The sequence below is a fragment of the Nycticebus coucang genome, chromosome 19 (assembly GCF_027406575.1).
Source record: "Nycticebus coucang isolate mNycCou1 chromosome 19, mNycCou1.pri, whole genome shotgun sequence".
Lineage (NCBI taxonomy): Eukaryota > Metazoa > Chordata > Mammalia > Primates > Lorisidae > Nycticebus > Nycticebus coucang.
This window is the reverse complement of record NC_069798.1, coordinates 67,573,716-67,717,894: the sequence shown is the minus strand read 5'-3', so window position 1 is coordinate 67,717,894 and position 144,179 is coordinate 67,573,716. Positions and strand designations below refer to the sequence as shown.

Here is a 144,179-nt window from a genome sequence, read left to right as displayed (position 1 = left end):
CTAAATCAGCTGGTTTTATATCGATATGTTGTGGTTCTGTTGGCCCTTGCTTTCTCTCCTGGTGAAATCATATACCAAGTGCTTATTAATAACTCAATGCCAAGTTAGGAGAAGTATTGAGCTCAAGAAAACACTTTTCTCAATTGCTACCAGCTTTGGAAATTGAAATTGGCATTAAACTTTCTAATTCCTTGGAAGGAATAAATGGAAATTGATTAAATAAGGTTTATTGGGGACTAAACAAACAAATTGGTTGGAGAAGAAAAACCAAAAACCATAGATGAAAAACAGTAGTGGCAGGTGCCTGGGTGAGTGTGAGCTGGCCTGGAGAAGGCCTGGCAGCAGGATGGGGCCTTAGTGATGCTGGTGTAGTGGGGCTGGCGCTTCACTCCCTCCTGAGGGCAGGGAAGAGTATTTAATATCCACAAACAGAAGCTGCCATTGTGGACACCACCTCTACCCTGGAGTCTTCTGGGTGGTTCTTTCAGCTGCAGGATGGTATTTGGTGATGTTTGTGACCCTGCAGCTAGGCCACCTCCCCTGCTCCTTCCTGGAAGGAGGGTGCCTAGAGCCAGGTGACACAGGTTATTGGAAAGAGAAGGCATAATGGCGCATTCCTGTGGGCTGAGAAGGGGCTCTGTGGGTCTCCCAGTGATTTGGGGACAGCAGGGTAGGAGGGACAGCACTGGCAGGAAAAAACCACCTGAAACCAGAGATGTCTTTGAATGAGGATTTCGGAGGTGCTCAGGTCTTTGCTAACCATGGGCATTTGAGTCATGAATACTCAGATCACATGTCCTGGCTCCCCCCTCCACCACCCGTTGGGCACCCACCCTTCCTTCAAGGCCTCACCCTTCCCCGCCCTCCTCACTTCCAGAGCACTTTCCAGGTTGCCCATGAAAGCTGGGACATAGTTCTGTCACCGTGACGGGATTGGCGCGAGGGATGAGGGCACCTTCACGTTCCTTCCCACCCCCTGCCTTAGCTCAGCACCAGGTGGGCAACTGTGCGCTTCACAGACCACCCTCAACTAATGATACGTGGGCAGCAGGTCCCTGACCCCTGGGGAGGAGGAGAACCAGGAAGAGGGTATGGGGAAGAGCCACAGGCTGGTAGGAGGATTGGAGTGGTGGGGGGACTGGAAGACTACCTAGGGAAGGGGCAAGTCTCGTCTCTTCACCCTGAGAGGGGAAATGTAAGGCCAGGGTTGGCTCCTGCAGGGAGCCTTTCAGATTAGTGGGTGCTGGAAGGGGATGGTGCGGTCAGATGGTAGGGGCAGGGATCTTCACCTTGGCTCACGTCCGCATGCCCAGGACCTGGCATGTCACCTCACAGGGCTCAGCAGTCCTGCTAGAAGGACCGAGGTCCCTCTCTAAGTGTGAGAAGGATTCCCTCACCGGTATTGCTATCAGGCTCTGGAACTGACCGTGACATCCTCCCTGGTAGAAACCGAGCCTGTGGAGGGAGATCCAGGTCTGCAGACACACGCAGAAGCCTGCAGGTGGGGGCCAGGAGCAGGGCAGCAGGCACTGTGGGGCAAGGCCTCCCACGCCACAGGGAGGGCTCACAGGGGCCTTGAGGAACGCAAATGCCGGCGGCCCATCTCAGTCCATCAGAACCCCTGGGGGTGCCCTGCAGTCAGCCTTTTTTTTTTTTTTTTTAATTTGTTTTTGTAAAGAAAGCTCCCTGTGTGATTCTGATGACCAGCTAAGTTGGTTTGCCAAATGTTGGTAGGGAAAAATAACCAAGGAACACTCAATGAAGACATTTTTAAAAACCAGCTAATACTGCTCTGTTTGAAGGGATTTTGGTATAGTTCTTCATATTGGCCATATTGGCCAACTTTACACTAGGCAGCTGAGGCAGGGACCGTGGAACTGGGTGAAAAGCACCCCTCACAGGTCTGTCTGTTGCTCAGGCTGCCGAACACTCCACTAAACAACAAGGACTCCCCTCTACAAAAGCAAATGCTGTATTTCTGGAAGACCAAACTATTGTAAAACATACCTGTATCAGTTCCTCACGGTTGCTGTAACAGATCATTACAAATGCAGCATCTTATAGCAAAATCAGTGTATTCCCTGTAGCTCTGAACACCAGAAGCCCCAAATCTTTTCACCGGACTACAGTCAAGCATCGAAGGGCTGGTTCATTCTGAAGGCTGCTGGAGGAGGGTCCCTCTCCTGCCTCTTCCAGCCTCTTGGGGTGGCTGGTGCACCTGTAGCCACATGGTCCCCCCTCCCACTGATCCTCTGATAAGGATGTTGTGATTACCCACAGGGCCCACCTGGATAAGCTGGGCTGACCTGCCCAACTCAGAATCCTTAATTCAGTCACACCCACAAAGTCCCTTCTAGCTTAGAAGGCAACATTCACAGGCCCCAGGGGTTAGGACCTGAACATCTTTAGGAGGTTATAAATCATCTGACCACACACCTTTTTATTCTGAACAAATGCAAACATTTGGCAAATTCGTTGACTACCTAAATTTACCTAAACTCACCTGGGTGGCGCAAATGAGAATTTTGTTCCAGGAGACCTCAAGACCCACTGAGCTGAGAGGACTGAGCCCTCTGTGCAGAACAGAGGATGAGGTCGTGTGTCCCCTAGGAGGGCAGCGGCTCCATGTCTGAGAAAGTGAAACGAGGGCGGGACACAGCTGTGGGGACAAGGGCAGGCTTCACCTGCTCCTGCAGGGATGATCTGGAAGGGGGGAGGGGAGTAAGGACACCCACCCTGCTCACCTCTGACTGTGAGCGCTCGGCAAACAGTGACATTCAGACACATGTTAGTAATTACCATCACCACTGTAACCTGCACTCGAGGCCTGTGTCTGTGCTGCCGTGGTTCCCAGAAGGAAACACTCAATTTTCACTTTGTTTATGTTATCCTTTTAACCTCAAGCCACCCTGTCCTGAGATACTTTATTCTTCTGTGAAGCAAGATTTCACTAACTTGAACCTGAGAGCGTTTCTGAGCTTCGCAGCTGCAAAGATTAAAATGGAGACTAGCAGGTTACAAATCACCCAGAGCTTTTGACAAGGTCTTGAGGGTTGAAAGGAAGGAGGTGGTTTTTACAAGTTCCTCAAGATTACAAATAGAGAGTTATTGAACTTAAGTAACTGTGTTTCTAAAAAGAGAATTTTTTTACCTCTTAAAGCAAGAGTGAATAATAATGTTTTTGTCTTTGACACCAAATAAAGTCATTTAAGATGAAAAACTCCTCTGAGCTGCTAATGCTTGGAACCCGCCTTGAACCGTCTGTGGCTCTCCCCCGAGTGTGGGAACATGCTTTCTCTCGGACCTTTCCAGAGGGAAAGGTATGTAGCCAACAGCAGAGCCCTAGGGAGGGTGTCACCCCGAGGGCCCTGCAGACAGGGACCGAGTCTCAGGGAACTCTGACAGTCTGTGTGGAAAGGAAAATGCCGGAGAGTGACATGCACTACCTGGAAAGCAGCTTCCTCTCCTCTCCTGGAGCCTCTGGGTCTTGACTATGGGAGATTGGCTGCCAACCTGGGGTCTGGGTCCCGGCACGCTGAGGGGGACACTGGCTCGGGGCTGCAGCCCCATGCCCACACTTGGTCAGGGGGTTGACCCAGATGGAAACACACACTCCTTTTGAGCCCTCTTTCTTGTTTGTTTTTGCTTTATAAGGTAGGATCCAATGTCTTCTAACTTGACAGGTCTGAAGGCAGTAAAACACACCTCGTCACCACATGCTGCATGTATGCCTCAGTTTCCCCACCTGTGGGTCAGTCGTGGACCCTCAGAAGGACTTGGCACAGAGCTGGGCACGTGGGCACTGCCCTGAGTTCTTGTTCTTTCTTCCAGGGCAGCGAGTGGGCCGCACTTGTGTCTGCGCAACCACACCCGCCGCAGGGCCTGGTACCCAGCTGGTGCTGCAGTGAATGTTTAGTGAGTGAGGGGAAGCATTTTCCACACTGGTGCTCTCTGGGAACAGGGAGGTGGTGATGACCTGCTGATTGCAACTCATAAAAATGCTCTGGACACTCTCAGGGCTTGGCTTTCCTCCTTAGGAATGACTTATCTCTACGCCATACAGATGGTCATTTTGTTGACATGCTGTGACAACATGAGAGTCAGTGGCGCTGGGAGCCAGACACCTGGGCTTGCCTCATAGCTACCCTGTCCCCACTGTGCTGAGTGGGTCTGCCCTACACCTGAAGGCACTCTCACGCTAGCAAAAGTCGCTGTGACATTCTGGGGGATTCTTGCTTCTATGAGAACGTAGTTGATCAGAAGCTGTCCATGCCAATGCTCAATGCTGTGGCTATTTCATCTAGAAAGCAGCCCTATGGGTGGACATTGAGACAGCATCAGAGAGGGTCCCTGCGGAGACAGCATGAGAATGTGTAACTCTTCTCCAAGGCAAATGAGGAACTGGACAGGCAAGGCCATGAGGTCACAGAAGAAAAATACTGCAGGGTTACTAGGAATCTGGGGACTTAAGTGACATCCATCTGCATCGTCAGGGTGGAATCTTCATCTGTAGCGGGTGTCGCCTCAGCCTGCAGAGTGCCAGGGTGAGGCCTATGTAATTATGAACAGGTCCACCCTGGGAGGAAGCAGATCCTTGCCTAGCCATGCTTTGTGAGAAGTTCCTTACATTGTACATGCCTGAAAGAAATAAAATTGTGCTTTGGAGGGGGAAAAATCTGTAATATCCTAATGTCCCACCCACCCAGGTCCCCAGAATGGTGAGCTTTGCACTATTAGAAGTGCTGTTAACGGCCAGGTGCAATATGTATTTAAAACAAGCAATCCAGGGGCTGTTCCTGCTAACCAGCCTGCTGGACCCTTCTGTGCATTTAACTTCCACAAATCTCAACATGGATCCGGCTCTTCTAATGTGGTCCCAGGTCGAACCCCACATGGACCCCCATGGCCTATAACGTGGCCTCCCTGACTTTCAGCATCCAGGAAGCAGTGAGACCCTCCCTCCGAGATGAGGCCACCATCTCTGTGTCCCCCTTATGGGTGACATGAACTCTGGGTGACAAAGGTGAGGAGACATGTCCCTGAGCCCAGAGACTTCCCAGTATGACTTGGGCAAACTGGGCCTTTTGTCTTTAGGAAAATCTGTGGCCTAAAAATGATTTCTCTCAAGAATTATGATCCCCTAGATCAGCAGTTCTCAACCTTCCTAATGCCGCGGCCCTTTAGTACAGTTCAACCAACAGGTTGCAAACCACTGCCCTTGATCACCGTCCTCCTTTGTTTGTAAGTCAGAGGACCAGGAGGCTTTGTTTCTTCTGTCTTTTTTCCCTCCGCACAAGAAGGAGCAGCTCCTGCCTTGGGATCCATGTGTCCAGGGTCCGCCCTTTCCAGTGCCGGTCAGGAGAGCTGACTTTACCGTGGGGACTAAGGCTGAGTGAGTGGAAGGAGAGTGTTCAGTACCTGGACGGCTGGGGCTGAGCCTCCGGGGCGGCCTCTGGTCAGGGTGGAGACCCCTGTCTGTGCCTTAGCTCCCTCCAACTGCTAATCCTTGAAGCTTAAATCTTTGTGCTGCTTTCAGGAAGGAGACCCTTCCTAGACGAAACCCACAGGGTGGTGGCCGCTTTCCGTTCACAGCCCGGGTACCCTGGGCCTATTGAAAGTGAGTCTTGGCCCTCCCCAGGGCTGAGGTGAGAGCAGGTCCTCCCAGCCGCCCTCCTTCTTCCCGCCCTTTATTCAATGCCAGCGAGAGAGTCCCTGATGGAGCCCCGAGGGCCTTTGGTGCCACTGCCTGTCCCTTGCTGTTGTTGCTTTTTGATTGTTCTTCACCCACTGTCCCCTTGAGCAGCCAGGGCAACACCCAGGACAGTTACTGAGGAGAGGGGGGCCGAGGGAGGACAGGAGAGCACAGGACAGCCTCAGAGTGGGGATGGAGGGCATGGGTGACCGAGCCGGGACAGGATGGGACAGGGCTGGGCGAGGAGCCCGTGTCACAGGCACTGGCAGCTCAGCTCTGAGTGTGGCTGGGAAACTGTCTCAGAGCCTGTAGGCTCACACACAGGGCCTGGCCTGCTCTCCTGGGCACCAGCAGGCCTCGCCTCGAAGACCCTGGAGCAGGGAGCTAAGCACGGCCCTGGACCAAGGATCAATTAGTCATCACACAGTAGTGTGCTCCCGACTCAGAGCAGGCCCAGGAGCCCCCACAGGGACGGCGGCCCCAAATCAACTACTGGAACCTCTCTTGCCTCTCTCCTCTTCCTGCTTCTGCTGCTACTTTGTGAGCTGGTGAGCTGCCCCCTCCTCCCTGGGACGGGGGTGAGACCACGTGGGGAGTGCTGGAACCCTGCCAGCAGAAGTCTCATTAATCCTGACAGGGGGAGGGGGGCTTGCAGCACCCAACGTGGGAGAGAAAAGGCTCCCCATGTCTGCAGCTCAGTAACTGGATACCCTGCACAAAGACCGCCACCCTCAGAGCGATTTGGGTCATCAATTAGATGAAAGAGCTGTTATAGTCCAATGAATGGCAGGCTCTGAATAGATGGGAAAACCGCTTTGCTAGAGTCCCTGAGGGAAGGGTCCCTGAGTGGGCATCTAAGCCATCGCTAGCTGCCTCAGAATCCCCTCTGCAATATCCCCACCAGGTTACCATTCAATGTCTCCATTCTTCTAATGCCTGAGAACTTGTTGCCCTCCAAGAAACCTCATTTGGATATTTTAATTGGACAATTAAGTTCGGGAACTCATCCTAGAAAAAATGCTACACATGTCATTGCTGAGTATCACTATGGTCACCCTTGAAGTCCTTCCCCTGGGAAGCTGTGCACTCACACCAGAGCCTAGTCCATCCTTCAAAGCACTTTTTCTAGGATGAATCCACAATTTTAATTGTCAGACCTGGTACAACGACACCTCCGATGGGCATTCTTGAAAAAGAGTTCCAAAATTCTTTTCAGTGACTTAATCTCACTGGGTCCCAGTCTCTGCATTTTAAAATGGAAATTAAAATCATACCTCCTTCTCTTTAGCCCAATCCATGTCACAAAGACCAAGAGGAGAACCGTGGGTTTGGGGGCTGGGGAGGTGGTGGATAGAGTTTCCATTTTACAAGAGTGAAGGGAGTTCTGGAGACAGATGGTGGTGATGGTCACACAACATTCTGAATATATTTGATGCCACCTAAATGTGTACCTAAAAATGGTTGAGATGGTTAATTTTATGTCATAGTTTACCAAAAAATGATAAATTTAAAATGAAACAAAAACCAAAACAAAAATAGCTACTTTAGAGATTTGTGAGAATTAGAGGAAATCTCTGAGAAGCTCAAGCAAAGGACGGTTGTGTGCTGCTTGAGTTCCCAGCTGGGCCAGGCACGGACTGGTCCTCTAACTCAGAGACACAGAGGTTGGCCTGTCTTCAGCCCAGAAGAACTTATCAGCTCTCAGGCCTGTGGAGCAAACTTCTGGCATTGGGACATACATCCTTGGGTTTTTCTTTTAAACTTTGTTACTTTACTAACTGAAAATTCCAATTCTGTCCCATGATCTCAGACTTCTGGTCAACACGATGTGGGGGACGGAGCTGATAGGGAGACTCCCCCCTTACAGAGTGGCTGCACTCCAAACACATAAATCTGCATAATAAAATAACAAAGCATTTAGACATTCAGATTCAGACTGGAAGAAAGAAAGGAACTCCAAGCTGAGAACCAGGCTGGGAACTGCAAAGCTCTCAGAACTCTTCCTCCCCTGCAGGGAGGAGGTGGGGGCCTGAGGGGGCTCTTGCGTCCTGCCTCACACCCAGCACAGAGCTGGGACTTGGCATTTATTAGGGAGCTGAGGAAGGCTGCCCCATCTGTGATCTAGGGGCTAGAAAAATCTGCCCGTTTTGGGGGGGGACAAGATCAGAAATTATCCTCCTTACTCTAGGCCAGGGGTAGAAAAAGTTTTCAGAATTCTGGGTCCCTTGCAGGTATAGGGTCTAAATTCACACCACTTACTGAGGTACAGAAACCCTGAGCTGAGAAATTAACATGTGAAACTGATTCAGAAATAGTGAAACCCTGGGGTCCTGAGGGTATCCCTACATCCCAGGGCAGGTGTAGTGCTCGTATGGAAACAGCTCACACTGAGGTTGATTTCACAGCCAAATATTACATATCACTTGGGGAACAAACTACCATGTATGAGAGGCTGGCTTCAGCAAGTAGGTGAAACAAACCTCAGGAGCAATCTGAAAGTGATATCAACATAAATAGGCTTGAAATTCTAAAATACAGGAGAGGTGATTAAAAAAAAGTGCAGGCAGATCTAGAAAGGAATGAGTAGAGATTCTAGAAATAAGAAATATGGTTACTGTAATGAAAACTCAATAGATGGACAACACAGTAAGGCAGATGCTGCTGAAGAGATAAATAATGAACTGGAAGAAAGCCCTGAGGACGTCACCTGTATTGCGGCACAGAGCCCTACAGAGCCAGAAAATACAAAAGATACTGAGCAACGTAGGGGGTGGAATAAAAGGTAAATGGCCTTAGAAATGATCAACCCTATAGAGGACTGAACATCATGCCTGCTCTAACAGTCACCAGTTTCAGGACTCATCTGAGGAATTGCTGAGAACTAGACAATTTCCTGGCAAGCCTTGAAATCTCTTGTGACTTGGAAGGCAAGCCACCAAGTAACTAGGTAATCCTGGAGGAGCGAAGATCAGTCCTGCGATAGAAAGGCTGATGTTAAGCATTAAGCATTTTATGGCAGTTCCTTGAAGATTTAATGAAGGAAATTGCATGCTGTCTGTCTGGAAATCATTTCCTTGAGTACATGTTTTTACCACCTTTTGTTCACCCATATGAGATCATTTTCTTATGTAGTCCCCCTTTTCTTATGTAGCCCCCCCTAAAGTACATGGTCCCTGAGCACGCAGCCCCTGCATGTCTTTGCTTAGTAATCTCTCTGCCCATTATGTATCTTCTCAATAAAAGGACTCTGCAGGAAGTGCTCGGGGCTGTCCTGCACCTACGGTCAGCCTCACCTCTTGCAGTGTGTACTGTCCATCTGGTCTGGTGTGATCATTTATCCTGACACAAACCCAACAAGTTTCCTTCAAAAAGAAGAAGTGCAGAGAAGGAGAAAGATTAAGTATTTGAAAAAAAGGATGAAAATGCCTAGAAATAAAGACTTACATCTTTATGCTGAAAAACCCATGTCCTGACCAGAAAAAATAAAAATTTTACACGTAGGCTCCTCGTGACTATGGAATATCAAGGATAAGAAAAAACAAATTTCGGAGAACAGTAACACTTCCATACTGGGTCTTCCCTCACAAAGGAATGATGGTCAGACTAGAAACAAATTTCTCATCAGCAACACATGTTGAGTATCTCTTATCTGAAATTCTTGGTACCAGAAGTATTTCAGATTTCAGATTTTTATTAAATTTTGGAATATTTACATTACACGTATCAGCAGAGCATCTCTAATCCAAACATATGAAATTGGAAATGCTCCAATGAACATTTCCTTTGAGTATCATGTCAATGCTCAAAAGTTTCAGATTGGGGGGCATTTCAGATTTTTAAATCAGAGGTGTTCGACCTTTATTAAATGTCAGTAACATTTTTTTTATGAGAGAAAACTACTGTTGGCTTAGAATTCTATACCCAGCTAGCTTATCATTCAAGAATTAGGGTTAAATTAAAAACATCTGCAGTCCTAGATGATGCCAGGCCAAGTCCTCTGTGAAAGACAGACTAACAGGTGTATTCAATACAAGGGGAATTGCATCCCTGAAGGACAGTGAGTGACACAGACGTGAACAAGACAAAGAAATCAATAATACATGGTAGAAAATCTAGAGAAGTTTTGTTTATTTGTTTGTATGTTTGTTTTTGAAACAGATCCTCAAGCTGTCACCCTGGGTAGAGTGCCATGGCGTCACAGCTCACAGCAACCTCCAACTCCTGAGCTTAAGCGATTCTCTTGCCTCAGCCTCCCAAGTAGCTGGGACTACAGGTGCCCACCACAACGCCTGGCTATTTTTTGGTTGTAGTTGTTGTCATTGTTGTTTGGTGGGCCGGGCTGGATTCGAACCTGCCAGCTCTGGTGTATGTGGCTGGCACCTTAGCCGCTTGAGCTACAGGCACCAGAAGCTTTAACCTTTAAAAGTGACGAATTTGAGAGAACTTAAGAACAAGGTGGAACTGAAATAACAAAAAATGATGTGGAAAGTGGAAGATTTGTGGTGAAGACATTATAATGAAGTGAATTTGTTCCAGATAATAATGAAATTTTAACAGTTTTGAATGGTTGGAAATGAATCACAGGAGCATTCAATGGGAAACTTACTGTATCAAGGCAGGGAAAGACATTTAGTTTGGCAAGTAAAATCTGAAGGAGCTAAGTCATGAAGTGCAAATAGACCAGACCATGTGGGGATAAACGCCAAGCTGTCACCCTGTATCAAAGTTAAAATCCCATTATTTCCCAGGCTTTTATATCTTTTGTCCTGGCAAGAAATATTGAAATCGATTCTGCCCACCTGGATGCAATTTTAGGGACATGTGAGTGTTTAATTTAGCTAAGGAGATGGGCAGTGTTGGTGTTCACACGCCAGTATTTTAGCATTTAGATCATATGATTGTCCCATGAAAGCCCCAGAGAATTTATTATTTGGTGGAAAATTAGGAGCTGTATTGCTGGCTACTTGGCTGGATGCCACGTGAAGTGAGGGGTCCAGTGGCAGCTGAGTAGAGGCCCATTCTCACTGGCCGTGTCCAGGAAAGGGAGAAACAGCTGTCACGTACTGCGCAGCACTCATTTTGACCAGAATCAGTGGTGCATAATAAGAACACACAATAATTAATTTAATACGTACCACATTGTCTTATTGGGCTTTTTTTCCTGGCAAATAAGAAATCCCTGAATCCAGAAACCCTGCACTGCAAAAGGCTGAAGCTACCATCCCGGAGGCCTTGTTATCCAGAGCGGTTAGACCCAGAGCTGCCTCAGCAGGATATTAAAGCTTCGAGCTCAGTGTGCAAGTAAGGAGTTCACATTAGGAGCTTTTCAAAGTTAAAATTCATGTTGAAATAGAATGGAAATAAAAACTGTAACTTCCTAACAAGGAGGTAAAAGAGAAGGGGACTAAAGAAATTTTGGTAAATCCCATAGGAAAACCAATGAAGAAGAACAGAGTCAAATAAACAGCAAGGATAATAGAAAACAAGGTGCTACAGCGGGAGGCGATCCACACTGGCCTGGTGGAAGCTGCAGCCAGCTCAGTAGCACAGGAAAAAGAAGTAACTTACAAGTACTGGAAGAAAGAAAGAAAATTGTCCTTGTTCATCTGATTATATGATTGTCAGAGTGGAAAGCTCCAAAGAATTTATTATCTAGAAAACCTACTGGATGAACCTGGAGGACACCATGCTGAGTGAAATAAGCCAGGCACAAAGAGGCAGATGCTGCACCATCTCACTCAGATGTGGACGCTAAAAGCTTGAACTCACACAAGGAGAGACCAGAATGGGGGTTGCCGAGGGCTCAGGGTGGGGGAAGATGGGAAGATGACATAAAGGGTGTGAAGTTTGAGTTAGATGGGATGAAGATCTTTAAAATAAAACAAAATCAAGAATAAAAAGCATCAATTAAAACTTAATTATCATTAAAAATTTAGCAATTTTGCCAAAAGCAATAAGTGGTTAGAAAATGTAATTGAAAGAGATGCTATTTATAACAGCAACAGGAATAAAATAATTTAACAATAAATCTAACTTAAGGTATATATACCCTTTATGAAGAAAATTACTTAATTTTATAGGAGGAGGGTATATGCAAGAGGTTGAGGCTGGGAGGTTCTCACTGGATTAGGACAGACCAAAGAAAAACCGTAACTGTGACCTGTACTATATTTGGTCCTGACGGCAGGTGGGAAAGCCCGGGAACCTTCCACGGCGGCCCCAACAACAGTGGCTCCAAGTCAAACGCTAATTACATAAGGGTAATGTCATATTGCTCATTCACAGTTACTTAAGATAACATGGCACCTGCTGGCCATCAGGGGAGAGAGCCTAATCAACTCGGTTTCCCCACAGCGGGAAGGGAGATTTAGGTGCCAAGACCCATGTGTTCAAAGAAATAATATTAGGCCATATTATTAGGCTGGGCATGGTGGCTCACACCTGTAATCCTAGCACTCTGGGAGGCCGAGGCGGGTAGATTACTTGAGCTCATAAGTTTGAGACCAGCCTGAGCAAGAGCAAGACCCTCTCCCTAAAAAATAGTCGGGCATTGTGGCAGGTGCCTATAGTCCCAGCTACTTGGGAAGCTGAGGCAAGAGAATCACTTGAGCCCAAGAATTTGAGGTTGCTTTGAGTTATGATGCCATAGCACTCTACTGAGGGTGAGACTCCGTCTCAAAAAAAAAAAGAAAAAAGAACATAATAGTATACATGCGTCAGTTTTTCCTTATTGTTACTACTGTTTTGTAAAGAAAATCACCTCAAACCTAGTGGTATAAAAACCAACCTTTTTTTTAATGCTCACAGACTCCGTGGGTTAAAAGGACTAAAGTTGCTAGCCCCCCTGTGCGTGTTCTGGAGCCCTGCACATGGTCTCAGGTTCTCTGCATGGAAGACACTGGCTTCAGCTGAGGAACACAGGTGATATATGATCCCAAGTTAGAAAACTTTTGTTCTTCAGGGTGCAGGAGCTTTCTTGTTATTGATGCCGTATCTCTATGTTTCAAGGAAAAACCAAGCAGCCCTAGCCAGCCAAAGAGAATGCCATATTCACACAGCCCACAAGTACCTGGTGGCAAGCACTTGTTAAGTTTGTATTTAAGTATCTGCCTGTAATCGCTGTTATTTTTTCATGTTTTTCTCCCTTTGCAGTATGAGTACATGTCTGTGAGTTGTAAATCTAGGCAGCATATTCATTTTCCTGATTTACTCAATTAAATGCAAGCCGTAATTATGTATTTATTACCTGCCTTGGGAAACAGCATGTGGAGCTGCTGCAGAGAAAATGACGCTGGCATTTCTAGAACGAGGCGTAATCAGCACCAGGCATGCTAATCCTCCCTCTGTTGCTGGGTCTCCTGACTGCTCTTTCCTTGAGGTGAAGGACATTACGTGGAAACAGGCTGACAAATGCAGGTAGGACCAACCTTGCCCTTCCTTTTCTGTAAATAGAGAAAAAGTTTAGTCAATTGTTCATGTAATAGAAAGTCTGAGGTTATTGCAAAATTGATTGATTCTCCATGGAAGTCATTCTCTAACCTTTCCTTCATGGTTATGGTAAAAGTGTTTTTGATTTGAGAAAAAGTCCTCAATATAAGCAGACTTAACTTCATATCTTTTAGAAAAAAAAAAAAAACAGAAAAATACAACAAGTGGCATAGACTAATTTTCCTCTAGTTAATCTCTGAATATGATGGAATGGCAACTTTAAAAAATTGCTGATAGGCCACCTAGGATCTAAGCCTAATCCCAATTCTTTTTAGCTGTGTGATTTTGGCACATTACTTAACCCGTCTGTGCCTCAGTTTTCTTATCTAGAAAAGAGGAAAAACAATAGAGGCTTAAATACAGGGTTATCGTAAAGATTAAGAAAAATTAATACATGAAAATAACGCAGAACAGCGTTTGCCACATAGAAACAGCTCAGTAAATATTAGATGTTCTTATAATCTTTTAGTGTAACTACATCATAAATAAAACATTTTTTTCTGATAAGTTGACAAAAAATTGCTGATTGGAATACAGATGGCCAACAGCACACGGAAAGATGGTCAACATCATTAGTTATCAGAGAAATGCAAATCTAAACCACAGCACTGTGTACCCACTAGGACGGCTGTGATAGAAACAAACAAAACACAAAAACAACCAGCAGAGAATGACAAGTGCTGGTGAGGATGTGAAGAACGGAAACCCTCCTGGGCTGCTGGTGGGACTGCAAAAGGGTGCAGCCTCTGTGGGAGGCGGTTTGGTGGTTCCCAGAGTTAAAGCATTACAACGCGATTCAGCAATCTCACACCTAGGGACAAATACTCGTAAGGGATGTTCAAATACTTGTAAACCAGCGTTCGTAGCATCATGATTCACAGTAGCTGTGAGGGGGGCATGGTCAAGAGGTCCATCAGCAGAGGGACAGGTGGAGAATGTGGCCTGGTCGTGTGCCGTCAGCTATGAAGGGGAGTGTGGCAATGACACACGTGAGGAGGTGGATGAGCCTCAGAAACGTAACACGATGAGAGACGCCCGGCACAAAGGCTACGTGGCGTGTGATCTCATTTCTGTGAGGTATCCAGAAGAAAGAAGGCAGCCAGGGGTTGCCATGGGTGGGAGGAAGACAGTGGGGGTGTGACTGCTTGAGGGGCACGGGGTTTCCTTTCTGGAACTGGTATTCACAGTGGCTCTACAACTTTGCCAGTGTACTTAATGCTGCAGAATTTACAATTTGAAATGGTCTACAGTGTAACATTTTATGTTATATGTATTTTACTACAACAACAACAAAATTGCTAATGAGAGAACAGAGGTGCTGCTGTCTCTCCATCGGTGTCTCATTGGACAGCTTTCCCCTGTGAACGACTGAACTCCGCCTGGGTTTTGTTTTTTATGAGTCAATACCTTTATTAGCTTTGAGTCCTATACAAACTAGTCGATGGGACAGTAAGTATACTAACTATAAAGCAAAGACTTGATAAATTGAGCTACTTTATAATCACACACTAATATCTTCAAAATGAGCATTATGAGAGGGATTTGGCAAGCCTCAGAGTGGAAGAAACCGTTGCAGTCCGCAGATCTGATAGCAGACCCGTGCAGAATCCATAAAGAACCAGCACGAATCAGTAAGCGCGAGGAAAGCAACAGAAGAGGAAAAAGGGTGCAAAGTCTGGGCCAGACACCGTCTTAAACGATACACGAGCATGCAAAAAATCAGTAAATAAAAACAAAAAGTATGTAATTTCACTAGTAATCAGGAAAATGACAATGTAAGCCCAAAGTTGAAAACACGGGTGGGAGGAAACTGATCATCGTAGGCTTGTGCTCTTCTTTCTGGTCTTAGGTATAATTATTCATCATCTCCATTAATTTGTGTGTGACTTTTAAAATTTTTCATTGACAAGTCACAATTGTATGCTTTTACGGGGTAAACGCGATGTTTTGATACACATACACAATGTGGCATGGTTAAAGCTAATTAACACACTGATTGCCTCATTTACACACACACTTTAGTTTTCTTGAACAAGAGCTTTTCTTGGAAAGAACATGGTCCTTACTGTGAAGCTCACACACACAGAGACTGATTTTTGGCAGCGAGCGTTCTTTGGTAGCCAGTCTGTGGGCTCCACAAAGTGGGCGGCTGTTTCAAATGCTCCATGTTGGTCAATTGGGGCCAGGATTTCCAAATGTGGGAGGAGCAACGTTGGGAAGAAGGGAGGCAGCAGAGAGCACTGTGGGGCCTGGGGAAGGGACGGGGCTTTGGCAAGGACAGGTGGCTGTGACTTGTGACAGTCACATGTAGAGGGCAAGGATGGAGGGAGGAGGCGGCTACAGGCTTCCCCTGCAGGAAACCCAGCCAGGTGGACAAGTACAGAAATGGAATGAGAAGAGCCCAAGGAGGGGTCTGAGCCATTCAGGGTCTGTTCTCCAGGTATTTCTTCTGGAGCACCCTTTCCCCTCACCTGGCATTCTCTGATTCATGCCTCTCAGCGCTTACCCCATCAGGATCAGCCCCGGCTGCCATTATGGTCTCTCTTGTCTTCAGCTTGGTCACACTAGTAGCTCATGTGGGGACACAGGGGCTGCCCCCCTTGCTTCACTGTTACTCACATGTTCAGGCCAAAGAGCAGTAGATACTGCTCAGTTGACTTTCAATGGCCATTTTCTTCTTCCTTAATATCAGAATCCTGATTTTATTTAGAGAGTTGCCTTTCCCTCTTATTTCTTACTTCTAGCTGCCTGGAAGGCAAATGTGATGGCTGGAGCTCCAGCAGCTATCTTGGATAATGAGGTGACCTTAGGAATAAAAGACGCTGCTTAGGCTGTGGACCAGAAAACTTAAGAAGCCTGAATCTTATCTTGTGGAACTGCCATAACAACATTGGACTACCTGTACATGACAGAGGAATATATGTTGCCACTATTATTTTGGATTTTTCTCTTATGTAGCCCAAGTAGAATCTTAACTGATAGACTTAACATGTCCTTGCATCTCAAAACTCCCCCACAAACTCTAGAAGTTATCAAACATTGCTGAAAAGATAGAGAAGGATTTTATATTGCAAATTATATGAATTTCTAAAATCCCTTTAGAAACGTTTCTGTTCTTTCTCCAAGTTTTTTTCCCCCTACATCAGCTATTTCACCTCTCCTGCCCCCTAAATCTCCTCTTTATCATAACCAATCACTCTCTCCCAGCACATGCTCAAAGTTCTGACAACTTGCACACTCTAGCCCAGCATCAAGAGCCCCAAATGCTCATTAGTATGTCCCTATGGGGTCTCAAGTTATTCTGCCACAGTTGAGATGATAATTGATTATTTGTATCTTTCCAGACACTCCCTTTCCTTCCCTGGTCCTGGAGTGCCCAGAACTGGGTCCTTGTGTCTCCATCATCCTGCGTGGCACCTGGCCCACTGGCCCCAGGGAGTTGTTAGATGACTGATGGGCAGAGTTCCTCTGCCCCATTCCCACCTTCCCTGTCACAACCTCAAAGTAAATAAAGTCTTGCATCCTGGCTGACCCAAGGCTGCATCTGAGCTGCCACTTCTCCCCTGTCGGCCTGCGTATGGGACTGTGGTTACCTCCTCTTTGGTTTGCTTCTGAATAGGTTCAGGGCTGAGAGCACCAGCTCCGATAGGTCTGTCAGCTACACATTTCAAAGCAAATATACCTCCGGGCCTCGTGCACTTTTTGGCCTTTCTTTGCTTTCCTTGGCTTTATCCCAACCCTCTTGGGCAATTATTTTTGGCTTATTCAGCAAATGGCTTTAAATCAATTTCTTGTGTTTTTGAGTGTACAGTGTAGGGCTTGCCCACATGTAGTACTCATAGTATTATTGGAAAGCGCTTCTTGTTAACAAATCTTTTTGTGCCCAGCCCCGTATCCTGTTCACAGGTGCTGTATGGAGCCTATCTACCAACCTCAGTGGAGAATCACAGTGGGTTTCCCACAGAGGAGGAGCACTTTCTTCAGATCCCAGATCTGAAAATGCTCTAAGCATTACATCCGTGCAGATTACCACGAGCCTGTTTGTCCTCAAAGATTTGTAGTGAACAGTGCAGGTGCAGGGTCCAACTCAGCATCCTGGAGGAGAGAAGCCTGGGCAAGGCTGTTTACAGTGCAGCGCAGATCTAGGTCTGATGCCTTGATGACGGCTGAGGACAGGTCCCAGGGTGGACACCTTGCTGGTGTTTGGGGACAGGTCCTAGGTCAGATGCCTTGCTGGTGGCTATATACTGGGGCCCTGATCAGGGTGTAGGGTACAGGGGACCCAAGCTTGTGTCATGTGCCTAAGTCCCTCTTCCTCTGTACGACACCTATCGCTGCTATAGCCAGTTATCACTTGGTGACTTGAAACAACACAAGCTTATTATCTTACAGTCTAACATGGGCCTCATGGGCCAAAAACAGGTGTGGTTAGGTTCTCATAGCAATGATAGGGAACAATAAAATAAAATCAGTTATGGGGCAGCAGGCTCAGGCTTCTTCTGCAGGCTCTGGGAGGGGGAGTCCATCTCCTTGCCTTTTCCAGCTTCTTGAGGCTGTCGCCTTCCTGGCCCCTTCTCTAACTTTGAATCTCACTCTCTGACCTCTGTTCTGTTATCTCATCTCCTCTTCTGACTCTCCCAACTCCCCCTTTCCTTACAAGCATGCTGGTGATGACACTGGACCCACCCAAATATTCCAAAATAATATTCCTCTGTTTGGGCCCCTTCACCTCGCCAGCACCTGGTGTGGTGAGGCAGCACAGGCAGCCTCTTTGTGGGGCTGTGACTGTCTGCCATGCCCAGGGGCACTGAGAGACCCCCCCACCACCAAAGGCAAGGCCCGAGTGGCTCTGCCCCGGATTGCTCAGTTTTAATCAACCGAGTCTGATAAAATTTTCCTTTGACTTTCCTGTAGATTTTCCCCCTACATGACCGTGGCTGCACTGTTTCAGAAAACCCCTAAAAATCCCTCCACCCTTTTTTAATTTTTACTTCTCTATTATCCTCTTTCCCCTCATTTTTCATGCCCTGTGATTGCATGAGGAACCTTTCAGAACTTAGAAGAAGGAAGAAAGGAGGAGAAACACCAGCCGAGGGGAAATGTTTCTTCTGGCTCCGTCCCCCAGTGCTGCACAGGACAGCACCATGCTTAAGAGGCAAATTGGGCAGTTTGGAACTGGTTCATTTCAAGCACAGAAGTGCGCTAGAACTTTAAATCGTCTCTGCCTCTGTTGGCTTGTCCTATTTTTTTTGTTTTTTGCAGTTTTTGGCCGGGGCCGGGTTTGAACCTGCCACTTCCAGCCCCACTCCTTTGAGCCACAGGCGCTGCCCTGGCTTGTCCTGTTTTAGACTGAGCTCTTTAATATTCCTCTGCTCTTTCCTTAAAAAAGAACTCTTCTGGGCAGCACCTGTGGCTCAAAGGAGTAGGGCACCAGCCCATATACCGGAGGTGGCAGGTTCAAACCCGGCCCCAGCCAAAAACTGCAAAAAAACCAAACCAAAATAAAAAAACTCTTCCATGTGCCCTGGCTGGAAAGACAAGACAGGCTCAGTGGTTGTTTAGAATATGCGAGTTTTAAGATTAGGAACCAGAAGAAAGTACACATTTGCTTGAATAACTGGATGTATTTAACAGCATCATATGGGTGCCGTTGTTTTAGTTCTCGTTAAAAAATGAAACTAAAACAATCGATAGCCTCTCTTTATGTTTGTATTAACACCTTTTTTTGTTCCTTAAGTGATTTTGCTTAATCACTTTAAACACAGTTGTTGTGGACTGAATGTTTGGTCCCCTCCCATTCAGGTGTTGAAATCTAATCCCTAGAGTGGTGGTATTTGGAGGTGATTAGACCCTGAGGGTGGAGCCCCATGATGGGATTAGTGCCCAGTAAACAGCTCCTCAGAGAGCCTTCTGCCCCCTGTATGCTGCTGAGGATGTGGCTGGAAGGCGGCAGTCTGCAGGCTGGAGGGGAGCCCTCCCTGGAACCTGGGTGTGGCTGGAAGGCAGCAGTCTGCAGGCTGGAAGTGAGCCCTCCCTGGAACCTGGGTGTGGCTGGAAGGCAGCAGTCTGCAGGCTGGAGGGGAGCCCTCCCTGGAACCTGGGTGTGGCTGGAAGGCAGCAGTCTGCAGGCTGGAAGTGAGCCCTCCCTGGAACCTGACCAAGCTACCACCCTGATCCCAGGCTTCCAGACTAGGGGACTGTGAGATGAGAAATAGGCCTTCGCTGTTCAAGGCCTCCCCACCCCCCGCAGTACTGTAACCCAGGCTGAGCTAAGACAATAGCACAGTGACAACCTGTCTGGGTGTCCCCAGCAAGCCGCCTAGTTCACACCCAGCAATGGACATTACATGGACATGCCTTTTTAGCTCTGTGAGGTTTTGTGACAAAGGCATCCCTAGCACAGTGGTTCTCCAGGTGCCCTGGTCCCAGGATCAGCTCAGCAGCACCAGCTTGGGAACTTGTTAGAAATGCAGACTGGACGTAGTGTTCAGAGCCATGGTCCTGGAGCCCAGCCTGGGCACTGGTGCCATCTTCAGGGCTGCTCCCACGTCAGGCCTCAGAGACTGGTCTGAGACCCCTCTCCTGCCTGGGGTGGAACGCTGTTCTTTGATGCTGGTCATCCCATCCCTTTCCTAAAAAAGGGGGAAACCAGGATACACTGCACTGGAGTGCTGCTCTGTCTGGGTCTCCCTCCTCCCTCAGAACACCAGCCATAATATTTTGACATTTTTTTCTTAAAGGGATATAGTCTCCTAAAGAGTATTATTTTAATGTTCTAGGATGAGAGGGAAAAGTTTGAGGAAGGTGGGATTTACCTTCCATGTCAGAGAACAATAACACCGGTGGCTTGTCCTCAAGTCTCCAGGGTTTGCTTTCTTCCAGTGCTGGCTGGCGGAGGTCGCAGGAGAGGGCCCGGTTAGCACCAGCTTTGTGCGGGGAGGCCACACCAACCCCGGGCTGGAGCATCACGCGACTTCAGACGCCCTCACACACATGACATGACTCTGAGCAAATGTCCTGACAGTGTCTCTGGAGCCAAGCCACCTTCGACAGGAGAATCAGTAGGAAAGAAATGCCTTAAAAGCATTTGAAAGAGTCCCTTGCAATTACAGAGTGCTGTGCAGTATAAACGCCCACTAATCACCACTTCCCAGGCACCTCATTTCTGCAGGTGCCAGAGAAATGCAACATTAAAGAAAACCTTGGCACACACTGTGAGTGCTGCGTTTTTAACATTGATCCATTAACTGTGGTATTTCCAGCTGGGAAACATGAGACCATAATATACAAGCTGGAATCCCAAGTCTGACCGCACTCTCCTGGGGACTCTTAATAGATGGAAGTAGCAATATTTAGCAGCGTTTCTTGAGAATGTGCCCAGAGACAGCAACTACGCAAGTGCCTTCCAAATCTAAGAAATAAGAATTCATGAGGTAGTGATAGTCTGGAAGCATTCTCCCTCCTTCATTTTCTCATGGTGTTGGGGTTTATGGGTTTTCTTTTCCCAGTCCAGGCTGGTCCAGGAGCCAATGCCTGGGCCTTAAACTGCAGGCCTGAAACAGCTAAGGGACCAGACCCATGGCACGCAGGGGCCTCACTTAGTGGTTCTCGACAGACCCTGGTTTGCAGGACTCCTTCCAGGATGGGCCCCCTACTCCAAGACAGGCCTCCCCTCCAGGACCGGTTTCCCCCTCTGCACATGGAGGACACCCCATCTCTGTGTCTCAGCTCTCAGGTCCCTGACTCAGTGCCCCAGTGACCAGCCAGGTACCAACCTCTCACCTACTCTAGTGGTGTTGCAGCCTGGTGTCACTGGATCCCCAGAGCTGGTTGCATGATGAGGTGCTCAGAAAATAGGTCCTGAATTGACTATATCCAACCTCCCTGTGTGGGGATGTTCCCAAGGGCAAATCAACCTCCGGGTGAAGGAACCTCTGGTGGCCTGTCCCTTTAGAAAGCTGTTGGTCAGCGTGAGTCAGGATGGTGCTAAGTCTGCAACCTCCTCAGTAAGAAAACAGGAGTGGGAGGGTCTGGAGTGGGCAGCCTGGGATGCAGGGGTCCCCAGGTTGCAGCCAACGAACACTTCCTAGAGTCAGAGCTGAAAGTGAGGCAGGTGGACAGGGAGGAAGCACAGTGAGGCCACGTCCAGGGTATGGTTGAAGTGGACCGCCATGGACTGCTGAGGCGGGTGGAGGGGAAGGCAGGCCGTGGGCGGGACTCTGGGCAAATAGGCCGACCCTGACGGAGCCCCCAGTGCCTACTGCGTCTTCTAGCGCTCAGTCGGGGCGGGGAGGAAAAGCTTGGAACCACAATGGTGCCATTTCAGAGTGAATTAAGGAGAAGGAGAACTGAACCCTTTAATAAAGTCCGTAAAATGGGCGGATTCTGTCAATTTGCCCAGACCTGTTTTCTCGCTTGGTTAGGGTGGCGAGTGTGGGACGGTCTTGCTCAATTTCAGGAGGAAAAGCACAGCAAAAGCACAGAGCTGGTCTGCGTGGGGATGTAGGATGTTGAGAGCTGCAGGTTCGTGAGTTTCCAGCCTCCCAAGCCCCCTGGGCTCTTAGTTCACGTGGGACGCCGACTAGAAGTGCCCTATGTGTAACACACGTGCATTTGAGCTTCAAAGACGGTGGGGTCTCTGGGGAAAGTGCAGTGAGCTCAGCTGGGACAGAGGGGTGAGTCCCTGCCTCCGGGCGTGGCAGGGAGGCCGGTCTGCGCTTTGCGGTGGGAAGGAAGGGCCTAGCGGAGGCCGCGGGGGGCCTCCAGCTGCGGACACGAGAGGGCTGCTCTGGCCACCAGCCCTGGGCAGGGCGCAGCTGTCCGCGCTCTCAGCTCCCGTAACACGGGGTGTGCATTACGCCAAGGTCAATGGGAGGCCTTCCTGGAGGAACTCAGGACTCTCTGGGTGCTTGTGCGAGGGTTCTTGGGGAACCCGCAGGTGGAATCCCGGGAGAGCCAACGGCCTCTGGGCGAGCACAAGAGGAGACACTGCCCCAAGCTGAACCTGGCAGAGGGGCGGATTCTCCCCTCCTGGAGCTACTCGGGACCTGCCCCGGAAGGGCGGTGGCCTCACAGAGTCTGCGGTGTGAGCTTCAATCCCGGCGGGCAAACAGCCTGGCAGACACACCCAGAAATAATGATCCAGCCACGTGGACTTTAGAGAAAGATAAAATTTCCAGACACATAGACTATTTAAACTTGAAGGAAAAAAATATATTTAAGATTATTTAAAAATGAATAGATGCACATTAACAGGGTAGATAATATCATTACCAAAGAGGCATAGTTAATTTTTACAGGACTATCTATGAAACATTATAGCCAGGAATGAGTTTCTTCTGTAGCTATTTCACTAAAAAAAAAGACCAATGGCATGATATATTCTTCTTTGTTACAAAATCTCAGTGAGTTATTTCGAACTTAGTTTTCTTTTGTTGTTAATCCTGCATTTTGTATTATTTCCAGTAATGCCAACAAGAATATATATATATATAAAATCTATAACATGTAATATTTGTAACATCTATGTATATTATGTGTATATTCTGATGAGGCCTGTGAGTTTATTTGGTTAAGTTTCATTTGTCTTGTAAAAATAAGCTTTGATGTTTCAACAAATTACGTTGATTTACATGCAATTTCCTTCCTATGTTTAAGCAGATTTCAATTTCTTAAAGTGAATCTATGTAAATCCCAGGGCTTAATCATTCTCCTCAAAAATCTATATATGCTAATTGCAGTGTGGCATCATGGGCTGAATCCTAGGACAGGAATAGGACATAGGTGGGAAACAAATCAAATTTAAATAAAATCTAGAGTTTAATCATTCAAAAAAATTAATGTTGAGCCACATATATAGGCGTCCTGTGACCAGTCAGGTTGATACTTAAAACTCCCCCCATGGTGCCTTTACAATTGTTCAAGACAGAGCAGCAGGAAGGCCATGGATGCTGGGGTCAGACCCTGCCAGCAGTGCTGTCCTTTTCAGTAAAAAGAGGTGGTGACAGTATCTGTTTTCGAGAGGTGCTGGTCCACTGGACATAAGTCAGTCTCAAAGGTGAGCTAGGAAACCATCTGCCCAACATGACCAGCACGAGGCGCCAGCCCCCTTCCAGCACAAGATGACCCTTGCACGTGATAGACAGCGGGCGAGATTACTGGGAATTCCAGGATAAATCCATTTTCCCTGCAAACCTTGTCCTTGCCCTCGGAGGCAGCTCCCACTCACCTCCTCGTGGGTTCTCCTGCCCCCGGGTGTTGAAGAACCTGGCCTGACACTGGCCTTGGTGTTGTGTCCTCGGGCTGTGCTCAGAGTAGCACAGTGTGGACAGATCAACCAAGGAAAGGCGGAACACGATGGAACAGGAGGGAGATCGTCCACTTAGAAGAGACTATGGGGAGTGTAGCTCCACAGGAAGAAAACACGACCTAATCCTGGGGCAGGCTGCTCTGGACCTTAGGTTCCTCTCCTCAGGATACACTTGGCCCTCAGCTGCACCTGGGGGAGTGGGGACCTCATCCTGCTCCTTGCAAACCTCCTTAAGTGCCTCATTTTGTCCTGCTCCATCTCAGCCACACGGAGCCCCAACGGATGCTTTTGGGATTTTGAAATCGCCTTCCTACTTGAGTCAACTGCTTTGCCAGTAATGTATCAGCATGCATTTCTTCCTCCCTTTATGCTTCATTTAAAAAATTATGGAATGTGTTCTCATTATCATGGAATCATCACTGATAAAGCCCAAAGCCTCCTAAGGCCCCCTGTCATGTGACCCACACCCCATCCCAGCCTGGACCCTACAGCTTCCTTTTACAGTCCCCCATTCTAGTCAAGCTGGTCTCTGCCCTGCCCCTGGACACAGCCAGAGATTTCTAGCATCACATGTTTGCCATGGTCATTCCTCTGCTTCTCCTATCCATTTCTCAAGGCCTTCCTCAAGTCTCTAATCCACAGAGAATCGTCTCTCACCAGGTCCCAGGTGAAATGTTTTTGTCCTCTAAACTCCTAACACGTATTGTCTGGGCCATCCTCTATTAGGTCTTTCTTAGGTCTGCTGTATGTCAAAGTCATATAGAAAATGTAACTCTTATAACGCTGCAGTTCTTGAGAGATGCTGTCAGAGGTGGCACCTCCCCGTGCCTCTAGCTCAGGGCCTCCAGCAGGTGGCTGAGGAGTAGAGGGGGGCATCTTTGCTGGAGCCTGACTCACTATACAGAAACTTCCAGTGCTTTCTTACATACTCTCTCCTGGATTTTCTTCCAGCTGAGCATCTCAGATTAAACCGTTCCACTCCTACAACAGCTGACCTTCAGTAGCTGGGAATGTCCTGCCTGCTCTGTCTGGAGAACAGGTTGAGAGAGAGCTGGCAGAAACATTTAGGGTACAAATGCTGGCTCAGACTAAGAACTCAGAACCATGAGCATGGGTGGCAGTGACATTTATAAACAATCTTATTTTAGAAACCTTGGGTAAAAGTCCTATGTGATTTTTGGCTGGGACCACAGTGACCCCTGACAGCTGGTAAGTACTGGGTGGCTGCACAAGCTGGGCCTGTAGTTCAGGAGAAGGACAGATATGCATTTGTGAGACATAAGCACTGCCCTGGCTTGGCAGCCACATGGGGTGTGAGGTTTTTAGCTCTCACCAGGGCGAGTTGAGAGAATATGACATCTCTTCTGGTGAGGCTGTGGTGAAATCAGGGCGGGAGGAATTCAGAACTAGAGCCTGATGGAGAAGGGCGATTGCTAGAACAGAACTCCTCGAGATGTCGACAAAGACACAGAAGTGATCGGCTTAAATGTGGGGCAGATGTGGCTAAGGAGTGTGGGTAGAGAACATGGTCTCAAGTACCCAGAGAAGAAATAGCCTTCTAGAGAGAGTAAGCGTGCCTCAAGGTGTCTTATGCCGAAGGAAATTCTTGCAGGCCATCCCAGGACTTCTCAACCCACTTTACAGCCTTTCTTTATTCCATTGCCTCTTTCAAAGCACAAAATTCTGAATGATTAAAAAAAAAAGTTTTTTATTTCTTCCCTTTAACTACCACCAAATTTTCTAAAATTTGTGGTTTTAAGGACTTACCAGAATTCAAACTACTAACTCCAGAATTTCTCCACTATATTTTTATCAGCTGCTCCTTTGATGATTAGCTCACAGGAAAGGGGCCTGGTCAGTATAGCCTGGGGATATCTAGAACCCAATTAAATTGTGTTCCAAATAAAGCTGTCTCCAAACTTACTAGCAAGAACGATGTTGACCAACCACTTTGCAGAGACACTTATAATTAGAAGAAGGTCGGAGGGTCAGCAGCTGGCGTTAGGTGTTGGTAGACACACAGGGGATTCAGAGGCTATTTTTGTGCTCTAACTACTTTTAGAAAATAAAGCAGAGTCCACATTTTCTAGCTCATGTTCCCATCCCAATACACGAGTCTCTTCCTCCCTGAAAAATAATAATAGAAAAACACAATAACCCTGGGTGAGAGCAGATCCCAAGATTTTATATACAGATCCTTCTGAAGAGAGAATTTAAAAAGCTGTAATTTTAAAGTTTCTGTAATTTCCTGCCTCATGCGGGATGGGAGCTTGAGTTTTCTCTGAGGTTGGCCTTATCTTTCTTCTGGGAAACCACTCCAGTGGGGAATGACTCTCTTCTGGGAAGGAGACATCTTGTGGCTTTGGCTGCAAGGAGCTAAACTCCTTTGCATAATAGTGTACAGGCTGTAATTATTGTGGTCAGGTTACATTTTTTGCAGATTGTGATTCTTTAGAGTAATTTTTTTAGTATTATTTTCTTATCCATATTGGGATTTAGACCACAAAGTGCCAATATTTTATTGCTTCTTTTTGTGGAGTTGATGCACAGTTCCTTATAGGCAGTTCCAGGAAAGGATCCCCAGACTGTAGGAAACCTTTAAAGGCTGGATCTGCTCTTCACTTCCCTGCATTGGAAGAGAGACCACTGAAAAAGAGGAAGAAAGAAGGGAAGGGAAGGGAAGGTGAGAGGAAAAAGAGAAGGCATTGACTGGGTTTGGGACAGAGCAACTTGCACTAGATTACTGGTGCATTGCCTGGTGTGTTATTTGAAAAAGAATAATCCAGACTTTGGGAAGTGTCCTGGTGCTGGGCCATGTACTGTAATACTTTGGGAGATCATAAGGCAGGATAGTTCCAATTAATTTTTATGAATACATTTTTCTTCCAAAATAAGCAGATACTTCCCCTGGGGATTACCCTGGGAAGGGGTCCCAGCCCATGGCAACTGTATGCCCCAAGGCAGCAGCAGCCTGAAGAGACTAAAGTGGAAGAGTGGGAGGGAAGTGTCTATAAACTCCTGTTCTTGTTCCCTTCTTTACTTTACTGACTTTCACATAATTCAGATCCAACATAAGCAAAAGCAAACACGTTGTGCTCTTTCCTGCCAACTCTCATGCCGGTTTCATGCCTACCCCCATCCCTGTTTCAAACTTACCTCCTGGAGTTTTATCTCCTCGACCACACCACATCCACAGCTTGTGCTTGCCAGTAACTCCAAAGCCATCCAGGATCCCTTGCTTTCACCATAGGCTCCAGATCCCAATAATCAGAATACATTCTTCTGATCATGAGGGAGCAAAACAGTCTGCAATTTCCCTCCATCTGTAAGCAGCTATAAACAAGGATAAAATATAGAAAACATTGATTTGGATATAAGGCAAAACACGACTGATTCCTGAGATGAGGGAAACAAACCAGGTGATCCCTGCCCTCAGCTGGCCCATCTACCTCGTGAAGGGAGAACCCCAGCAACATCAGGCAACTTCACAGAGTTGGTGATACAGAGATCACTGGGGTGGGGGGTGGGGGGCAAGTGGCTGGAATCTCTGAAGTAGAGTTCTCACGAGGAGGGCCTGCACGGAAAGATCACTCCAGAAATCTGCACAGGAGTCCACTAAATCTTTTTCAAACACAGATCTGTGTAAATATAAAGTGGAAATCCATAAGACCAGATAAGAAAACATCTGATGAAAGAACAATCATGAAGGGCTCTAATATGAGCAATTCCCTGAACTCACACAGAACAACAAATCATCTGAATTCCCTCCAGCCAAAGAAACCTCACTGAATACATAGAGCATTTAAAAGAAGTTCCAGAAGGGCCAGGACTTAGAAGAGGAGTTAAATCAGTCCTGGAATAAAGACTACTCTAGACCTTAAAGAGCTTATAAATAACCTTAAGAGATTCAGACTAATCTATAAACTATTAGAAAAAATCCAATACTCTTTAAAGGAATACAACAAAATTCAGAACTCCACAATGTAAATTCTAAGTTGTTAGCATTTAGTGAAAAATTACAGCACACAAAAATTAGAGAAGGTTCCATAATGAGGAGGAAATTAGTTAATAAAAACATTCAGGAAAAAAGGAGGGATTGTGGAATTTAGTGGAAAGGACATTAAGATTGCTATTCTAAATATACTGGGGGATATAAAGAGCAACATGAGGTGATAAATAAAATATATAAACCTACAATGGAAGCTCTAGAGAAAAATACAATCTGAAATAAAAACTATATTAGATGGGATTAGCAGTAAATTAGAAACCATAGAAAAAAAGAGCAGTGAATTTGAATACAAAGTAAGAGGAATTATTTAAAATAAAACAAGAGTAAAAAAGACTTAAAAATAATAAAGAGATCCTTTTTGACCTGTGGGACAAAAATCATCCCAAAAAGATGAGAGAAAGAAGAGAGAGAGAAAAAAAAAAAAAACAAAGAAATAAATTTTAAACTTTGATTAAAACCCTAAACCTAAGAATTCAAGAATCCCCATGAATCCCTTAGAGAATAAATATAAAAACAATCACACCAATGGTATATCAGAATTCAGTTTCAGAAAACAGTGGTAAAGAGAAAACCTTAAAAGCAGCCAGAGACTATCACATTCAGATAAAGACGATAATGACAAAAGGCTTCTAATTCTGCAAAAATAGAAGACAATGGAGCAAAAACTTTAAACCACTGAAACAAAGCAAGTGTCTACTTAGAATTCTGTGTCAGGGAATGACATATATCTGTCAAAAAATGAAGGGAAAATACATATTTTTTCTAATATATAATAAATGTTAAAGAAATTCTTTAGGCAGAAGAAAAATTATAGCAGACAGATGAAGGGCATCAAAACAGTAAACATGCGAGTAAATATAAAAGACTTCCCCCCCCCCAGTTTAAATATCTTTAAAATATAAAATCTAAAGCAAAAATAATAAAAATGTATTGTGAGATTTATAACATGTAGAAGTAAAATGTACGACGATCATAGCACAAAGAATGGGAGACAGAAATGGAAATATATATGTCTCAAGGTTGTCAGTCTATATATGAAGGTAGACTGTGATAATTTAAAAACATACATCGCAAGCAATATGCTGAAACATATAAACTAAGTATAATTTTATTCACAAAACATAAGCAATTAAAATAAAAGAAAGAGGTATAGCTAATAATTTAATAGTAGAGACAAAGTAAGATCCTAAAGATTAATTCAAAACAAGGCAGTCAAAGAGGCAGAAAGGAAATAGGAACAATTGGGGCAAATATTTAGTAAAAAGTAAGATTGTAGACTAAAGTCATACCAAGATAATTACATTAAAAGTAAATTAACTAAACACTTTAAGTAAAAGGAAGAGCTTGTTGGATAAAAAAACACAGATCCAACAATTATGTGCCATCTAGACTAAACCCATTGAAATGTGACGATAACAGATAGGCTAAAAGCAAAAGATGAAAAAAGAATATGCCCAGAAAACAATATTCAAAAGAAAGCTGGGATGGTTGTATTAATATCAGAATATGCTTCAGAACAATAACTAGTACCTGGCATATGGTGTGTGTGTGGGCGGCATGTTATAATAATAAAAGAGTCAGTCTTGAAGAAGATCTAATAATCTTGAATGTAAATATATTTAATAAGACAGCTTCAAAATAAATGAAGCAAAAACTGATAGAATTAAAGGAAGAAATTTAAAAGTCTACATTTATAGTTAGGGGCTTTGGACAATTTCTCTGAATTATTTACAGAACAAGTAGGTAGAAAAATGAGTAAAGATATAGAGAACTTGAACACAGTATGACTAAAAATTGATCTCATTGACATTTATAGAAGCCTTATTCAACAACAGCAAGAGGGCATGTCTTCTATAAGTATACAGAAAAAATTCACCAAGACAGAGCATATACTGGGCCATAAGTCCTTATAAATTAAAAGTAAATAACCAAAGTGGAATAAAAAAAAAAAACTAGAAAGCACATAGAAAGGCATTTGGAAAACCCACAGATATTGGGAAGTTAAACAATAGGCTTCTGAATAGAAATTGGCAAATATGTAAACCAGAAATGTCAAAACTGTCAGACACAGCTAAAGCAGTAAGTCAAGGAACATTTGTAGCATTTAATGTTAATATTAGCAAAGGGTGAGGAGCTAGTGTCAGTCATCTAACCTTCCACTATGTCCAGTTAACATTAAGTCCTGTCAGTTCAACAATTCTTCATCGGTTTCCTTCTCTTCTTCATGCTAGTCACAGTCTCCTGACAGATAACCCCCTGCAACCCCAAATCTCTAGATCCTTCTTTTTAACTACATCTCTTTCCATTCCTTCCTCTCTGCACTCAGCTTTCCTGACCTCTGATTCCTGGAAGCTATGGTGTTGTCCTCTGCATCTTCTCCCACACGTTCCTCTTTCTAGACCACTCTGTTATTTCCTTTTTTTACCCCTAGTTTTTGGCTAAGGCTGGGTTTGAACCCACCACCTTCGGTATATGGGGCCAGAGTCCTACTCCTTGAGCCACAGGTGCCACCCCACTCTGTTATTTCCAATTCACACTGCTAATTCCCAGGCATGGAAATATCCTAAGCTTAAATTTCTCTTTTTGGAAGCCTTCATCCTACTATGTGTTTTAATAATAGCTCATTGTACTTCTTTTGTGGTAGCATTTAACATATCAACATGACTTGTTTCATTGTCTATCTTCCCTACTGGACTGGGGCAGGGAGCAGTGACTGACTGGGTTTTGTATACCTGATTGTATACTTGGATTTTGTATATCTGGTCCCTAGAAGTTTCTGGCACTTAGTGGTAGCTTAATAAACACAGTAGACCCTCCATTGCTGACCACCTCCGTACACTGACCACCTGCCTAATTTCCACAGACTGGACATGTACCACCTACACGTATCAGCATGGTAGGCCCAGTTCCTTATCTTGACCAGCTCCATTTGTTACATGCCTTGGCGGGGGAGGGGGGGATTCAACTTACAGAAGTTCTACTGTATTTAACAAATGAATGATAGACAGCTTTGGTGGAAACATGACCACCCAGTCTGTTATAAGGTCAGGATTTCTGGATCACAGCTTGTAGTCAACCTGGGTCATCTCTCAGCAGCCGTTTGTTCTTCTCTCTTAATAACAAGGCTGAATTCAGTTTGGGGAGCCATGTGGTTTCTGAGAAGCTTGTATTTATCCTGGCTCCAGAAGTTATTTAAATATTCTCCACTGAGGATACCAATCTACTTTTGTGGCTTCAATTACTTAAAACTGCAATTTCTCAGTTAAAAGTGTTATTGGGATTCCCTGCAAGGCTACAGAGTCCTCCTGTTTATGAAAGGTATTGAGGTGAAGTTATCTGGCATGCTCTTGTTATTCTTTTCTGGTAGGAGTATTTTAATCTTTAGCTTCATGTGTTCAAAAGGATGCAGGTGATTGCCTCGTGCCCTAAAAGAAGAACAAACCACAATGGGGCAACATGTCTGATTTAAACATGCCTAATGCCACAGAGGAGGTGGGAACAAATGAGGAAAACCAAAGTGGATTTCATCCAAATTTAAATTTCTGTGATATTTTTGCAAATATCAAATGAAAGCAAATTGTTATCTGGCCTAAGGAGAATTACCATGTCTTGCCCCATTTATTTTAAAAATAATTATATAAATTATCTTTTTCCTGATAATACAAATAACTAATGTTTATTATGGAAAATTTGGACATTACAAAAGTATATAAAAGAAATGGGTCACCAAAATAATACACACAATAACCACTGGTAATGTCTTGATACATTTTGTTTATAAGTTTTTGTGCATATACCCACAGATGTATATTTTCCTTTTCAAAATTCAAATGTATTTTTGTACATTACTTTTTCCTACATATATTAAAACTCAAAAAAGTGATTTTTATAACTTTCCATTTTGTGCACATGCTATTACTTTTTTTTTCCAGATAGAGTCTCACTATGTCACCCTCTGTAGAGTGCTCTGGTGTCACAGGTCACAGCAACCTCCAACTCTTGGGCTTAAGACTCAGACTGTTTATGCAAATCACATGCAAAACAAATCAAAACAAAGAGAAATGCCAACTAGAAACAATACAAAGTCCACCAACCGTAGAAGAGACAAGTTATGGTGGATTCATACAATGGGGTAGTATATCCAAAGGAAAATGAGTAACTACAACTGGGGCATCCACGTGACTGCACCTCAAAATATAATGCTGAATGAAAGAAAAAAGTCTCAGAAGAATATGTAATATATCAAGTCAATGTATATGATATTTAGATATATTGAATAGGTGTATACACACAAGTGGTAAAACTATAAAGAAAAGTAAGAGAATGATTAATGAAATATTCAAGAGAGTTACCTCTTGATGTGAATAACATCAGGAAGGGGCCCCTACGAAACTTCTGAAGTTCTAGTGTCTCTGTCTCTCAACCTGGGTGATAGTATACTTTTTATTTCACTCTTCTTCAAACTATATATCACTGTATGAACTCTTTTGAATCCATGACATTCTTTTTTTTATTCTTTCCTTTTTTTTTTTTTAGAGACAAGAGTCTTATTTTGTTGCCCACAGTAGAGTGCTGTGGCATCACAGCTCACACTAAACTCCAGCTCTTGGGCTTAGACGATTCTTTTGCCTCAGCCTCCTGAGTAGCTGGGACTACAGGTGCCCACCACAATGCCCGGCTATTTTTTTGTTGCAGTTTGGCCAGGGCTGGGTTTGAACCCGCCACGCTCGGTATATGGGGCCGGCGCCCTACTCACTGAGCCACAGGTGCCGCCCTCTTTTTTTTTTTTTTATCTCAGTCTTAAAATTCATGATATTCTTCACAATAAAAAGTTGTTTGTTCTGGGCGGCGCCTGTGGCTCAGCGGATAGGGTGCCGGCCCCATATGCCGAGGGTGGCGGGTTCAAACCCAGCCCCGGCCAAACTGCAACAAAAAAAATAGCGGGGCGTTGTGGCGGGCGCCTGTAGTCCCAGCTACTTGGGAGGCTGAGTCAAGAGAATCGCCTAAGCCCAAGGATTTGGAGGTTGCTGTGAGCTGTGTGACGCCACGGCATTCTACCGAGGGCGATAAGGTGAGACTCTGTCTCTACAAAAAAAAAAAGTTGTTTGTTCTTTTTTTAAAAGAAGGAGGTCGGACAAGCAACATGATGATTTTTTTCTCCTTCTCATTGTGTGAGTGTGAACTACATACAATCCTTGTATTTCATTTCCCTCACAGTCAAGTGACAGAACTGGCCTCATCTTGAGAAAGATGTCTTTCTGTCCCAATATTCCGTGACTCAGTAAAGAGCAGGCAAGTTTGAAGGAATCTTGGGAGGACATCTGGTCTGTGTCCATAATTTCTAGCAGAATTACCGGTTAATTAAAACCAGTTCATGCAAAAGAGAACCAATGTGATTTGGAAATCCCACCCCTCCCTTTTCCCAGGAAGAAATTACATAGCCTTGGTATATGATCAACTTTCAGTGTCTGAAAATTATTCCTTTCTGTATAGATTCTCCACGATTTGGGGCCTCTTTTGAAATAATGTGACAATACATTCAAGGTTGGCAAAGGCTGGGGGGACTAAATCTACATGGTGCTGCTTGCCAACTGTCATGGTTCCCACCACTCAATGGAACCGTATGTCCTTTCTTGACACAACAGAGCTGAGCTGCTACAGGGAGGGGGTGTGTGCTCACACGCATGTGTGTGGACAGGCAAGCAGCAAGGACGGCTGCTTCGTGTTCTCCTCGGCCAATAAAATATTTGCCAAGTTGATGGTACAAATGCAACATTCAGTTTTCTCTAAAGGTTAGCGTTTCTACACAGCAGGGTAACTCAATGACATATGTTTCAATATAAATATTTCCTCATGATGCAGAAGCAGCCCAGAACTGCACTGCGCTGGAGATCAGGTTAACAAGAGCTAAATTTTATCGCTGTGTGACCCGACTGGGTGTAGGCAACCTGGGGTACTGAATATCCTACTTTCTCTTGCTTTTATTCCCAGTTTCATCTGGTTAGTTCCTTAGGGGCCACAGATAAATAGTAGGCAGCAAAGTAATGAAATGTGGTAAATCTGTCTGAAGACAAATATGACGAAAGATACTTTCTTCAGTTTCACAGCAGCCTCCTGCACAGTGTGGCTTACTTTGGTTTACAAAGTACTAAACTAGTTCTTATAAGGAAAAAAAGGCTGAATTTATTGCTCTGGGAAACAGAGCTTGTTCAACTTTACATTATGTAAAAGTTCTTTGTTTTATAGATATGCCATAAAAATCTAGGTCATAATCATTAGCTGCCACTCATCCCGGGGGCTGCAGCAACTCTACAGGCTTTCCTGGAGGTCTTCTGAGACGGTGGCGCTCAAGGGCTACACGTGAGGGGAGGCTCTGCCAGGCTCCTGGCTTCTCCACCTGCCAACCCACTGCCAAGGGTCCTGGGAGGTTGGCAGGGAAACGTGTTACCACCCAATAGACTTGGGGGTTCTTGATCATAAACTCTGAGGGTCAGGCCTTTCTGCTGACAACTGAAAGAAGTTTATACTTGTTTCTTGGAAAGTTATCAGTACAGTAAACTGGGAAGATTTCTGGCACTGCCCCAAACCAATTAAAGGTGATTTTCAAGGGAAACAGGATGAAGGGGGTGCTCCCTTCTTAAACAACTAGCTTCTTCAGGGGCTTTAGCAAATATATAAGTTCCGTGTACTGCCCCCAAACCCTTACCACGGAGTGAAATGAGAAACGTTCCTAAAGGGAGTGAGTGTGCAGGATTGAGACCTCATCTGAAGAAAGGTTTGTGAAGGAGCTGTGCATAGAGACTGCTGCACCCATGAAGATCCCCACGCAAACATGTCTTCTGGACCCTCCCTCAGGGCACATGTTTTTAAACACTCTTTGGAAATAGCGACCCCCTGGGGCTCAGCAGAGAGGACACTGCACTAAGTGTTGGACAGCCTGAGTCTGCTCTCATGTTACTGGCCAGCTGGACCAGCTGTGGGCGGGTCACTCATGGACAGGGTTTCTTCCCCAGGCTGTGGCTGTGGCAATGTCCAGGGCTCCTCCCTCCCAGGACAGGCTCGAGAGTCCAAAAGGGCCCAGGGAGAAGTAAACGGGCAATGGCAACCCTGAAAAGTCCCATGGAAGGGCAGGTACAGTTCTGGGGTCAGTTGGCTTCCTGGGGGAGCTCATGTTTATGAGAAACATGGATGGGTCTTTCTAGGGAGGGATTGGTGTCTTCCTCAGGGTGGCCAGCTGCTGGGAGCACCGCTCTCCCCAGACCCTCTGGGGAATGGCTTTAGTGGTAAAGCTGCAGGCTTTGTTCTCTCACAGAGAGAGAGAGAGGGAGCCCCAACTAATTCACACAGACATTTTCTCCTGTTTTTCATATTAGTGTTGTCAGGGGCCTACCCAGCAATTTTGCTTGCAACCCCTCCCTGACCTTGCCTCTAAGCTGCACTGCTGTATTATTAGTAGTTACCTATTGTCGTGTAACAAATTAACTCCAACACTCAGTGGCTTAAAATAGCATGTCCTGCAGTTTCAGTGGGTCAGGAGCCTGGCAGTGGCTTCGCCGTGGGTGGAAACAACAAAGGCCATAGCCAGCAGAGGGCAAGGCTCCTTGAGAACCGTCTGGAAAACTCCCAATAGCGCCGCTAAGATACTGAGCAAGTTCCACTTCCTGGCCACTCTCCCCTTCCCGATTGCAATATTGCCTAATGGTGGTGGATTCTATTTCTCCACCATTCTCAATTGAGACTTTTGGTGACTATCTTCTGCTTCACTGGTGGGAGCATTTCCCTCCACTCCCTTTAAAGTTGACAGGACATGCCAGGTCCTGGCTGTTTCTTAGTAGTTCTCCCTGTTGCACACTATAATGACCTACACTGGCTTTTCAAGTTAATGAAGGAATAGTTTTCTGATGCGCTCTTGTACTTTGTACTCAATCCTGAAAAATAAATGTAAAATAATATAATAATACCTTAGATTCCTGTTGGTCACGAGAAGCTCCATCATGCAACATTCTTCCCCCTTCTTCTCCTTGGGCCTATCTTCCAGCACCCTTGTTACGTGGCTAAGTACCAAGTTAAAATATGTTGGAAACAGACTATACACCATTTTTTTTTCCAGAATTTACATGAGTTGATTTTCTAAAAAAAGAGAACCAGAAAGTAGAAGTCGTAGAAGCCATCTAAATCTTATAAGACAACTGTAGACAGGTGTAAGATTACAGCTCAATTCACTTTCTTTTCACTAATGATTTCTAATTAAAACTTCTCTAATGGCCTAATATGATTAGAGCATTAAATTTCATGCTATAGCATGTCATATGAAGAGTTATAATTCTAGAAATCTATGGGTAAACTAGTAGGCAACCACATTTTGTGGGAATTCTGCTTATTTCTAGAACTTTTCCACTAACCCAGAAGTTTAAAAATTGCACTACTATCCCAGGAAGCATCACATAGTCTTAACCAGTTATGCAAAATAATTTCTTCCTTTGAAGGAGGAGTTCCCTTTTATGAATACATTTTCCTACATAGGTAATGGATCTGGAAGACAAATTGTTTCACTTTCTATACTTCCAAAAAAGGAAATATATTCCAGTGGAGTCATATGAGATCTCTTCCCTGTAAAGCAGCTATCCAAAAACAAGACCACAACTTATCAATAACAAAAAGAGGACCCCCCCAAATCTAGGGAAAAGAAGACCTGAGCTTACTGAACGAGAGAGGCCCCCATTCCTCACCTGCAGTCAAGAAGCCCCACACTTGCCAGGTCTCCCTTACAGTTTTTACGCTTTATTTTTTTGTTTTTGTTTTTTTTTTAGCTTTTAATCAACCATTTTCTGGCCAGATCTATAGTTTCTCTAGAGGGAAAGCACTGCAGGCTATTTAAATTCTGGATTATAGGCTAGGCATGGGGGCTCACATCTGGAATCATACACTTTGGTAGGTCAAGGTAGGAGGACTGCTTGAGGCCAAGAATTTAAGACCAGCCTGAGCAAGAGAGAGACCCTATCTCCACACACACACACACACACACACACACACACACACACACACACACACACAAAATAGCCTCTGGATGATCTCACTGCCCTGGCCTGGATGACCTTCTAGCTTTGTCTGCAGTTATTCTGGTCTCCACTTGAGGCCCACACTAACCACAGAAGAATCAGTGTCCACTATTCCAGAATTGGTCCTTTCTCCAAAACCTGCTTTTTTTCATCTTGGTTGATAACTAAATCCTTCCAAGTGATAAGCCTAGAACCCTGGACTCATCCTAGACACTGTTTCTCTCAAGTCTCTAAGCCAGTAGGCTCTAACCCTCAGAATATATCCAGAATCACCACTTCTCATCCCCGCCACTGCTGCCGCAGTGGTACCAGCCGTCATGGTCATCTTTTGCCTAGATTCATAATCAGTGCCCCTGTTTCTTCTTCTCCCTTGCTCATGCCCCTGTCATTTTAGTCAGGGTTAATTCAATGCCTTTCACATGGCCAACAGAGCCAGTTGACTGGGTCTGGGCTCCACATCCCTTTCTGCTCCTCCCACTTTGGCTAGTCTGGGCTCCTGGCATTTGTTGAACATGTAGGCCAGGCGTCATCAGACTTTTTAAACAGGGGGCCAATTCACTGTCCCTCAGACTGTTGGAGGGCTGGACTATAGTTAAAAAAAAAAACAACTATGATCAAATTCCTATGCACACTGCACGTATCTTGTGTTGAAGTAAAAAACAAAATGGGAACAAATACAATTCACACCACTTCATGTGGCCCACGGGCCGCAGTTTGAGGACGCCTGATGTAGGCTGTTCCCTACGCCTAGAAAGCTTCAAACAGCCATGGGGCCAACTCCCTCACCTCATTCAAGTTTCTGCCCAAGGAAGCCACCCCAACCATCTCCCTTACCTTGTGCTATTTTTTCCCCACCATACTTGTGACTTTCTAATGCACTCTATAATTCACTTATTTATTTTTATCATTTGTTTCTCCTTGCTAGAATGTAAGGTCAGTGTTCGCTGATACAACCCAAGCATCTACAGTAGTGGTAGCGCTTGGCACACAGCAAATACTAAATATCTATTCAATAAAAGAATCAAGCATTGTTGAGGGAAAAAAGCTCCACAAAGTACTAAGAACTAATGCACATGAAGAAACAGAATCAGAGCAAAAAGGAATTGATCCGAGTCCCTCCATTCCCAGATACAGTCACTTTGACATATGGAAAATACATCTATTTGAAATACCTTTATTGTGTTATCTAAAATAAGACACTACATAGGATACAGCAACATGAACATTTTAAACATCAACACATAAGGACCATGGCATCCATAAATATTTATAAACACTGACCATTTTTAAGTATCAACAAATACATTGGCAGTTTCAGCATAACACCACATCATGTGCAAAAAAAGACAGCAAAAACTAGTTAGTAAACTGAAGTCAAATAAAAGCTACTCATTGACAAGCCTATGTTTTACCTTTTTGCTATAATAGCCAAAAAATAACAGTAAAATATATACATATACACAAAATTGTTAGCATGTATAATAAAAATATAAAGAAATAAAAACAAATACAAATATAGTAAGCAACCAATACTGTATAACTTAATATATGAGTAGAACATTAAGAAGGATTTTTGTATTTCTTTAAATATGATTTCTGGATTTAATTTTGGCATATTACTACAGTTTTTTTAATGCAATGGTTGGTTGTATAAGCTTCTGGAAATAGGCAAAAATAAAATCATTTATTGTAATAGTTCTAGCCGGTTGTTGTGGCAGGTGCCTATAATCCCAGCTACTTGGGAAGCTGAGGCAAAGGGATCCCTTGAACCCAAGAATTTGAGGTTGCTGTGAGCTATGATGCCACAGCACTCTATCCAGGGCACAGAGTGAGATTTCGTCTCAAGAAAAATAAAAATAAAAAAAATAAAAATAAATTTAAAAAATAAATAATAATGGTTCTAAAACTAATGTACAATTGGAATGTGCAGAATGATTTTATTTTTTGGTCCACACTGCATATAAACCATCAAAAACTTAAGTAAAATTCATTTTTCTATAAATAAGATTTAGAATTATCTTGGCTTTCAAAAATTGCCATCTTTAAAATGAACCAAAATCTTCATTGATTTCTCTAGTCATCTGAGCACAGAAATTTAGTCTGAACATAGAACCTATTCTCTGAACATAGAATATTAAATCAGTAATCTGCCTATCTAAATTAAATCACATATACATATGCACTTACATATATGCATACATTTTAAAAACTTTTATTATGATAAATATTATAAGAAAAAAATCTATTTTATACAAGAAAATAGGCTGATGTTAAATTAGCAGGTTTTGCTACATGGGTTAATATTTGTCTAAATGAAATATTATACGATAAATTCTAAATTTTAGATACTAATGGAATAGAGAAGTTATCTAGATTATTTATACAAAGATCTGACAGATATATGCACTACTTCAGCAGTGGATTTATCTTTTTAATTATCTGCTTAGTGTAAAATAATAATAACCTAAGTCTCCACTACCTAAGGCATATGACTAGGCAGTAGCAGGAAGGCAGCTTGGGAATGCCCAGAGCAGTGGGGAAGGCTGGTTTTAAGGATTCTCAACATGCCGTGAATAACTGTGTGGCCAAGTATGAATATTTATTAACCTAACTTTCATTAACAAATATTTTCACCACAGCCTCACAAACAAAATGACATGCCACCCTTTACAGCAGTCTACTAATTATCTACAATACCAGATTTAGAATGGGAAAGGAACACTCAAAATGGGCTTTAAATCAAATATATGTCCTTGTGAAAATGGTAAAATAATTGGGAATATAGATAATTCTGGAAAACAAAAATGCTTACAGCAAAGACATAATGAAAATTAATAAACTAAACACAATTTCAGGAGTGAGATTTATATTTACAGTTTTGAAGGAGACTATTTTTGCTTTTAATTGCAAGTTCAGTGAAGTGGTAGAAATAATAAATCACATTCAAAATATAAAAGTTCAATTTATACTTGCATTTCTACTGATTCTTTCTATATGATTGTTTCAATGAAATATTCAATGCAGTCTTTTTGTTTCTTTCAAGTATATTACAATAATTATAATATTTTATAAATTAAACATCTAAAATGTTTGAAAGCCAAAATAATGCTCATTAAGTGAGAACTCTATTTCTGTTTCTTTTTTTCAAATTATTAGGTAATTTATTTGTAATATGGACAAAAAGGTCATTCTGAACATGTATTTCAATAATTTTATGTCCCTAAGCCTGTGCCAGGAATCCAGAGTGGATCTGCTAGAAACTAGACCATCAGCCTGTGGGCTGGGATCATGGCAGTTTCATCCATTTCAGTAGTACACAAAGCGCCTATCCACTGCCTGGCACACAGCAGACACAGAAATCTGCACTCCAAAAAAGCTCTCGTTCAATGTGAAATAAATTTTATGTTTGTTTATTCAGGACTTCGTTATTAGTTTGAATGTAAAAACAAATAAAATTTAGTGAGCGATCAGATATAGTAGCAACACCCAAAATGTAATATATGTACACATTCTTTCTTTTTTTCCTATAAAGTACTTTATATTATGTTAGAGATATATACTTAAGTGTTTGTGGTTGATATTTTATAGTATCTTGACTTTGCTTTAAAATATGACAATAAAAATATGTCTGTGAGGAAGAGATGAAATAGTCGCAAATATTAATGACTGGCAGATCTGGACAATAGGTTCTCAAAGGTTCTTCATACTATTATCTGTATTTTGTGACTTGAAAAGTGTGATAATGTTAATAATGAATTCAAATAAATTTCAATAATAGTAAGCATAAATAAAGATATTTTCAATTATCAAAACTACTATGTAAGATCACTGGATATTTTGCAAAGATCTGCACAAGTTTACTTATATGACATTGTTAAAACAGTAAAAAATTGTCAATCAACAAGGCACTAGTTAAATGCATTATATCCACATTCAACAAAATGCACCAAAAACATAAGAAAGAAATTGTCAAGCGAAAATGAAGAGGCTTCATGGTAGGACAGAGAGCTGATTCTATCCTCAGAGGAGTATGAGAGTCATCTTGAAGAGTGTTCATCCAATGTTCAGAATGGTCATTTCTGCAAAGAGGAATTGTGGATTTTTTAACTTTTTTTCTTGAAACCACTCTGTATTTCTCAAACTTTAATAGGCATACATATTATTAATTTTATATATAGGGAACTTTTATAATGATACCTGTAATTTTTCTCATATTCATTCTAGTTGATGGAATGATTTTTTTAATTTTAAAAATTATGGTAGATCTTCAAGTAATTCAAAGTGGAAAAGTGGTATACTTCTAAAACAATATGAAATCTGGAACAGATTTCATTTATTTCTAAAACACAAGTAACATCTTTTAAGGCACATATGTATTTTTTCCTCAACTACCTACTTAGTGCATTAAAATGTAAGATGTTAAAACTACATAAAATATATCATCATCTATATAGGAATAGAGTTAAATACCTTTTGGTTAATTAAAATCAGGCTGAAACTTCTATTAGTTATAGGAAGAAATAGCATTTGGAAAAGAAAATGTTTTCTAGTTAGTACTTAAAGAATTTGAACTGAAAGTATTCCAATAGTTCTATGCAAAAAAGTATTTGTGGATATTTTAATAATATGTTTGTTCTTAGAAAAGAGCAGATGGAAGAATGGAATAAAATGTAATTTCCGATGCATGGTTTTGTAAATCAGTGCCACGGACTCAGCATCAAATATCAAGTTTAAATTCAGCTAACACTGTAACACTTTTAGAGTAAAATTTAACTTAACAAGTAACCTTTGAAACATCATTTAAGGTTGATTATTTTGGGTAAGAGTCTCAAAGTGCCTACACTATCCTAAAAGCTGTCTGAATATTCTATCCTTCAGCAGTCTGCTGTTGCTATACACTCTTCCTGGCCCCCATGCCTTGACCCTCACTTCCCCAGTGTTTCTTTTTTTTTTCTTGTAGAGACAGAGTCTCACTTTATGGCCCTCGGTAGAGTGCCGTGGCCTCACACAGCTCACAGCAACCTCCACCTCCTGGGCTTAAGCGATTCTCTTGCCTCAGCCTCCCGAGTAGCTGGGACTACAGGCGCCCGCCACAACGCCCAGCTATTTTTTGGTTGCAGTTCAGCCAGGGCCAGGTTTGAACCCACCACCCTCGGTATATGGGGCCGGCGCCTTACCGACTGAGCCACAGGCGCCGCCCTCCCCAGTGTTTCTTAATTAGTGTGTTTCTAGATGATCTTGGGAAAGTCATTTAAATCCCTCCTTACGGGGTTTTAAAGCCTAGCATACAATAAATATCGCCAGATTAAAAACATTTTTTTACCTGGCTCCTAGAAGAACTGGATTGCTCTTTATGGATAGCATTGGGATGATGCTTCTTTGAAGTTTTTGAAGACTCCAGACATACTTTTCTTTTAGACCTGTGGGCTGTTTTGCTTACTATCAACCTGGGATCACTTACATTAACTTCTTTAGCTTGATTTGCTGATTGTTGCTGTAGCACTTCTGGATATTCCATTTCCACATCTGATTCAAAAATGTGTGGTTTTCTTTCCAGTTGTAGTGACTCATGGCCCTTCCCTAAAATTTGTGTTATGCATTTTTTTGTTAAATTTTCTTTTCCATTTACGTGGGAGTCAACAGCACTTTTTATCATTCCTGGATTATTCGCCACATGAAATACTGCACTATTAGGTAGTTGTTTACTTTCACTTAAACTTGCAAGTGATTTTCCTCTAGAAGAGGGACATCTTGTCATATCTTTACAGGACTCAGCATTTAATTCTTGCAGAAGTCTGGAACTCTTCTGATTTAAATTTTTGGCATGCACATGAATGTTACTATTAGATCTTTCTTTTACAGCTGGTCCTAAATGCAGTTTGTCATCCTGGATCATATTAGCTTTAAGTGAAAACACTTTGGATTCTGTAACATGGTTTCTTTGCAGGTTGCCAAGTGCTGAGATATTTTTGTTCATCTGTAATGAACTATTGTTGAAAACTGGTATGAATTTAGGAGTGATGTTATTTTGGCAGCTAAGATTTGTATGTTTAACTTGAGTATCTCCTCTGTTCGGTTTTAATACTTTCAAACATTCTTGTGGTACTTCGTTAGATGGGGATTTCTTTCTGCCCTGCACAGACTCTGGCTGGAAACCCAGAGCTAAGGAAGTGTCTGACTTTGGCTGGCTGACCGAAAGCTCCCCCTTGTGTTCAGCTATTACTGAACTAGATGGAAGACTTGCGAAGGCGGGTTTTATGCAAGTGGCTTCAGTCAGAGATACCCTGAATGTTTTTTTAGTGGTCAAATTAGGTGGCTTGACTTTGTTTTCCTAAAAGGACAGATATTAGGAAAATTAAAAATGAAAGTTTTCGTAATGTAAAATAAAATATATGATATCCCCCAATAAAAATATAAAGTAACACCATGATATAAAGAACAGTAAAGAAAAACAAAATAAAAATGGGTTATCTGGCAGAAATATGTTATATACATTTCTTATGGTTTGTATCCTTATTTAGGTACCATCCTTTCAAGATAATAGTTTAAGATGAAGGTATATAAATCAACTATAAAAACTGTACACACAGGTACCACCAGCCTCCAAACATGTTCATGCTGCTATCCTGTTCACATGGACATCTTCTTTTCTCCACTGATCAAACTGTGTCTTCCTATAAGTCCTCAAAATCCCACCTCCTCTGAATCCTTCCCCAAAGCACCACAGAATGACTTTTTCCTCAACTCTCCAAGGATCTCCAATCAATTAAATACCATTTGTTGCAAAAAATAACAAAAGGTGAGCACTCTTACCTTTGGTGCACATGTTCCCTCTCCTTAAGTAGATACTAGATTCCTGGAGCATATTATTATATACTTCAAAGTTACTCAAAAATACTTGGTGAAAGACATTACATTAATGGAGGACATCCATTAATGTACTGTCTTACATTACAGCTACATTGGGAAAAAGTGGGGTTTCAACTACAGGGCAAGGGCTATCTTAGTCATGTTTATTTTTTCACTGCCTATCACAGTGCCTGGTACCTGCAATTCAGCAAGTACTCAAACTTGTCAGATGTATTAAAGAGAGCCAAGTGCTTATGGTCTTTTTTTTTTTAAACCTGGTTATATACATGTGCATGTGTGCATAAATATATACACACTGAACTATTCAGTGGCTTTAAGTACATTCATCATCATGCTTATGTTAAATGACCACTGTCACTATTTCCAAAACTTTTTCTTCATTCCAAATAGAAACTGTACACTCTGTAAGCAAGAATTCCCCATTTCCCTTTCCTCCCAGCCCCTGGTAGTCTCTATTTTACTTTCTATTTATAAATTTGCCCATCCTAAGTACTTCATGTAAGTGGAATCATACAATATGTGTCTTTTTGTGTCTGGCTTATTTTACTGAATATGATGTTTTCAAGGTTCATTCATGTAGTAACATGCATCAGAATTTAATTCCCCTTTACGGCTGAATATTCCATTGTATGTATATACCACATTTTGTTTATCTTTTCATCTGCTGATGGAAGGTATTAATAGTATTTTAAAATACTATTAAACCCTAATGTCTGTAAAAGAGCAGCAACAATCTGAAACACTGAACATACAGAGTTCTTTTCTCAATCTCCCTCACCCAAAAAGAGATTCAAAGCTTGATAAAATGGGGCGGCGCCTGTGGCTCAGTCGGTAAGGCGCCGGCCCCATATACCAAGGATGGCGAGTTCAAACCCGGCCCCGGCTGAACTGCAACCAAAAAATAGCTGGGCGTTGTGGCGGGCACCTGTAGTCCCAGCTACTCGGGAGGCTGAGGCAAGAGAATCGCTTAAGCCCAGGAGTTGGAGGTTGCTGTGAGCTGTGTGATGCCATGGCACTCTACCAATGGGCCATGAAGTGAGACTCTGTCTCTACAAAAAAAAAAAAAAAAAAGCTTGATAAAATGTTTTAAACTGCTGGGAATAATAAACAAACCACAACACTAGCTTTTCTCTCTCCTACTGGAGGTTCAATTGTTGGATGAGATTGAGAAGCAAATGGAGAGAGCTTTGGGGGATCAGGGTTGTAAATATGCATATGAAAAGAGACTAATCCAGTTACCTATTAGGCATAACAAATGACACCAAAATTTAGTGGCTTAAAAACAGTAATATTTATCTTATCATTTTTCAAGATTCTTGCGGTTGGCTTAGCTTAACTTGCAAGCTCTCATTTTGGCTGGTTAGATGACTCTGGAGTCAAAGTCACCTTCAAGTTACTTCCTCATTTGCTTGTGATGGTTGATACTGTTGGCTGCAATACCTATCTCTTCACGCACCTGGGATCCTTCACAGATGGCAGTGGGATTCCAAAAGCAAATGTCCCCAGGGTGACCAAGTGCAAGCTTTTTCTCTTTAATGACCTAGCCTCAGACTTGAGCGGCTTCACTCCCTCACAGGGCCAACCAGATTCAAAAGGAGGGAACACATACCCACACCCCAATGGGAGGAGGGTTGTCATTTGCCAGAAGAGCAAATGGGGTGGGCAATTTTGCTATAGCTACTTTGGACATTGTAGTAGATGTCACAGGACAGTCTATTTCCAGCCAGAACCATGTTGTTCTCTCCCTGTCTCCAAGCCTCCAGTGTTGCCAGTATCAGTGGCCTAGAGAGGGCTGGTACACTTTGCAAAGGAACTGCACACAACCCTGATTTAGAGAAGCTAAAGGAAGAGATATGGCTAACTTCTGGTCCACACCAATTACATGTGCCAGCGGTTCCTGGTGAATGTGCACTGCAGTGGGTGTGCATGGCGGCCTCACACAGGCTCAAGCATCACCACGGCTCTTACCTCATTGCCACTTTCTCCATTGTGTGCCACTTAGAGCCAGAATTATGTGGAGAAGGGAATTCTGAACATTATTCCCAGAATACTTAAGTTGACAAAATAGAGTGTTACCATAGAGAAGAATACTCCTCCCATCTTGACTATTCTTAGGAAAAGTGGGAAGTCCCCAAGGAAATATTGTCCTTGAGATAATACTGGGGGGGTGGGAGGTATGAGAGTGATGCTAACTAACAACATGTGACTGGGCTCACAATTCTTGTCTGAAGATTTTTCAAGTTGGTGGCTTACCATGCCACCAGGACAGATGACACCTTGTCTTAGTTTGTTTGGGCTGCTATAACAAAATATCACAAACTTGTAGCTTGTAAACAACAGAAATAACTTATTTCTAACTGTTTTGGATGCTGGGAAGTCTAAGGTTCAGGCAGATCTCTCTTGGGTCTCTTTTATAAGAGCACTAATCCAGTTTATGAGTGCTCTGCCTCCTAATACCTAATCATTTTTACCTTCTAATAGTTATCTTTTTTTTTTTTTTTAAAAGCATGATCTTGGTGGTTAGGATGTTAACACTTGAATTTGGGAGGAATACAAACAGACAAGGGTATACCCTTCTTTAATTACCCTTATTTTCAAGAAGATTCAGCTAGTTTTCATGGTCATTAAAAAAAGGAATACAGAGGCTAATGGAGGAAAAATTGCAGGCTTATTGCTCCTTGACATTGCTTGCCTAAGTGACAAGGTGTGTATCAACAAGGGATTTATATTATTTGCAAGGGCTGCTATAACGAAGTTCGACAAACTGGGTGGCTTAAACAACAGAAACGTATTATCTCACAGCTTTAGAGACTAGAAGTCTGAAATAAAGGTGTTGGGAGGGTTGGTTCCTTAGAGGGCTATGAATAAAGGATCTGTTCCAGGCATCTCTCCTTGGCTTACAGGTGGCCGTCTTCATATTCCATGGCATTCTCATTCTATGTGTGTCTGTGTCTAAACTGTCCCTTTCTATAAGAATACCAGGAATTTTAGATTAGAGGGATACCCTACTCCACTGAGACCTCATCTTACTGCAGGGACCCTATTTACATTTGAGGCACTAGGAATTCAATATAGGGACTTGGGGGGGGGGCACAATTCAACTCGTAACAGTTTGATATATACTGCTGTGAAGTGTAAAGTGGGGATGTAGCTGTTTTTCTGAAGACCCTCTATACAGGGAGCTGAGGTAAAGCTAAAAATTATCTGATAAAACTTTATACACCATCTTGTCAAGATACCATGCAAGCACCACCAAAACCAGATCAACCCAGGTCATGAAGGGAAGGTCTTTCCCCACCCACTTTAGCCTTCTGTGACTCCACAATGGATAGAGAGGATGGGTGTTTAACTTCTACTCCACCTTCCTCCCAGTGCTTCTGTTTAGACCACAGCCTGGAAATCTCACATCAAGATTTTGTTCTTTGTAGCTAGGGTTCCAATGCGATTTAAACTAGCCAAATGCACACACAAAGCATATGGAAGGTCAAGCCATACTTCTGCTATTTTGCTGAAAAGCTTAATTATGAATTCCTTTGATTTTGAGTTGTAGAATTAGCAGAGCAGAGCACGGGCACCCACTCCCTCATTACAGAGCTCAGTAGGCTCATGTGCAGTCTGCACTGTGCCACACACCATTGCCCTCACCCTACATAAGCTTTCCCTGCACAGAGATGCTATCATGAAAAGGCCTCTTAAATTTGATTGAAATTCTACTTCAAAGAAATGCTTTGTCAGAAGTGACTGAGTCACTGTGAAGTATCTGTGAAGTATACAGATTGAATATTTTTCCATTTTATGAAAAAGGATTTGAGAATTAAGTTGAAATCAATTCTAGAAAAACAACACCCATTTATTGAAACCTTGAGTTCTATTAACTGTAGTAATACTGAAACAACATATCTGTTACTTGAGATACCAAAATAAAAACTCATAGATTCATATAAGAATGAATTATTCATATTCTGACATAAAACTTTTCTAGAATATATGTCTTATGTCTGAAATAATTTTTGTATTCATACCCTGGTTCTTCACTGATCTCTCAGAAATATACATCTGGTGAAAATAATTTCTAGGAGTTTGTTTTGCTCCCTGGCCTATGTATCACTTACTAATCCTTTTAATTTTTAAAATTAAATAAATAGCCCAAAGGGGAGAACTTTTAGGTTTATATTCAAAATTTATAAAAAGAATACAAAAAGAGTTTATGTAAACAGCAGATGAGATCATAAATAATTCACAGAACTTAAATATACTTAAGTGGTCAACAAACTAAAGCTTTATGAAGTAATAAGCCAATTAAAAATATTCTTTACTATATCATTATAATTTTTGTGCTAAATGTCATTGGCAAATGTAACTTGGCTGACTTTTAATTTCTATAATTTACATACAATTTATGTAACTTTACATATTAACATAAAATTATAGAGGAAAACCAAAAGCATTAACCTATTCTTAGATATAAATAGCTATCTATTTATATATAAAGATTTAGAAATAAAGTAATAATTATGAGAAATAATAACATGAGAAACTAAGATAATGGTCAAATGTGTTTAATCTATTAAAATCTGGTTCAGGGGATTATACCTCCTCAGTGTATTTTTTTGCTTAAGTTGAACCTGAATTTAATGAAGCTTAGATATATAACCACAGGTTTACAGGAAATAAGGAGTTTAGAAGAAGATGTTAATTTTAAGTGACATGACACAACAAAAGCCGTCAAATACAGTATATGGGCTGTTCTACAGGGTAAATTATTTAGTTTTTCTAGCAAATAACTGGCATAAATAAAAGGGGAGAGGATTTGGAATGTTATAAAAAGACTTACAAGACTTAACAAATGAAATTATGCAGACCTTGTTTGGATTCTGATTTAAACAAACCCATAGTAATAAATTTTGAGATAAATGAGAAATTATAGTGTGAACTGGTGGTACCCAATAATATTAACATACTATGATTAATTTTGATAGGGGCATGGAGGTTATGTAAAAATATTTTCTAAAAGCTCTCATGAGATAGAAATGCACACTAGTCTTCACAGGTGAAATAATGTCAATAATGTCACATCTGGGATTTGCTCTAAAAGCCTCAGTTTACCCTCTACCAAAAATATGTCAGAGGGGAATTAGATGACAGGCACATGAGAGAACATTGTACAAATTTCCTTTATGTAGCTTTGAAAACTTCTGTAAGTCAAAAAAAGTTTTCTTTGGCTAACTTCTTTTTTTTTTCAGTGGTAAGGCAGGATTTATTTTACAGAAGAGAATACAGAGAAAAAACACCAAAGCTCCTGGCAGAGAGAAAAACCCAAGTGGGAAGAAAGCTCTCTCTCTTTCTCTTTGCCTGGTTTCTTTGTCCAGGGGTATACATAGTGGCATGGGTCCTCTGTAGTTACATTTGGCCAGGACTTGGTAACAAATAAATGAATACAATCCCTTTTTTCCCAGCCTAGGAAACTTATATGAAAATTGATCAGGCCTAGGAAATCGGGGGTGGGGGTGGATGTCCCTGTTCAGCTAAGTGCAAGGGGAGGGAGACACTAAGACGCTGGTGTCTCCCCAGCAGTTGTCCAGCCCCTCTGGCTACTGGGCCTCCTGCAGCCCCCCCCCCCCCCCACCCAACCTACTGGTTCCTCTGTCGGCTACCTCTGCATCAACACTGCCAGGGCAGAGGTGGCAGGTACTCCTAATTTAATTTTTTTTAAGTTTCACCAAGTGTGATCAATTTATTTTTTGTTTTTAAAACTTAGCTTTTTAATATTGTTAGAGCTGACATGTATGTGGTCAGGTAAAAACAACTAACAGTTACTGAGCTAAGCAGACGAAACTATTCTAAGTATTATCTTTTTTTTTTTTTTTTGAGACAGAGTGTTACTCTGTCGCCCTCAGTAGAGTGCTATGGTGTCACAGCTCACAGCAACCCCCAACTCTTGGGCTTACGTGATTCTCTTGCCTCAGCCTCCCAAGTAGCTGGGACTACAGGTGCCCACCACAACACCCGGCTATTTTTTGTTGCAGTTGCCACTGCTGTTTTAGCTGGCCAGGGCCGGGTTCGAACCCGCCACCCTCAGTAAATGGGGCCAGCACCCTACCCATTGAGCCACAGGTGCCGCCCAGTATTATCTCTTTTAATCCTAAAAAATAACCCCTGTGAACTGCGTACTGCAAAGGATACAGACCCCTTCAAGGAAAGACTCACTGCTCCTGCTGCTGGAATTGCCCCAGTTATAGAAAGTCACCACCCAAAACGTGTCTGTGTCAAGGTGGCCCAAATCAAATGACAGATGCAGGAGGGGTTGTAAAGCCCTTGGCTATCATGGCCAATGCAGAACAACTTGGACAGGCCATTTTAGTCTTGGAGCTCCTCAGAAGGCTGGTCAAGGCTATCTGTTGGCTGCCTTTGCTTTTCACTTCTTTTTTTTTTTTTTTTGGTTTTTGGCCGGGGCTGGGTTTGAACCCACCACCTCCGGCATATGGGACCGGCGCCCTACTCCTTGAGCCACAGGCGCCGCACTGCTTTTCACTTCTTTTACCCAATTTTGCTTCCTTCCTACCATCCACATCTGCTTCAAAGGCAGTTCCTAGGAAACATCACACACACAAGATAGACTCCATCTCAGAGACAGAGAGCCCAGTCTGTGACAAGTGCTGTCATCACCAGCACTAGCCCCCACACCATTTTACAGCTGAGGAAACTAAGGCAAAGGGAAATTAAATAAGTTGCCAAAAATTATACAAATAGTAAGAAGTTCAAATCCAAGTTACCTATTCCTAGGGCTTGTTGGGCTTTTAGCCACAAATCTAAACTTTTTCCAATTACATGACTAAAACCCTATTTGGATTTCACTTCTAATTCTGTAGTGTATTAACTGTGTGGCTTTGGTTTAACCGCTTGAATGCTCTGAGCATTGGTTTCTTCTTCTGCAAAACTGAGGAAACAATTCTTTACCCACAAGGTCAATTTTGATGATTAAGTAAGGTAATGCATATAAAAGCAGCTGGCATACAGAGGGCACTCTATATAATTAAGTAGGATAATTCTTGTTGTCAGGAATAATATAAAGATCAGAATTTCCAATTAAGTGTTTTACATTTATGAAACAAATTTTAGCAGATGCATTGTTCTGATTCACTAATTCTAAAGCAGACATGGGCTGGAAATATTACTCAATAAATATATTTAATAAAAATGCATGATATAGTGACATATCTTCTTCCAAATTCCTCACATTAGGACCTGGATAGCAAGTAAAATTTAAAAAAATACTACGTCTGGACAAAGTTTTAATATTCACTATCATAAAGATATCATTTGGTATTCATCCACTCACACTTCCTTCTAAGGAAATGGCCTTTCCTTTGGCCCCTGTTATCTAGGTTGTCACATTTTTGTATCATTTTTCTCCAACCAATTGTAGGAGGAGTTGGCCCCTGACCAGGATGATAAACAATCCCAAATTTACATGTATCTAATAACTCAGAATATATATACATAAAAAAACAGCAGAAAGTAGAAACAGACAACTCTACCATCATTATGGGAGAGGAGAACCACCTCTCAGCAACTTGATAGATCATAAAACATTTAAGCTACAAACACACAAGATAACTAGAAAATTAAGAAATGCCTCGTGAAAATCTGAATATTTTGAAATAAAAAAGAAATAAAATTTTTAAAAAGATATCATTCCTAATAACATTCAAAAATATCAAACACCTAGGAATAGATATCATAAAAGTATACGAGTTTTCCCTATACTAAAATTATAAACTATTATTGAGAGAAATTAAAGAAGATATATTTAATAGGGGGAGAAATATAGAACTTTAATGGATTATAAAACTCAATGAAATTCTAATCAAAATCCCCGCAGGCTCTATGTGTGTATGTGTATATCTGTGTGTGTGTGTGTGTATAACTGGACAAGTTGAAACTAAATGTATATGGAAATGCACAGATAAAGAATAGCTACTTTATGAGATTTCAAAAATATTATAAAATTTAATGTTTTTACAACACTATTTATAATAAATGTAAAATTTAAGATTAATAAGATAATTCACAAAGTGTGGTATTGGTGCAAGGATAAACAGACCAGAGAAGATGATTAGATAGTCCAGAAACAGTATTACGCATGTAAGACACTCGACTTATGACAACATAAGTTGTCATAAGATACTGGGGTGGGAGGATGTATTGGGGAAAAAACACAGTAGGGAAAGTGGTCTTTTTTTCTTGGACAAATATATATCCATATAAATAGAGAAATCTGATTCCCTACATCATGTTACATTACAAAAATAAATTCCAATTGGACTGTAGACCAATTGGAAAAATAAACCTTCTATTAGATGATAATATAGGAGAATACCTTCATGACTTTGGAGTATAGAAATACATATATATATATATATTTTTTTTTTTTTTTTTTTGACCAGGGCTGGGTTTGAACCCGCCACCTCCAACATATGGGCTGATGCCCTACTCCTTTGAGCCACAGGCACCGCCCTGAGTATAGAAATATTTTTAAAAGGAACAAAAAAAAGTGCCAAACATATAAAGAGACTGAAAATTCTGAGTATAAATTAAGACTCTGCCAAAAGACACCAAGACCCCATTAAGAAAGTGACAAAGCATGTCACAGAATTTGAGAAGATAATTAATTGTATAACTGATAAAGAACTAGGTCTGGTGTATGTTAAGAACAACTACAAATCAAACAAACAAACGTAACACAGTAGAACAATAAAAGAGAAGCACTTTAAAAACTATCCAAATGGCCAACACATATATGAAAAGATATTCGATCGCATTAATAGTCAGGAAAATGCAAATTCAATATTTGCTGACAATATACGTATCAGAATGATGGAAATTAAAGACTCACAATACCTAATATGGGCAAGGACGTGGAGCAACATAAATTCTCCTACTCTGCTTGGGTAGAGGTGAGGCAAAGTACAAACTAGTACAACGACTAAGGAAAACAGTTTGGCCTATGTACTGAAGTTAGAAGCATACCAATTCCCCTTCTGGGGTTTCATGTACACGTGCACCAAGAGATATACTTGACAATGTTCACTGTAGCATTACTAGACATAACCCCCAAACAGAAACAATCAAAATATTACTCAATGGTTATTCTGAACAAATAAATTACAGTATAATCATGTACTAAAATACTACATAAAAATGAGAATGAACTGACTATAACCATATAGAACATGGATAAATGTCACAAACATGATGCTGAATCTAAAAACTCAGACACAAAGAAATACACACTTGATAATTTCTTTTACATATAGTTCAAAAGCAGACAAAACTAAGGATGGTGTTTAAGGATACAAACATAGTTTATAAAAAAATGATTCTCTGTGAAGTAAGGATAGTAGTTATCTTTTGGAAGAAAGGAAGGAGTGATGACTAGGAAGGTACATGTTTTATATATATATATTATATATATATATAAAATTATTATTATTTTGCAGTTTCTGTCTGGGGCTGGGTTTGAACCTGCCACCTCCAGCATATGGGGCTGGTGCCCTTCTCCTTAGAGCCACAGGTGCCACCCTATTTTTTTAACCTAGGTTATGGTTACATGGGCATTTGATAAGCATTCATTAACTTGTACGTGTATGTATGCCATATGTTACCATAAAAATGGATTTTAAAAATGCAGGAGAGACAAACCCAGAAGGAAATACCCCTTTCTCTGAAAGTTTCCCACCTTGGTAAAAATAAAAACTCTAAATCTGATTTTGCATTAAGTTATCTCTTTTGTTCTGAAAAACTCTGGGGTGTAGGCCAATCCCCAAATGATCATTTCTTCTTTAACATGCCCATCAACAGTCAGTTATATACATACTAACTTCTTAATGATGTCAGACAGGATCCAGACACTGGCCTGCTGCTTTCCTCTTACTGCAGGAGTCACATTTTTAGTTCTGAGCGGTTCCATAGAAGCCCCTCACTTACTTGACTTGGTGAGGGGCAGGCACTCACCTTCCCTGACAGCACAGCATCTCCACAATAAATACTCTTCACAAAATTCTCTCTTTACTTTCCAACAACCCCTTTATGTCCTTGATGTGAGGGAAACACTTCAGTAAACTACTACTACAATACTGTGTTGAATACAAAAACAACAAACAGCAGTGATAATTGGCTAAATGCAGTAATGATAAATAGTATTAGGGAAACACTGAACTTAGAGGAAAGAACTACTACACAATGGTTTGGGCATTCTATCCCAGAAGACAAGAGATTCAAGTAAAATTTGTGGATGTCTTGCAGAATTAAACAGGATAAGCAATCTCTTACCTGTATGTGAGGTTTCATTAGTTCTTGTGTGCAGTAGCATGGTTTATTTGTCATCTTTATGGGAAATCCACATATATGAGGCAGTTTAGACTTTAAATCTGAAAGGAAACTTTGCAACACACCTTCCAAATCTACCCTTGGAAAGAACTGTACGGGCTGACTTCTGATGCAGCTGAGAGGGTATCTGAACAATGTTAAAGAACAATGTCAAATATTTTGTACATAGAGACAGAAATTTATAGAGACAGGAATTGTTAAAAGCATTAAAATAGCAACATTAACAAGGCATATATAAGTAAATACTATTTTTATATTGTTTATATGATACTATAAAAAGCTGAAAAGCATACTTTTTCACATGGATCTTCATTCCTTCTAACATTCACAATCAAGACAATTCATTATATCCTTATTATATGGCATTCTAAATGGACTGGTGAACTAAGATATTCCAAAAACCAGTTATAAGGATAATACTATGAACCTTACAGATATAAAGATGTTATACTGAACAATAAACAGGTTGCACTCCAAAAACAGTAAAAAAAATTCAGTATAGAGAAACAATGTATATAGATTGTACTCAAGCTCCAAAAACATTTCTTTGAAAAAATCAGTTAACTGTTTTTGATGAAAAACATTCTGAAGATTTAGAATCATATCTTAGCATCTAATAAAAGGAAATAACTTACAGATGTCAACCTTAGTTTTACTCTTAATATTTGGATTAGGAAACAGATGCAGAAAGAGAACATTATGACTCTTCTTCTATTTATAAACTCCAGCAGGTCAGAATACAAAGGCTAAGATACTGGAATGGAGAAACCAATACTAATTAAGATCTAACAGTTTCACCTGTGAACTTGTGCTCTTTTATTTGTGGGTAGACTTTTAAAAATATTGTTAAGAAAGGTATTTTATTAAATCAACAGAGTGCATTAAGTGCAAGTCAAATCCTCTAAACTTTGCCTGTAAAATAGAAAAATCTTTGTTAGCCTATTCCTTTAATTTAACCCTTTTGATAATATCCACAATGCCACTGGAGGGAGCTCTTAGCTAAGGAGAATTGTATGATTTTTTTTTTTTTTTTTTTTTTTTTTTTTACTTTCTATTAGGAACGTGAACACTTTTTGTCTACTTTAACTTTTCTTTTGTTTTCTAAACTGTTAACATAGTGTTTAAGGAAAAAAAAATCTATTCGTATTAAGCTCATCTTCAAATAAAAATAAGAGGCAGTTCTAAGTAAAACAAAACACGTCCAGGTAAGCAGTAGAGGAAAAAGTACTATAGCTTCTTTTAAACAGAGAAGGGGAAAAACAATTGGGCAGGGTGGCTCACGCCTAGATATCACTCTGGAAAGCCAAGGCAGAAGGATCCCTTGAGCTCTAGAGTTAATTCAAGACCAGCCTGAGCAAGACTGAGACACTGTCTCTATTAAAAATTAGCTGAGTGTTGTGTTAAAAGGATGGTTTGAGGCCAGGAGTCTGAGGTTGCTGGAGCTAGGCTGAGGCCATGGCATACAAGCCTCGCCAACAGTGACTCTGTCTCAAAAAAAAAAAAAAAAAAAAAAAAGAAAAGAAAAAGCAAAAGAAAAATAACCCAGGAAATGATGAAGAGGAGGTGGGATCAAGGCTAGACACTAGATCACAGGGCAGGCAGAGAGCATCTGCTATGACTAGTGCGTAAAGGATACATGAAGGTCCTTTCTCCAATCATTTTGAAATAGATGCTGCAGTATATTTTAATATTTCCACCATCTCCTGGAAGTTTATAGCCATACTAAAAATCAAGTACAAAATTTAAAACATCTTAGAGAAAACTAAACTTAGGTTAAATTACAGGAAATAACATAAAATAACTTCTGATGTAGTAAATATTTCCATTCCTACCAGGTCATTCCAGTGCATCTGGAAATCTTCATATGAGCGAAAAGGACAGTCAGGGGGTGTGGCATGAAGAATACTTATAATTTGTCCCATTTTCATGCTATAAAAAATGATAATTGGTACGATATTATGAGCCAGTGCTTAAATACAGTTTGATAAGTTAACTTTGTGATTTAGAAAGTGTTCAAAAAGATTTAGCAAACTACCTACTAGCCATATATAAGTAATAAACTATTTCTCCTAGTTTCAAACACACATTGTACTAAAATTTTTTATTTTGTTTTAATCAACAAAAATTGTATATACTTATTGTGTATGACATGATATTTTGAAATATGTAAACATTATGGAATGGATAAATCAAGCTAATTAACACATGTATTACCTCACATATATATATATTGTAGTGAGAGAACTTTTAAAAAACCTACCCTTTTAGTGATTTTCAGGAAAAAAATGCATTGTTATTAGCTACAGATCACCATGCTGTACAACAGATCTCTTGAATATATTCCTGCTATCTAACTGAAATTTTCTCTTTTGACCAACATCTCTCTAATCCACACCCTCACCCCTACTACCCAGACCATAGTAATTACCATTTCTACTCTTTGCTTCTGCGAGTCAAATTTTTTGAGTTCCAAATATAAGTAAGATCATACAGTATTTGTCTTTCTGTGCCTGGTTTATTTCACTTAATATAATATTATGTCCTCCAGACTCATCCATGTTGCAAAAAATTCCATTTCAATAGTTCCATTTGTATTAGTAACAAATTATTTTTTTCCTAAAGACAGCAAAAACTTAAAACTTAGCTCATGTCAAATGATAATTGCATTATTAGGTAGAGGTTTATAAGGTTTTATTGATTTTATTATAACAGTTATCAATTTATAATAAGAAATCCAGAAAACTATTGATTTTGAAACAAGAAGTAATAATGCAAATGTAAAAATTATAAATAAAATTAGGCAAAAAAATTTATGCCTTCTGTAAGTATAAAAATACAGTTTCAATGCCTTTTAAAAGTTACAATACAGTTTTTGAAATGCATCAAAGTAGTCTGTACTTTTGCATATATAAATGCTAAGGAAGCAAAATAAGAGGAACTCAACCTAGATACTACAAATTGAAATCTCACCTTGGCAAAACGTAGCACCAGTTGCTTAAAATGGAATGTCTTTCAATAACAGCATTCTTGTTAGTGTAAAAATCCTTTATAATATTCTGAGAAATATCAAATTCTTTTAGCTTTTAATAGAAAAAAGATTTTAATGCATAAGTCCTCAAAAGAAAAAGAAACATTAAAGAATACTTATCTGTTATATTCTCACACAGTTTAAAGTAGTTTAAAAGGCATAAACCAGGCATAACCAGTTTATATAATGTAAACTATGTTTCAACTCACCCTGTTTCTCCTCTATACATTATAATAAGTATGTCATGCTCTCCCTCTCATCCTCCAAACCAAAACTTCTATTCTTTATGTATTCAACTAGCTTTCAGGGATTTTGTTTATTATGTTGATAATAAAAAGCTTTTAAGTTGACTACTTTCTAAAGGCATATATTTACATTCTATAAGAATAATGTCTTACTTCAAATTTTTTGACTTTTTTAGATACAGAGTCTCACTTTATCACCCTCGGTAGAGTGCCATGGCATCACAGCTTACAGCAAGCTCCAACTCCTGTGCTTAGACGATCCTCTTGCCTCAGTCTCCCAAGTGGCTGGGACCACAGGCAGCCGCCACAATGCCCTGCTATTTTTTTGTTGCAGTTTGGCTAGGGCCGGGTTTGAACCTGTCACCCTTGGTATATGGGGCCAGCGTCCTATCCACTGAGCCATAGGGTGACCTTTTTTAAAATGGTGGACAAATAAGGAAGTTATACATTTAGAAGGGAGAGCACAAAGTCAATATTCCATCTCTTTTACATCCCCTCCCCTTCTCTCCTTGAATACTTTCTTCCTTGTTCCTCAGGTTCTCTACCTAAAGGATATTTAAGTTTGTACTTAGCCAACAATCATTTCCCAATTATAATTCTCTCACCCTGAGATGTCCCCATGGGAGGCATTTTCTTACAATTAATGAGAGAGTAAGACCTCAAAGGAGGTTAAAAAATAAACTATTAATAGGTAGAAAGATACTATATTTAGGTTACAGACAATAGTTCACAATTCCTCACCTCCTTTTTAGTCTATCACCATAGCATCTTTGGGCAACATGTTCTAGCCTCAATGCCTACTACTTTTCAAGAACTCCAGCTAAAATGACCAACTTTTTATAACCTGGACAAATCATTAACATTTTAAGGATACATATATACTTGCTTAAAGCATTGTCCCTACTCTGATTTATCTGCCTTCTACCAATGGATCTAGACCTATTTCCTTTATATACAGAAGTGACTGGTCCTTCTCTGAATTCTCGTGGAATTTGGTATGACTCATTTGGCATTCGCATACATTGGTTATGTTGTGAGGTAAGAGAGCAAGCATACTCAGGATGAGTAAGAACATATCTTCCTGTGCACAAGAGATACATCTTATACTATAATACACTGTACTTAAGAGATCAGTTGCCTAAACTATGTGATAAAAAGATGATTAGGGCAGGGATGGCTACGAATGTCAGAAAGGACTGGTTGCAGAGCAATGAATAAACTGAGGGAAAACAGAACCTAAAACTGAATCCAAAGGAGGTTAAGTACCAGGTTCAAATGTTTGCAGTTCATGGATTCTCACATACGCCTATTTACATACCTTTAGTTTGTACCTTCCTGGGTATTTTCTACACCGTTCAGAGATTCAAATCAATTGGTGCAGAGATTTCTACCATACCAGCACAATTTGTCTATACTGGTCTTTCTCAACACAGATTATTCTAAAGACTGGCAAACTACCCAACTGTTCACCATATACTCCAAGACACTGCTAACCTCTTGTATTTATTTACTTATTAAATATTTATAAAGTATCTTTATGTAACCAAAACCGTATTGAAAATCAGGTAACCAATAAATACCACTTCCTCTTCATAATGCCAATCTAAAGAACTTGGACTTAATTTTATGTAGACAATGTTGAGATACTGGAGATATATTTAGGTTAGGGACCTATGTTTCGGAAAGAGAACTCTGTTGACATTGTAAGGAAGGATTAGAGAATAAACCAAAAGAGGAAAGGCTAGAAATAAGAAGGCCCTCAGAGAGACTAGTTTAACAGACTAGGCAAAAGAAGGAAGTCTGAATTAGAGCAACAGAGATGGAGACAGATGGTACTTAGTTTCAGAACAAGGTAGGTTATTAAAGACCAATTGAAAAGAGAAAACGAGGATGAGGAAAAGCCAAGGATGACTCTGGCTCATGCCTGTAATCCTAGCACTCTAGTAGGCCAAGGTGGGTGGATTGAGCTCACAGGTTTGAGATCAGCCTGAGCAAAGCGAGACGCCCATCTCTAAAAACAGCTGGGCGTTATGGTGGGTGACTATAGTCCCAGCTATTAAAATTGCTTCAGCCCAAGAGTTTGAAGTTGCTGTGAGCTATGATGCCACAGCACTCTACTAAGGGTGACAAAAAGAGACTCTGTCTCAAAAACAAACAAAAAAAATAAGGTGGCGGAGACAAGATGGCTGACTGAAGCCAGCTTTCCACAGAGGCTCCCGTCCAATAGGAGAGTTAAAGGACAGAAATTTAGCAAGTAACCTGGTGTATTAGAGCTATACCAAGAGAGAAGGTTGAAGAATGCACATCAACCACGCTGAGGCGAGCTACGACCCCAAGGATATAAACAAAAGGTACAAAATCCATCACCAAGCGGACAGGAGTCCCCTCCTCCACGAGAACAGCTCGGAGTGCCCCACAAACAAACGAGCAGAGTTCAAAGGTCCTCCCACTCCACTCCACAGGAGAGACCCTCTAAAAACTGGACCTATCTCCCCTAGTAGGTGCCACGGCATTCTCCGGTCAGGCATAAAACTGTATAGAACTGTATGTATTCTCTACCTGCAATTCAGAGCTCCCAGCACTCCCCTCCACTCTCACTCTGAGGTCTGGAGACCTGTCCCCCAGGAGTCCAGATTCTTGGGTGATTTCTCAAGGGGTGTGGACAGGGCCTAGACTGAAGCTGGTCAGTGCTGATTCTGCAGCATGGGAGTGAGGAGAGGACAGTCGGCTGAGAGGGAACCACGCAGGAGTATTTAACGAATTTAAAGACAAAACCATCAAAGATTTTGACACACTGAAACAAGAATTTGCAGCCCTCAAAGATCTGAAAAATACAGTAGAATCCCTCACTAACAGAGTGGAACAAGAAGAAGAAAGGATTTCTGACACTGAAGACAAAGCTTTTGAATGCTCCCAAACTCTCAAAGAGGAAGAGAAATGGAGAGCAAAAACGGATCATTCTCTCAAGAGAGCTCTGGGATAATCTGAAGAAGGCTAATATCTGCCTCACTGGAATCCCTGAAAGTGATGAAGTGGCCTCATAAGGCACAGAGACCCTTCTCCATGAAATTATGAAAAAAAATTTTCCAGACATTCCAAGAGATTCTGAAATTCAGATAGCAGACAGTTTCAGAACCCCAGCATGATTCAATCCGAATAAGACATCCCCCAGGCATATCATAATTAACTTCACTAAAATTAATATCAAGGAGAAAATTCTCAAAGCAGCCAGACGTAAGAAATCCATTACCTACAAAGGGAAGAATATTAGAATGACTGCAGATCTCTCTGCTGAAACTTTTCAAGCCAGAAGAGGGTGGTCATCGACTTTTAATCTCCTAAAGCAAAGTAACTTTCAACCCCGGATCCTGTATCCAGCTAAACTGAGTTTCATTTATGATGGAGAAATTAAACACTACAATGAGATTCATATGTTGAAGAAAATTTGCCATAACCAAACCAGCTCTTCAGGATATTCTCAGACCTATCCTCCATAATGACCAGCCCAATCCTCTACCACAAAAGTAAACTCACTCAGAAACTTTTGATCAAACTCCAACTTCCACACTGGCTAAAGGATTAAAAATGTCCACTAGACTTTTGAAAAACTCAATACCCCAAATTTTACCAGACTTATCAATATTCTCCATTAATGTGAATGGCTTAAACTGTCCTCTAAAGAGGCACAGGTTAGCTGACTGGATACAAAAACTCTGCTGCATACAAGAATCACATCTTACCTTAAAAGATAAATATAGACTCAGGGTGAAAGGATGGCCGTCCATTTCAGGCAAATGGTAATCAGAAAAAAGCAGGTGTTGCAATTCTATTTGCAGACACAACAGGCTTTATTTAAACCAACAAAAGTTAGGAAGGATAAGAATGGTCACTTCATATTTGTTAAGGGCAATACTCAATATGATGAGATTTCAGTTATTAATATTTATGCACCCAACCAGAATGCGCCTCAATTTATAAGAGAAACTCTAACAGACACGAGCAACTTGATTTCCTCCAGGTCCATAATAGTCAGAGATTTCAACACTCCTTTGGCAGTGTTGGATCGATCCTCCAATAAGAAGCTGAGCAAAGAAATTTTAGATTTAAACCTAACCATCCAACATTTGGATTTAGCAGACATCTACGGAACATTTCATCCAAACAAAACTGAATACATACATACTTCTCATCAGCGAACGAAACATACTCCAAAATCGATCACATCTTAGGTCACAAGTCTAACCTCAGTAAATTTAAAGGAATAGAAATTATTCCTTGCATCTTCTCGGACCACCATAGAATAAAAGTTGAACTCAGTAACAACAGGAATCTGCATACTCATACAAAAACATGGAAGTTAAATAACCTTATGCTGAATGATAGCTGGGTCAGAGATGAGATTAAGAAGGAAACTGCCAAATTTTTGGAACAAAACGACAATGAAGACACGAATTATCAGAACCTTTGGAATACCGCAAAGGCAGTCCTAAGAGGGAAATTTATAGCACTGCAAGTATTCCCCAAGAGAATGGAAAGAGAGGAAGTTAACAACATAATGGGACATCTCAAGCAACTGGAAAAGGAAGAACATTCCAACCCCAAACCCAGTAGAAGAAAAGAAATAACCAAAATTAGAGCAGAATTAAATGAAATTGAAACAGAAGAATTATACAACAGATCAATAAATGCAAAAGTTGGTTTTTTGAAAAGGTCAATAAAATAGATGAACCTATGTCTAACCTAACCAGGAAAAAAAAGAGTAAAATCTCTAATTTCATCAATCAGAAACAACAAAGATGAAATAACAACAGACTCCTCAGAAATTCAAAAAATCCTTAATTAATATTACAAGAAACTTTATTCTCAGAAATATGAAAATCTGAAGGAAATTGACCAACACTTGGAAGCACGTCACCTTCCAAGACTTAGCCAGAATCAAATGGAAATGTTGAACAGGCCAATATCAAGTTCTGAAATAGCATCAACCATACGAAATCTCCCTAAAAAAAAAGCCTGAGACCAGATGGCTTCACGTCAGAATTCTACCAAACCTTTAAAGAAGAACTAGTACCTATATTACTCAACCTGTTCCAAAATGCAGAAAAAGAAGGAAGACTACCCAACACGTTCTATGAAGCAAACATCACCCTGATCCCCAAACCAGGAAAAGACCCAACAAGAAAAGTAAATTATAGACCAATATCACTAATGGATATAGATGCAAAAATATTCAACAAGATCCTAACAAACAGAATCCAGCAGCACATCAAACAAATTATACATCATGACCAAGTCGGTTTTATCCCAGGGTCTCAAGGCTGGTTCAATATCTGTAAACCTGTAAGTATAATTCAGCACATAAACAAATTAAAAAACAAAGACCATATGATTCTCTCAATTGATGCAGAAAAAGCTTTTGATAATATACAGCATCCTTTCATGATCAGAACACTTAAGAAAATTGGTATAGAAGGGACATTTCTTAAACCGATAGAGGCCATCAACAGCAAACCCACAGCCAATATCTTATTGAATGGAGTTAAATTGAAATCATTTCCACTCAGATAAGGAACCAGACAAGGCTGTGCATTGTCTCCACTGCTCTTTAACATTGTAATGGAAGTTTTAGTCAGCACAATCAGGGAAGAAAAGGCGATCAAGGGTATCCATATAGGGTCAGAAGAGGTCAAACTTTTGCTCTTCACAGATGATATAATTGTGTATCTGGAAAACACCAGGGATTCTACTACAAAACTCTTAGAAGTGATCAAGGAATACAGCAGCGTCTCAGGTTACAAAATCAACATTCGTAAATCGGTAGCCTTTATATATACCATCAAGCTGAAAAAACAGTTAAGGACTCTATTCCATTCATAGTAGTGCCAAAGAAGATGAAATATTTGGGAGTTTATTTAACAAAGGATGTGAACGATCTCTATAAAGAGAGCTATGAAACTCTAAGAAAAGAAATAGCTGAACATGTTAACAAATGGAAAAACATACCATGCTCATGGCTAGGAAGAATCAACATTGTTAAAATGTCCATACGACCCAAAGCAATATACAATTTTAATGTAATCCCTATTAAAGCTCCACTGTCATACTTTAAAGATCTTGAAAAAATAATACTTTGTTTTATATGGGATCAGAAAAAAACCTCGAATAGCCAAGACAATACTCAGAAATAAAAACAAAGCAGGAGGAATCACGCTACCGGACCTGAGACTATAATATAAATCGATAGTTATCAAAACAGCATGGTACTGGCACAAAAACAGAGAAGTAGATGTCTGGAACAGAACAGAGAACCAAGAGATGAATCCAGCTATTTACCGTTATTTGATCGTTGACAAGCCAATTAAAAACATTCAGTGGGGAAAAGATTCCCTATTTAACAAATGGTGCTGGGTGAACTGGCTGGCAACCCGTAGAAGACAGAAACTGGACCCACACCTTTCACTATTAACTAAGATAGACTCTCACTGGATTAAAGATTTAAACTTAAGACATGAAACTATAAAAATACTAGAAGAGAGTGCAGGGAAAATCCTTGAAGAAATCGGTCTGGGCGAGTATTTTATGAGGCGCACCCACCGGGCAATTGAAGCGGCTTCAAAAATACATTACTGAGACCTGATCAAACTAAAGAGCTTCTGACAGCCAAGAACACAGTAAGTAAAGCATGCAAACAGCCTTCAGAATGGGAGAAGATATTTGCAGGTTATGTCTCTGACAAAGTTTTAATAACCAGAATCCACAAAGAACTCAAACGTATAAGCAAGAAAGAACAAGTGATCCCATCGTAGGCTGGGCAAGGGACTTGAAGAGAAACTTGAAGACAGGCGCATGGCCTACAGACATATGAAAAAATGCTGATCATCCTAATCATCAGAGAAATGCAAATCAAAACTACTTTGAGATCTAACTCCAGTAAGATTAGCCCATATCACAAAATCCCAAACCCAGAGATGTTGGCGTTGATGTGGAGAAAAGGGAAGACTTCTACACTGCTGGTGGGAATGCAAATTAATACATTTCTTTTGGAAGGATGTTTGGACAACCCTTAGAAATCTAAAAATAGATCTGCCATTCAATCCTATAATTCTTCTACTAGGTATATACCCAGAAGACCAAAAATCACATTATAACAAAGATATTTATACCAGAATATTTATTGCAGCCCAATTCATAATTACTAAGTCATGGAAAAAGTCCAAGTGCCCACTGATCCACGAATGGATTAATAAATTATAGTATATGTATACCATGGAACATTATACAGCTTTAAAAAAAGATGGAGACTTTACCTCTTTCATGTTTACATGGATGGAGCTGGAACATATTCTTCTTAGTAAAGTATCTCAAGAATGGAAAAAAAAGTATCCATTGTACTCAGCCCTACCATGAAACTAATTTATGGCTTTCATATGAAAGCTATAATCCAGTTATAACCTAAGATATGGGGAAGCGAGGGAGGAGGAGGGTGATTGGTGGGATTACACCTGCGGTGCATCTTACAAGGGTACATATGAAACTTAGTAAATGTAGAATATAAATGTCTTAACACAATAACTAAGAGAATGCCAGGAAGGCTATGTTAACCAGTGTGATGAAAATATCTCAAACGGTCTATAAAACCAGTGTATGGTACCCCATGATTGCATTAATGCACACAGCTATGATTTAATAATAATAAAAATAATAATAAAAAAAGTATTTTCGTTGAGGAAGCAGATTTAAATGGATAAAGCGTTTAGATTTAAATAGATCAAACAGATATAAATAGATCAAGCATTTAGTATCATTTTAATAATAAAACCTTCCTATTATTTTTTATGTTAAAAACTAAAGTTCAGTAGTATATCAGTAATAATAATAAACATAAAAGTATATAAAAGATTATAGTAAATATAATAAATTATAGAAATCAAAATATATGATACCTCAGGTGGTGGCAGTCTGATTGTACAAGCTTCTATACTCAGACAAACTTGTGTTTCTGTTACATTGATGTCCACTACTGAAAATAAAATATTTAACTGTGAACTGTGTGGAATTATTATTCCCTCCTATTAAGTATTTTAGTAGCAAAAAAATACTTTAACAATCAAAAACTAAGGTCAGATTTTTTTCACATATGGTAAAACTCGAAAAATCATTTGAGGATCTATTGATGAGACATCTAAAATAAGACAAATGTATAAAACAGAATGAATATGTGTGTGTGGGGGGGGAAGGTCATAGACCAAGGTTACAATAAGAAAAATGAAGATCTAAAAATAGATCTGCCATTCAATCCTATAATTCCTCTACTAGGTATATACCCAGAAGACCAAAAATCACATTATAACAAAGATATTTGTACCAGAATGTTTACTGCAGCCTAATTCATAATTGCTAAGTCATGGAAAAAGCCCAAGTGCCCTTCGATCCATGAATGGATTAATAAATTGTGGTATATGTACTCCATGGAATATTATGCAGCCATAAAGAAATATGGAGACTTTACCTCTTTCATGTTTACATGGATGGAGCTGGAATATATTCTTTATAGTATTAAGTATCTCAAGAATGGAAGAAAAAGTATCCAATGTACTCAGCCCTACTATGAAACTAATTTATGGCTTTCACATGAAAGCTATAACCCAGTTATAACCTAAGAATAGGGGGAAGGGAGAGAGGGAGGGGAGGGGGGAGGATGGGCAGAGGGAGGGTGATTGGTGGGATTACACCTGCAGTGCATCTTACAAGGGCACATATGAAACTTAGTAAGTGTAGTATGTAAATATCTTAGCACAATAACTAAGAAAATGCCAGGAAGGCTATGTTAACCAGTGTGATGAAAATGTGTCAAATTGTCTATAAAACCAGTGTATGGTGCCCCATGATCGCATTAATGTACACAGCTATGATTTAATAATAATAAAAAAAAGAAAAATGAGATGCCCTACAGTTATGAGGAAAACCCAACACATACATATCAACACATACCTATCCACATATGACATCAATTATATGTAAGAATATGGAGACTGTCCCTCTGAAATCTAAACAGGAATCACACCATATTTCTGACTTAAGTAATCTTTTACTAAAAAATATCCTCAAAAGAAGCAAAAACAAAGAAAGAAAAAATATCCTCAACTATACTAGCAGATATATTACAGATCTCCTAGGCAAGGGGGTCCAATCTGCAGCTTGTGGGCCACATGCTGACTTTGTTTGAAAATTTTTTGCTTACCTGTGGTATCAGACATGAAAACTATGCAAGAACTTTTTTTTTAACTAATGAGCTTTCATTAGTGTTTAATTTGTAGCCCAAGACAACTATTCTTCTAATGTGTAGCAGAGAAAAAAAAAAAAAAAAAAAGGTTAGACATCCCTGATAGAGCCTTACAGTCTCTACCTTGCTTTTTCATAAAGAAAACTACTTAGATAAGTCAGAATGGTAGTGACCTTGGGAAAGGATAGTACCTGAAGCTAGCAAGCTGGCATGACAGAGCTGGTAATGTATCTTGATCTGAGAACTAGTTACAAATATTTAATTTGTTAAAATTAAATGAGCTAGCCACTTACAAATTGTTAGTTATGCTGTAATATATATGTATTTCAGTAACAGTGAAAAAAATCCTAACACAGTAAGGAATTTTGTTCTCCTGAACTGTTAACTTTAATCTCTATAGCTGTAGTCTCATGATAATGTCTAGGGATGAAACTAGATTTAGTTAATGAACCCATTCATCCAGAGTTATAGCACAGTGACTGCCATTGCCCAACTTAAATGTAAAACGAGCGCAGAAAGGTTTACTCAGATCAAATAGTTGTGGATCACGGGTCAATATTTTAAGGGTATGCCTAAGTGAGGGAAAAGGCTGCCATGACAGATTAACAATGTCTACTGTGGGCTCAGGATTCCTGCCCATCTGCTATCTCTGGACTACTATCTAGGAAACTGTCTGACATAAAACCGTACACATCAATGAAAGAATCCTATTATACCATACAGTAAACCGTATATTTTGGGTCATCTGTGTCTCTTCAGATAATATTTTTTTAAAGGAGAAAAATAATCATAGCCTTCTTATAAGAAATAAAGCTTTGCCTTACATCAATATTAAAACATTTTTGACAATATGATTCTAAAAATTATACATTATAAATTCCTACTGAATTAAAGTCTTTCACACAGCCATAATTTTAAGTAGATGAAATAAAACTTTTTCCATGAGTGAATTTTTCTCATAGAAGTAGAATATGTATTTTAAATCAGAAGTTATTTCCCAGGTGAGATTCTGATTATAACAAGATCTGATTCAACTCTGATATAATCTAACCATCAAGATTAGAATAACCCAATTATCTCTAACATTGTTTTCTTTAAAAAATGTTAATTATACTAATGTTTTATGTATTGACTTAAGCATTTGTACTTACCAACAGCACTTTGCTTTCCCATCTGAGACAGAAAATCTCTTCCTTAAAAAATTTACAGAATATGCTACATTATTATAAATTGTAAATAATCATGCTTGATAAATATAATTACACTTGATGTGAAATTATCAAAGCTAAGGAAAATACCTTGAAATGCAAAGGAATATCTGATGACAGTTCAGAGAAAAAAATAATTGTTTAAAAAGTAGATCTCTTTAATTAAAAGGATAGAAATACCCAACTTGTCTATAGCCATACTACCCTGAATGTGCCTAGTCTTGTCTAGTCTTGGAGGCTAAGCAGGGTTGGGCTTGGTTAGTTCTTGGATGGGAGAAATACTCAATTCTTCCTTAAATATTTATCTCCTCTATAAAATACTTAGAAGATAGTCAAACCTCAACAAAAAAGTCAGCACAGTTTTTCAGTTTCATCAATATTGCAATTTGTGCTCATTTTATCATACTGGTTCATAACTTTACATTTATTCCTTTTTAAGCCCCAAGTATTATATGTGTAATAAGCTTTTTTTTTTTTTTTTAAAGAAACATCAGCAGGCCTCTGCAGACAATCCCAAAGTAAGGAGATGACACTTATGTTGTGGACTTGTATGAGAATGTTTAGTTTGGGTCAGTTTAAAAAAAAAAAGAGAATTATTCTCTCAAAAAAGTGAAAGTAGACCTATCATTTGAACTAGGAGTCTCACAGCTGGGTATCTACCCAAAGGAAAAGTCATTTTATCAAAAAGACACCTGCACTTGCAATGTTTATTGCAGTACAATTTCAAAGACACATAATCAACCTAAGTGCCCATCAATTCATGAATGGATTAACAAAATGTGGTATATGTATACCAAGGGGTACTATTTGGCCACAAAAAGGACGAATTTTCAACAATTTTGGATGGAACTGGAAATCATTACCCTAAGTGAAATATCTAAAGAATGAAAAAACAAATATCTAGTGTACTCACTATTAAACTGGAGCTAACCAAGAGGCACACATGTGAACAGAGGAAGTAAAAAAACTCAGTGAAAATCAAGCATGATTAGGGTGGGGAAGAATGGAATGGGCGAAAAACTATCTAATGGGTCCAATGAATCCTATCTGGATGATAGGCACACTTATAACTGTGATTCAAGCATTACAAAAGTGATCCATCTATGTAACCAAAAGCATAATATTTGAAATAAAGAATTGCTCTCTAAAAATATTATCTTGAAATTAAAAATAGATGCATGTAATAAAAGTAATCTAATTTAGAAAGCCCAAAAGACTCAAAAAGATAAAGTTACCTTGTATCAAGAAATGGCCAGTTCTGTTCCAGGCTGGAGCAAGTCTAGCGATAAGTGAATATGAGAGGCAGTTTTGAAGAATTACTGGAATTACTCTTTGTGGAGCTTCCATCTAAAAAATATTAAAGGGAAAAATACGGGCAAATTTTGAGCAATTTCTATGTCCCTATAAACTAAAAAGAAGTGACAGCCTATTTAGATCAATACCCAACAAAATGGGATATTTTGGATAAAAATTATAGTAATTGCGGTATCTAATGCCATCTTATTTTAAAGTTAAAGAACTACTAAAAAATATCCACTTCAAAATACTACTACTATAATGCAATTATGGCCAAATTCTTCCTGCTTACCCTGGCCCACTAAGCCTAAATCTTGAGATTTTCTATGCTAAGAACCTTCAACTTTACTTTACATTCTGGTCCACACAGAGGACTCCAGAATGGAAAGATCTTGCAGTATTTCTCAGTATGGTTCAGCCTAGTTCGCATCACAAAATACATATTTATGTGGCACACATGAAACCAACAGAGTAGCTCTATTTGCACAGAATTTTAAAATTTGAGACTTTCACTTCTGACCAATAAGTAATAGAAACCAGATCCATTCTCCTCCTTGAAGAATCTAAAAACTTGGCTATATGAATTTATATGAAACAATGGTTCACAAGATGTTGGACATCACATGACAAGGAAGAGAGTGATCCCTAAGAGATGGGAAACCAACAAGATGAGCCCCGGGATTTCCCCAGCTTCTTGATTTTAGAGAGCCTCCAGGCTGTACAGGGAGGGGGAATCAAGGAAGTCTGGTAATCTCTGTGAATTGCGAAGGCAGAGCTGAGGGTCCAGGGAGGCCAATGAAGCTAGAGTTTTTAGGGTCAAAGGGCTGGAGAGAAAGAGCTACACAGTAAGCAAACTCTGGAGATCAGCAGAGGGCTCCTCTTAAATACTCAGCTGAGCACAGATTAGCACATACACATGAGGAAAAAGTGCTCAAGGTTAGGACAATGGCCAAGGTTGTCTGCTGTAAAAACATCTTTGAAAATATAGTCCATGAAGAAAAAAAAAAAACAAAAACAGAAAGGCTGCCACTGCCTCTGTGAAAAAAAAAAACATGTGGAAATGTTAGAGAGCCAAGGTGAACTCTCTCTCACTATTATCTACCCCACATTTCTACACTACTTTGGCTTCAGGGGAGTGTTTCCAGGACATAACTCAATAACCTGTTGGCAAGGGATGGGAGCACATCTGTTTGTAGTTTGGGAATCTAATTATGGCTACTATCCTTAGGACTTCAAGGAGCAGGATGAGTCAAGCTGCAAAAAAAAAAAGGAATGCATAAACCTGGAGTCTTCCTTAGAAAACCAAGTGGCTTTCACCTTGATTTCTGTATTGACTTTCTCCTTGGCCTGAAGAATTCTCTAGATATAACAGGATATGTCAGCACAAACTCAGCACAAACTTCTTCAAGGAAGAAGTCTGGGGCAATCCTATCATCCATAACTATGCTGGTTGGTGACTTGAACACGTGACAGGGCAACAATGGTGTCATTTATTACTTCAACTAACGTCAGTGAGAAATTTTCTACCACTTTTTCTATTTGGGTGACTGCCATTGTAGGAAAAAGTACTTCCCTTCAGAGGAGGAGGAATAGGAAGAAGATGAGAAAGAGGCAGAAACACACATTACCAATATCAGGAAGGAAAAGGGTGACATCACTAAATCACTACAGATTCTGCTTCAAAGGAAGATAGGGAATATTGTAAGGAACTTTATGCCAACAATTAGACAACTCTACTAAAGTTAAAATCATAGTTAAAAATCTCAGATGGCATTATAGGTAAATTTTACCAACTATTTATTAAAGAAATAACAAAATTCCACACAAACTCTTCCAAAAACTTGAAAAGGTAGAGATTCTTTTCCTGCTCTAAAATTCCTGAGGTCAGAGACTTTATCTGGTTCACAGTTTTATCTCCAGAAATAAGTGCTTACATAGATATTCAATAAATATCTGCTGATTATGATTACTGTTATATGAAAAGTATCCATTATAGGCTTGGCGCCTGTAGCTCAGTGGCTAGGGCGCCAGACACATACACCGGAGCTGGCAGGTTCGAATCTAGCCTGGGCCTGCCAAAAAACAATGACAACTGCAACAACAACAAAAAAAAATAGCTGGGCATTGTGGTGGGAGCCTGCAGTCCCAGCTACTTGGGAGACTGAGGCAAAAGAAAAACTTAAGCCCAAGAGCTTGAGGTTGCTGTGAGCTGTAATGCCACAGCACTCTACGCAGGGTGACATACTGAGACTATCTCAAAAACAAAGAAGAAAAATATTCATATAAAGAAAAATTGAGCATAACCATGAAGGCTCAATGATGGTAGGAAAACAAGTATGGATGGAAAAATGTTAGTGAATAACAAAGAATTCAGGATCTGGAAGTCTGGTAAAGGGGCCAGAAGGAATGAGAAACTGGGATAAATGGGAAAGGATAAGACTATAAACAGACTGACAATGTGACACCTTGCACTGATAAAGCCAAAAGTGTGAATTTACAGAGTAAGAAAATACAGCACAAAGTAAGTATTTTTAATTATGGTGAAAGGACAGTGGGTGATTATTTTAATTTTTATTTTCTTATAATTTTAAAAGACATGTAAATTGATGGTGTGTAGTATAAACACTGCTTAATAGATCAGTATGTTAAGTCCTGACTCGACGTCATCAACAGATTTTTGAAATCTTCAACTTTAAGGGAAATAGCATATAACAAAACCAATTCCACCATAGGCTAACTGATATAAATAAGAACTATGGCATAGTTCTGGTCACAGTAACATCACTAAACTTCTAAATAAAGACTTAAAACACTCAAAATATTAAACACTGGAATAAATGTGAACTAAACATAAATTTAAGAACAATGAATACAAACAAAATAATTATTTCAGGTGAATCAGTAAGTGACAGTGGTGGTAGTGGTGGTGAATTATGAATTAAATCGAGGAATAAATGTTTGCAAAATTAAAATTGTCAGGAGCACCTCCTACCACCATGTAATTCAAAAAGAAATAATTAGAAATATGGCAGGCTACCTGAGTGCTTTCATGTCACATCAATTGTTCATGTGTCTGATTACCATACACTTTATGAATTTTTATAGTAATTTTTATGCATTTATTTATTCATGTGACCACTTGCTTATTCCAGTTCAGAGTGGTGGGCAGCCAGAGTCTATTCTAGCAGCTTAGGGCTCAAGTTGGGAACCACCCCTGCAAAAGATGCCATTCCATTGCAGGTGCACTCTCACACACCTACACTTGCTCAGACTGGGACGATTTAGACTTGCCAATCACCCAACATGCACATCTTTGGTATGTGGGAGGAAACCGAAGTATATTGAGAAAACACATGTGGACAAGAGGAAAACATGCACACTCTACACAGTGGCTTTGCTAGAACACATTTTTTTGTCCTCATAATGAAACAAAGTTAAAAAGACTTTATTCAAGGATCTTTTGTACTGAAATGCTACCTATTTCTCAGAATGTAATTGTTTTGATCTTTAAAATTCATCTTAAAAATCATATTCTTTTTGTAACATCATAGCCTTCCTCCAATTTTGACTTACAGATTCTATAGCAATGGAGTTTTTAAATCAATATATTAATAACAAGATTAGATTCTCTAAGAGAAGGCCAGTAAGACAGCTAATGGGTCTTCATTAAATTATGAGATACTTTCCACAATCAAGGATAGAATTTTGCAGGGTGTTCTTAAAGACCTAGGTTCTAATTCTAGGTGGATGATATACGCAAATCTGGCTCTCATAGTTCACAAATGGCCTCTAAAGATAACCAGAATTGTTATGACCAAAGACTTGTCTCAACAAAAACATTTAAACACAATCCTTCCTCATTGCTACTATCTTCCCAGATTGCAACTGATGTCTGAAACCAGCTTTTAGGTTATTTAAAGATTTTTTAGGGAGCTAGAAAGTACCATTTCTGAGACCTTTTTATTCTATAATATAAAGGAGAGATATCATTTCAGAGATGACCAGAAACCTCATTATCCTGAACCCCACTAGATCTAGGAACCAAGGCCAGTTATGGCAGGACAGGCTGCTAGAATAACCAATGATACAGTGCCTCAGAGTTATACGCAGATGCATCAAGGAAGCTCTAGTCAAAGCTCAATGACTTCATTTATGGAGATGGAGAGTGCTCACCCCCTTGTATTAATTCTTTTCCTTACAAAGATCCAGAAACTCATCGTCATTATACAATCTATAATGTCTTGTTCTTCCGCACACTGCCTATGTGATAGTGGTGAATAATTTTACCTCACTAGGTTACATTTTGTTCATCTGTGAAAATAGGGATATTCACTTCTTTGAAGATGTACATGGTAAATGAAATTATGCCACACAAATGCCTACAATAAAGTATCCAATAAAAAATAAGTCTCTACCCCTCTTTCTACACTCAACATGCAAAATAATTTTTGGAAAAAACTATTGGGTTCTTTTACATGCATAGCAATAATCTGTGAGAAAGATACTTTAACTTTGATTTGCTGACTAAAGAAGTTGAACACATAATCAACATAAACACCCAGAGTTATTCTTTATAAAACTTACCTTAGCTCTGTATTTTTCAACATAGGCATTAAGTTTTCCAGCTTTATAAGACGGTATCTATAACAAAAATCCACATTTATAAAAAGGATTTAACAAATACATAATTAAATAATGAAATACATAAAGATTTTAAGCACTGTATACAACAGAGGAAACAGAATCAGGCTATCATCCTATCAGCTTCTATGGCTTGGAGAAGTGAGGATCATGCCCTCCTTGAACTAAAATATGTAGGTACATTCTCAAAGTGTGGAAATCCTCTTTGGGAGTGACAAAACCCCAGTAGCCATATAAAAGGAAAAGGCCCATAAGTTTCGTGTAAGTTTTTAATACTTTTCTTAGTATACAATAAATTCTTAGACACGAATGAGGAAAATATGCACAAATGAAGATCACATTCAAAAGGCATAAGTGTTCCAATTCACTAATAAAGGAAATACAAATTAAGGAAGATATTATCTTTAACCTACAGATTGACAAATATTTAAAGGCTATTATCTACAGTGTTCATGAAACTATTAAAAAATACTTTCTCTCATACACTATTTATTTTTTTAAAGAGTCAGGGTCTTGCTCTGTCATCCAGACACCACTCTGTTATACAGTGGCACAGTCTATTATAGCTCAAACTCCAAGATTTAAGCACTTTTCCCACCTCAGCTTCCCCAGTAGCTGGGACTACAGGTGCACCAGCGCACCCAGATAATTTTTTATTTTTTACTTTGGTAGAAATGGGATTTTGCTATGTTGCCCAGGCTGGTCTTGAACTCCTGGTCTCAAGTGATCCACTGCTCTGAACTTCCAAAGCACTCAGATTACAGGTTTGAGCCACTACAGCCCACTATTTATTAAAATGTAATACAAGGCTGGGCATGGTGGCTCATGCCTATTATTTTAGCACTCAGGGTGGCTGAAGCGAGTAGATTGCCTGAGCTCAGGAGTTTGAGACTAGTCTAAGAGTGAGACCCTGTCTCTAAAAATAGCCAGGCGTTGTGGTACATGCCTATAGTCCCAGCTACTCAGGAGGCTGAGGCAAGAGGATTGCGTGAGCCCAAGAACTTGAGGTTGCTGTGATCTATGACCCCAGGACACTGTATCAGGGGTGACAAAGTGAAACTCTGTTTCAAAAACAAACAAAAAATGTAATCCAGCATAAAATTTTCAGAGCCCAATTTAGCAGTAACCATTACAGTTTAAAATGTGTTGTAATACACTTCAAAAAACTTAATCCATGGAAACTATCACATAAAAATGATGTAATGTCAATGATGCTTTCTGAAACACTTAACACTAGAAACACGGGGTGCGTTAGGAGTTATTAAGTATTATACAACCAGTTAAATAATTCAGAGCCTTAAAAAACAAGGAAAATATATGTATTGACATGGAAAGATATCCAGAAGAAGCTGTTAAAGGAGGACTCAAAGGCAAGTTTCAAAATCCTATGCATAATAATCTCATTTTCTACTTAAATATTTTTGTAATTTTTTTTACAGAATCTAATACTTTTGTTTTGTTTTTTTTTTTTCAGAATCTAATATTTTTGTAAGAAAACAAAACATATATTTAAAAAACAGAAGGCTACTTTCCTGTTATTATTCTTGCCAAAATTAGGATACTTTAATTTACTAGAACTCTAAAATAATGTCCTTCTGCCATAAAGATTTTCAGGTAAAAAAGGATACAAATAAGAGATATTAGTCAACTTATTCACTAACAGATTGTCTTTTTAAAAAAATTAATATTAAGGATAAAATGATGTAAGATGAACATATAACCGAGACCTAGAAGAAAAATAAAAGAAATAAAGTTTTGGATGATTTATCATCATTGTTAACAAATATTGATTTAACTAATTTCTGGGGGATTAAAATCCTGAGAAAGATTTTTTATAAAGATCTTAGAATAATATGATGTTCATAAAGATCTTTGAAATTTCATTATAATTTCCAGTTACATATAGCATTGAGAAATATGTCACTAGTACTAATTTTACTAAATATAAAAACATTTTTTAATATTTCTAAATTAAAATAAACATTAATCTAAGTTATTCAAAGATAGATGGAGATTTATCTGTCATGGGATTAGTTTAAACAATTAAAACAGTTGGAGATTTGCTGAGTAAGAAACTTTGATCTTTTATTCTAAAGGATAAAATATTATACAAGGTATTAAGCCCATTTAAACTATCTTAAAAAAGTTATACTGTTACGTATTTTATTCTTTAATATTCTTTACCTTAGCATTTATGATAGAAAATACAGATTTTAACCATCAGGCATATCAAAGTTAATCTGTTAAAGGTTAAATCAGACTGTAACACAGTGTGATTCACCCTTATAAACCATCTTTGATCTCAGCTACAATAACCTAAATCATTGTTTATCAATTTGCTCCCAATAATTAGCAATAATATTTGGTAAAATGTTAAAATACTAACCGCCATCACCACCCAAATTTGGTTTAATATTCCAGGCACAGGTGATGTAAGAATATCTTGATGCAGAAACAGCAATTGCCTGTGGAGATTAAATATATTACTAAAGTAGATTTATCCACCATCTGTGTTTTTACTTTATTGGAACATTTAAAAAATTTGCTTAGTTAAAATTTTAAGTTTTTCTAGGCAATGACTGTGTTACAGACTTTTGTCTTTCTCCCCACACTGGCATGTTGTTACTTTGAACACAACAATTGAATTAAAAGAATTACGAAGTTTATACACTGATACTAATATGATAATTTGTCCCTGTTCCTGAGTTTTTAAGGCTATTTCATCTGTGAAACTAAATTCATATTTTAAAGCTCCACTTCTCTCCTAAATAGACTCGAAGAAATCAAAGCACAATGAGGAATCCATCTCTTTTTAATTCCTGTTCTATTTTCCTCTTTTTTTTTTTTTTAAGTGTCAGGCAGGGATCACTGGAGGCAAGAGGCACAGGATTCACCTACCAATGAAGTTATCAACTTCTTGAAAATTACAACTATTGACTAGATCCTTTTCGTTCAAAAAGGAAATTCTTCACAAGCCAGTAAGAAGTGAGTGGTGGTTTCAATAGACAAATTTACAACAAAAATCATCATGATTCAAATTACCATCAATAATTTTATTTCAAAGTTCAGTGGAAAGATAATGAAAAATACAAACAGGAATACAGACAGAAATCTGAAATTTTTCATCATTACTAATCATCAAATAAATTAAAATGCCGATTAGTATGTGTATAGACCTACCTCAAAAACCAAGACAGGCCAACCTGTTTTGTGTGGCTTCCTATCTGTTGGAAGTCAAGTGCAGCAGCCACTTGGCTTTTGCAAGGCCTGTGTTTGTCTGCCACAAGCCAGCTCTCTCTCCTCTCTGTTCAGGCTGTCAGTCACTGAGAGGTTGAATTAAGACAGCTCTGCTTTGTGGGCATGGCCACCTTTAATTCAAGGGCAAACAGTAGAAAACCTCAATAAGGTTTTCTACCTATTTTAGTATTTCCAAAGGGAGTCACGATTAAGTCATTGATAGGTATCAAATTAGCAGGCGGGTACAGGCTCCCTGCTGCCCTTGGGTAGGAAAATATGCAACAAGAAGAAAAGTTTGTGAATAAGAAGAAAATGGAGGACATCCCCAAAACATCTTCCTTAGTTCTAGTCCCTAATAATCTTACAGGTGTTTGTTCTTCTCCCAAAATTTCAGTTAAAGATGTAATCTTCTCCTGTAATTTAAGGGACGAATATACAATGGGTCCTCAGTAACCATGGAATTATACTTTAGGTTTCCTCTGAGCTGTTTTTCAAAGACAATCTGGGATCATCTTTATTGAGACAGATCCTGAAATAATACTCATCAGTGTCTTATACTGACTTGAAAATTAAGAAACTATACTAAAGCATTTACAGTGTCTGTAAGTGCTCTATAAACAATAGATACTCAGTAGGTATTGATTAATTAGGATCTCTAAGTTTTTGGAGCCTGATTTAACTCATGAATGTTTATAGAAATTTTATATTTTACAAAAGCATATAACAGGTCACAAATATAAAAATTCAACAGTGAGATATTCTATCAAGTATTTTAAGTCCCTCCTTAAACTTAATACAATATGCCCAGTCAAAACAAAACTGACTTCCTTTACTTTGAAAGTATATGTTTACATAGATTATTTTGCTTTAAAGGAAATACTTCTAAAATAGCTCTTATGGGTCTTAAAAAAGTTTTGAAAGCCTTAGTTACAACATGTACTTTTTTACCTGCATATCTTCATTTGTATAATCCTAATCTCAGTATCTGCCAATCCATTACTCAATATTATTCTGACAGCACAGAGTTTGTGTAAATCTGGAAGTGTGATGAAGAACAGTGATTGCTGCCTAGGCTCATTCATATTTTCCTGTTGACTGAATGTCTCAGCAATCAGGCCTTTAAAAACAAACAGCAATAAAAAGGAAGTAAACTATGTTACCAAGAGGGTTTCAATACCAACTCAGCACATCATTGATAACTGTATTAGAATAAGATCAGAAAAACACATTAGTTAGCAAACTTTAGCAGTTAAGTATCACTGAAATTTTAACCTTTAAGATGTTCTAATGATTTTCTAGAATTTGAAGGTACACATTTTGTTAAGGTATAGATCATACAGAATGTAATTCACTCACTTAAAGTGTTCAATGTTTTTTACTGTATTCAGAGTTGTGCAGTAATTGCTACAATAAATTTTAGAAGATTTTTATCATAATCTAGAGTTTTAAACCTGCAGTTTCATAGCACAAATGGAATAATTTGAGAATAAACAATATAAAACAGCAGCTACTGTTTATTAAATGCCTACTTTGCTATGGAACTAAACATATTTCTACTATTTTGTGTTTAATAAATACCTTCTACAGTTCCTGTACATTAAGTTTCATTTTGTTTTCAGGAAAAGAAAATCTTTCTTATAACAATGATAGTTTTATTTTTAAATCAAAATACATAGCAAAGTCTTCTGTAGTTTCAGATTATCTATGTAAAGCATGTTAAGGAATATAATACTCATTTTACATGAATGAAAATGTTTACTGAGATCTCTAAGTTGTTACCTAGCTTTTGTTTCCACCAAGTTTTAAAATTCTATTTGGGGCACATTTTACAGTTGATAATTTACAGGGTATACCTTTGAAGTCTGTATTATGTATTGTTACAGAAGAGAAAACTGGAATATAAAAGTAAAGCAACCTATTGAAGCTGAAGTACTATAACATGCACAAACATCCAGAGAAAGTAACCTGGACTTTCAAGTACTTTCAAACTTTTTAACTTCAACATATTTTTTCATTTTTGGAAGTAATTACATATTAGCCCAGGAATCTGGAGTGTGATCAACCTTTAAGTCTGACTGATCACAATAAGAAAATGCCTTTGTGGGGTCAACTGAGGAATGCTGGCTTGCCCTTCTGGCTCCAACCCATTTCTCTCACTCGAGCACCACAGTGTGAGATTTTCTCATCATTCAATAAACCACTTGGTTCTTTTAAATCTGCAAGTACTCTTATAATGGGTAACAAACTCACACAAGGTGCTAATAATCAAGATGATTCCTGGTATCATTAAAAATAAAAATATTTCTTCTCTTTCAGCATTTGTGTTGTGTGTGTGAAAGGTACAAAGTTCCAAGGCAAACACAACCTACCTCACAATTTTAATTCCCTTTACTAGAAATACTCTAGCGGAGGGCGATCAATAATGAACAAGCTAAAATATAAAGCAAAAGATTAATTATGACTGGGGCCCCAGGACAACTGTGCATATTTTAAAAAAGGTAAAAGACACTGGTGAAAATTTGTGATTTGTTACTTTCGTTTCTAAAACACATTTCCCCTAAAATTGCTTTCTGTCTCATTTTTCCTTTGAACATCTTAAGACAGAGATCTAAATTCCAGGCCACCAAGAAATTCCTGTGAGTTGTCCTCCCTTTCTGCCAACCTTCAAAGTCTTGCTGATCAGAAAATTGTATGTAAACAAGATTGATCTGTTCAGGGGTAAACATGATTTTTTTTTAAACAGAATTAAAAAAATATTTTTTAGTTAATTGGCAAAACTTGCAGATTCAAAAAGAAGGTTTTTTTTTTCTTTTGCTAGATTGTATGAGAATTATCTTGTAAAGCTCAAAACCTGGGCCAAATCTTACGAATGTGCATGTTCACAGAACGGCTCTGCTGCATTCCTGTCCTGGAAGGTCCTTCCCAGTTAAGTGTCAAAGGCATCCACAAAATCCTGCCTTCGAGGACCCAGAGAACCAACAGGAGCAAAGCGCCGAGCGCCCGGCTGGTGAGGTCAGCGGACCGAGCGCGGAGGCCCCGGCGGCCGGGGTTTCCGTCCCTCCACCGAGCACACGCGGGAGGCCGGAGTTCGGGGCGGGCTCCGCGGGGCGTCCCCGGGGTCCTCGGGCCGTCACCTGTCACCTGCCCTCTCGGCCTCGCTCGCTCACTTTTTTTGAGACAGAGTCTCAGTATGTCGCCCAGGGTAGAGCGCCTGGCGTCCCAGCTCACAGCCACCGCCAACTCTTGGGCTCAAGCGATCCTCCGGCCTCGGTTTTTCCATTTTTAGCAGAGGCGGGTCTCGCTCCGGAGGGCGGATCTGGGGCCCGAGCCCGCCCGGCCGCGCCGTCTCACCCGCACTAAGGATTTGGGTGGAAACTTATGTAGGCCCGAGCTACAGACATTTCAAAAAGGCATTCTAGAATAAAATAAAATGTAATAAGAAGGGGGCCTGCAGGCCTTTACGGCTGAATAAGCCTTTTCCGAGTCCAAAGCTGCACACACGAGCAGCGGGATTTAAACGCGCGCAGCGAATTCCCCGCGCCGCCTCCCGGGCCCGCCGCCCGCGAGCGACCCCGACCAGCTCCCTCTTCTCCCTTCCCTGCTCAGGTCGCTTCATAGCAGTGGGACTGACAAGTGCTAAGTTTTTTTCTGGGCCCCACGAGGCTCAGAAGCACCTACCTTCTCCCTCAGGGGGCGGGCAGGACTCTAACGGTCTGGCCCCTCTGCACACTTACCTCAGGACTGGCTCCTCCGCGCCCTGGGGAGCTGCTCCCAGCATGCCCCAGCCTCCGCCACGCCCCCGAACTCCCAGCATGCCCCGCGCTCACTGCACGTGCCCAACCGCCCGCACGCCCCAAACTCCCAGGGTGCCCCAGCTTCCGGCTGCTGCAAGCCCGCGGCATGCCTGTGTGCCCCACTTTCCTTAAAGCTTAAATCAGGACCCTCCTCACCATCCTAGGCCACCACCCTAAGCCCAGCCCATTGCTTCCGGAACACACTGCTCTCCCAGCATGTGCCACACACTTGGTGTTGCTGTTCTTCTGTGCCCATCTGCTTTCCCGCCAATAGGAGACACCCGACACCAGTGAGGTGGGCCCAGTAGGCAGAGCTGGAGTTTGCCCCGGAAGTCCTCGAGGTGGCAACACCAGAAGCCATGGGGGCTCACACAGTGCTAGCCACGTGCTCTGCACGCGGGTGACCTCTCACATTCCCAGCCACGTGCTGTGCACGCGGGTAACCTCTCACATTCCCAGCCACGTGCTGTGCACGCGGGTAACCTCTCACATGCCCAGCCATGTGCTGTGCATGCGGGTGACCTCTCACATGCCAAGCCACGTGCTGTGCACGCGAGTGACCTCTCACATGCCCAGCCACGTGCTGTGCCAGCCATGTGCTGTGCTAGCCACGTGCTGTGCATGCTGCGACCTCTCACATGTGCCTGTTTCCCCACAGGTTCTTTTGCCCACTCTTTGTGGCTGCTGAAAGTTCTTTAATGAGGTGGAATCTCCATCTCCGTGACTGGAACATGTTAAAGAGCAGAGTTTAGTGACAGCTTGGTGTGGCCTCGTGACTGGCGCCAATGAACTGGCCCGAAGGTTCGTGGAGGAATCCGTGTTAAGCACCCGTGGCGTCCAGGTGCCGTCCTAGGAGGTGGCGGTAGAGGGCGTCATGCAAACAATGTCCCCTGGCCTCGTGGAACGTGTATTTTGAGTGGGGTGTGGGAGAAAACAGATGACAAGGAAGATAAATATCCAAAATCTTAGTGTTTGGTAATAGGTGCACTGGAGAAAAACCAAGTAGGTTACAGAGACGAGGAGTGCTGGCGAGCGGCCCTGAGGTTGAACGGTGGTTGGGTGGACCTCAGGGAGAAGGTGACACTCGGGTAGGACCTTGCGGGTGTCTGCGGGGGGAGTCTTACCAGAGGGCACGTAGGCAGGAGGGTGACTCCTGGCTGTAGCACAGCAGCAGGGATGAAAGGGGGGCAGACCATCCTAGGCCGGGTAAGCCCTGTGAGTTTTCTGGGCGCACACAGGCTGCTGTCCTGAGAATGGACTGAAGGGGACAGGCAGAGGACGAAGGGCAGGTGGGAAGCAGCGGCCGTGATCCAGGAGGGGTCCAGCTGCTGGTGCTGCAGCTGGGGGCAGAGCAGGGCTGCAGAGGCGATGGGATGAGATTGCAGTCTGGAGGTACAGTGCTCTGAAATTAGATTTAACAGGATTTGATATATTAATACTGACATATTAATAAATTAACAGATTGATATAGAAGAGTAAAGCATGACATCAAATCTTTTGTACTAGGAACGCCAAAGGATGAGGTTGCCATTAACTAAAAAGGGGAAGACTGTGAGAGAAACAAATTTGTGCATGAAGGCAAGAAGAAATTCATGTCAAGTTTGGGGAAGTTGACACCAAGAAATGAAGAGGAAGGGTAGGGCTTTGTTTGGGGGAGGACTTCTGGGGAAAGATCTTCATGTTACAGGTGTATAAACAATTGAGACCAGATTGGATCACCAAGAGCGTGCATATAGAAAGAAAACAAACCCTCACACTGAATCCTGGGATACTCCAACATAATAAGGGTTAGGGTAATGAGGTGGAATCTCATAAGAGCAAGATCAGGAAATTTTCATTATGTAAGATTTGCTACTTTGAAATAGTCTATCTTCCCAGGTCTCAGAAATTATATTGTAGAAGAATGAGATTTTGTTTTTTTGTTTAATGTCTAATCCATTAGAATCATTAACCTATTTTATCTGCAAAACAAATTCTGGCAAAGAGGAATGTTTTTAGATAATTCTCTATTTACATGTTATTTGGCTTTATATGACCCATGAGATCATAGTAAGTGATTATCAAAGGTTAGTGAGCAAAATCAGCCTCCTATAATATACATAGTTTGTATTAATTGGACAAAACACAATCTCCTGAAACATTCTAACAAATATAGTGTCCTAAATTTAACATTTATCCTTTGAAGGGGTTTTATGTCAGAGTCCTTGGAATTAATAAAACAAACTTTTCAAGGGACAGAAAACCTCTTTGTCCTACTTGGTACACACACGGGGCAGAAGGCTCTGTTTTATGAACTAAGTAAAAGATAAATATATGTTCAACTTAAATTTTATGATAACTATAGTATTCTTTAGCCTTTCTTGCATATATATGTAAACAAAGCCAAATGATATTCATTCTGAAAAGCACATGTATCAAAACTGTGTGTTCTTAATATCTCTGCTACTGAACTTATGGCCTCTGATTTCGACCATAATTTTAACCAAGACAGAATTAAAGATACTTAAAGTTTTAAATTATGTCCACATTATCAAACACCCAAATGCAAAATAGTTAAGTTTTAGTCATATAAAAGATGCTTAACAAATATTTATTGAATGAATTCACAAGGAGATCTCTTGCAGGCTTTTATATTATGCTTGTGAGAAGCCAGTATGATTTTATCCCAGGAATTCTGAATCTTGTTACCATCTTAGATTTAGCTAATAAGCCCAAGACCAAATACGGGACCCACTTTGAGCAAGTGTATGGGATTCCTGGGAGGGAGTGTTGGTCAGTGGTTATGACCATGGTCTTTAGAGCCAGACTACCTGGATTTGAATCCTGGTTCTTTCAATTACTGGCTGTGTGATCCTAAGTAGGACACTTAACTTCTCTGTACTGTAGTTTCATTACCTTAAAAAAAGGGATTACTTCCTAGGGTGTTAATAAACCCTCTAACATAATAATGTACGTTAAATATTTATATCAGTGCTTGATATAAAATAACTACTAGTTAAGTCAGTTGTAGTTAATATTGAAACCATGGGAAAGTATAACATAGGCTCTGGAAACTCTGATTTCAAATAGCAGTCACATTTACTGTGTGTCCTTGGGCATGATATTTTGCTTCTCTAAGGGAATAATAGTCAGTCTGACTTGTTAGGATTTAATAAGATAATGCATATGACATGGAAATACTTCTACAAGAATATTCAATTTTTATTTTCTTTTTTGAGACAGAGTTTCACTTTATTGCCCTGGGTAGAATACTGTGGCATCATAGCTCACATTAACCTCAAACTCCTAGGCTCAAGTGATTCTCTTGCCTCAGCTCCCAAGTAGCTGGGACTGTAGGCGCCCACCACAACACCTGGCTATTTTTAATTGTTAAATCATAGCTGTGTACATTAATGCGATCATGGGGCCCCATACACTGGTTTTATAGACCATTTGACATATTTTCATCACACTGGTTAACATAGCCTTCCTGGTATTTTCTTAGTTATTGTGTTAAGACATTTATATTCTACATTTACTAAGTTTCACATGTACCCTTGTAAGATGTACTGTAGGTGTAATCCCACCAATCACCCTCCCTCTGCCCATCCTCCCCCTCCCTCCACTCCCTCTCCCCCTTCCCCCTATTCTTAGGTTATAACTGGGTTATTGTTTTCATGTAAAAGCCATAAATTAGTTTCATAGTAGGGCTGAGTACATTGGATACTTTTTCTTCCATTCTTGAGATACTTTACTAAGAAGAATATGTTCCAGCTCCATCCATGTAAACATGAAAGAGGTAAAGTCTCCATCTTTCTTTGAGGCTGCATAATATTCCATGGTGTACATATACCACAAGTTATTAATCCATTCGTGGATCGATGGGCACTTGGGCTTTTTCTATGACTTAGCAATTATGAATTGGCTGCAGTAAACATTCTGGTACAAATATCTTTGTTATAATGTGATTTTTGGTTTTCTGGGTATATACCTAGTAGAGAATTATAGGATTGAATGGCAGGTCTATTTTTAGATCTCTAAGTGTTCTCCAAACATCTTTCCCTTTTTTTTTTTTTTTTAGAGATGAGGTCTTGCTCTTGCTCAAACTGTCTCAAACTCCTGAGCTCAAGCAATCCACCTGCCTCAGCCTCCTAGAGTGCTAGGATTACAGGCATGAGACACCACACACAGCCCATAAATACTCATTGAATGCTAGTTTTTTTTTTCTTTTTTTAATGAACTTTACTCTTACTTTACATCTTTGTTTTTCTTTGCTTTGGTTTTTATCTGCTATGGACGGAGTCATGTTCTCTGACTCCCCTATTAATACGTTGAAGCCTTAACTCTTAATGTGATTGTATTTAGAGACGGGTCTACATGGAAGTAATTAAAGTTAAATAAGTTCATAAGGTTAGGGACATAAGAATAGTGAATTTCTAAGCAAGATACCAGAGAGGGACTGGGTTCATTCTCTGTCTTTTTTGTCTCTCTTTCTCCCTTATGACGAAACAGAGGCAGCCATCTGCAAGCCAGGAAGAGAGCCCTCACCAAGAAAAGAATCAGCTCACACCTTGATACTGGATTTCCAGCTTCCAGAACTATAAGAAATAAATGTCTGCTGTTTAAGTCACCCAGTCAGTGGTACTTTGTTATGGTTAATCCAAGAAGACTAATAGAGGATCATATGCTTTGTTACTTTATTACTGTATGAATACTGTCTACATCTTCTTAGGAAAGGCCAGATCAAAACAATTAAATAAAATTAGTGAAAGCAAATCGGCGAGAAACTTGATTATAACTTATGCAAGAAGGAGGTATCTATCTCCCAAGGGTTTGTGTACTAAAACAAAGTAAGAGAGGTGGGAAATACACAAACGTATTAAAATCTGTTTTCCCCAAAGCTTGAGAAATTGGGGGATCAAGACAGTCTGTGAAACATCATATTGTGCCTAGAGTAAAGAAGACTAGGGTGGTGCAGTTCACTATTAAATTTTCTTAACTGTAGTGGGTTATGTGGAGACCAAGACTAGAAAAAAGTATACTTAAAAGGCATTTACTTTAGATTCTATTTTCCAGTAGGGTACCCAAGAAAGTGGGATTTTAGAAATGGCTTGCTCTTCCCTATTCAGTCCAATCATGTAGCATCCTGAACAGCTCAGAGTCCTTGTAGCTCACTCTGGGGGCTACTCCTCTCTTAGTCACTAGCTGTCTTTTCTCTCTCTTTATCCCCTTCCCACCCACTTTTCTTTCCTTAGTCTCCCAGCATTCATTTCATCAGGTTCTTGTCTAGAGGAGACTGAAGGATAACTTAGTTCTTACAATCAAGCATTTGCAAGGTAAGCTAAATAGATGTGTTTTCATAAAAAAATCTAATGTGTATAGGGTGGTATCTGTGGCTCCATGAGTAGGGTGCCTGCCCCATGTACTGAGGGTGGTGGGTTCCAACCTGGCCCCAGCCAAACTGCAACAAAAAATAGCCAGGTGTTGTGGCGGGCGCCTATAGTCCCAGCTACTCGGGAGGCTGAGGCAAGAGAATCGCCTAACCCCAAGAGCTGGAGGTTGCTATGAGCTGTGACGCGACAGCACTCTACCAAGGGTGATAAAGTGAAGACTCTATCTTTAAAAAAAAATCTAATGTGGATAATTTTACTGAAAGACTCTAGATCTTTCTTGTTCCTTTCAGTTCATTTCTAATTATTCAATATACAATTATTGAGCACTTACTATAGGATGACATTCGGTACTAGAATTGTCAGTAGTCAGCAAAAGGCAAGGTCACTGCTATTCTAGAGTTTATGTTTTAATGGAGGGGAGGAGTTAATTACCAAATAAATACACAGTTTGCCTTGGAAAAAAGAAAGGAGGATAAAGAGAGGGACAATGCTGGAATGCCTAGAAGTTGTATTGGATAATGAGGCAAGGGAAGCCCATGCTATTAAGATGACTATGGAGGAGAATTGCAATTGAAGTGTGTGGTAGAGAGAGAAATGAGAAAGTACAAAAGCCCCAAAGCAGAGGAGTGCCTGATGTGTGTGTAGGAGTGAAAGGAGCAAGATAGTATTAGGAAAGGAGATCAGTGTGGTAACAAAGGCCCTGATCCTTGAGGCTATGATTGAAAACTTTAATTGTGATAGGAAGCCGGTGGAGGGTTCTGAGCTTAGAAAGAGTATGATAGGATTTTTATTTTAATGAGATCGGTCTGACTCTAGTTTTATGCAGAGACACAAAGTTGAGGTTGGAATCAAGGATACCAGTTAGGAGACTCCCACAATAGTCCAGGTACACAGATGGTGCCAGCTTCGTGGGGACTTAACCTTTTTGGGCCTCCGTCTTCAAGAATGTAAGCCCTCTTGAAGAAAAAGGATATGAAATTACAAATGCAAATTAGGTATGGAACCTTGGGAGAGGTCTGTGCAAGTGAAGGATCCTGAAGCTTGAACTTACCAGTGCCTCTGCTGTTAGATGGGACCGTGACCCACATTATAGTGCTAGAGGCAGAAGAAATAATCAAATTCTTGATATATTTGGAAAGAAGGACTGATGGGTTTGTTGACAGGTTGAATATCAGGTGTGGGACAAAGAGGATGCAATGCTACTGCTGAGGTTTGGGGCCTAAGCAAATTGTGGGTCTGTGTACAGGATACATAACCCAATTTCTTAAGAAAATAAATTATAAAGGGAAAAAAGGTAGCAATTAGATTAATGGAAACTTAAGAGTTAAGTTTTGACATTAGTCAATTAAAAGTATGTGCCTTATTTGGATCTTGATTTGAATAAACTATAAAACAGGATGTATAAAACAGAAATTTGAATACTGACTATATATTTTTTCTTGATGAATAAATGGCACTTGCACAATCATTATCTCATAGAAATATATACTGAAGTATTATGGATGAAATAATTCATCTCTGGGATTTGCTCTAGAATGACCCAGTGGGAGATGAGGGTGGCAAAATTGGTCATATGTTGATAACTTTTGAATATGAGTGAAGGTTCACATTCTTATCTGTATTTTTGTGTATTTTATGCACTATCATCTTTTCTTTTGTTTATGTTTAAAGAAATTTTGAAAAACTTATGGTTTTCAAAAGTAAAATAAAGTGAAGATACAGGCCACAAATTGGGAGAAGAGATTCACAAGGCATATTATCCATGAGGGATTAGTTTCCAGACTATTCAAAGCACTCTTTCAAATAGATTACAGCAAGACTAACAATTCTATGGAGAAAAGTGCAAAATTTGTGAACAGGTGTTTTAATAAAAGGTATGACTTGTAAAAAACATAGGAAAGCATATGAAAAGATGATGAAACTTAATTAGTTATCAAATCTAAATTAAGACTACAGTGAGATAACATAGTATCGGCAGAATACCAAGGTGGGGGTAAGGATGCAGAATAGGCTCTCTCCTTTAGTGTTAGACTTGAAAACAATGTGACATCCTCTACTGATGTTGTATATTCACATACCTTTAGACTCAGAAATTCTTTATTTCTGTGTACCATTGTCCTTAAAAATCTCTTGCATATTTGCATCCAGAAATTTGTTTGTAGCACCATTGTTTTACAAGATAACTATGATAAGTAAACAAATTCCCTAAATGTTCGGTGATAGGAAAACAGATAAGTAAACTGAATTTTATTTACATAATTGGATATTATAAAGCATAGAAAAAAATAATGAACTACAGCTATGTCAAACAACATGGATGAACCTTTTAAAATTTTGCCTGTAAAATCCTAGCACTCTGGGGGGCTGAGCCGGGTGGATTGCCTGGCCTCATGGGTTTGATACCAGCCTGAGGAAGAGTGAGACCCTGTCTCTACAAAAACTAGCCAGGTGTTGTGGCAGGTGTCTATAGTCCTAGCTACTTGAGAGGCTGAGGGAAGAGAATCACTTGAGACCAAGAGTTTGAGGTTGCTGTGAGCTAGGACACCACAGCACTCTACCCAGGGTGACAAAATGAGACTTTGTCTCAAAAGAATAAAAAAAAAATTAAATTAAATTAAAATATTTACAAAACTTAAGTGGACGGTTCTATCGTTTTCCAAAATAACCATCCTTTAATATCCATCACCTTGATTGAAAAATAGAACATCGCCTGCCTTATTCTGCCCTCTCCAAGCCACTTAACCCACTTCCTTAAGGGTAACTACCATCCTGATTTCTGACAACATAGGTTAATTTTGTTTGTTTGTTTTTTTTTAAAGCATGTATGAATAAAATCACACAACATGAACTCTTTTGCATCTAGCTTTATTTGTAAACATTATGTTTGTGAAACTCACCCATATGGTTGAGGATAGCAGTAGTTATTCATTTGCATTACCATATGGTATTCCACTGTGTGCTCTGTACTACAAGACTCTCAGGTTTAAGGCAGAAATGGCAAAGGATGAAGCTAGAGAGAAAGGCAGGTACCAGATCTTGGACGGTATTGCATACTGTGGTAAGGAATTTGTTTGTGTTTTTTTTGGCCGGGGCTGGGTTTGAACCCACCACCTCCAGCATATGGGGCCAGTGCCCTACTCTGTTGAGCCACAGGTGCCACCCTGTGGTAAGGAATTTGAACTTTGGTTATCAGGAGACATGGGAAGGCCTTAGGCAAGTAGTGATGTGATCAGATTTTAATTTTGGGTCCAGGCCTCTGTGGAGTATGGATCTAAGGACTTAAAGACTAGGAGAAACTATTAGGAAGTTAATAGGATAGGTAGGTAATCCCAGAAGGCATATCTGGAGCACTGGTAGTAGAAATAAAGAGAGGAGCACTGATTAGAGAGGTTTTAACCGGTAAAATCCATAGGACATAGTCATGGATTTGATTTTGAAGAAAGAGAGATGTTTAACAAGTTAAATTTGTGGGACTTGGTGATGGATTTGATTTCAAGGATGACCTGGAGGATTCCTAAGCTTCTCACTTGGGTGATCTGATTATGGCAAACTCATCAGCTATATTTCAGAACCTTGGACGCTTTACAAAACTAAATAGGATAATCTGGAATTTTCTTTTTCTATACTATTTTACCCTTGTTCTGTTTGTGTTAGAAACAAAAATATGTTTAAAAAATGTTTATAGTTAAACTGTGTCCTACAATCAAACATTTACTGTCCTTACAGGCCTCCTCTGACTCCAAGATGGATCTGCAAGAAAAATGTGCCTGAGAAGGTTGTTCACAGTAAGATGCCCTACATATAATTAACTGTCAGTGTCTAAAGTCTACTGAGGGAAATTCACGATGTCAGCGGTGAACTTCAGATGTTTATATTTGCCTGATGGTCAGATATCGTCTGCTGTTCTCTGTTTCTCATGCTGTCCTGCAACCCAAATGATCTGAGGCTCTAAGCAAACATACTGGCATGTTGTAAATGTACATGGGGGAAAAATACTTCGTCATAAATGCTTTATTTTAAAATGAATAAAAATTAGCAGATGCCTGGCTAGCTCAGTTAGAGCAAGAAACTTAAAATGGATAAAAATCTTGAAAATTTGGTAAAGTTTGGAAATTATTGCTTATAGGTGGGGAAATTGTTTCGGAATCAACTAAACATGGTACATATTAATACTAGAGATAGAGACATTGTGGAAAGGAAAAGGTAATGTATGCTAACATGATATTTAAAAGACATGAATGTAATGCAAATTGTGCTTGGAATTTTTGTAGACGTGCTCATTTGTTGAGGGAACCAACTATCTATAGCTGGTATAACTATTTGCTCATGGGCAGGAAAGAGCTGTTCAAGTGGGTCCTGTACATGACTGACAGAAAGAATTAGAGAAGGAATAATAAAATGGAATAATTCTTTTCTTATAATGGAAAAGAAGAACTACTTTTTACTGTATATTTTTACCTGAGAACTTAAGGAGTAGAACTGATTTTCTAAATGTTTATAAAAATTTCTTTGCTGTAGAGGAAGTTAGGAGGAATTTGTAAATATTTGTGTTTCTTTTATTTATCTGGTTTGTTTGACTCTAAATTTGCCTATATTTACTTCACCTTGGAGTGCCTGCCAGACAGGATGATTCTTTATACCTGTGGTTTAGAATAAGGAAATCTTTTTTTTTGTTTGTTTGTTTGTTTGTTCGTTTTGCAGTTTGGCTGGGGCCAGGTTTGAACCCGCCACCCTCGGTATATGGGGCTGGCGCCTTACCGACTGAGCCACAGGCGCCGCCCTAAGGAAATCTTATTGAGTAATAATAATAATGATAATGATAGCACCAGCCAAACTGTATTGGTTGCTTTCTATGTGCCAGAAAATGTGCTGAGTATTTTATAAGCAAGTGGCTTAGAATAGTTAACTGAATGCTCATGGTAATTTATCAGATAAGTCACAAAATAAGGGTTAGGATCTAAGTTACTAGGACTAAAATTTTTATTTTAACCACTTCTGGAGTTATTTGGAACTGGGATTAAACTTTGACGCAGTCTTGACATTGGATTATGGAGGTAGCCACATACTTGAGACTGGTTCCTCTACCAGAAGTCATGGGTTCAGCAGTCTGAGAATGGTTATGAAAAGAGTATAATTTGGTTTTTTAATCTTTAAAAAATATATAGAAAATTTAGAATATATTTTTAAAAAGTAAAAGTCTCAATACTCTAAACTTCTACTTCAAGGTACTAAAAGAAGAGGAGAAAAATAAAGCCAAAACAAGCAGAAGGAAGAAAATAATAAAGAGCAGAAATCAGTGAAATGGGGATTAAAAAAAAAGAAGAAAGAAAATTAGGGTGGTGCCTGTAGCTCAAAGGAGTGGGGCGCCAGCCCCGTATACCAGAGGTAGTGGGTTCAGACCTGGCACTGGCCAAAAACTGCGGAAAAAAAAGGAAAAGAAAATAAGTGAACAAAAAGCTGGCCTTTAAAAATTATCAGTAAAATTGACAAACCTCTAGCAAGGTTGATGAAAAAAGAGAATTCAAAATTAAGAATATTAGGAATTAAATTGAGGATATAACTACAGACCCTACAGAAATCAAAAGAATAATAAAGGACTACTAACAACTCCACACACATAGATTTGACAACTTGGATGAAACATAGTGGTTTCTTGAAAAGTAAAAGCTATCACAGCTCATCCAGTATGAACCAGATAATGTGAAATAGTTCTATAACTCTTAGAGAAATTGAATCAATAGTTTAAAACTTTAAAAAGAAATCTCTTGGCCCATATGGTTTTATTGGAGAATTCTACCAAACTTTTAAAGAAGAGTAAAACCACTTCTACACACATCTTCTAGAAAGAGAAAAAGTAGAAAAGAGGGTCCCAATTTCTTTTATGATACCAATATTACTCTGATATCAAAACCAGACAAATACAGTACATAAAAAGAAAACTATCCACTTGTATCTCATTAATATAAATGTAAAAATTCTTAAAACATTTTAAATAGCAATCAATGTATAAAAAGAATTATGCAGGGAGGCGCCTGTGGCTCAAAGGAGTAGGATGCCCATATAACAGAGGTGGTGGGTTCAAACCTGGCTCTGGCCAAAAACTGCCAAAAAAAAAAAAAAAAAAAAGAATTATATAGCATAAATGTGTTTTTTTTCCCCAGAGATGCAAGTTACTTCAATGTTTGAAAACCAATCAATATATTTAATTGTATGAAAAAGCTAGAAGAAAAATTACATGATTAGATCCATGAATTCAGAAAAAGCATTAGATAAAATCCAACACCCATTCATGATAAAAGAATAGTTAACTCTGGAGATGTGACTGAATTACATGAGGAGGTTCAAAAGAGTTACTGTAACAGGTGTACAGTATTTTTTTTTGTCTCAATTCTTTGTCCTTGCAACTCCTTACTGTACAGAAGGGTGTCTTTTACATGGTGTTTTTTTTTTTTTTTTTTTTTTAGAGACAGAGTCTCACTTTGTCACCCTCGGTAGAGTGCCATGGCATCACAGCTCACAGCACCTTCAGCTCTTGGGCTTAGGTGATTGTCTTGTTTTAGAGTTGCAGCAGGTCAGTTCAATTAGGTACTAGATAAAAATGGTTTCAAGTTACAATAGGCAGTTTCAGCAGCTAGGCTTGTAGAGAATTACATTCTTCCAGCAATATTATATGTCCTGAGTGCTTTTTCTCCTTACCCTCTTAACTGGGTTTTAGCTGGTTATGAAAAGAATGGCCCAATTCATGCAATTAGCTTTCATGACAGCAATCAGGTTGGGTAGTATCTATGGTTTCTAGAATCTGCTAGGGTTTTATGATGTCTTACCATTGCTCCCTCTGGAGGATTAGAGGGACACATACATTGTACCAATGTAAATTTTCTAGTTTTGATGTTGTGCACATACATAGTTATTATACATTAAGATGTCACCATTGGAGTAAACTGAGAGAAGGGTATACTGTACTTTTCTGTACTATATTTGCAAATTCCTGTGAACCTACAATTATTTCAAAATTAAAGATTAAAGTATAGCAATTTATTTTTCTTTTTTCTTTCTTTTTTTTTTTTTGAAAGAGAGTCTCAAGCTGTTGACCTGGGTAGAGTAATGTGGCATCATAGCTCACAGCAATCTACAATTCTTGGGCTCAAGCTATCCTCTTGCCTCAGTTTTTCTATTTGTTTAGTACAGACTGGGGTCTTGAATTTGTGAGCTCAAGCAATCTACCCTCCTCGGCCTCCCAGAGTGCTAGGATTACAGGCGTGAGCCATGGCACCTGACCAGCAATTTCTTGAAAATAATTTCAACATTATATTTTGTCAGTTGATGTGAAATAAAACGTTTATATATTATATATGAACCACAATTAATTGGTATTATAGTACAAATAATTTACCTTTTTTTTTTTTTTAACATTTCTCAGTCCTTAGAAATATCCCTCAGTTAACAAAGTGTTACTCTTGGAAATATTTGCTTGATGTCGAAAAGTTAGAAAAAAAATTTTGTATTTATTTTGGAATGCTTTGAAAAATGTTTTCTTCTGGATGGGCATGCATTCCTCTATAGGAAGTAAGCAGGGGAGCAGGAACTAACATCAGGCTCCCAATACATGTAGGAACCTTGCTGAGTCTCTGTGGGGAGATGAGCTGCTTGTGTAGTTCTTTTTGGAATTAACTACCATTGCTGAAAAGGGCCGAAATAAACTATCAAAGGACTTTTTAATTTGCTGGAATTTTCCCAGTTTTATTTCCCCTGAAATATTGACGTTCTTAGGTGATACTTTACCTCTTGTCTAAAGGTAGAGCCGAGCGCCCTGGGGCCCCTTCCAGATCTTATTCTAAGAGCTGTTCACCTGGATTTACCTTAAACGCGATGGTAATACCACAGAAAGGAGACTAAGGCCAGTCCTTGCTCTGTCATGGGTCAGCCGCAGAGACCTATTTCAGAGTTACAGAATAATCCATATGCTTTTGCTTTTTTTTTTTTAATTTTTTTTTGTAGAGACAGAATCTCACTGTACCGCCCTTGGTAGAGTGCCGTGGCGTCACACGGCTCACAGCAACCTCTAACTCCTGGGCTTACGCGATTCTCTCGCCTCAGCCTCCCGAGTAGCTGGGACTACAGGCGCCCGCCACAACGCCCGGCTATTTTTTTGTTGCAGTTTGGCCGGGGCTGGGCTCGAACCCATCACCCTCGGTATATGGGGCCGGCACCCTACTCACTGAGCCACAGGCGCCACCCTATGCTTTTGCTTTTAACGGAAAAAATAATTGCCTTGGCTTTCTTCCTTCCGTGAAGTTTGGTGGGAGTAGCACCTGTGCTTCACAGGGGTTAGGTTGTGAAACTGTTTCAGCGCGCATGTTGACGGTAGTCCTGTGACGTCCCCTTCATGGACTTGGAGCTTTGCTATTTTTGTTGCAGATTAACATTGGGACTGAGGGTGATGTGATTAGGAAACACCCCGAGTTTTGTGCTGAGGTCGCTGCCCTTGCGGGAAAGGACTTTGCACCGGCCCCATCCACGCAGTGCGCCCTTCTGTGCTCACGTAAGGTGACTTGACACCCCCAGCGCCCACAGCCCTGGCCACCTCCTGCGGCTCAGTCCCCGCCGTGGAATCCCGCCCCCTGCCTTCTGCGCAGACTCAGCGAAGCTCCTTTCCGCCCTCCGCGCGCTCCCGCAGCGGAGAGTGTGGAGGCACCTCCTGCAGCCAATCAACACCCAGGCTCTGGGCGGGGGCGCGCCAGGGATGGTGCAGGGGGTCGATCAAAGGCCAGGCCTCATGAGTGACAAGGATACTGGCCTATCCTTGGAGGCCGTGCTTTGTAACGCCCCCGCAGCGCAGGCCACCTAGCCTAGGGCGCGGTGTAGTGCGCACGGGGAATGTCTCGGGCGGCGCCTGCTGGGACGCGCGCTCTCCTTCTCTGGTGGCTGAGTGTGCCGGGTTTGGCTCGCGGCGCGCAGAGATGGCCGAGCAGTCTGACAAGGAGGTGAAGTACTACACTCTGGAAGAGATTCAGAAGCACAACCACAGCAAAAGCACCTGGCTGATCCTGCACCACAAGGTGTACGATTTGACCAAGTTTCTGGAAGAGGTGAGTTGGTGAGGCGCTACTTCCCGGGCGCCGGGAGTGTGGCCCGGGCTTGGGGGCTTCCCTGGCGTGATCTGTTTCTCCCGATCCTACGCACGCGCGAGTGCTTCCGAGTCAGCGCGCTTAAGTCTGCACACCTGGGAGCGCTCTCGAATAGGTACAGCCGAGTCCGCATACAGGCGTATGTGAGTGTGTGAAGCGCGCTCCCCGAGTCTGCACACCTGAATGTGTTCTCCTGGGAGTCCTTTCGAATCGGCACACCTGAGTACGCCTGGGAGCGCTCCCGAGTCCACGAGCACGAGTCTGTACACCGGGACCGCTCCCGACTGTGCACCCCTGAGTGCGGAGCGACTGTCGTCTGCGCTTGGCTTATTACACCTGGGAGCGCTCAGTACCTCGGCCTGCATCCTTGCCCTGTGAGCCCTTTTGGCCATCGGGGTGCGGGCTTGTAGGGCAGGGCGGGCGTATACTAGATCATATTAGTGGGAATCAGAATCGTGTGTGGAGCAGGGTCGTCAGGATTTTAACTGATTCCTTTTATCCTTGAGTTTGAATAGAAGAGATCTTGATCCAGCACAGGGTTCGGTCCCACTGATGTTACTCTTGAGTTACGGTTGGAGACCGCCCACCCTGAGAGCCTTGGGGTCCTGCCAGCGGGGACCCTGACCTCAGGTTGGGGGGGCAGGACCGTGACATCCGCGGGCCACTCTGCCTTCCATGCCCGCTCGTGTGCACCCGGAACGGCCCGAGGGATGATTAAAGTGTACAGTACTGACTTGGCTTTGAGCGACTGAGGACTCAACTTTGTGGTGGTGTGTGATTTGGTGACGTTCGAAGAAGCAGGGTCGCCAGTGGGACTTGAACCTTAAGTGACTTTGGAGGCTGTAAAATAATCTCACTTAACTGAAATATTTTTTGGATAAGATTCTTAGCTTTGGATTATAATTTTTGCTGTATGCTCTAAGGGTGCATTTGTATTAATTGTCTTTGCTACCTCTGGATGTATTTTATTACTTAGAGTTGAATAGTAAATCTTAATACACATACCCTCTCCTCCAGGCCCCCACGATTAATAAGGATGTTTAGTAAGGGGAATTACTTACTTGGTGGGGGGAAAAATAGAGACCTAGTCTTCGCTGGATCACAGTTTACATTAAGGGACTTTTGTTTTGCAGAGAATGTTAGAGAAAACAAAGCAAAATCAAAAAGTCTATTTTAAAAAAGTTGAAATTAATGTTTATAAGGTAAGATAGTTCACTCTTGTTATTTGACAGAGTGCCAGAACATAAGTGTCCCAGTTTAGCTAGGTAGGCGTGGTTTATGATAGGGAATCAGATCAACTCTGTCTTCTCCCACCTGCTGAGCTACACAGCTTGTTTGCCATTATAGATTTTTGAACTAACAATCCTTATGATAACGAGTCTGATGGACTTTTAAGTGGCTACTTGCAGCTGTCCTTTCCCCTCTCCCATGGTATGTGTAATCTGGAATGTTAAATTGTGTGTTTTATTTGTGTCTATAAAAAACTACTATTTATGAAGTAATGTTAAGATATAATGTATTTGCTATTTTTTTAAAGCCATTCTAATGGATTTCTTGTCCTAGAACAGGTTTTCTGTTATCTTTGCATTGTTGACATTTTTGCTGGATAGTTCTTCCTGGTGGGATCTGTCCTGGTCTTTGTAACATGTTGAGCAGTCTCCCTGGCCTCTACCCACTAGGCATTGGTGGTAAATCCCTCTCCCCCAGTTGTGACAACCAAGAATGTCTCCACATATTACTAGTTGTCCCTTGGGGCACAAAAACGCTTCTAGGTGAGAATTAAAGTTATTGTGTATAAGGTAGATTTTCAAAAGGAGATAATAAGAAAGAGAAGGTAATTATTAAAATTTACTCAAAGACGTTTACTTTTACATCGTATTCTTACCAGACAAGAAGGGATTATGCAAAAATTTTCTGAGCAAAACTGGAAGGGATGTGAACAAGCTGTTTAGTGAGTAAATTAGCTGAAAATAGATTCCTTTACTCTTGTCAAAGGTTTTGATACTCTCACTTGGAAAGTAGCTTGGGGAGAATGCACCTCCGATGAAATGAAGGGCAGCCTCAGAAGAGGAGGCTGGAGTTGGGAGGAACACAGGGTCCTGTGGACTTCAAGGGGCTGGAGATACCTTTGGGGGTCAGAACTGTTTTTTGCATGTCTCCCTTCTCTATATGTCTGCCACATGTTCTAGCAGGTTGGAACTTGGAAAAAACAAGGCCTAGCCTTCCCTGGGCTGCACCAGCCTTTTGTGGATGTGTTTTTCCACGTTCCATTTTTATTATTTGCTTTTACTTTTTGTGATCATCTCCTGCTTTATGCAGTGCCTTAGCATTGGCTTCCACTTCCAGCAAGGCCTTTAGGGCCTCTCCCTGGTTGTACCCACAGATCTAGAATTCCCTGCAGGTGGCTTCCTGTGCCCATGAGGTTATAAACACCTCTTTTCACTCAGACTGTTCAGCACTGTTTTGTCAGGTAGTTTGACTTCTTCCTAGAATCCTATTCTGTCATTTTTTTTTTTTTTTTTTTTTTTTTATGAGCCCAGCACCATTTGTCTCATACCAAGTTCAAAAACAGAGAACTGAGCTAGGATGTGTGCCTCTCTTCCCACCTTGCCCTGCCCTTTTCCCTCTCTCTCCTCCATCCTTTAAGGCTCCAGAATTTCATGAAGCCTGTGCATGTTAACTAAAGAATATTCTGTCTTCCCTAATGTACCTAAATGTGGAAGTTTTTTTTCCTTCCTACCTCCAGTCATTGTGGGCTGGATCTCCATCTACTGTGAGTTCACTCATCCTGTATGGACAAGATTTCTCATGGCTGAGTATTTCTCCCTTTCAGAATGTCCTAGATTTCCGTGAGTGTCCACATTCATGCTGAGAAAATGTGTGCTGTGATGGAGAGATCCTGGTCTGCTGCCTGCAAGGTACACGTCAGGAATACAGGTTGAAGTTTAATAGTTGTACAAAGTGAGCTCTGTTGTCCTCAATTAATGACTTACAAACCCATTGTTCAGGAGGCCCCATAGAAACCTAAGAGGGAAAACTTATTAATGGCAATCTAAACAGCAACAGGGGTTTAGTTACCTGCTGTTATTTGCCTAGGAGATTTTGAGCTTTATTGTGTTTTGAATGCGATTTTTCTTTTATCCTGAGTTCTGATTTTTGAATATTTGTGAAATTGAGTCACGTCATATATATGATTATATCATTAGCAGATTATAATTTTTTGATTATAGACCTTTGAGGGACAGTTACTTGAAATGAGAACTTAAGCATTTAGGGTCAGAGGTGGAAAAATGATTTGTGTTTCCCTTTCTGTGATTTGGGCAGCAGCATTTATTCAGTTTATAAAAGAGTGGTGGAAGGGAGAGAAGAAGATATCACATAATAACAGTTATATTAGTTACAAATTTCAATTCAAGTCCACGAGTGCTTGATTTGTGAATTAGATATTCTGAAAATTTTATAAAGCAAAATGTCTTGGTGTTGAGTTGGCTCCCCCACCCCCTAGACACTATAAAAATGGAAACTCGTTTTCTATGAAATATTTTCTAGTGATCCTGGATTCTGGTAGTCTGGCATCTGACCTTGGATGTTGTTTAACAGCCTTCTGCCTCACCTGGACTTCTCTTCATCGCAGGCTGTGTTGTAGGCACTTCATTTTTGTTACTTTCTATGGAAATTGGCTGCCACCGTTGCAGAGAACAGTGATTCTGAGTCTGGTGACTGGAGTATCCCAGGGATCCCAGAAGAAATCATGGGTATTGAAGACTCATTGTCCTTAATTATGAAAAACATGAAAGAATACATGTCTTTGCCCTTGTCAGGGCTGCTATATTTAGGGGTAAAATACTAATTGCCTTTGCTTTTTGTAAAGAAGTTTGATAGTATTCCAAATCTCATACTAAAAGGCGTACGACTACATGCCTTTGTATGTAAAATGGAAACATTATTAATTACTATTTATTGTTACGTAAATAAGACTAAGAAAATATAAAGTCCACAGGATGAGAATATAAAGGTGTTAGTGGTAACGGTGGCTTGTGGATCTTGGGTAAACAGGTGGCAAAACCACATCTTACAAGGCCATCTGGAGAAGGAAGCTATGGATCTTTGATAATATTGCTACTTACGAATGTAAATTTTTGGTAGCCTGTTACAAAGAAAACTCTTTAGATTAACTTCTCCTTGTTGTTTAAGGTGGATGAATATTGTAAATAAGGAAGGACAAACATGGGCTAGTTTGGTTAAATCAAGGAATAAATCATGTGCTATGTTCTACTTAAAGCAATGGCTGTTATTCTGAAAGAACCCTGAACTGTGGAGGACAACTGATTAGTTCCTTTTTAGTATAGTGAAGTCTGAACAACCCTGGCCCCATCGGACATTCATGGGAAAGTGCTGGACTGTGATTAGGAAAACCAGATCTGGTCTCAGACCTGTTAGGGAGGTGAGCTCTGGCAAGCCAGGTAATTCTCTAAATCACTTCTTTATTCTGATGCAGTGGGAACTATTCTGTCACCTGCATCTGCCTCAGATCTGTGAACGTGGGGAGAAATATGTGTGAAAACTCTTGGAAAAGTATGTAAAGAGAAGGCATTCAAATAACTATTTTGGTTGAATTAAAATTTTATGAATTATTTTTTGTTAAGTGATAGGTCCTTTTATTTAGTGAGTAACTAAATAAATTATATATTTATTATATTATTACCACTATATTATTATAGCGGTAACCAATGAATGAAGTGACTCAATACAAATATCCACCTGAAATGTGATTTTTCAGGTTGTTGCATTATTAGAAATCATCTCTTTTCTGGAGCTTTTAAACATACTTTATTGTTTAGGGGGAAAGAATGCTGATCACTTAATGGAACTAGACAGAGAAAGTACAGAGAAGAAAAAGCTGCTCAGAATTCCACTACCCAGAGGCGACCAGTTCTATACACATACACCTTTGCTCAGAGATGTCTTTTACCCAAATAGGAATACTCTATGTGCTGTTGTGTAAGCTGCTTTTCCCCACACTGAACTACTGTAGATGTTGAGGGTAGCAGTTCATTCTAGTGAATTATATTTTTCCAAGCTGCCTCCTTCTCATATGGATGGATCCTAGTGTGTGTAACTACTCCTCTCCTGCACGCTTCATTGTTCAGTTCATCACCTGTGATTACCTTCTTACCGTGGGTCCTAGTGAGTGGGATTCTTGGGTGAAAGGATATACACTTCTGCATTTGGTACATGTACCAAAGTGCCCTGGGATGGTTTGTCCCAGTGGCCGCTGTCAACGGCATACACACCAGTGTGGTTGTTTCCCAGGTCTTAGTTCTTAGTAACTCAGAAATTTGGTTGTGTTTTGCTTGTCTCCTTCTCCTGAATTGTTTGGATGTATATTTTTGTTAAAAGAGGAATCTATGGAAAATTTTTTTTAGCATCTTTAGCTTACAAATTATCTTTTTTTTTTTTTTATTGTTGGGGATTCATTGAGGGTACAATAAGCCAGGTTACACTGTACAAATTCTCTTAAAAGTGCAGCGATAGTGAGTAATACCCGATATATTCTATGAAACAATTAGCCATAGATACCAGCACCAGCCCATTGTTGTCTGAAGGTCAAGTGGCCAGGGGCTCCAGCTAACTAATTGGGACTCTAAACAGTAGTGGCTCAAAGCCAGTCCCTATATCTTAATAAAATACGCTTTTTCCTCTGTTACCTTTGAACTTTGTTTTCTTGGGAATATACACTTAGGCATATTTGTTAATTGGCCACATGTGCCTTTTTACTAACACAAGAACAAGGAAATGAGTAGAAGATTGGGTGGGGGTACCTCACCTCCTGCTGTTGGTGAAAGGCCTCTGATGAGGGAGGGAGAACATCTCTATGGGTGATGGCAAGAAGTTACTGACATCCGTAGAATTTGGTTCCTAGTCAGGCCTATGCCCAAACACTGGCATTGGGGCCAGCGAAAGCCTCAGTCAAGGGTCCATTTTGCAAGGCTCGCCGGGACGGGACGGCAGCAGCCTGTGTGAAATGGGATAACTTGAGCTCTTCTGTAGTCCAGGGCCCTCATATCAGTTTTCAAGCTTCTTTCTTTCGGTGCCTGCTTTTGTTTATTGTTGGCAGGGCTGTTTGTCAAGTTTTTGCAGCTGTACACATAATCAGCCAAGACACAAAATCAATCCAGCCTGTTTTGTCCTCTCTCCATCTTCCAGGTAGAGTTCAATAAATGCCCTTCATAATTCCCCTCTCCCCCTTATAACTATCTCTAGTGAGCTAGTAATAGTGATGGTAGAGGACATTTACTGAGCCTTTATTGACACTCGTGTGTGCCAGATAGCACGCACAGTGCTTTTCACACATGAAGCCTTCTTTGTGTTTGTTCTTTCTGTCTCCAGAACCACCCTCGCAGGGCCCTAGTGGTGGGATCCTCCTTTTTAAATGTAAGACATTATGGCTTGGGGAAATGCACCAGCTTGCTCAAGGTGCACAGCGAGGGTGGGGCTCCGGAACCCCTCTCTGCTGGCTCTGCCACTAAGGCACAGGCCCCCAAGGCGTTCGAAGGTAACCAGGATAGCTTTAAAAGAAAAAGCCATCCCACTGCTACAGAGCTGCTATTTGCTGAAGGTTTTTTTGCACCCATTGGGGATTTCTCAGTAGGGTCAGGGAGAGGCAGGGGGAATTGTAGGGGTAAGTGGGCAAAAATGCGCCTTTCTTTGCATCAATTGTTACTTTACTGTGCTGCCTTCTAGAAGGTGAAGGCAATTAATTGATAGTTTCTGAGAGAGGTGTTTTCTAGATAATGAATCTGCATGCAGAGTCTTCAGGGAGTCAGTGTCTTGAGAAGATGCTTCCCACCTGCCCTGGTCTCAAGAGTCTGTGCAGTTTAGGTCAGGGAAGGTGAGGCATGTGTGCGGGGCTAAGTGTTGTCAACAGGGCAGTGTGAAGCGGTCCCAGCTCTGAGAAATACTCAGTGGCTCCTGCCTGCCCCTTCCCTCTGCTTTGCGCTGCCCTTTTTCCCATGTCCCGCTCCTGGCAGTCTGTCGTAGATGCCTGATCTAGCCCGTGGTGGCCCCTGGAGGGTAAGCAAGCCTGTGGTATTTCATAATCGGTTTTATGAGCTGTTTTCAGCTTGAGTAACGTTGCTTTTATTACACCAAAGAATGGCATTTGTAGAAGAACAACAAAACAACTTCGTCTATGGAAACACATTGTCATTTCTTTGCTTAATTCCTTTCAGTGGCTTCCCATTGCATTTAGAGTAAAATGCTGTCTCTTCTCCCCAGTTGAGAAACTCCATGTGATCCTGCCTGCCTCTCCCATCTCAGCTGGTAACGTTGTCTCCCCCTCACACCCATGCCTGGGCACACTGACCCTCTCCTTGTTTCCCAAACCAGCCAAACTTGTTTCTGCCTTAAAACCTTTGTTTTGGTTTCCCTGCTACCTGCCTCTGCTTGAACAGGTCTGTTCCCCAGAGAGGAGAGTTTTCTGTCATACCGTCCTATTTGACATCTCTGCTGGCATTTGGGTCACCGGGATCTGATGCTTCTCTTGTGTGTGTGCCCCAAGTACAGTTAATAACCCCTCTGGGTGGAACAGGAGTGTCCTGTGTAAGGACACAGATGTGGCCCATGTGAGCTTTGTCACTGTCTTAGTTCCTTTTTTCCCATTCTTTTCCATACAAATAGTACATGCAGTGTGATCCTTGCTCTGTAGATGTTTGCCTGGAGTTCCGTCCCAGGCGATTTAGTGCTTGGAAACTGGCGGGACTGTGTTGTGAATATGTGGGTTGTAATATAGTCTTAGAAAATGAAACGCAGAATGGCATTGAGGGAGGTGCCTATGAAGTCAGAAAAAAAAAAAAGAATTAAAGGTGAGGGTGGCACTTCATATGCGCTTTCCTGTCCCTTCCAGCCTGAAACCTGGGTGAGGTTTCCTCCAGGTGCTTCCTCCCCTGTGCATTGGGTCCTGTCCCCTCCTGCTCACCCAGAGACTCCAGCCATTCCCTGTGCTCTCGTCTGCACACACCACTCGCCCTCTGAGCCTTCCCCCACTGTGTCATTCCCCCTAGTATTTAAGTGTGCGCTGTTTTTCCTCCCCTGACTGACTCCCCCTCGGGATGACCCTCCAAATGGTGGTTAGCTTGCCGTTTTCAATCCTCCTCCTCCATTCTCTTTTAAATCACACCAGTTTACCAAAACTTCACTTGCCAAAGTCACCATGATGCACTTTGACTTTTGTCACGTCTCCTCATGCTCGTCAGTCACCCCTCTGGAAATGCCCTCTCTACTTGGTGTCAGGATGTGCTTGCCTGGTTTCCTCCGCCCACCCTGGTCAGACCTTCTGTCTCCTTTTCTGCCCTCAGTGTTAGAGACCCCAGGGCCCAGGGTTTCCATTCTCCTTTGGGCATCTCACCCAGTGCCTTGGCTTTAAATGTGCTGTGAGTCCTAGATTGTCATATCCAGGCTGTAAAGAACTCTCCTTGCACATTGGCTTCTTATATCCATGGCTCTGCCACTGCACATCTCCACTCAGGTGTTTCATGGGCTTCTGAAAACCTAACATGAAAAGCTGAACTGATTTTTCTATCCAGAACATGCTCTGTAGTCATTCCTCCCCATCTCAGTGATGGCAGTTCCAGCCGTCTAGTTGCTCAGGCCAAAACCCTGGGGTCCCTTAAGGACACCTGTGATTCTTCTCTTTCATTCAGACTCTCATTCAGTCCACCAGAACATCCTGCTGGCTTAACTTTTGTAATTTCTGCCACCTGTCTCCCCCTGCTCTGTGCTACCATCACACCTTGCCTGGTTCCCTGGCTCCTGACTGTGTATTCTCACCACAGTAGAGTGACACTGTAAAATGTGAGCCAGATCTAGTCACTTGTATGCTCTTCAATGGCTAATTTTTAGGCTTAGGATGGAACTGTGGTAATCAAGGGAGAGTGGTTCTGGCAGAGAGACAGAGATGAGTGCAGTGGAGTGGAGAACCCAGAAATAGACTCACACAAATATTTCCAACTGGTTTTGACAAGGATGGAAAAGCAGTCTGATGGAGGAAGCAGTTTACCTTTTCAGCAAATGCTTCTGAACGATTGAACATCAGTTCCCCCAAAACGTAAACTGGCTTAAACCTCACACCTTATATAAAAATTATCTTGCAGTGGATCACAGATCTTAATATAAAATGTAAAACTTTTTGAAGAGGCTTAGGATTAGGCAGAGAATTCTTAGACCTCCTGGTGAAAGTATGATTCATTTTAAGTTGTTGGCACTGGAAGATTATTCACCCCAGATGCCCTGTTCATCTCCCTCCTTCACCTGCTAAGTATTCACTAAGTGTCACATCCACGAGGCAGGTCCTGACCACTGTATTTAAACCTGGAAGTGTCCGTAGGCCCTTGAGTTTCTGAGCCCAGTCTCCCTGCTCAGCTATTTCCCTGTAGCACACACCACCTTGTAACTTACTGTGTAGTTTTCTGACCTGTTATGGTTGTGTTTATTTCCTTCCGCTTCACACACGCCCCGTAAATGCAGGGGTTTTTCTGTTTTATTCACCGATATTTGCCAGTTCCTAGAATAATGTTGGCACATAGAAAGGACTCAATAAGTATTGACTGACTGAATTAATGAATTAAGTTTATAAAAAATACTAGAAGATTGATGCAGGGTAGCTGTTAGGTTAGATTGAATAATTTCCTAACTACTTGTTTTATTTTTCCCTTGTTCTATCAGCATGTTTCAACTTAATTTGTTTTTCTTAACTCTTGACATAAAAGGAAAAAAAGACCCAATTATTTGACATTGAGAGAAAGAAAGAAAACGTCGAAAATGGTGCCGTGGTGGGTCTTTCTATCCTTCCACCTTTGGTCGCATCGAATCACTTGGCTTTCCAACGCTAGGCAGACAGACAGTAGTTGGAGTAGTGGTGCCTCTCAGGCCCTCTTCTGCCACTGCAGCCCTGGGCTTGGTGGCTTTGCTTCTTCCTGTTAGGATGCTGGGTTGAGGCGGGGGCAGAGCGGGGAGTACTGGTGGAGGTCCCCACGTGGTGTCCTTCCCCTGCAGGCCTGACCTTCCCTCCACCCGGAGGTCATCAGGTCAGAATTGGGGGCTCGTGTACCCTTCTGACATCGGAAACAATCACATCAGCAGTTGGCTTACTTCCTTTATCTTACCTCATTAGGTAAGTTTGGTCGTCATAGAATTTAAAATATTGGTCAGTACATAGTGACCAAATAAATACAAAATTACCTTTGGTTCATAGTATGTTTTAGACCAAACATTTACTAGTTCAATTCTAAAATTAAGAAAAATTTTTCTGGGTGGCGCCTGTGGCTCAGTCGGTAAGGTGCCGGCCCCATATACTGAGGGTGGCGGGTTCAAACCCGGCCCCGGCCAAACTGCAACTAAAAAATAGCCGGGCGTTGTGGCGGGCGCCTGTAGTCCCAGCTACTCGGGAGGCTGAGGCGAGAGAATCGCTTAAGCCCAGGAATTGGAGGTTGCTGTGAGCTGTGTGAGGCCACGGCACTCTACCGAGGGCCATAAAGTGAGACTCTGTCTCTACAAGAAAAAAAAAAAAAAAAAAAAAGAAAAATTTTTCTTCTCTTTTTCAAGGAGAAAACAATCATAACAGCATTCTGCAGGAATTGCCAGCCCATGGGCTGACCTCTGCAAGGCCTGTCTGCCCTCATTCTCATTAACCTTTAAGAATTATCTCATGTAGATAAGTTTGTTGTTTTTATAATAGTATGTTTCTGTTAACTCTTGTCATTTGATTCTGTGGCTTCCTAGAATCAGGCTAGTTGATTAAATCTACAGAAAGCTGTTGAAGATGAAGAGGAGTGGGCTTGGGCTGTGGTGCAGGACTGGCCTTGGCAGTGCACAGGGGCCAGTGACTGTGCCAGGCACATACATGGGGAAGGGGAAGAAAGGAAAGCAAATCAATAGCACTTGACCATCTTACATGCCAGACATTCCACTAATAAACTGTGTCAGTCCAGCAGGTGGGTGGCTGCCCTACGGTGCTCTAGAGGCACAAGAGCCATCTGTGTTAGCAGATCTCAGGGAAGTGGCTGTCCTCTGAGTGTACACAGGGTTGTGAGGACTGGTGTGGACTCTGCCTGCTGAGCGCATTCCTCAGGGCCTCCCCTGACAGACCCTGTCACCTGGGCTTCAGTTTCCTCATCTGGAGATGGAGGAAATGGAGATGATCGTGGTAACACCCCCCATTAGGCTATTATGAGCTTTGGAAAGGTCCACACACCATACTGCAAACACTTCCCAGTTTCCGCTAGGTGTTTACCCCTGCTCCTGGAGTGGAAAGGAGAGGCTTTGAAAGCCAGAAGGTGACAGAAGATCGTCTCCCCAAGTCAACCTCCCACAGGAGATGGAGCCTCAGCTGCCCACAGCAAGTCACCCACAAGTGCTCTGCCGGTGTTTACAACTGTGTGCAGCTCTGCCACACCATTGCGTTCTGCTCAAGGCCACTGTGGTGTCCAAGACCTTGGCTTGGAAGCCTCCCCTCACTCACCTGGCAAGCCCCTGCCAAAACTTTTGCTCGGAGCACAAGCATCCCCTCCTGAGTGACCCTCTCTGGTCAGGTCTTTGCCTCCTGGGAGAGGTGACAGCTTCATCCTCCCTGCAGTGACTCTTGGTGTGTCTGCTTCTTTATTAGATTCTAACTTCTGGGGGGCCTGTGGCTCTCATATCTGGTAGCAGCAACTTTCGTCAGATGGGGTGGTGGGTCCCATTAGTCTGCGGGGTGAAGGCAGAGCGGGATAGGAAGCAGGAATCGGGTGACATGAGTGAGGGTTCAGTGGGAGGGTGTGTGCAGTGAGTGGTGCATGCAGGTGTTGGCCTGTGCAGAATACGGATGGAGCAGAGCAGAGGTCTGATGAGCTCAAACCTTGGAGGCCATCACCCTTTACTATCTCAGAGGAGCAGTGTTCAGAAGTGAAAGGAAACTTTTGGTTAGCCTGTCATGTTATTGTATTTTAAATCTGCCACGAACTGTTGTATTTCTAAACTCTTGTGAATTGTTTTCATTTTTGGCTTAACGATTGCAGATAAGCACTTTAAACTTTTTTTTTTTTTTTTTGCCTAGTCATTGTTTTTAGACAACCTGTTTGCTCCACCTTTTTTTTTGGCAGTGTTAAAGTGTTTGGAATGAAAGATCCTGTTTAAAACTCCAGAATTGGTGGACTTTGGTCCATGTAGCTTACACTTAGGTTAAAGGGGTATTTTTTTCTGTTGTTGTGGTTATTTGGTTTTTGCTGGGTTATGTAAACCCTCACAGGAATGACTTTGACCTGATGTGTGTTGCAGTGAGGTAATGTAGTTCTGTAGTTCTGGACTACCCTCCCTGGCCCCCTTTTTTTTTTTCTTAAATAGGGACAACCTTGTAGTTACGTGGAGCCCTGGCATAGATGTCTGGGGTGGGGGGACGTGTGTGAGCAGCTGTCTCCAATCTTCTTAGCAAGTCTCAGGAAGGCAGGACAAGTGCCAAAATTTCTTGAGGTTTATAAGAAGTGAGAGATTTTCCCCTAAGTTCTCAAAAGGGAAATTTATGAAGAAGCATTATTTTTAAAGATGGTGTCTGTATTTTAAGTCACTTTGTTCAGAAATATAATAATTTGCATGTTCAAGGTAAGTGAAAGAGAGCTGAGCTCTGAAAGTCTGAAACGTGTCCCCGCCTCCTTCAAGCACCCTCCGGGTGGTGCTGGGCTTCATTTCTCTGAGTCTGGTTTCTGCGTCTGTACGTTTAGAGTGTCAGGTCTCTGAAGGTCCTTTTAAACTCTGAACATTTTGGACTTTGAGACAATTATTTTGTGTGAAGATCTCCAGCTCACACAGGATCTGTTGGTGCCTCCTGGGCAAGGGGAAGGGCAGCCAGACTTGCAGGAGGGGAGCTGTTGAGTTACTAAGGCTGGAGCTGCGTTGGGTGGGGCAGAGCTGGAAGCCCTGGCTCTGGTCCATGGTGGAGGGCTCATCCAGCATATCCATTATCCTCCCTCTTCAGCTTGTTCATCTTTGTTCGTTTGCTCCATGAGCCGAACCCTAACTTTTCTAAAGGGGCCTGGAGTGTTTTTTAATAGCTTCTGCTTTTCCAGACTCCATTCTGTTTAGTCAACAATCATATGGTCCCTTAATATTTCTCTAGTTGTTTGACGTTTGTTGAGACTTGGCACTGTTTTATTTTATAGCTCACGTGCTTTAGTACAGGCCTACAGGTCCTGTTTCTCGACTAAATGACTGATGTGGTAATTAGGATGAGGCTCAGAGCAACCCCAACTAACTGGCTATTTGTCCTGTTTGCTGCCACAACATGTGACAGCTGTGTCCTTTCTCATTTCTTAGCCAGCCCTGCGGGTAGCCCTCATCCTCCTGCCAGGAGGCAGCATCCGTATTCCAGGCAGCAGGTCAAAGGAGGGATGAAGGGCAGCAGGGGACACACCACACTAATGGGAAGACTCCTGGAAGGTTCTCACATTCTATTAGCCAGAGTTGAAGCAGGTAGGATGCCGCTGCAAAAGAGGCTGATGTAATATCTTCATTTACTGGCCATTCCCAGCTGAAAGCTTCAGTATTAGGGAGAAACACTTTGGAGCAGTGAGCAGCCTTCCTCCCCCTGATCTGGTTGTGTAGCTGAGGGCACTCCCTGGGCCGAGTGGATATTGAAGCCCCCTCTGTTGAGTAATTCAAGAGACGTTTGATTTGGCTGCAGAAATTCACCACTGTAGGTTTTTGAGTTGGGTGCGAGACATGGTTAACACAGTATTTGAGGCTGAGTGTTCCAGCAGCCACCTGGAGGAGGATGAGAGTGGGTGAGGGAGTTGGTGGCCACACGAGAACTGTGGGAGAAGCCTTGGTCTCAGAAGAGAGGCTTTCCTGTCTCCTGGGAGGACTGCCTAACTTTTGACTTTGAGACTTTCATAACTTGCTTTTCCATAGCCATAAAATGTAGAAATTCTAGGGGTTAAGGACAACAATACAGAAAAATACTATTCACTATCAATCCTGCAGTAATCTCATTGTATCAGATTATCTGTGTTAAAAAGGAATATAGCTGGCAAAGATAATTCCAAAAATATAATTTTCTCTCATTTTTATTTTCTGGATAGAGTATAGAAGGAACTATAGAATGGCCATAGAAGCAGACAGCAGGAGTGAAGAATGGGCCTGAAGGTGGTTTCACCCAGTAATCAGTTTCTGAATAAGTAATAGTTGCAGACTGCTTGGCATCTAGAGAGCCTTCGATTTTACTAGCAATGTTTTCTTTCTACTTGAGGAATTTGCCTTTATGTTAAGAATTTATTATTTCTTAAGATCACCTGTATCAAAAAGTATCTCATTTTATCTTGCCAATTTTTATATATCCATTTTCAGTGTGCACTATTAAGTAGGAAATGGTCTTTTTTTGTAGTTTTAAAAATCCTGTATACTGTGAAATCTCTAATAATGCATTTATTTCCTTATTTACCATTTCTCTTTGACCTCATTCTAAACAATGAGTGACGCCTCAGATCTTAGGTATATTTTGTAATTCTTGTCTTGCTGTTCAGTCATCCCAAGGCCCTGTCTTCATTGTTTATCATTCTCCTGTAGCTGATGTGTGATGTAAGAACACTGCCCTGCTCTTGTAAGGTACCTTCTGCTGTTTTCTTGCTGATACTCATTTTCTTTTTTCCCTGTGAATGGGAAATGGGCTACTCTCTTTTTCATTTGAAGTTGCGTGTTTTATACGGTTTCTTGCTACTTGTACCTACTGAAGCAGGGAGTGCTTGGGAGCTCAAGACTGAGGTGTGGGCGAAGGCCTCCCAGGGACAGGCTTTGCCACGTGAATGGTGCTGAATGTGATTCCAAGCATCTCCTGTAGGTTCTTTTTCTAATGACCTGGGGTATAAACCATTGGGCTCCATAAACAGGCCTCATGTCTTCCCAGAGAGGCTGGGAACATGGGTATGAAACACGCCTATCACCCTGTCCCCGAGTGTCTGATTGCAGTGCTGCCCCTGGTAACCTTGCGTCTCTCCTGAGGGAGGCAGTTCCAGGATCCAGCTGCCCTGAGTGTTTTTTAGAGTAAAGCAAATTGTTACCACTAGGGTATATTTGGAAAGAGGTGGAGGGTATAGGTGAGGAGCAACATGTTAGTCTTCAGCTATAAGAGTGTTGACTTTTCACAGCAGGTAACTCAACAGTGTTTGCCTGGAAGTGCTGGCTTCGTGCTGTTAACTAAAGCTAAAAGGAGAATCTGAGTGTGCTTCTGTAAGCATTGTCCAAAGGACTGTAAGTCGGCTTAATTCATTAGGGAATTTTGGTGACCAGTGAAGAATTTATCAAGTTTGTAAAACAGTATTTTCCTTTTTAAGCTCTTCTGTGTCATAGGAAAGTGGAACTCTGCCTTTTTCAGGGATCCTCAAACCATGGCCCGCAGGCCACATGCGGCGGTGTGATTGTATTTGTTCCCGTTTTGTTTTTTTTACTTCAAAATAAGATGTGTGCAGTGTGCATAGGAATTTGTTCATAGTTTTTTTTAAAAACTATAGTTCAGCCCTCCAACTGTATGAGGGACAGTGAACTGGCCCCCTGTTTAAAAAGTTTGAGGACTTGGGCGGCGCCTGTGGCTCAGTCGGTAAGGCGCCGGCCCCATATACCGGGGGTGGCGGGTTCAAACCCGGCCCCGGCCAAACTGCAACCAAAAAATAGCTGGGCGTTGTGGCGGGCGCCTGTAGTCCCAGCTGCTCGGGAGGCTGAGGCAAGAGAATCGCTTAAGCCCAGGAGTTGGAGGTTGCTGTGAGCTGTGTGAGGCCAGGGCACTCTACCGAGGGCCATAAAGTGAGACTCTGTCTCTACAAAAAAAAAAAAAAGTTTGAGGACCCCTGTAAATTTAGATTGTCAAGTGTGGCAAATTGGGATGAGCAGTCCGGGCTTGACCTTGCCCTCCGGCAGCCATTCAGGTCCAGCAGGGTCCTTTTCTCCCCACTGATGTGACCTGTCCTTTCCTCAGAATTATTGATACCAGTTTTAACTCTTTATTTTCAGCCTTTTTTTGTATTCCTCTCATTTTTATACATACATATTTGATAAACTCTGGACTTTAATCCTAAAATTTACAAGGACAGTTACAACTGTATTTTCACATTAGTATAGAAATTATAACTAAAGAAGTTAAGATACCATGTCAGATTTTTAGTGATTGTAAAATAAGGACTAAAGCCATATAACATTTTTATCAAATTAATATAAATAAAATGAACTACTCTGTATTATGCAAGCTTTCACTGCATTGCCATTACACAGACAAGAGCTTTTCCACTTTACTCCTTCATGCCTTAGAGTTGGGAAGATGGTAAAACAGGTCTGGCTTGATCCTAAAACCTGCTACCTAGTCGCAGAAGCGTCATTTGGTCCTGGGCCATCTTCAGATAACTAAGTTGACAAAAGCTTTTGCCCGGTCAGGTCAGTGGCTTACACTTGTAATCCCAGAACTTTTGGGGGGCTGAGGCGGGAGGATGGCTTGAGCCCAGGAGTTACAGGTTACAGTGAACTAAGATTATGCTGCTGCACTCCAGCCTGGGTGACAGAACAAGGCTTTTTCTCTAGCAAAAAAAAAAAAAAAAAATTTCTGCCAACATAGTCTGATTTATTAACTCTTGTTCTGGAGATACTTTGTACAGCATGGTCACTATAGTTAGTAATAATTTATGCTTGAAAATTACCAAGAGAATAGACCTCAAATGTTCTTATCACAAGAAATGGATAAGTATGTGAGTGACTGATGTGTTAAGTAGCTTCATCCAGTCACTCCACAGTGTGTGTGTACCTTATCAAGACATTCTATACCTTAAATATGTATCATTTTTAGCTGTTAATTATAGCTTAATCTAGGGGATTTTTTTTTTAATTAAAAAAGATAGGAAGGTGATTGTCATCAAACTGCACTGTGCCATGAGTGCCAGTGCTGGTGTGGCGCGTAGGCGGCTGTGGGGCTCGTTCATGCTGCCTCTCTCCAGAAAAGTCCTTCAGATCCACACTCTGCAAGCTTGACAGGTGCTCAAAAGCATGAGCATCAGTGAAGGCCATGTGTCCTGTGTTACTTTTTTTAACCTGAAAAGAATTGCCTGCTTCTTCAGAATCAAATGACTTTGGTTTTTTTTATGTACTTTTTTTTGTATCTTTTTTGTGTGTGTGTCCCACGTAATGTCTTACATGTAGTAGATGGTAAAATATTTTGATTAATTACATGAAAATTAATTATAAAATCATGCAATCTGAATGGTAAGGAGCAGATGGCTCAGGAAAAGGAGGGTACTGTAAACTGGAATAGTTGGATTGAGAGAGAAAGTAACCGAGCTGGTTACACATAATAATGGTTTCAAAACCCATGTGTAATGGTCTGTGCTTTCTTTATTTATCCAACAAGTACCTATAAACCTTGAACTAGGTATTGGGAAAATGGTGGTCAATAAGACAGACCAGTCTCGGGCCCAGGAATCATTGAAACAAACCGATGTGAAACACATCGTCCTACATCAGAGGTTGGTTCCAGGACCTGAGGGTGCTCGAGTCCCTGGTCTACTACGGTGTGGTGTTTTATAAACCTATGCCTTAAATCATCTCTAGGACATTTCTAATACCCAGTCCAGTGGGACTGCTATGCAAATAGTCATTACACTTTGTTGTTGAGGGACTATGACAAGAGCAGGAACTTGTGCATGTTCAGTATGGATGCAGGGTCGCCCCTCTGAATGTTTTCCATCTATGGTTGGTCGAATCCATGGATGTGGAATCCACGGATAGAGAGGGCTGACTAACTTCAGGTGGTAATAAGTATCTTATTACAGGGAGGAACAGTTAAATTCAGTTGGGGGAAAAGGCAGGGTGTGTGGGCACGGGCAGGCTGCACAGGCAGGACTCCAGCATTCAGAGGGAAGCGAGGTCATGGAGGAAGTTTCACAGAAGTCTGGGAGCCGAGCTTCCCACACAGATGGCAGATGTAGGATTGTGAGATGGGGGCAGGCTTGTGGGCCTGCTGGGAGGCCAGGAGGCCACGTCCAGAGAGTTGCAGGCCGGGTGGCAAGTAGTAAAAACCAGGATGTTTTTGAGCTGTGATGGGAACCTGCTGCCTTCAGTCAGGCCGTTTCATCTTTGGAACTCCTCTGTTTCACCTTTGACCTCTCTGCCCCTCCATTAGGACCAGCCTCCTCCCTTGGCTTCCCAGCATAATCCTTCTTTCCTATATCACCATAATCATCAAAAAGTCTTGCTGGTGGGGCGGCGCCTGTGGCTCAAAGGAGTAGGGTACTGGCCCCATATACCAGAGGTGGTGGGTTCAAACCTGGCCCCAGCCAAAAACTGCAAAAAAAAATGTCTTCCTGGTGTGACACTGTGAGGGGAATTAATTGTAGGAAGAAACAAAAGAAGCTGGAGTCCAGTCAGGAGGTAGTTGGCAGCACCGCTGGTGGAGAGGGGCAAGAGGACCTTAGACTCTGAGCCTCGCCGACTGGATTGGCAGCTGAATTGGGGACTTCAGTGTGACTGACTTCTGGTCTTAGGCCACAGCAACTGGGTGTGTGGTGGCAGCATTTACAGAGGATGGAAAGCCTTGGAAGGGAGTGTATTTGGGGAAAAAGTGAAACGTTGGGGTTTGGTTTGTGTTCGAGGCTGAGTGAGGGGTTGAGTGCACAGTTGCAGGTGGGAGGAGTTGTGATGGTCAGAGTGGGGAGAGGGGGCCAGGAACTGAGCCCCGGGGAAGACTGGAGGGGTTGCTAGAGGCACCTGTCCTCCCAGAAGTCAAGTGGACAGAGCATTTCAGAGAGGAGACATCGGTTGTGTGACACTCTGTGAGCGCTCACACTGGTTTTGAGAGCCCGTGGCCAGTGTTACTGATTCTGATGCACTTTGGCACCAGGTCCTCCTGAAAGGACCCTTGGTGTTGGGTAGGGCTGTGGCAGTTACTGTCTTCTGAATTTAGACTGTGCCAACCTTTAATCTTTTCAAACATATTTTTAATTTTCCTGTAACTAAGCCTTAAATTGTAGATACAAAACACAAAAGCTATTTGCGGTTATTTTATTGGTGTTCCCTGGCTCGTACCTGAGACTCTCCTTTGCTGCCTAGAGCAGAATACTCTTGGGTAACTGACAAAGGTTTCACTACAGCACAGGAAGGCGCTGTGGGCTCTCTGGATTTGTGGACACAATGCGTCTGTGCTCTAGAACCAGTTTATCCCTGGAGCCTTGTCTCTCTCCAGGACGCCTGTTCTCAGCAGTTGGCAACACCGTCCATTCTGCTGTGCAGACAGAACACTGGAGGCATCTGTGTGCTTCTGCTTTCACGCGCTCCCTGGCTCCTTCACTCTGTGCCCAGGTCCTTTCATCCACTAGTCTCAAACCCTCGCATGCCTCTTCCTGTGCAGGCTGCTACCACCCTGCCCTACTGGGTGGCTTCATCCTCTCTTGCCCTGTGTCTCTTGTCCACTCTGAAGACTGGGTTATACGTTAAGATTAAACTGATTTTGTCACCTTCCCTGCTTACATCCTTGGCAATGGCTTCTAATTGCTCACAGGACAAAGGTGAAAATTCTTGCAGAGGCCAGAAGCACTGCATGGCCTGTCCGTCCCCCACCTGCCCTCCCTTCCCTCTGGCCCCTCACTTCCAACACTAGACCCTTCCTGACTTGGACTGGTGACATCGACTTGCCTCTGTCCTGTCCTTCACGGTGCTGTGCTCTTCCATAAGATTGCCATCGCTTGCCTGGTCATGGGTGGTTCACATTCTCTCCCTGGTCATCTGTGACCTCCCTGAGGGCAGGACTTGGGGCGTCTTTGCTCACTAGTGTGTCTGGCACACGGAGACACTCTGTGTTTGAGTGAGTTAACTTTAGTACATGACGCAAATGGAAATTAAAATCTTCCTTTGGAAAAATGGACAACTTTGTTAGGGCAGCTCAGGTGAAAATAGCCTTTTGTGTTCCTATGACTGTCCTCAGTCTGCACTTTACGTCCCTGTATTGTCCTCTCAATGTCCTTTGCCCACCCTCTGCCTCCCGCTGGCCACTCTAGCTGGTTGCTTCTACCAGCGGGGCAGAGGTGTGTTGAGCTCTGCATTAGGGAGGACAAAAGGCAGGTTGTTGCTGTGACTCCGCAACAGCTTCTGAGCGGCTCAGACTCTCCGGGAGACTCAGGGAGAATTTAACCCAGGGGTCCTCAAACTTTTTAAACAGGGGGCCAGTTCACTGTCCCTCAGACCGTTGGAGGGCCAGACTATAGTTAAAAAAAAAAAAAAAAAAACAAAAAACTATGAACAAATTCCTATGCACACTGCACATAATCTTATTTTGAAGTAAAAAAAAAAAATGGGAACAAATACAATATTTAAAATGAAGAACAAGTAAAGTTAAATCAACAAACTTACCAGTATTTCAATGGGAACTATGGGCCTGCTTTTAGCTAACGAGATGATCGATGTCCAGTTCCGTATTTGTCACTGGTAGTCATAACAAGTGATGCAAGTGTGCATCAGTTAGTCTAGATCCGGTTGGAGATGTCAGATGTTTCATTCTGGAAAAAGTCTGTTCACAGACATAAGTGCTGCCAAAGATGGTTGCCATTTTGAGTTCCTGAGATTAGGATATGTCTCAGAGGGGAGAGATGCATAGAAATTAGGCAGGCTGCTTGACTTGAATGCGTCTTTCAGAGAGTCACAATTCTGCAGTTCAGCCAGTTCCATTTGGTAAATCGTATCCACATTTTCAATGTCAATAGAAAATGGGTTGCGGAAAAGCGGTATGTCCTGTTCATGGAGATGAAGCTCTTTAAATCTAAATTTGAACTCCCTTTGCAACTTTTCCAGTGAATCCACACATGTTTTGTTTGGGAATGCAACCAATGATTTTTCCGCTACCAGATTTTGAGTTGTGGGGAAATGGCAGGAATTTTCCTCCTTCACTTGTTTGATGAGGAGGCCTAATTTTACTTCAAATGCTTTCACATGTGATTGCATATCACAGATGAGCGTCCCCTTTCCTTGAAGTTGTACACTGAAACTGTTGAGTAGCTCTGTTACATCTGTCAGAAAGGCAAGGTGCCATTTCCATTCTGAATCATTGAGCTCTAGTACTTCTTTGTTTTTTGAAAGCAGAAAAGCTGTAATCTATGGAAGGAAGTCATAGAAATGTTTTAAAACTCTCCCTTGACTCAGCCAACGGACTTGTGTGTGGTACAGAACATCTTCACAGGCAACATTTAGCTCAGACAGAAATTCCTGAAATTCTGTGGTTTAGTGCATTAGCTCTAATGAAGTTAACACAAGATACCACAATTTACGTAACAGAGTCCCACTTCCGTGATTTACTACACAGCGCTTGTTGGTGGATGAGGCAGTGTATGGCTATTGGATGAGAATGGTTATGTTTGTCCATCTCTTGGCTAATGCGAGCAATTACTCCTTTCTTAGACCCCACCATGCTAGGAGCACCATCAGTTGTCACACTGGCTAGTTTAGCCCAGCCCAGCTCCAAACATTCACAGTTTGGCAAACCTTTTCATAAACATATTCTAATCTCAGGAACTCAAAATGGCAACCATCTTTGGCAGCACTTATGTCTGTGAACAGACTTTTTATTATCCTCTCCTATAATTGTTCATTTGATGCTTTGCAGTGCAGCAAGCTCTTCTGTGACTTTGAAATAGTCATTCATCCCACGAATAAAAATTAGAAGTTGTGCAGAATCATGAACAGCATTACTTTCATCGAGTGCCAAGGAAAAATAGGAAAGTTTTTTTTGTGGAGTTTTGCAAATGCTGATGCAAATTGTCTCCCATTTCTTCAATCCTTTGTGTAATTGTAGGTCCTAAAAGACTCACTGTACTAAATAAATCAGCCTTCTCTGGGCACGTCTCTTTGGCAACAGAAAGAAGGCATTCTTTAACAAATTCTTCCTCCACAAATGGTCTGCCAGTGCATGCTATTAGCTTGGCAACTTGGAAACTTGCTCGCAGTGATGAAACATTGAGCTGCTTCTGCTTCACAAAAGTATTTTGCTGAGTTATCAATGTATTTTTCAGTTTTAATATTTTATCTTTTTTCACTTCTCCGACCAAACATTCATATTTATCTTTATGTTGAGTTTGATAGTGTTGACGCAAATTGTATTCTTTGAACACAGACACTATATTCTGGCATATCAAAGTACAGCTTTTTCCTGTACTACATGAAAAAATAATCATAAGTCCACTGTTCTTTGAATATCCTACACTCCGACTCAATTTTTCTCTTTCTCGATATCATTGTTTCCTAGGGATTCCAAATTGCTGTTATATAAAATACCAATATACATATACAGTGCTACAAAAACAATATACCAGCAATAACTTTGCCCACACAGAGACATATAGACTGCACTACCCATCAATGCAGTCTGATCAGTGTCCATCAATGCAGCCTTGCCAGTCCACATCATTTCAGCCTCACCAGTGTCCACATTGGTGGAACTCTGCTTTTACCTCAGGCTACGATTACAGAGCTGGTTCCTCCACCACCTTTCCAGTTCACACTACCCTGTGCGAACCACACTGTGATCTGTGAACTCGCACAGGAATCTGATGGCATGGGTGAGAAGACCCATGCGATTAGATTCCACTGCAGGAAAAAAGGCACGTATGCCCTTTTTTTTCTGAATCTAATGTGAGTTCAGCCATACAAGTATATGGCTGAACTCGCACTGCTCAAAGATCGCAACAGTGTGAACCGGGCGTACACAGCACACAACATACAACATCATACACAACTGAATAGCAATCAGAATATAAATGCACTTACTGTCCATTAAATTGGATTTCCTACTCCTCGGCTGTCTGCAGAGCTGGATTAAGTGCAGGTTACCAGTTTGGGGCCCCCATGCAATAACACTGAGCACTGACCATTTGCATTAACACTGACCGCTGACAATTTGCATTAATGCTGAGTGCTGACCATTTGCATTAACACTGAGCACTTACAGTTATCATTACCACCGAGCAGTGACTATTTGCGTTACCTCTGAGCACTGACAATTTGCATTAGCACTGACTACTTGCGTTATCACTGTGATGCAACTCCCCTAGAAACCACCCCCAACCAACTAACCAACTTTAAAAAAAAAAGGCTCTCCTAACTTCAAAAAAAAAAGGCGCCCCCTATCTGCAAAAAAAGAACTCCTAACTTCAGAAAAAAAGGCCCCCCTTAACAGCAAAAAAAAAAAAATGCCCTACTAACTGCAAAATAAAAAAAAAAACAACACACCTCCTAACTACAAAAAAAAAATAAATCCTAACTTGTTCTTACCTCGGCCCTCAGGCAGCAGCTGGCTCTGCACGGGCAGCTCATGACTCCACCAGTGGGTCACACCCAAGACTGACAGGAGGAGTCGAGAGACAGGAGGAGGGGAGCCGGAGAGTGGCGTACATCCCACACATGCGCACTGTGCCTGGGATGAGTTGGCTGCTAAGCAGGACAGACAGTGGTGGCAAAAACAGCGGGCCAAATAAATGTCCTCAGCGGGCCACTGATTTAACCTCTTTGGCTACCTCTAATCCTGCTTATGTGTGACTATATGTTTTGGTCTTTTCCTTAAATCTTTCAGTAAATCATCATATAATTTCATTCATCTGTTTTTCTACCACTTTCCTTTTTCGAAGTCTTACCTTTTCCCTGTATCACCCCCAAATTTTGCAACCTGCCTAAAATAATAGGCCACAAATTGCTGTCATACAATGACCTTGAGGGAACAACCACGATGGCACAGACACCAGCTGTCCCAGTTGTTCTTTGTTAGTCGAGAGTGCGACAGTAAGGAAGACCCTTTTCTTTAGCTTGTTCAAGTTGACAAGAGTGAGAAAAGCCGTAAGATGAATTGTGAGGTCTCAACACATCACGATTTAAACTCCATTTACTTGGCCAGGTGTCTCTCTCTTTCCGTCATAAATATACTTCAAGGAAAATATTAGATGCTACAAAAATCCAGGCCCACATCTTTTACTGTCTTACCAAGACTTGAGTTGTTCTAAAATTGTCACTTTTACCTTTGATTTTCTTTCTAATTGTTAAAACCAAATCCTCAGGGTAGTGTGAAGATATTTTAGTGTCAATGAGTTGATTCTATGTGATTTTTTTTCTTAAACGGTTTTCTGTCTACTTTAAAAATTTTATGCGTCGTCATCGAAACCAGTAATGCAAGGTATTTCTCTTCTGTTTTTCTTAGAAAATTGCCTCACAAGCGCTTTAGGCAAGGCATAAGTCGGCTAGATTGATACATATGTATCTCTCATTTCCATTCTTGGTCAGAAATTAAGGTGAGGAGTTGCCCTTTTGTAGTTCTGTTTATATTAAGACTGTTAGGTTATTTACAAAATAGAATGTTTCCTTTCTCCGCTTTAGCATTTTGAAGATCAGAATTCTTTATTTAAAACTTAACCTGATTTTATAAGTCTTCATCAAAGGCCAACCTCATTTGAAATTGTCCTTTGAAGATAGGCTGTAATTGGGAAATCTGTACTCACATGCCATTAACAGGAATCAAGTTAAAGATAGTCCCAAGTTAAGTGGTCCTCACTTAAGGTACAGTATGTGAATTTGCATAATTTGTGGGTGTTTTGTTGTGTTAATCATTTTATATCTCCTACCTGTTGCTTCTCCTTAGTCAGTGCCCCAAATAAACTGTTAAAGAATCAACAAAATCATGTTTTCATTGCCACAGCCTTGGAGATGCATGCAGACACTTCAGCCTGGCTTTAGTCAGGCTACTGCCTGAACCTCTAGTGTTCCCATGGGTATTGAAAGTGGACTTCTAATAATCCAGATGTCCCCAGTAGAAGACATTTAGATAAATTGGGAAATACCTATACAATGTAGCCATTAAAAAAGTCGCTTTGAGAAAAGATACTTAGTAGCATTGGAAAATGTTTAATAAAAATGCCCGGCAATAGAAATTGAGCATATATTATGTGCCAGACATGTATAGTAACACATTTGATCCTTAAAAACTATATAAGCTAAGGATCATTTTCCCAAGTTCATGTGGTGAGTGCCATCCACCAACACCTTGTATTATCTGCTTTTTATTTAATAAAATAATGTGTGAGATAATGATCAAGTTCTAAAAATTTTTTCTCATATATATAGAATGTTTCTTTAACACTAGATTTGTGTAAACAAAGTAGGAGCAGAAACAGCTTTCCAAAGAGAATGATGGTCAACCTTTTTACAATGCCTTCCCTTCTCCATTACCGGGAGGAGTCAAGAACTGACGGGAGTCCCCTGTGTAGGGGCCCGGCTTTGTTCAGCAGCCAGACACTTAGAGGTGATTTGCTCACAGTCAGATGAGTCTGACTGAAGATAATATTCAAGCTCAATTTGAGAAATACCCTACTGAAGTGTGTATTTAAGATGTTTTCCCCACGCTGTTTTCTTTTTTCTCATCTGAGAACTGCTTGCCTGGCCTATCACCAGCTCCTTACCTGTGTCTAGTGATGGGGACCCAGGTGTCAATCATCTTGGAGAAAAAAAAACCCTGGCCCTTCCTTCAGATGTCCTTTCTTTTTACTAACTAAAGCACTAGCTGAAAGCACTGAAATGCTTTCCTTACTCGGAAGGCTCACCCTTCCCCCTGCAGAGCTGAGTGCTTTCCCTCTGCCCCCTGCTTCCCTGGCAGTTCTACCTCCTGGCAGCAGCATCTTGAGCAAGTCACTGCGTGTGTGTGTGTGTGTGTGTTTTCCTGCCAGAACTCGGGAGTCGTGCAAAGGTGAGGACCGACTTGTCTGTCCCCAAAGCAGTGCTGCCTGTGCAGTGCAGGCACCCAGTGCCTTCCAGAGGGACATGGCATTGTCATCTCGGGCAGTGGCCACTCGTGGCTTAGACTGGAGAAGTTGAAGGTAGTCAGTCTCAAGTTAGGATTCGAAAACAAGTAGATGGGGAGCAGCTTAAGAGAGCAACACTGGGAGCTTTAAGGAAGAGCAAAGTGGATATTAGCAAAGGATGAAAGAGACCTGCCTAGTGCTTTGGCTGAGCCACGTGACTACCTGGGGAGGCATCTTCTGGTAGGGAGAGGTGCCACTGCAGATCCAAGGAAATTAAGAATAAAGAAAGGTGTGGCTTTAGTTCACATGATGAACATTGTCCTCTGTGACTTCTGGAGTAATCTGGTTAAATAAACTAGCCATTTTCTTTTAACTCATATACTTAAAACATATTTTTTGTTTTCTCCTTTGAACAGCATCCTGGTGGGGAAGAAGTGCTGAGAGAGCAGGCTGGGGGTGACGCTACCGAGAACTTTGAGGATGTCGGACACTCCACGGACGCTCGCGAGTTGTCCAAGACTTACATCATTGGGGAGCTTCATCCAGTAAGTCCTTTTGGAGAGTACTTTTTTCATATTTCTTTTTAAAGCCATTGGCTTGCCAGTATCCAAATTTAAAAAGGAGTAAAAACACTTCCTTCCGATTTTGGAACACCATTTTTGTCGTAAATAAATTGACCAACAATTTCTTTCCATTTCACTGGTTGCATTTTTCATTGGCACTTTTTAAAGGTACAATCCAGCATAGTTTTCTTCCCCCCCACCCCCCCTTTTTTTTTTTTTTTTGGCCAAATATTTTTCTGAGGAAACTCTCCTCTTTCTGAAGATATTTTAAATCTGAAAAGTGATTTAAAACTTTACCTAACTTTATATTGATAATATGTGTACTTGGTGTGTGTATATTTCAATATAATAAAATTAAAAAAAAACAAACAAAAAAAATAAAGATAAAACTTTACCTAACAGTGCAATCAGTGTAACCTGGCTTATTGTACCCTCAATGAATCCCCAACAATAAAAAAAAAAAAACACATTTGGACACTAAGCTGTGTTAAGTGAATAAGCTGTGCCTTGCGTGCAAAACTAGCATGTTGCCCTCACTTTGCATGTTACACCAGACCGTTGAGAACACAGCTTTAGTGTCACCCATTCTCTGACTTCAGGAAACACTGACCTGACTTACTTTTACTTACCTTTACTTACTTACAGGGCTGTGGTATGAGTTTAAGCCCTTCTGTGGCAGTCTAATGACCATGTTAAACTTGACTGTCTGTCAACCTAAGTTGTCAGGAATACAGCTGAAAACTTGGAAAGACATTTCTGAGCCTTCTGAGCTCTGCAGGTGCAGCAAGCACCCTCTTGACCTCCAGTGCTTCTCTTTGCCTGCCCAGCTGCCCAGCTTCCCGCGGCATCAGGAGGGGTCGAGGTGCTGATAGAAACTGCCTCTTTTCTCACAAGAAAAATAATGCAGGCAAATAGCCCCATGTCAAGTGAGCAAACTCAAAAACACTTAGCACAAAAAGTTTCATGGTGTCTCATTGATGCTTCTCTGATGACTGTGAAGGAGGAAGGGTTATGTCAGGCTCTTCGTGGGGTAGGAAATCCATTTTAGAACAACTTCGATTGAGTGGGGTCGTTCATTTTTGGTTTTGGTGGTAGGAGATATATACTTTCAGGGATTAATCTTTCATTTACCTGGAAATTTTATTTGCCCACATACTTTCAAACTTTCACAGAAGTGAAGTATTTTTATAGTAATCAGAGAGGCTTGTCGTATTCTCCCACTGGGGTGGTGGGGTGGGTTTCGCGCCCTGACTGCAGCATTTCTGTTCTTTCTGGCTTCCCTGTGGCTGGCATCTAGACACACTTTATTTTTGATAGCTTCAGCCTGATGTTTAAATAGTTTATGACCCTACAATTGGCAGAGAGCAGGGATTCACTGAGGATATCATGAAGATAAAACTAATACACACCTCAAATGGAATTTGAGAGACTGGAGGGAAGGATTAGGTCTTCAGCTGTTCTCCAAATTAAAGATTGTAGTCCAAGTCTAATAAATGTATACACACATCAACCAATAAAAAGGATTGTCAGGGATGCTGTTCTACGCTTTGGAACTCTAGATAGAGGATATACCCCTCAGCACTTAATCTGCTGTCAATTTTTGCTATTAAGACAAATGGATCAAGCTTTATGTTTACTAGCTGAATGTTAAACCTGAAATGCTGATTACTGAATTGTGATATAAAAAAAGAAAACTAAAGTGAGCACTTTGGGAATGGTACTTAAAAATTTTTTTTTTTTCATTCCATAACATGCTTTTTTTTTTTTTTTTTATTGTAGGATGACAGATCAAAGTTAAGCAAGCCTTCGGTAAGTCTGACCATCTCAGGTGTCTTGATGGAGAGAATTATTTTCATTCCCTTTAGCACCTGTTACACTGAAGGCAGAGGCCTTTTACTTACTTGGCTGAGACCAGCAGGAGTCTTTGTAGGTGAGGTGAATGTACATGTAAGACCTGGCTCAGCAGAAAGGTTTGTTTGCATAGGCTGCTCAGTACATTGTGTTGGGATAGCTTGTGTTACTTCGTAAGACTCTCAATACTTAAAACTACTCTTTTCGTCATAATTATTAGGAAATACCTACCTTACTACCTTTATAGGTAGTAAGTACTGTGCTTCTACGTGAAAGATCTGATACAAACCTTAATTTTTTACGCACTTAAAATCTGGTTGAGTAGAGTCCTTATCACTTAAATCCTTGAAGACACCACCCACGTCATCTTCATCTCTACATCTCTGGGGCATAGTATGTGTTCAATAAATATTTGCTGGATGAATTTAATATTAAATAATACCTTTTTGACTTATTTTTTCAGAGGAAAGGAAAACAGTTCTAGTATTACTAGAGTTACACTGTGGTTCACCAGTCCCCTCTGTTTACTGACCATCTCACACAGATGTGAAGATGAGTCCAGAGTAAGAACTGATGAGAACAGCCAAAGTTCCTGAAAAGTACAGGCAGGCAAAAGAGCTCCTGGCCTATAAGCAAAGGACTATGCAGGAAAGGTTTTCTTAAAACAAGCAGCAGAAAGTATTCTTCTTTTCATCTTGGTGTATGGTCTTGGTTTTATTGGAGAGAGCACAGCAAGACTCCATTGAGCTTATATCACGAGTAGGTGAGCTTACTTTGCAAGCTTTGCTGCCAAGATGTTGTCTTTAATCTGTAACAAAGTCAAAGTTATTTCAATAATATGAACATAGAGGCTGTGTTTATCTCACATGCCAGGTAGTATAGTCTTGCGTAATGCTATTTAGTACAGGGCAATTTCATTCATGTGCTCTCCTTTCTCTGCTCAGAAAAAGACTTAAGTTCAATGTTTACGATATGAGTACTTCCAGAAGATAAAAAATGGACTTCAGAGTCTGAATGGTCTCTTTAACAATTGCTTGGAATCCTTGCTGTTAGTTTACTTAACATTGGCACGTTTTTGAAGCTGCCTTTGGGACAGCTGAAATTCTGGGATACATGCAGTTTTTCTTCTCTAAAGTCTAAAGTCTGTCGGGGAAAAGTATATATTTTTTTCCTGTCAGGCATTCAGTATGTTAATATTGGCATAAGTCACCTGTAATAAAACAAAGATTTGTAAGTCTCTTTCATGAACTTGGACCACCTCAGGGCCAGCTGTGTCCCTACTCATAAATGCCCACAGCAGGAAACACCATGAGGTCTGAGGGGGTATGTCAGGGTCCCTTCCTGGACGCCACTTATCAGGGCCCAGCACTGGTTGGTCTCTGGCCCTAGCTTATCTAGGTTCCAGACGGCTGTGCTACCTTGCTCAGGAATAATTGCTCTTAGGTGCCTGAGGGCTATTTACTTTAGCAGATGGGGTGGGGGGGAGGAGATAGTCTTTGAGAGAGTAAAGCAGTGTTCTTAGAAAGATAGATCTTAGTCTTTAGCACAGCTTAGTGATCTTCAGCAGAGAGACGCTGTGCTGTGTTCTGCAGGCAGGAGAGAAGACAGAGTCAGAGTAAGTGGGTCCGTGATTTCTGTGCATGCTCCCGACTGCCTTCTCCTCCAGCCTAATATGAGGCTGAACTCTTGCCTCTCAACACCACAGGTGTAGAGACGGCCAATTCACTAATGCTCTCATCTCATGCGCTCTCTCATGCTTGTTAGGAGAGGTAAGTTCCTCCCCATGCCCTTTTCACCAAGGTGTTCCATTGTTGAGCTACCTGTGTTTCTTATAACTCTCCCTCCTCTTAGCCATAAGTTATGTGGGCTGCTACAGGGGTAGATGTGTCTCCTGCGTAAGTGCTGCGTGTTTGAAGGGCAGGCTCCTCTATTTGCTGTAATGTAGGCATCATAACCAGTACTCTTGTGTGGAACTAAGAGTTCATTGCTATTTGTTGTTCTGATTTTTCTATTTTAAAGTGCTGATCACTTTGATATTCAGTGTTCTGGGAACAGAGCAATTTCCATGCTGAATTCTGGGAATTTAGCTTTCAACATCAAAGAAAACTTTGCGGACCGCACTGAGATGGAATGACAGCTCTCTGTGTGTTAAGGCTGGCTGTCATCATGTCGTCTTTAGCGGCTGATGTATTTGATCAGCTTGCTGGTATAGAAGATCTTACTGGAGTTTTACAAATCGCACTAAGTTTTTAAAGTAGTTAAGTCTAGGTATTTTTACTCTCTTCAGAGATTTTACAGATGCACCAACTTGAGTATTTAAACAATAATAAAGAAAATGCTCATCATGTGACTTTGCTTCAATTAGAGCAGAACTGCAGGAATGTGGGACAGGAACTTGCGGGGTTTGGGGAGATTGTAAGCACATGAAATGCAAGAAAATACGTGACCACTTTTCTGGATTTATCATTGTTGTACTTTCAGTTTATGAGAAGGAAAGAGTGTCCTTAGACATTTATTTTGTCATATGTCTATATAACCATCTGTCTCCAGTCTGAAAAGTGTTCACTGAAGTCTGGATTTTTGAAACATTGGCCTGCTTAGACTATCTAGTTGAAATGTGAAATAAAACACACCGACAGTTGCTGACTGGAAAGGAAAGGATTGTCTTAAGTTGCCAAATTCAGGTGTGTGTAGACATAGAAATTAGGCTTTTTAAATTAACTGTATCCACTAAGCATACCTGTATCCATCAAATTTGCTTACATGGAGGACATTAGCAGTAGCACTGCCCTTTCTTGGGTATAGTTCTCAAAGCATCATTCTGTAAATTGTTTGATTCTCACTAAGTCATTGAGATCCACAGATCTGCCAAAGATGGGAGCAATGGAGCCTGGAAGTGTTAAGACCCTCATTAGAGTCACACGGGCCAAGACTGAGTCTGACACCCTCTCAGGCTCATCAGCTTCTGTCTCTTAAGCTTCCTCCAGAGGCTCTGGGTTGACAGGCTGGACATCAAATGTCAGTATTTTAAAGGAGGAAATCTTCCTAGGAAAGGATGGGCAAAGTTAAATGAACTTGCCAGTGAGATGACTCTTATTTGCAAAAGCTTCTTGTGCTTTGCGTGCTTTTGCATGGAGCTTATCACAACTCACCCTGATTTATATGACTTTATGAGTCGTTACATATGACTTGTACTGATTTCATTGTTACCATCTTTTTGCTGAAGTTGAACCCTTAGGGTCCTGGAATGAATAAGTGACAGAGTCTGTCATAGAAACAATAGTCTTTTCTCCCCCTTTTTATCAGTGACATATTTGATAGTTACATCCCTGAATACAAGTGAGGCCTCAGTGCATTGGCCTCTAAGGACAATTTACTTTTTCATCATGGTGCTAAGTGGTAAATTAAACTTGCTTTGACTGTCTTAACATCCAGGGTTATAGAACCAAGAAGATATTAAACAATCAAAGTTACATGATTTTCTTAAGTTCATCTGGTATAAGTTCATTGTTGCTGGTAGTGACGCACTAGCAGCCTTGGAACATTAGCACTGGCTTGTGGCAACAACGGGCCAGCTGAGTTTCCAAGGTCATGAACACTTCCAGTGAAATACCCTCATGCTCGGTTTAACAATGTCATGAATGTTTGAGTTTGCCTTCTGTGTACTGTTTCAAGCTTAACCTTCTAGTGTAACAATAATATTCTACCTTCAAGGAGTTCTTTTGTTTCATAACTGATTGTCTTCTAATAGCTAAATTCATTTTTTTTGCACATTTTGATTTATTTCTAGCAATCTTTGTTAATTTTACTTATGTATTTAAAGTTTGAAAAATCTCGCTGTAGTTATGAATTATTTTTATAGTTGCTAAGATTTAGAATTGCTTAAATAGATATTGTGCAGTTTTCTTTTTAAATGACTTATTTTTCCTCCTACTGTGTCAGGAATCTTGAAGGCGCTATCTCAAGGTTGGTGGGTCTCATAATTGCTTTCCTGCTCTTCCTAAGAAGTTTTCTGCCTTCTCATGGCAGTTTCTTTTATGCGCTTTGCAGAGTGTAGCTTGGCCGCTACACACAGCTGAATGTTTTGCTAATGCTTTTTTATTTGTGCTTGAAGAAACTGTGGCTTAGAACTCTCTGAAGAAGCTGCCTTATTTACAGCTGCTTTTGTGTGAGGCACTAATATTTTTGCTGGTGTGAAATAGCAAAAGAATGCTTCTTACAGCGTGGTAAGCCCAGGAAAGTTTGTATTTCACTAGGCCTTAATTTTCAGAATTAAGGGAAGTTTGCATTTTTCCAGAGCGGTTGTCGGATCACTTTTAGTGGTGCTCACTAGAAGACTGCTCTCAAAAGTGCTGGGCAGTAAAAACAGGGCTTCCTTATTTGGAAGTTTGTTGTCAGGGTGACCAAAGAGAGGCCGTCCCCTTCAGGGAAAGGTGGTCTAGAGTGCTAGAACTTAAAAAGACAGTTCTTATTGGTTGACATGCCTTTAATGTAATTTAGGTACACTTTTACATTCACCAGATTTGAATGGGATAATTGATGTTTTCATTGAACATTCATTTGTGCTTTTGAATAATTAAGCTACTCTTCCCAAAGATGGCAGAGGGCTGCATGTGTACATAACTGTCTCTTTTCAGTACTGACATTAAAGTACTCAGTTGCCTATTGTGGGTGGGATGTTTTATGCCCTGTATTCGATTTTCAAATTATCTAGGTTATGTCCATAAGCAATTTAAATATAGATAATGCTTACGTTTTTTCTGAAAAAAAAAAAAAAATAAAAGGCAAAATTAAGCATTTTAGTGTGAAGGTACTGATGTTATTTTCCCTTTTAACATTTTTTGAAGGGTGCATTGAGTAAAATACTGTGATCTTATTTTAAAACAGGCTTTTAGTCAATGGAATAAGTATTTGGTCATTGCCTTTAACTTACTTTACTTTTTCCTCTTGTGTTCCAGGAAACTCTTATTACTACTGTTGACTCTAACTCCAGGTACGTGGTAGTTCTATAGCCTGACCCGGTTGCAGGACTCACAGAGTTGGACCAGGTGCCTGGCCTGTGCGGCGGCCTCTGTCTGGGTCCCCACACTGCCTCTCTGTGATCTTCCACTGCACACCAGACCTGTCGGGGTGTTAGTCCTACCCTGTCAGGCAGCCCTAACTGGTGACGCTCTCCACAGGCACCCCAGGCCTCACCCTCTAGCTGCATCTGTCCCCAGGAACAGGTAGCACCAGGCTTATCTCCATTCCCCAGGGTGGCCCCTCAGATGGCCAGTCCTCTGTCAGGGCAGGCTTGCCTTCCTCGCCTGATGCTTGCTGGTTCCTTGAACTATAGTGATTACATTTCCCTAAGCATAGCTTAGTTTTCTTAGTCATTTTTTTTTTTTTTTCTTATTTAGAAGTTTGTTGTCAGATGACCAAAGAGAGGAAGTCCTCCTCAGGGAAAGGTGGTCTAGAGTGCTTTTTTCTTTTATTCCAAAAGAAAAAATAAGAACTGTCTTAACTCCTCTTTATCACCCTCAGTAGAGTGCTGTGGCATCACGGCAACCTCCAGTTCCTGGGCTTAGGCGATTCTCTTGCCTCAGCCTCCCGAGTAGCTGGGACTACAGGTACCAGCTGGAACGCCTGGCTATTTTTTTTTTTTTTTTGCAGTTTGGCCGGGGCCGGGTTCAAACCCACCACCCTCAGTATACGGGGCTGGCGCCCTCCCCACTGAGCCACAGGTGCCATCCCGCTCTATGTCATTTTTATAAGTGGCACTAAAGTTGAATCCACTAATACGAGTATTACATGACTCACTTATTCTGGGGACCAGATCTTTTTATTTTTGGCAGTTCTGCTGTATTGACTTAATAATTTAATAGGCTTTTTTTTTTTTCTTTTGGACCCAAGCTCAGAAACCACATGTTTGTATTTCATCCTGTGAAAACTTACCTGCCACTCCTTCTGGAGTCCTGGGCCCGTCCCTGCTGTGGGTATCTCTTCACCTTCCTCTTAACTGATTAAATTTCTTTCTCAAGGGAAACCGAAAAATCCAGCAAACCCCACTGAGATGAAAATTACACTTCTAATCCATTTGCAGTTTAAATCTTCATATTAAATGTCATCTTTGAATGGGTTGATGTGTGAAGAGTATTAAAGGATAGAATGTTTATGATGAAAATATATGTGTACATAGTTTATTTAGTTGTGAAAGCTTATATATTTCTGTTCCCTAAAAACTTTAAAGATTCAAATCTAATTTGAAGATTTAAATATAAATTGAAGTTTTTCCAGCTCTCTGATTTGGTCTATAATCTATAATTTTTGGTAGATCAAACTTTCATGCATCAGAACTTAACACTGTCAATTAGGCATTTTTGTGAATTTAGACCTGTAGACCACAGACTAAGTAGTTTGGGCATGCTGTTTCTTAACCTTAAATCCACTAGGCACAGGTTGTAAAGATTAGTTAGGGGCCAGGTGTTAGGAGGGATCTGAGTAATGGTTTGGGCCACACCCGTCACTTTACAGCTGTGGAAGTGATTTGCTGTTGGCTGTAGAGCAGTGGTTCTCAACCTTCCTAATGGCGCAGCCCTTTAATACAGTTCCTGTGGGTCGCAACCCAAAGGTTGAGAACCGCTGCTGTAGAGCTTGCTGATGGCTCACTTGGAATGAGATCTTTGGTCTTCTGAGTCTCAGTTCAATGCCATTTAAAATTCTTAATCAATGTATATAACTAGAATAAAATGCATAAGGAGTATTGACTTTTGTTAACTTGCAATATGTAACCCAGAGTTCACATCATGGAGGTAAATCACTGCTCATAGGTAGTGTCTCCTGGAAAACTGAAAACAGCTGTGTCAGGTTTATGGCAACAGGCTGAAGTAGAACAGGGTGAAGCAGGTTTCGTGAGGCTGGCAGGGTTTAGCAGTAGCCAGTATTCCAGGGCGCACACACTCATCACTTTTTAGCAAATCTAAATTGTCTGTTCAGCCACATTAATTACAGAGATAAGAAAAAGATGCCGTGGTAATTTTCTGTTAGGAGGAGCAGAGACTTTGAGTTGCCTGCAGTGATTATCATGCAAGCATCATTGCTCCTTGTGTTTTTCTAGCTGGTGGACCAACTGGGTGATCCCTGCCATCTCAGCGCTGGTTGTAGCCCTGATGTATCGCCTCTACATGGCGGAAGATTAAACACCGTCTCAGAAGCCAGCACAAGAAATGACTGCTCTGGACAAGAAGAAAAGCCAATGTTAACTACTTCAACTGACAGAAACGTCCCCTGAGACAATAATTCACTACGTCTGTTAACTTTTCCTCCTGCGTTAGAAACAGAACTGTCCTGTCCTTTTACTCTTGAACTTCCCAAGTGTGCCTTTTTATTCATCAACTTTATTTTGAAGTTTCTCTACAATGTAATTTACTTATTACAAGTATGATCTTTTAAAAATATATCTGGATTTTAAAATAATCCCACCATGTTTGCCTGTCTGTTTGGTATATAATTGTTTTCCTGTTTTTTTTTTTTTTTTTTTGTAGACAATCTCACTCTGTTACTCAGGCTACAAAAGCAGTGGCATCATCCCATCTCACGGCAACCTCAAACTCTTGGGCTCAAGCCATCCTCCTGCCTCAGCCTCCCTAGTGGCTGGGACAACAAGAACCCACCACACTGCTTGGCCAATTTTTTCTATTTTTAGTAGAGACAGGGTCTTGATTTTTCTCAGGCTAGTCTTGAACTCCTGAGCTCAAGGGATCCTCCCCCTGCAGCCTCCCTGAGTGCTGATTACAACTTGCCCGGCCTGTAATAGTCTTTAATGCTTAGAATCTCTGATTATTCAGAATAATTAATATTACTCCTTGGGTAATATTATTTATTACCCAAGGAGTCTGCACGAATTGAGGTAAAGAGCACCCTCAAATGTCTCTTTGAATAATCAAGTATTGCATATTGCCAATGTAGTTTCTTTTTTCAAGGAAATCAAAGGTCTGGGAATTATAGCTTAAAGATTTCTAAGAGTTATTCTACCTGAAATAGATGATAAAAGGATCTGTGAGACTTCATATCTTCTCTGACTAGAAAACACCAGCGACATGACCTGGGAAGTGTGAGAGGACATGGTAGCTGTCCTTCTCCTTAGTTTATAAATACCATTCCAAAGAGGCTGTCAGTTTTATATATAGTTTCTGAAGTTTTCAGACTTCCTCAGAGAAGGAATACTGTTTATCCTTTGAAGGAGATACTGATCTGTAAAAGCAGATTTGAAGGAGATTGCGAGACATTTGGAATCTGATTTTTGAAGAAATTTAGCTGCCAGTGGTGATCCTCGAGGGATTCTGCTGTGGCCGTGTTCCTTTCCTCAGGGGAACTCTGGGAGTGACTCAGTCATCTTGTTTGCCACTTACTCTCTGCCTTATGCATTGTTGTTCTTGCTTTTATTCCTTTTACGTGTTGAAACTTGAGGGATGAATGCATTAGACTACAAGCAACTATTGTTCACGCGGCTGTGTGTGTATTCCCACTGGCATGTGAACTGACCAACGAGCAGTGGAGTTCTTCAGAAATAACACAGGGGAAGGCATTTGATTCTTACAGAGCACAGATTTTAATAATCAACGGCATGTGCTACCCTTGGCCTGTTTTTGTCACTGAAAGTTAATTTGATTTTCAAAATAAATTATAGCACTTGTTAAGGCACCTTAACTTCTGTGTGGAATTGTATTAATTTTCTTGCACTGTAGTGATAATGTACATATTTTGATGGGGGGGTATGATTTTTAGATATAAAGCTTCAAATTTTACCATTTTTTAAAAAAACTTTGTTCCCCAGTCAGCTATGAAGCAAACTGAAATGGGGGCATGTATCACATCCTAACTTAGACCATGTTGAAGTGATGAGTTTGTGAGTCATTAGGAAGATGGCCGGTGACATCTGTTTATTTTTAAGTTAACAGATGAACTATGACATTTTGTTCACTTAGCAGTTTGCAGCTCCGGCTGTCCATTTGTCTTCCTGTGTTGTGGAACAATATATGGAGTAAAGCAGAAAGAAACGGTTTGTATCAGTTCTTAACATGGTATTTGTGCAGCCAGAATCTCAAATAAGAAAGGATATTTGACACTTTTTACTACTTTCCATTAGGAGAGGTGAAGGATTTCATGAAGCTGTCACTTCTCTTTATCTGCTGGCTCTCAGAGTGCTGTCAAACCCCAGGGGCTGTGGGGACGGAGCCCCAGGGCTGCATCGGACACAGGGATGTGTGTGTGTGTGTGGAGGGGGTTCTGTGCAGCTGCCCACCCAGGTGCTATAGTTGCAGTGGGCAGCAGGAGGAGTGGAGGTTCTGGAAGCTGATGCTCTCATGAAGAGCCATATTTCCAAGGCTGTGCAGACACAAATGGTGTCGGGGACTCGATTTCTGGATCCTTAGCTTCTGTGTGGAATTGTATTAATTTTCTTGCACAGTAGTGATAATGTACCACAAACTGGGTGACAACAGAAATTCTTCACGGAGTTTGGAGGCCAGCAGTCCATGGTTAAGGTTTCAGCAAGGCCACGTCCCCCAGGACTTTGGGCAGCATCCTTGGTAGCGTGGCATCTGTCCTCAGGGGCACTTAGCTTGTAGCTACGTCACAGCAGGCCCTGCCTTTTGTGTGTCATCTGAGAAGGACAATGGGTATGTTGGATTAGGGGTCCCTTACTCCAGTTGACCTCATCCTCATTAATTGCATCTCCACGACCCTGGTTCCAAATAAAGTCATGTTCTCAGGGGCTGGGGATAGGGCCTCAAGGCATCTTTGGGGGAGACACAAGTCAAGGCTGTACCATGTTGCACATCTTTCCTGAGGTTGCTCTCGTGGTCGTACCAGCTCTTCACTCCCCTTTAAACTCAATTCCTCCTCTTCTTTTCAGGAAAGACACTCCATGAAATGAGCTCAGGCTGCTGTGACAGTTTAAATATTTATTTCTCGCAGTTGTGGAGACAGGAAATCAAAGATCAGGGCGCCGGCAGGTCCAGGGTCTGCTGAAGGTTCTCTCTCTGATAGTGGAGACTGGGAACGAGCTCCCTCAGAACTCTTAAAAGGACACTAGTTTTGCTCTTGAGGGCTCCATCCCCTGAGCTCGTCTAATTAGCCCCAAAGACCTACCTTCTAATCCCCTCACAGTAGGGAATAGGGTTGCCACATAGGAACTTTGGGTGATACTCTGTCCACAACAGAGGTCTATTCCTCACCCATCCTGAATTTTAATATTGTGCATTGCCCCAGCATGTGAAAAACACTTGTCAAACATGGTACATTGAAAATACTGGAGGAGTGTGAACCTTTAACTGGGACACTTCCTCAGTCAAGGCACCGTAACCTCAAGTTGGGCTTTGGGCTTTTCTGTCCTCATCCAACGTGAACTCTGTTGATGGCAAGTCACAGACTAGAAAAGGGCAGTTTGGTCTCTTGAAGGATGGTTTGAGTTCAGAGAGAGCAGACAGCAGCAGCTCAAGTGATGACAAGCTTTGCAGAATAGTGTCTCCCCTGCCGCACGTCTCTGGGGAATGCCTCCCACCTGAGGGAGTGTCTTGGGACACTGGAGTCAGGCAAAGTATGAATTCATTTTGTGATACGGCTCTGCAGAAAATCAAAATTTGTATTTCAGTGGCATGTACATGTTTCTATGATAGAGTGACAAAAGACTGACAATGGTATTTTTTATGCAGATAAAATTCTGGGGAGAAATGGAAATATGAAATGAAGGGGAAAAGGGACACTGTGAACATTCTGTCTGCTGAGAAGGAACCAAAGGATTTTTTATAAAAAGGTAATGATGGCAAATTACACTGATCATATTTAAAAGGATGGTATTTCAGCTTTATCTTAAAATGTCGATATTTAAGATATGCCAGAATTATGCCCTCTCTAAGTATTTTAAATTATGATGAAAATTTTTAAAAGAGTATCTTGAAGTTTTTCAAAATTCTCATAAGGGGTAATTTAAGCAGAAAGTGTGGTGAACTCTGGTCTTCTCTCCGGGCGCTGCTTTCCCTCCCTCCCTCCTCCTCCTGCCACCTGTATGCTTCAACCACATATGAAATGAAATCATTTTAAAACACTGATAGTGTATGTTGAGTCAGGTTCAGTGACATGCTTCATTTTAATGTCAGGCTGCCTGAAAGTTTTATTTCTTTCAAAATATTAAAAATTGCTTTCTGTTCGGATTTAGATTATGAAACTTTTCAGCACATGTACCCTGGCTCGCAGGGAGCATTCTCAGATTTGAGTTGAAACTAGAGTATGAACTGTGTTTAATATTTTCCACAGCTTAGACGTCTTTGACTTTGTTTGAAGATCTCTTATGAACTGTTAAGTTGGAAACGCTAAATCTGAAAATATTGTTTTTAAACAAAGGTAACCCATCTTTGATACTGTGAAGCGGGGAGAAAATGAGAAACACCCACCCACTCTGTGAGGAAGACGTCTGCTGTACTAAAATGCAAAGTCACGCTTGGGCAGAAAGGAAGATGTGGGAGTCTCAGTGCAGTTGGAAACCTGGTTCTGCTGCTTACTAGTTGTGTAACTTCTAGAAATTTGCCCTTTTGGAATCCTACCTTCCCATTATGTAATTCATGAGCATATCAGCCCAAGCCTGCCTCTGGGTTGTTGGGTCTCCCAACTCCGTCCTCCTGAGGGTCGCCCAGGCTGTAAGTGTGCACTCCTCAGGGCCCGAAGGGTGGCCAAGGGCTGGTAGTCTTCAGAGAAGACAGCCTGGACAGGCAGGCTGGGGAGTCTGGGGCCTCAGTGGTGTAGGGCAGGGCTGGGGTGAGGAGCGAAGGCGGGGTGGGGTCCGAGGTGGGGCTGATTCTCCTGGAGCCACCACTTTTTGGCACAGAATTTTGATGCATCCCAAAATCCTAAATTCAAACTTGACTTTCGAGGTCAAGGCAGAAGGTTGGAACATGTATTTAGCAGACTCATCAGCAACTTTATGACCTCTAAACCTCAGACGTGCCGTGTGTCCTGCGATGTTAGGGGACAGCAGCTTTTTTTTTTTCTTTTTGAGACAGAGTCCCACTTGCTGCCCTGGGATTGAGTGCTCTGGTTACCGTGAGAGTGGGAAGGAAATGACCAGCAAGCCCACAGCCCCCTGGTGGGCAAAGTTCCTGTCAGCACTTCTTCCATCTGGGCCTCTTAGTTGAAAGACTGCTTTGAATGAAGATGAGGTGTTTGAGATTTGAGCCAACGGTCATTGCAAGAATTGCAGTTAACAGTCACATTGGTGTGCAGGAGTCCTGGGAGGCTGGGTTGGCTGGTGCACAGCACCTGCTGTGGGCTGTAGGGCCAGCCCTTGTCCACTCTGACGCCCTACCCAGAGCACCCTTTGGTTTGGCTCCGAGTCAGGGCAGGGAGAGCTCACACTTGGAGTGGTGTGGAGTCACCCTGAAAGGTCAAGGTTGCGCCTTTGCCGTCAGCATTGCTGACAGTTAACTAGGATGAATGAAGGGGCCGGCAGAGGGGTTCACGGCACTCCCGGGAGAAGCGGACACAGAAGTGCAGAGACAGAGGCAAGGACAGGCTGACGTCTGTCTTGTGTGTGCAGCTGCTCAGAGGCCGGCATGCGGCACTCAGAATTCAACTGGGGCCACCACGGCTCGGTCAACCCCAGAAACAGGCGGGCACAGGGCAGGGAGGGGTGAGGGGTTCTGTGGGGAGGGTGTTTTACAATCAGTAAACAGATGCTTGAAAATTCAAGAGATTGTGAAATCATTATGTAAGTCCCGTGGCATAAATCACAGTCGTATTTATTTTTTGACTGAAATGTTTATGTTTTTATCAAGATGGAAAATGAAAACCCAGGTCATGGATGGGAAGGAGACATCTGTCAGGGAAAGTCCTTAAAAATGGAGACATGGATAAAGCTGCGTGTCCTAACTTGCCACTCTCCTCCAGCCCTGGTATCTTTCTGGAAACTCCTCTTCCCTAGTAAAGGTGGTGACACAGACTCCAGTCAGGCGGAGGGTTCAATGTGAAGCAAAGCCTACCTGAAGGTTGGGGCTGTCATTTCTGACTTCAAGGACAGCTGCTGTAGGGAGGGTGGGTGATCACAGGGGCTGTCTCTGTTGCATGTGGCCACCTCTGGCTGGATCTGAGGCCACCAGGACCAGGCTGAAGTTGACCAAGGGTTTTGGGCTGGCCTGGAAACAAGTCATCAAGGAGAAGTGGGGGTGTCGTGTGTCCTGTCATTACCGTTCCTTTTAATAGAAGCAAGTGAAAAATCTGCTTGTGTTGAATAGCTTAGGTCCTCCAAAAAAACTTGGCAATTGCACACTTTTACTTCCAGCCCAAATCATTTAAAAAACATTTAAAATGGCCTGTTGTCGTTTGACGAAAGTTTGATTCAATATTCTTGGCGCCATGGAGGACTTCTGAAAATAACTGAACAATTAGAAGTCGTGGTAGGAGGAATTTGAACTTCATGTGGTAATTCCAAGTGACATTGATCACGTGGAGAACCTTCACTAAGTTTGAAAACAGTTTCATTATCCGAATATTCCATTTGCTAAATGAATTTATTTTACCTGCATGATTGTGCTTGTCATGTTTATAAATCAATAGCTGTTTAGAGGGAGAGCACTCACTGTCAGATGGAACACTTTCAGTGATGGTAGCATTACCTTCACAGTCATTTTCTTAGATCCAGTTCAAGAACACAGAAAAGGATCCTGGAAGAAAAACAGGCATAAATCTTAATGACTCAGGTAATGGCTTCTTGCGTGATAACAAAAGAGCAAACAGAAGAAATAGATAACTTGAATTTCCTCAAAATTTATAATACTGTGTTTCAAAGGACACTTCAAGTGAAATTTCTCCCAGAATGGCAGAAGATACTTGCAAATCATTCATCTGAGGGACTTGTGTCTAGAGTGGTGGTTCTCAACCTTTCTACTGCTGCAACGTATTTTCATTGTGACAAAGGGATCGCAACCCACAGGTTGAGAACCGCTGGTCTAGAGTATATGAACATAAAGGACTCTTACAACTCAAAACACAACTGGATTTAAGAATGGGCAAACTATCGGAATAGACACTTCTCTAGATGAAAATTCACTAATGTTTGAGAAGCATCCAAATCAAAACCACAGTGAGCTATGCCACTAGGAAGGCTTTGACCAAAAAGTCAGGCCCAAGTTTTGACAAAGATGTAGAGAAATTGTAACCTTTGTGAGAATGTAAAATGGTTCAAGCTTTGTAGAAAACTGTGTGGCAGTTCCTGTAAAAGTCATAATTACCATCTGACCTAACAATTCCAATGCTAGTAAAAGCAAGTAGTGTGACAAAAACTTGTGTGTGAATGCTCATAGCATTATTATAATGCCGAAAAGTGCACATGACCCCAGCATTGGTCAGTAGATGAAGGGATCAGTGAGTTGTGTTATACCCATATGATGGAATATTACCTGATGACAAAAAGTATGCTTCATACTGTGACATCGCAAAATCTTTGAAAACGTTCGCTAAGTGAGAGAAGTCATTTTAAAAGGCTACATAGTATACAATTCCATTTCTATGAAATGTTCAGAGGCAGGTTTGGGAAGGAGGGTTCGGGAGATTGGAGCGACTGCTGATGGGTACAGGGTTTCTTCTGCAGAGATGGAGTGTTCTGAAATTGATAACGGTGCTGGTTGTACAACTCTGTACAATGGTTTTTATTTATTTATTTTTGCAGTTTTTGGCTGGGGCTGGGTTTGAACCCACCACCTCCGGCATATGGGGCCGGCGCCCTACCCCTTTGAGCCACAGGTGCCGCCCTGTACAATGGTTTTTAAACCATTGATCTGTGCACTCTCAATGGGTATAGTATGGAAATTGTATTTCAATAAAGCCATCTTGGAAGAAATTCAATATGGTCAAAGTAAACTCATCTTCTGTGGCCAAGAACTGGTCATGCAAAGTGCTCTTATCTCCAGCCAGTCCGTGCTAGATATGGGGTCCTTCCACCACCTCAGATCCCTCCTCTGCCCAGAGCGGCCTCCTTTACCAAGTGAGATGTGAAGCCAGAGGAGGGGCTTTCAGTTTTTGCCTCTATATTTTGTACACTTACATACTGTTTTAACTACATATGACCTCTGCAGTTAAAGCTGAACTGCTCAGTGATGGGACTATTTGTTTCCAGACAGCGCCACTGGTCTCTGTCTAGTACCTGTTCCGTGAGTGCTCCAGAGCTAGTCTGGCCTAGATCTGCCCAGGCCATTGACTCTGCTCTGCACAGTATTCTTAGAAGGCGCTCCAATCCTGGGGACAGGGGTGGTGGTTGGTGATTGAATAACTCTCACCTCCGGTCTCCCTCTCCGATTTGTGTTCCCACAGTGATGGATGACCCTTCCTGAGATGTCACTTTGCTATCACTCGTGGCTACAGGCCTTGGTGAGGGCACCAAGTGGAGGGCAGCGCTGAAGTGCTCTGCACACTACGCTTTGTCTTCAAGGACAGGTTTGAGAACTGCAGGACAGAGCCTGACTTAGCTGTGCAGTGGAGCAGGGAGGCCTTTAGACTCGAATAGCATGGCGAGAGGTGGAGGAGAGATGTTATCTGCCAAAGCTCTGTTGCTCTTAGCACACCAGATCTTGTGAAACACTGAAAGGGCAAATTACGGCCTAGACCTGTGGGAAAGATAGAGGGGGAGGGAGGGTGGAAGGTTATCAACAGCAAACAGGAAGGAGGGCAGGGCCAGATGTGTGCTCAGAGGTCAGGGAAGTTCTGTGCTGCGGACCTGACTTTGATAGCCTGCCAGTTCCTCCTTATCTCCGCAGCTGCAGTTATCTCCTGAACTCACCGTGCCCACCCCAACCCTGCATCTGTAGACTCTTACATGGTGGCAAAGTTCACATCCTTGGCAATGTGCCCAGTGCTTAACAGCCTTCCTTTTACTGAAAATCCATAGGTTTTAGGGGCCCCTTAGTGACACCCTCCTCCTGAGAAAGTACTGTTTCAGCTTCAAGACTTAACTCCTGAGACCCAGGCATAACAAGCACTTTCTCTCCTGTTGGTGCCGAGAGTTCCCAGGAGATACAATTTAGAGCAGCTAAGTGATTTTGGTTGAAGATTTTTATGTTATGTTCAGGGAAACCAAGGAGTAGGTCTTCGCCCTTTATCTCCAGTGGCTCTTCTTGTCTCCCTTTCTTATTTTTCAGAATCATCTCAACTGAGAGCACCTGTTGTGGCTGGGTCTCTATGTTTCAGGTTCAAACTAAATTCCATCTATGTTCCTTTCTGTACTCAGGAAGCTCTGCTCACCCCAGCAAAGGTAGCTCACCACATCTTTCAGTTCTAAATTTCTCTTTGGGGTTATGGTACATCAAGTCTTTGTCAGTTTCCAGAGTGCATGACTTTGCCAGAAAAAAGCAAAACCCAGTCTGATGACTTACAGCTTTATAACAATTGGATTTAATAATGCTCACTGATTTCCTTTCTTTTATTTGTGATTCCAGGTTGGCTGTCTCCTCTCCCTATTTTTAGAATGTAGTAGAACCCCCTTAACTATAGTGGGATGGTTGATTACTCAAGATAGATAAAGTGGAAAATCATAACCATTGTATTTTAACTTAAGTTCATTTGACTGTTAATTCACTATCCAGCAGTGTTTCTTTTTGAGTGGATCAGTGATGGGAGTTCCTTATCCGTATGTGGCTTTTAAAATTCCCCTTTCCCTTTCTTTAATGTAGAACGAGAACTTAAAGAAGCTTCCAGAGTTATCTCTGTCTTGTAGAATTCCCAGAGTTCCAGAATTTTCTACCTGGTCTTTATAGTGACTTTGGCCATGCCTAATTTGTCACTTTAACAACCCTTTATGGAAGCTGTCAAAAGCATGCCACCTTACAGTCTTTGTGGGGACATCTCTCCTTTTGTTTTGCACTTATTTTCTGGATTACATAATGTTCAATTAGTGTAATTACATACAAAGCTAATCTAAACCTATTGGAAACAAGTACACTAACAAACTTGTTAGAGCAGGAGTGGGTGTCATGGAGAAGGCAGTCTTAATTGTGCACATCAGCCTGTCACAGGCACTGATTGTTTGCATTTCAAAGAACAGGGAGAGACACAGTCCATCTGGCAGGTAGATGGAGATGAACTGATAGAGCGGCTTCTATCCTTGGTACTGTTGAGTTTAAGACTGTTGATTTGTCCTTCCCTACCTCAAGCTCACATTAACACTCCCATTTATAATTCTTGCTGTTATCTGCATTCTCTCAGGGGGGAATCCCAATGGAAAGATCTCTTTAGTAGCTTCTGGCTGAGCTGAACAGCAATTAGGCTTAAATGAGCAGCACCTGGAAGTGACAGTGGCCAGGCTCAACGCCAAAGAGCCACTGCAGGTGGTCTCCAAACTCCCAGAAATTACATGGAACATGGTGTTCAATTCTGCATTTTGTGAGGAAATACTAACAACTTTTTAAATCCTTCAGTGGTCTGTGATCTTGCAAAGATTAGGAATTACCACAAATGAGTGTGACTCTGTGCATTCACAGGAAGAAAAGCCGTGCGTGGTCCCAGTGGTATTTTTGGCTGCTCTGCTGTGGCTCCCAGCTGAGAAAGCCGTGGCGTGGTCCCAGTGGTGTCTTTGGCTGCTCTGCTGCTGCTCCCAGCTGAGAGGAGCCCTTGAGAAGAGTTTACTAAGAATGAAGGAAACTGGCACCCTTCAGTTCCCACCTGTTCCTAAAATGTGGCCCCCCCCAGCTATGCGTTGAACAATGGCTGTGTGCTGGGAGCTATTCCTAGGTGCCCACAGTCCCTGCCCTTGGGAGGCTGCACTCTAGCGGGGAGACTTGAAAGGAGACAAAGGTGAACAGTCAGGAAAATGTATAGGAGAAGAGTAAAGTGGGGGACATGCTCTAAAGATGTAGGGTGAGTGGAAGTGTCTCTGTGACCAGGGAGCATCTGACTGGCGCCACCTGTAAGAACTGTAAAGAGTGAGGCTTGGACAACGTACGGAGCTGGGGGAAGCATTTCCCAGAGAGGGAACCACAGGTGCCAAGGCCCTGCGGCAGCACTGAAGGGCTGGGAGGCCAGCATGGCTTCCACAGACATGATCTGATTTGCGTTGAGTGGGCTCCCTGTGGAGGTTCCTGACTGGGGGGACCAAGAGCAGGCACAGGAAGCAGCTGGGTCACACCTCCTAGGCCTATGAATGAATATATGTATTTATAAAGAAATTCACTTTTTACGTGTGTAAATTTCATAAATGGAGATCTTTATTATGGAATTATTACTAGCATATATATTCTAAAAAAGAAAAGAAGACATGTAAATCAGAAATATGTAAAAATAAATTTATACATTTATAACAATCAGTTGATGGCCACTTAGAACACCAACTAGCAGAAGGAAATCCGTCCATATCACGGAGCAAGGGGCTCCATGATTACTGAGTGTAACCCATTATGGCCCATTACTCTTTCCATTGTGATAAAACCTACCTGTGTCTTTAAAGGGGATTAGTAAGGTGAACCCTGGCTGCTCAGTGTGTTCTGCCCTCACCCCCTGCAGCAGCTTCCTGCAGCTCTTCAGAGTGGTTGCCTCTTGGGCCTGCCCTGAGGTTCTGGCCCAACAAGGTTTGTGAGGCCTGCAGAGGGGCAGCCCCACCCCAGAGGGGGTTCCTGGTCTGGCCAGTGCTCCTCCCTATTCCTGCTACACGGCCCAAGTCAACTACGTCAGACCTTCAAGCATCATCTTGAGACTTGGTTTTCATTCTCAGTCTCTTATCCATCCATTCGTTCAGCGTCAGCAGATGTTTCCATATGTCAGGGTTTGTAGAAAGCACTGGAAACGGGACCATCACGACACTTTATCTTGCTCAGGGAATGTTCCAGAAACACACTAGGATACGTGGGAGGTGATGGCTCTCTCTGGTCTAGGTGGAGAGTCATTACTCATGGAAGGTCTGAGGCCACCTGGGAGGCTTGTATGGAATGAGAAAAGAGGGAGCTGGGAAGGAAGGCGGGCAGGGTGTGGAGGTGCAATCTGGGAGGAGCGGAGCCCCAGACCCCGAGGGGTGGGGGAGCCGGGAGGGTGTGTAGGAACCCATGGGAGAGCCAGCTACAGAAGATGTCTGCAGTGTGCTGGGCAGGGCCATGGGCCCCCAGGACAGCACTTGTGCCTCATCCTCACAGCACACACAGGAGTAGAAACCTATTACTTCCACTGCAAATACACAGCAGCAGGGGCTCAGGTGACTCTGCAGGATCCCAGATGACTATGTGCTCCTGCTGTGTGGCTCTGAGGACCCTGTGCTTACCCAGTGTACTGACATCAGGACTGGAAGTTTCCCCTGGAAGAGCAGCAAAAATCACCCTGATGGATGAATCAGGGCAGCCCCAGGGGCAGGGGAGGGCTGGCAGAGTGCTCTGGCCACCCAGGGGGACGTGGAGGGAAGAGACAGATGGGAGGTGGCCTTTTATTTTATTATTATTTGGAGGGTGGATGAGTTGTGTGCCTGCAGAGATGGAGGCTGGAGAAGTCAGGGGCTGCCTGGCAGCTAGGGTCTCAGGGAGCCCAGTGGGCTTGTCCTCAGAGGAAGAGGGCCCCTCATTCTCCACCCTGGAGGGACCAAGGAGGCAGAATGTGGGAGTGGAAGGGAAATTGAAATGTCTTGCCTATCGTCTTCTGTTCCTGAAACTGTCCACTGAAGGGAGAGTTTGTGACAAGTTCTGAAAGGAGCAGAAGAGTTGACAGGACCCACAGAAGGATGTAGGTAGCACTGAGAGGCCACGGGGCCAGAGACCTACATGTGGTGCTTGCTTGACATCTGCCACTCAGGCACAAACACCCTTGTCCCGTGTCTGTTCAAAGACCAGTCAAGGCTCCAGCTGCAGCATTAGCAGATGCTCAGTCCCTTTCTCCCTGAGGGCATCCTCCTTGGGATGGCTCCAACCTCCAGGGGTTTATGAGTCTTAAGGCTTATTCCACTTTCACTCGCCTCAGTGCTGTGGTGTGCTGTGGGGCATCTCTTTTGTCACCAAACATCCATTCTGGAAACAGCACCCAGGTGTAGCTTTTGGGTGACCTGCCTCCCTCACATGCAGCTGTGTGATAAGTGTGCATGGACCCCACTCCTAACTGCAGGAGAGGAGTTAGGATTAGCTTGAGCTAAAAAGTGCCCTATCTCCTGGCTGGGGTGGGATAGTATGCCACCCTGTCAGAACCACAGAGCAGGAGAGATGTTGCCGGAGCTGGTGGGAAGGTGAACCTGCTCCCCCTCCCAGGTGTGATCAGAAGAGGCGGCTTTTCTCCCCATGGGGTCATGGGGATAAATATGTGTGTCTGGAGCTGCTGCTGCTATTTTGACATCATGAGGTGTCTTGGGTCTTTCTCGGGTGGGGCCTCATGGAGACTGAGGCTGAGCCTGTCAACATGGAAGGCAGATTAGAAAGACTGGAAAAATCTAAGTCCTTGGAGATAACTGGCTGGGCTGTTGAATCATGCTTCTCTACAAGCTGGCCGGATCTACTACGGAGATTTTTATTAGGGTAAAAGTGTATGATGTTGCTGATAATTTGACAAATGTTGACCTACAGGAATGGCAATTTCTTTGGGTTCAACTTGAGAGTTAAAACTCATTTCCCTTGATAGTGTAGATAGGCTTTTTATCACTTACAACCCTAAGACGTCCAGCTAATACCACGTGGTCTTAGAATCCTGCCCCTGAGGCAGGAGAGGTGCACCATGAAACCTGGGGCTGACCGTTCCAGAGCCTGTTCCTGTGTGACTGTTGTTGCCCCTTGCTTCTCTGTGAACAGACACAGAAGTCTGCTCAGCTGGGACAACCCTTTGTTCTGTGGCAGGGCCCATGTGGTCAGATTAGCTGCCCCTGGGTTTCCTACAGAGCTGGTCCTGATGGTCCCCAGGGAGTCTGCCCACGGGAG

The 144,179-nt window shown here is 41.6% G+C and overlaps 2 protein-coding genes and 1 long non-coding RNA gene across 3 annotated transcripts; 2 read left to right on the top strand and 1 right to left on the bottom strand.

The window, feature by feature from the left end:
- The first annotated feature begins 34,566 nt into the window (after positions 1 to 34,566).
- LOC128571617 (uncharacterized) lies at positions 34,567 to 89,859 on the top strand. The gene is made up of 6 exons (XR_008375938.1): positions 34,567 to 34,629; positions 79,640 to 79,766; positions 81,207 to 81,349; positions 82,055 to 82,184; positions 85,040 to 85,863; positions 89,647 to 89,859. It is a non-coding gene; the product is annotated as an uncharacterized LOC128571617 (long non-coding RNA).
- Positions 37,725 to 80,464, bottom strand: C19H18orf63 (chromosome 19 C18orf63 homolog). The gene is made up of 13 exons (XM_053571169.1): positions 80,433 to 80,464; positions 77,703 to 77,871; positions 75,904 to 75,982; positions 73,461 to 73,517; positions 68,816 to 68,927; positions 67,524 to 67,565; positions 65,033 to 65,109; positions 56,787 to 56,896; positions 55,649 to 55,745; positions 55,453 to 55,538; positions 53,760 to 53,943; positions 41,881 to 42,888; positions 37,725 to 40,636 (listed from the first exon to the last, which is right to left on the bottom strand). Exons 2-13 carry the CDS (start codon positions 77,834 to 77,836, stop codon positions 40,631 to 40,633), a joined length of 1,992 nt encoding a protein of 663 aa, XP_053427144.1. The 5' UTR covers positions 77,837 to 77,871; positions 80,433 to 80,464; the 3' UTR covers positions 37,725 to 40,630.
- A 4,912-nt stretch (positions 89,860 to 94,771) lies between the features above and the next one.
- Positions 94,772 to 131,973, top strand: LOC128571616 (cytochrome b5). The gene is made up of 5 exons (XM_053571170.1): positions 94,772 to 95,009; positions 121,288 to 121,416; positions 123,214 to 123,243; positions 128,244 to 128,278; positions 130,382 to 131,973. The coding sequence occupies exons 1-5, from the start codon at positions 94,881 to 94,883 to the stop codon at positions 130,461 to 130,463; spliced, it is 405 nt and encodes a 134-aa protein (XP_053427145.1). The 5' UTR covers positions 94,772 to 94,880; the 3' UTR covers positions 130,464 to 131,973.
- Positions 131,974 to 144,179: the final 12,206 nt, after the last annotated feature.

What these genes read in the sequence shown, in the direction of transcription:
- C19H18orf63 (XM_053571169.1), bottom strand. Translation starts at nt 77,836, where the DNA reads ATGAATGAGCCTAGGCAGCAATCACTGTTCTTCATCACACTTCCAGAT. An exon ending in TTGAAAAATACAGAGCTAAG is followed by an intron (nt 68,928 to 73,460) that starts GTAAGTTTTATA and finishes AATATTTTTTAG; the next exon opens with ATGGAAGCTCCACAAAGAGT. An exon ending in ATTGGAGAAAGGACCTTCAT is followed by an intron (nt 53,944 to 55,452) that starts GTATCCTTTACG and finishes AACATTGTTCAG; the next exon opens with ATACCCTCTCAGCTGCATCA.
- LOC128571616 (XM_053571170.1), top strand. Translation starts at nt 94,881, where the DNA reads ATGGCCGAGCAGTCTGACAAGGAGGTGAAGTACTACACTCTGGAAGAG. An exon ending in TCATTGGGGAGCTTCATCCA is followed by an intron (nt 121,417 to 123,213) that starts GTAAGTCCTTTT and finishes TTTTTATTGTAG; the next exon opens with GATGACAGATCAAAGTTAAG. An exon ending in CAAAGTTAAGCAAGCCTTCG is followed by an intron (nt 123,244 to 128,243) that starts GTAAGTCTGACC and finishes CTTGTGTTCCAG; the next exon opens with GAAACTCTTATTACTACTGT.